Genomic DNA, 131,739 nt, shown 5'->3' on the forward strand with positions numbered 1-131,739 from the left:
GATGGTACAGCTGTGAAACTGTCACCCTGAACAAAACCCTGGTGCTAGGGGTCTAGGGCTTCTCTCAATTTATTTTACTACTGTTTGCTGTAAATATTCCAAATTCACCCTCGCATACCCTAGCTGAAATACATACAGGAAGAGTGGAATTGGCTGTATGTATGTAATTTAAAAATTTAGTTTCTACAGTTGCCTGCATAGTAGCACATTCTGCAGCCACCCCAGGAACCCTTCCCTGTGCGCAGCGCTTGTGAAAAGCGAGGCCAAAGCTGGCACTGTGATACCAGATCTGAAACTAAGTGCAAACCTCGCTCACCTCTGAACCAGTAACCGTACGGTGTTCTTCAGCACCCTCAGCTGTCAACAAAAGCATGGCCCAAAGTTAAACCTGGAAGTCACTTAACTGCTGTTTGAAGCATTTCCTATTTTCTCTGTTCTTCTATATCAAGTATTTTGTTCCTGATACCTCTACTGGTTTCAAACAACAAGAACGTGAGAGTTTTTAAGAGAAACTAGAAGATCCACGGTGCCTACTACAACAGCAAGTAAAACCTGGTGTTAAAGGCAAACATTCACCCTCACATTTTTCATCGCATTACTTCCATGCAAAGGTCACAAGAAGAGCATAAACTCTTAATATTTTTCCAGTTTAAATGCTTTTCTTCCCCGCTGCAGAATCACTCAGATAAATCCTTCCCAATTCCCAACTGAGGACTGGAGAGAATCCTTCCCAAAACACAGCCTCTACCCAGAATCTGGTAACGGTCTTGCTGTGCTGGAGTGCTTGAGCAGACCTCAAGCATCAGCCCACCAGATTGCACCAATCTCCTTCCTTTTCATCCCTGAAAAATGCTGAAGAACCTCCTGGTTGTACCTTTCCTATCTAGACAAAAATCCACACACAGTATGTGCTGCTTTTTCAGTTTACAGTAACCAAGATCTGCTTGAAAAGAATTTAAGCGTCACTATCTTAAAAACAGGTTAACCAAGATCTTTGGTTTCCATCTGTAAAGTTGCAGTCAATTGTCCTCAATTTGCTTTGCTTTTGGACTGCAGTTACACACAAATTGCAAAATCATCAACAAAAGCTCTGGAAACCACAAAACCCAGCGCCAAGAATACACTAATTGTTGAGTCTTACCCACTTCTGCTTTACTCTAAGCCCTCCAAAACACCACTGAAAAGGTTCTCCAAAGCAGGTGTTGCTTTTTTTTAAGCACCACCCTACTTCCTCACAGAACCTGAGATTTCCTATGCTGTTTTTTTCCCCCAACAGTAATGGAGCAGCCAACCATTTCCCCACTGAAGAACAAGCTACCTGTTAGAACAAGCCTTTCACGCGACAGCCATCGCATCAGACATTAATCACTGAGATTAGAGAAAGAGCCAGTCTGAAATCAAACAACAAGCAGCAGGTAAAAAAAAAAAAAAAAAAAAAAAAGAAACTTTTCAAAGAATGCGACCTCATTTTCAAAACAGGCACAAATTAGGCATACCACGGCTGTGAGCCATGAGCACCCATGGTGGCATTAATCAGCCAGAAGCCTGTTTGCTATGCGTTAATTTGGAGCAGCACAGGAATGACTGGGTGCTAGCATGACATCACTTCTTATTTATAATAACTCTTAATATCCCAAAGGATAAGATAAGCCGAGACAGAGAGGCAATCACAATGGCTGGTATTTTAATTCTACCTCCAATTATCAGTTAGGCACATACTCTTCCCTATCAAGCCAGAACAAAGATCTCCTGGAGCACCGGAGATACAGGAGATGCATCAGGAGGCTGGAATCTGGGTAGTGGTCCACCCAGAAGCAAGGGCTTTCCTGCCCTCAACAAGTTAACGCCAGGAGGAGGCCCCAAAACGAGCAGGAAGGAGTGGGGCTGAGAACCCCGAGGCAGACAGAAGTTAGGTTTGAGGTTAGCAGAACCGTGATCGTTCAGTACTCAGTACTGGAAGAGCCACAAGAGCAGTCTGGCAGAGAGCTCTGACAGTCTGAAATACGGGTTAAGAGGAATCCAAATATTAAGGTCAGGCAGGCTTCAGGGAAGCGTGCAGAAAATCCTCAGAGAGCACAGCTACATGCGTAATTTTGGACTCCATCACTGCCAACGGAATGGAAGTTCACTAAGAGCTAGAACATGCTGGGCTCCTCTGAAATCATAACCAACAGCATGAGCCAATTAATGCACAGATCTACCAGGCTCCATGACATTTCAGCTAGAACTTCCCCACTCATCTGAAGTGGTACGAAGATCCAGTACGCACAGACTTCCACTTAAGCAGAAGTTGACATTAGGTAAGTTAATTTAGAGAGCAGTTTAATGGAAGGATTACTTTAAAACTGCTTGTAAGTCCCCAAAGCAGATAATCCGAGTCAGGTGATGAGCAATACTCCTACCCGTGGCACAGAGCTCTGGAATTACCATGCAGTAACGTTTCAGTCACTCGTGCTGTGACTCAGAATGACACAGGCAGCAGCAGCCACCGCTTACACAGCAGTTTGAGAACAGCTGAGCGTATCTAACAACAAACTCCTAGGCCCAGAACACGCAGAGGTTGCACGCCTTCGGCTCCTCCAACACCTAGGGAGCTGCAGCTTGTGGTGCAAGCACCTGCTGTGAGGACCAGACTTCCTTTGGTGTCACTTCAGGCTGAAGGAAGATGAGCACAGCTGCTTCGAGTCAGCTGCAGTTAAATCAGGATTGTGTCAGTTGTGTCTCAAACACGCTGCCCTAACTGAAACAACACAGCCAATCTAAGAAGCGTTTCTTGGCCTCTGAAGATTTATGTGAGGTTTCCATCCACTTCCTTTCCTGAAATTCTGACCCACCCACTACTGCTAGTAAATACAGCTTTCATTTAAACACTCAGATTTAAGTTTATTCATACACAGCAAAAGTTCCACCTGCATATTAAAAACAAACAGATTAGAAGTAAATGTTTTATTCTTCCAACTAAATTCCAGTACTACAAGGGCAGTAAAACAATGATACACTGAAAAATTGCAGCAATAAACATTTGTTAAAGACTGATAGAATAAATAAAAACTACAAAAATGAGAAATCATATAAACCCATTCTTAACCCCCAAAAAAAGTCATGGAATACAGAAATGCCCTCCTTCACTATTTCACAGGCAGTACTGTGGGCTATTTGCTTAAAATTGTCCTGGGATTACATTCTAATTTAACTGTGATTACAGCTCTGTTGTAGTGCACAGTTATGAAAACCACACTAACTTCAGTCAGAAGTGTCATTCTACATTTTTATTTACACAACCAGTGAAGGGCAACTTCTAGAACACCAGCTTTAATCCTTTACTTTTTCAAACTTATTAACATAAGAAGCCAAATTGTAATGATACAGCAAATGAGGCCACTGGTATTATTACAGGTAGCAAAGGTCCACATCCAGGTGGTACTGACATCAGGGAGCACTCCAAAACCAGTTGCTGCATAAGAGTGGTTGCCACTGACAAAAGCTTGAAATAACCTGTGTTCACAGGGGGAAAAAATATGGCATTGCTGCAAGTCATTACTGGGACAGCTTGCAACAATAAAACGGGGTGTATAGGGCAGCCCACGTATGCAGAAAGTATGATTCATGAAACGTCTGAAAAAAGAAAAAAACGAGAGTTAGTGGTGAAGGTAACAAAAGGCAGGGCTATCACAAACCTGGTACAGCAACACCAAAACCTTCCTCAAAATCAAAAACCAGCACGTAACGGGTGACAGCTCTGCATATTTTAAAACCAAAGCTGCATTTTACCGCACATCTTTTCAACCTCCATACTACCAACATGAAGTATTTTTGCCCTGGGGCCTTGTCGAAGCTCAACAATGAACAAAGGCCAGTTAAACCATTGAGCATTTGGTAACCCAATGCTGCTGTAGGAACCGGAAGGAAGGGATACTCACAACTGGCAGGCTGTTCTCCATATCGTCGCATGATTTGATCATGCGTGAACTTCACAAACGCGTCGTATTGTTCTGCAAGCATGAAGCATAGAAAGTGTGAGTATACTAAGTTTAACCCAGGCTGAAAAATAGTCAAGGCTACTTTTTATACCGTACAAATCAGATCAATTAAACACACATCCACTAACAGCAGTTTTAAGCGACTCTGCACAGTTCATAGCTGCCGTTTCTTTTCCATCCCCCACGAACAACAATGCAGCACGTCCCCTTAATTAATAGAATTTCCCTTAGAAAAACAGTTAATATTACCAAGGATAACTGTGCTGCACAGACACAAAGACCTCGATACACCCAGTACATGCTAAGTGTCAGAATCTTATTTTGAAGTAACTGAGAATGCCCATTTCACAGACACTAACAGGGGTGGAGCAGTTACACACAGCCTTACGGTCAGTGCTAGGGTTGGAAACATAACTTGTCTCTGCTCCTGCCCTGTCCAGATGTAGACCCAAATTAATTTAATGGTATGGAAACAAAGTAGTACAGGAAAGGGACTTGCTACAAAGTTAGAAAGTCTTTATTGTCACTACCCAAAAATGAAAAGCAAAAGGCAAACTAAAAGGATGAGCTGCTAAGTGACTAGCACTTGGCTAATCCCAGCCACAGAAGTAGCCACGCTGGGAGACACGCAGCAGGCTGCGGACTTCATGAAAACAGCTACTGCGTGATCCAAAATGAAATTCAGGTATCAAACATTCGTTTAGCTTTGGACTAAGCACTGCTCTTTCCCAGACAGGTTATTTCTATACACGCATACATACACTCGCAATACTTTATTCAGCTTTAATACTGCACTCATCAGCAGGATATCACCTTTCAGAATTAGGAAATTGAACAAGGAGAGTAATATCTACCAGATGCCGCTCCTCTCCATTCCCCTTCCTCCCTTGTGGAAAAATACATGTGCAGCAATGTGGGGTGTTCTGAGAAAAGGGCAAGGTCAAAGAAGGCAATCTTCAACCAAAAATGCAGTTACATTGGTAGTGGTTCCTAGTCCCACAGGTTTGCCCCATTAAAGTCCCCATCCTCTTGCAGGGATGAGCTTCACCTTTGAAGTAAACAGCGTGTCAGTAATCAGCAAGTAGTGCAGCAGCAGCAGCCCCATTACGGACCTGACTCAGGGAGCTAAGCACATTCACCCTTGCCTGAGCGGGCCCAGTGTCACGGCAGCCACTTCCCCTCTGCCCACAAGCAGAAGCTCTGCTTCAGTGCAGTTCTGACTGATGGCTTTGCTGCAGCCATGTGAGGATCTTGGCCAAACAACAGAAAAACACAAAGAGCAGATTGAAGGAGTTGTTGCCCAGAAACCATTTCCAAAAACAACAGCAACCAGAACTTCTCCTAAAAGTTATGTATTAAAGGCCAGAAACCATCTCGCAACCTTTCTTCCTGAATGGTTTAAGTCAAGATATACTGCCACTCCTGTAGCATCATCTTTGTTAAAGCATGGCTTTGGCAATGTGAAGAATCCACGGTCACTAAAAATCCCCGTTCCTGTGGCATTCAGCTTGAGGAAGTTAAGCAACCCAAAGGCAAGAGCGAACTAAACTGAAGTGTTTGAAAACCAAAGTGAACAACTGGAAAGATGCTTGTGCAGCTGGAATCCCATAGCACACGTTCTAACAATTTAAGACAAAAGATGGCCATAAAAAGACAATTAATACAGATGTTATTGCTAGACTAACTACTCTAGAACTTGAACCACAGTACTGAAGAGCCATTTTTCACAAGCAGATTCTAGAACAGCTTTCAAGCTAAAGTTTCACAGAGCCCCTTGCACTCCCTCCTCTGGCTTTCCAACCTGCAAAGGATTTTGCAAACCCAACTTTATGCTAACACAGAGGTTTTGAGTAACAGAGACAGAAGGGGAAGTCAGGGCGTTACAGCGATCTGAGTTTTCCATTCATCAAATGCTAACTCTGTAAGAAAGGCAACTCTGCTCAAAAAGAACAGGGCAGAGAGGGAAAAAAGGCAGTATCTGGCTAACTACTTACAAGAAAACTGTGATTCAGACAGGAAACAAGGAAAATACCTGAGATCCAAGCATTTGGTTAAGTCACTTGAAAGAAGCTATTCAATTAAGATCCCTTACTGAATTTCCAGTTACATTTCCATTGATTTCACTAGTCTGTAAGAACGAGGATCACCTTACTGCACAAAGTTTAGAAAAGCATATAATCACCCTGTCAGCAGAAAAACGTTACTGGCTGCCTAAGGAAGGAATTAGTCTAAATTCTTTTGGCAGTCTCTCTTTAAATTCCTATACAATGCTCAAAATTTACTAACAGCTTGATATATGGGATGCAGCAACTTGACCTCTGTCAGCAGTGACTGTAAAAACAAATACACCTCATCTCATCTCACTGTAAACTGCCCCATGCCCCCCAGCAGAAGCCACCCCTCCTTCCTAAGTGACTTTGACACAAAGAGCACATGCAAGGAACTTGCCAGAAGGGTTCCTGCTGCAAAGAAATACAGAAAGTGTCAGAAAGTGTCTGGGGCAAATCTACAAACGTATCTGCTCTTCAACTGGTTATAATCACAGAATCACAGAACTGAAGGGGTTGGAAGAGACTTCAAAAGATCATGATGATCACTGTTAACAGAAAGATGTTTTAAGAGAACAGAAGAAGCTATCCAATTCCTAACACACGGACTAGAAGAAAACTCTACAGAATCCTAGTTCACCAGTCTGAAGCAGGTTAAAAAGAAAAATGTGGAAATGGAACATTAGGCCCAAAGAAAATTAAGTATTTAAGGCTAGTTATGTATTAAAGAGATGTGGATTTAAGAGGGGCTTCGAACTATGCCGGTTTTTACACAGGCTCGGGTGCAGAGACAATACTGTCATGGGCAACCCACAAACCTGGTGACCTTCTGCGTGGCCATACCCACAGAAGGTTTTGCTCCCATGTCTGGATAGATTTGCAAACTTTAATCCTGAGGTGTTTTCAGGTGGGATGCGCAATGGTGGTGGGTGGGTTTTTTAAAGCAGGTTTGCTGCCAAAGAGTGCGCTCAGAAGATACTTGCTGTATTCACACTAACCACTAAGTATTAAACTAGACACCAAATCATATTGTGAAGGCACCTACCTCTGAATGCACCAGAATTTAGGTGCTCAGACATTACCAAAAATGCTCAGAAGTAGAGGAAAATGACAACTAAAGCAAGGTCCTTTTTTCAGTGCTGACATGAACATGATCCTTAACAAAAGGTAAGCTGGCATCAGGCACCAAAAATATCAGCTGAGTGGTAGGAAGTACAAGAATTCAACACACAGGATCAGAAATGCATCTCAACTACTGATGCTCGAGCAGCAACCAAACTACTCCACTGACAGCAGCAAAATGTGAGTAACTGGGAAGAGAAAGGGAAATCTTAGGTACTGTCTCTTGCCAAATTCCAGAAAAAGGAAGTCAGTTCCCAAGCAGGGAAAAAAAAAAAAGTCCTTCACAAAGAGCTCTTAAGTCAGTAAAATAGAAAGTCTTTCTGACAAAAAAACATGAAGAGGAAATGGTCAATTCAAACACGATAGCAAGAGAAAATTCTATCCAAAATAAAACCTCTGTTTCCATTGATTGGTAATACCCAGGAGTCACTGTTTCTATCCAAGGCAGCATAGAAGAGAAAATCCTATCAGAGAGACTACACTTTTTTTTGTCTGTCCCATATACAATCTCATTCCTTAATCAGATTAGGTCAGAAAAAAAACACAGCATATCACAAAAATGAAAAAAAAAATGACACTTTTGAACCCATCCTAGCACATTATTTTCAACTATGAAATACCTGCAAGTTTTGTGGTCAAAATTTCTTCATACTCTTCACGGATTTTCTCTTCACGCTCTTTCAGCAAACGTTCACAGATCATTCCAACTTGTCTGAGAGTAAACAGAGGCTGTTCTTTTTTCAATGGTGATGATGCTGCAGATGAAGTACCTAAGAAAATATTTGGGTATACCAATTTACCACTTGTAAGCAGTTCAGAACCACCGTTATAATCAGTTTTCATCACATCTTTTATATTAAAGAAACTTTACAAAACATTTGGAGAAAAGTTTGTGTCATTTGCACACATTAAAGTAAAATTTAACTGAACACTCAAAAGGAAGACCTCTCTGATTGATAATAGGCATTGGTATCGAAACACCAGGAGTGTTGTTCCACAATGCTACACAAATGGCCACCGCCCCTTACATTCAAGCTCCTGCTTTGTATTAAAATTGTGGCATATTTTTGCAAAGACAGCTGCTCCACAAAAGCCTATTATAAGATCAGCTGCAGGGTAAGCAGGATGGTCTCTTGAAAACCTTAAAAGCTTTGCATCCCACTGACTGCTAAAATAAGAGGGTACAATCTTCCAGATCAATGCGAGTATTGCCCAAAAAAGAAACAAGAAGCGATGAGAAGGTGCCACAGAACATGAGACAACCAGGGAAAATTATTGACTCAGAATCCGAAAACATATAGAAAATTACACAGAATTTTCTGGGTACCTGGCAAAGCTGGTCCAGTAAGGAGAAATGCATGTGGCTGTGCATCAGTAGAACAACAAGGATCTGTCTGCTGGAAGCTATTTTCTAAGTGTCTCCTCTTCTGCATGCGTTTATACTCCTGTTTTATGTTGTACAGAATTTGTTCTAGAAGAAAAACAATAAAAGAATTACAAGGCTAAAATAATTACACTTCAGGATTTTACTTCAGTTTATTTCCACTCAAACGCCCAATACTGTAGATGACCAACAGATGATAAGAGCTAGACTCTTAAAAACATGTCCGAAAAAACGACACCATTTTACCTAAGACGCAAGCCAAATAGTGGAACTTAACCAAAAGGAAGGTAACTCCAGCCTGTTTTCACAAGGAAAACACTAGCAAAGTGTGTTGTTAGTTAGGGGCAAACATCTGTGCCAGAGTACTGCTAACAAAAATTAACAGCAGAACTTTGAGATTTAGGAACCATCAACTGTACGGCACACGTGGGTAAAAAACAAGCTGTGGATCTTCCACTGGCATTCATCACCTGCCCTCCAAATGTTTCATCTGCAATCACCTTTCTCCTCCACACACCACGGGTATCACTCACAGAGCTACGGGGAACAGAAGACTCCAGAGTAACACATCTCCAAGAAATCCCACTCCTCTCTGTGCAGTTACTGCCACACAGGCAGCAAAGGAGAGAGGGAAACCATTTAGACAAAGTATATCTAAAGCAACTACTGCTTAAAACCTCCAAGAACTGGAAACCAACGGGCAAAATAGGAATATATTCCTCAATGTTTCTTCATAGCCCCAGATCTACTCAAATAAACCCTGTGGATGGATCAATAGCCTCTTTTAAATGAAGCATGGCCATTTGTAGGTCAGCATTTGATCACACTGTGAAAAATGCAGCAGGTGCTTTCAGTAACCTCATTTCTGTCGAAATGAGAAATGTCAAGGTAAAAACAACCCTTGCAATAAAACCATCAGCCCTGCGTGCTTTCTCTCTCCAATTCCACGTGACAAAAAGCTCCCGGGAACATCAGTGCCCTGAACGGATATCCCCTGGCTACATCAAATATTTTTAAAATGCCTTCTACCCCCCCTCACCTTCCAGGGGACCTTCACAGAAAGAGACTTCTTCCTTGTGACAGCTCTTAACCACTCAAATACATTTTGAAAAATCATTTCCCTAAGCAATCTGCTTCCACGGGACTGAGCATCCAGGCCTCTGGCAGACAGCTTTCCAAAGCTCACAGCCACACGAATCAGCATCGTTGTGTCAGCACTACAAAGGACTCCACTTGGTTCCTTCCTGCCTCTGTTCATTTCACCAATACTGTTGAAATTTCTCTACCAAATTTCAGCGTTTGAGAACAGACCGTCCTTGAGGTTCCACATTTGCACATTTCCCAGTAAGCAACCAGCCGAAGCAGGTTAACTTCAGCACACAGCTTTTTCAGCTGGTGGCAGAAGCCTGCGCTAGCACAAGCAGAAGCAAATGTTTGCCAACTCCTAGCTCCGAGGTTTAATGATTGTGGTGGGTCTCCAGTTCCATAAATCAATCCAGGAGCTCCCAGTTTATTAGAGAGGAAACCTTCTGCAGTCAACGGGAACATCAGCGCCTTCTCAGCAAAGAAGCTTGTTTGGATTTTGTTCGTTTGTGAAGAGCCCTGCAATTTCTGCCTTGTCAGTCCTGTGCCTACAGAGCCTGCCCAATTTCCAGCCTCCTACAGGGAGAACAGTAACTCTGCTGAAAGCAGCAGCAGCTGCAGAAGGCGTAATAAAGAAATACAATCAGGAAATGAAGGAAAGCGAGGAAGGGGGGAGAAGAAATGTACTCAAGGCTGGCTGGAGGATTTATACTTCTTGTAGGATGGATTTATATATACATACCTCCACTGTGGTACAGAAATAGATAAATCAGGTTAAACCACTACAAAGTTCGGCTTCCAAAACGAAGCAGAATCCCATGTAGGGTTTGTCCCGTGCATACACACCGCATCAGACATTCAGAGGCAGCGTTGCCATGTTTTACTCAACAGCATTATGGCCACCAAACAGTACTTTTCCTCGTAATCCTGTGCTGCTCTAGCCAAGGAGATATTGCTTAGTTGTGAGCGGGAAGTGAGTTAGCTCCTGAGATAACATCTGTCCTAAAGCATGTCCACACCGCAAGGCCGCACGCTGCATCTACACCAACAGACCAACGCAACGCGCCACGTGCTGCCTTCACTGTGACTGCGTGGTCTCGGGCAGGCTTTCCAAATTCTGTATGAACTGCAAAAATGTAAGCCGAATTTGGGGTGTAAAGATAGAAATCTAACTCTTCTTAATATTATATTTACGCAGATGTATTTTCAAACCAGATTGACCTCCAAATTTGTTAAGAGAACTCCACTGACCAGAGTCTGTTTAGCAAGATCACAAGAGTTAAAGCAACAATCATCAGCTAGGTTTTTTCCAGTCCTAAAAACCTCTACAAATTCAAGAGAAAATAATTCAGAGAAAATGTTAAAATGACAGGCAGAAAAGAAGGATCAAAAGCAAGATATACAAGCAGGGGAAAAAAAAAAAAAAAATTATGTGCTGATTTTGGGAAAAGTTTCAACTGGGCCAGGAAATGAAGGGCTGTGCACCAAGGACACACGATTCTATTCAAAATTCTTTTGAATAGTGTGCACAGAAATCTCAATGATATTAGACTGATTGACTGCTTTCACCTACTTCTAATTTGGCAATACTTTTTTTTTTTTTTTTTTTTTAAACTCACTTTCTTCTAATCTTGCTCTGACAACCAAAAGCCTTAAGAAAAGCTACTGACAGGCACAGTGGGACGGCTCTCCCCCCTTCAATAAAAAGCTGCTTTGATGGCTTGCACAGCTGTTAACTTCAGGGAAAGGGCTAAAACTAAACAAATACGGGAGGGAGAAGAGCACTAAGAAGAAATGACAATGCACTGTCTGCACTGCAAACAGCCAGCAGGAAAAAAAGGCTGGAAGTTGAAGTCCTGGCTGCACACGTGAGCACGCAGTTGAGCTCCCTGGGTTACCAGCACTCCTCTATTTGGTCTAACGGGGGATTTAAAGCCCTGCTGGTCAGTGCGTAGGGCACAGGAAAGCGACTGAGAATGCCTCAGGCTTCCCCATTTCCACCATTTGTGACATGGAGACCAAGAGGCTCCTTTAACACACCGTCAAGCCGCTCAATCTGGACTAGTAATACTTCAAATTACACAGGCACATTCTTGCAGCACCCAGGACCACATTGGTACATTCCTTACTAGCATACAGAGGCATAAAATCCATGACTTCAAGCTAAAAGACTTCACTGTGAGGTGTAAACCTGCAAACATTCACAACTGATCTTAAATGAAAATCTTAACAAATTGAAGTCGCTAAACCATTGGATTAAAACTGGCCTAGATTACACTTGTTTGTAAAAAGAACAAACATTTGAAGTAACTACTTAAGGATGCAACTAATGGGCTAATGCATTATTTTTAGAAAAGCATAGAAGACTTAAGAGTATGTCCAAATTCACAGAGGTAATGCAGGCAACACGCATTTATTCACATTCTTAATTTGCATTTATGTTTATGAAAGTGAATGAAGCATTCTGGATTTGCCAGAGTGCATTTACACAAGCACTACATAAAGTGTAAAGCATGATTCTGACCTTAAAATGTATTTATTTTAACTGAACCTAGCAAAGTAAAAGTAGCTGTTGAAATGCATCAAGCCACTTCCAGCATTTACAGCTTTGCTTAGAAAAATCCAGACAAATATGTCTGAGGAATAAACATTTTCTTTAGAGCAGTTTTTATAGAGCATCAGCACACGAAAGCAGCCAGGAAATCCTAAAGCAGCGAGAAGCAAGTAACTTCTGAACAGTACCTACAAAGCTGACATCTGAGTGTCAAGCCCTTTAAAACTCTGGCCCAGTTTAAGTTTAAAAATTAGCAGATCTCATTCTCCAACCTACTTTGGATTCCAGAAAACCTTCCTGCCTTTTCACATCCAGTTTCTTCACTTCCAGTTAGCTCTAGCTATTCTCTCTGCACTGACAACTAAATTAAAGCACTCATTTAACTGGTGTCAAAGACCCGACAGGTTTGCTCCTTAAATATGGAGGCCCAAACTGTCTTTCTTTTTCAACAACGGCATGCATTTTAATTAACAAGTTTCTTTATACGTAGAAATCTAGAACCTGAAAGTGCACTAATTAGAGAAAACCTAAGCTTAAGGTTCTCTAAGACTTCTCTAGAGCTTCTCCAAGACTGTAAAACAGAATTGAGAACTTGAATCATGTGTATTGGAATTGGGTAGGTGTTTTAAACAACGCTTGCATCCATCTTATTGGTGCTGAAGTTCAAGTTGGACACAAGTTCATTGTGTTCCAGGCAGCAATGTTATGTATGAGGTAACAAACGGAATGTACTTAACAGAATCAGACCTACAGCATGGTGGCCCACCTTCGGTTTCATTTTAACTTCACCATCTCTCCCATGCTCGGTGTTTCCCACAGGCTAGGGGTAGCTCCGGAAGCACAAAGAGAGCTCCAGGAAACCCCAGGCAGAGGGGCTGAAAGTGAAAGCCGGGCCTGCTGAAGGCAGGGCAGCAGCAAGGCAAGTCCACGCCGAAATGAAGCAGCACTCCTAAGTGACGCTCCCAATTCAAGAGGACTGTGGAAGCCAGCAGTTAAGCAAGACCATGCCGTGCCCTCCCTTCTCACCCTCATCTAGAAGGCCGGGTTCAATGCCAGGACAAAGGATAAGACTGCTGTGGCCACCGTGACTGTGCACAGCACGGGGATTTGGCCACAAACACCTGGAACACAATGAAATGCACAGATACTCTCTCTCATCCGGAGTGCTGCCTGCTAGGAGCATCATGTGAAATCTTCATGGAATCTCGCGTTCGGGTGACGGATGGCACTCGCCCAAGCCTCCTTTCCAAATCCGAGCTATGATTCAGGGAAACAGAATTACACATTGCAGTTGCTTTCGCACGCAACGACGAGAGGTGAAAAGCTGAAGGGGCAATTCAGAATTCACGTTTGACAACTGAAATATGATCTGTCACACTGATGCATTACCAAGCCAAATATTTACTTCCTGGGAGTGATGTCTACTTCTCACTTCCTCTAATTCATGACAAAAAGACGAGAAATTATTTTTTCCCCCAAGTTCTGTCATCTAATTACTTCATCCTGACCTGTAATTACCCAGAAATTATGTACAAGGGAAGCAGCAGTTCAATCTGAAAAGGTAACAAGGCAAACAATTATTTTCTCCATTTTAATAACCTCTTATCAACTACAAAGGTGCTGATTGTTTCCCCTGAAGGATTTTTCTTCTTGGCTTGCTTTTCAAACCGGCAGTCTCGCATCGCAGCTCCCAGCTTCTCTCGTTTAGCTGAGGGAAACGTTGGCAGCACAGGGAGGGAGGTGACTCAGTGGGCTGCAATCAGAGCAGCAGTTTTCCTGCCCTGAAATGGGACCTGCAGCTCGGGTTTCCGCTTGCAGTGTCCCCGTTCAACGTACGCGTTCGGACCTGAACCGTGCCTGAGCTTTCTTCCAAGCGAATCCATCGAGCGCTACCCCCACGGCAGCAGCGCGCATCTTAAGGGCGTTAGGTCCTGAAGTATAACCAGTGCCCTACTTCAGCCTCCTCTCCCTTACTCAGCATTTCGTTGCTGCCACCACATTCCTCATTGTGATCTCCCCACCGCACTCCTGACACACCAAATCGATCTGAAGCAGCTCACTGCCCCTAAGGACAGCGCTGCCGCAGAGCGGTGGGTTCACAGCGTTCCTCCCTGTTTTATCTCATACAGAGTGTCCGCAGACACAGCGGAGAAATTAAAATGATCCAGCTATTCTACTCCTCTTCTCGCTCTGGTCACAGCCATCCATCACTCCAGCTACGTTTCTTAATTAGGCATGGTGCGGTAGGCTCCGGTAATCGAACGGATACTTTTGGAAATCACGTTCGTCTCAGAGGAACACGCTCCAAGACAGAAAACCCTGTAACGGGTCCGTGCTGACACTTCACAGCCGGCATTTCCAGCTCCAGAAGCAGCTCATGCCGGGTCCTGCGAGATCCAATTACTCTCCTTCCCAGCCCGATGAAGGTTCTGGTTCTGCCACGGCAGCCGTGAGCTCATCCTGCCAGCGCGCTATTTCAGGAAATCCCAGCTCTCCCGATCGAGGGCTTGAGCAGCGAAAAATAAATCAAGCAACGCAAAATGTATTAGATACAGCAATTAGGTCTTCCTCTTCGTGCACCAAAAAATGTCACGTTGCGTTTATCAGACTCGCCACTGGAATGAAAAAACTGCTTCGACATTTTACAACATCTAAGTCCAAGGGTATTTAACATTTATAGACACCACAGGCATCTATACAGAAATTTCTCATATAAATTAAATGATCAAGACCAGATGCAGCCATTAGGATCCTTCCCCCTGCCTTTTTTTTTTTTTTTTTTTTAAAGGGGTGGGAATGTTTTGTTTTTAAAATCCTGATGGTTTCTGCAAAAACTGGAGCACAATGAGAAGCCTGGCACCTTGCCATGGCAATTTAGCAATAAATACACATGCCAATAGATGTTAACAAAACAGAAATGAGGCAGAAAGCGATGCGGCAGGACCTACACTCCTCGTTGCGAGGCTGCTACGTTTGTCCATTTAAAATGCAAACCTGGACGTGGCCGCTACCCAAGCACAAGTTTCAGAGAGAAGTCCCTCTGAGTTTGCTCAAGAGGGCGACAGAAAGGTCACGGGAGGACAGCCCACGGGGCAGGCCAACTGCTCTTCCTACTCCAAAAGGTCAAAGTCATCTATCTTCTTGCCTACCTTTGAAAATTAGTGCTAATTAGGCCACTTTTTCCGATTCTTCTGTCAAAGGCCTTGTATGGAAGATGTTTCTCTATTTTCTGTTTGTAAACCTTGGGTCCTCTCCCAGAGGGCAGGCTCTTCCACCTCCGTCTCTGTGCCATCTCCCACCAGAGGTTTGCCAGGGGGCTGCCATGAAGCACCAATTCCCCCATTCCTATCCCCTGCCACCTTCCTGACATGACCTCCGCCTGGCTTTCGGCCAGTGACCCGAGGTGAAGACTTCTCTCCGTAACCCCAGCCGTGCAGTTTTGGGTTTGCAACCCCGGGGAGTTACTGGGGAAACGTTCAAGCAGACGGATGTTTCAGATGGAGAGGAGCGTCGCACACACAGATCCAAGAGCTTGCTTGGGGATTTTTAAGAGATTTCACAAACTTGTTTTTAAATGCAGCATTCTTCTGGACTCTACAAGGTTCTGGCTGCAATTTCACCTCAGATTTTGAAATAGCAGTAGGCAAGAAAGCTGCTGGGCTGGGTTTGTCTTCTCAGCTACTGTGTACCACGGACAAGGGGATTTCAGCTCCTGCCAACATTATCCCCTCTCACCCTTGGCCGCATGGTTTTATCTGGACTGCGTTTCCCACTGCAGCTTCTGTCTCAGAAATACCCAGGCGTGCAGGCTTCCTGTGCCTTTCAATTCAAGAAAGGCCTCGAATGTCATTTCTTCATGTATTGATATGGATCTTATTTCAAATTAAATATTTTATTCATATGTTTATAACATTTTCTTGCCCAGACTGCAATCTTTCTTCAGGGTAAACCCACAGCCAGGATTTACACCAAAGTCAAACTCATCTGTGGGATCTGACCAGGAGGAAACTCCTCAGAGGACACACTGCTTTGGGATCAGGCCCTCCCCATGACGAGCGTACTTTGCAGGAGATAATGCCAGATGCTAACAGTGCCATCCAAAAATTAGCAGACGTCCTCACGGAGCATGCTCCTGTAGGCGTAAGGTCAACCCCACAGAAAACATGGATGGCAAAGCCACAATTACAGCTTGGCTGCCAGCTTCGTTGAGAAACTGGAAGTGACCTAACAGCTGTTCAAATAACCACAAAATATTAAAGCACTCTTGTGAGAGATAAATTTCATCTTGAATAAGCCTTCCCTGTCTCAGGCAGCCTTATCGTTTATTTGTCTGCGAGCACTCCACAAAGACAGCTGTTTTCTCATCTGACTGCCCGCACCGCTCGTGGCTCTCAGCACCCCCCCCGATCAATCCCTATTCTGCTTCCAGATAATTCGCTCCTGAAATGATTAACCGTGTGCTAAGCAGTTCTGGTGCTGACAAGTTAAACAGTACCACGGCACAGTATTAGGGTGAAAAAAACACTTCAACATTAACTTAAAACGAAGTACTGGCATCTGGCCTTATGTCCACACCTCTGATTTCATACCGAAGTGATTTTCCTTGCATAAAATTCAGACAGATACCTGCTAAGTGTCGGTGATCTTAGCATTACAGCTGCACCCCGAGAAAACCCTAAGTGAAGTCAACTGAATTCTGGCTATTGTTGCTGAATTTCTCAATATAAAACCGAACAAAACAGTGACTCAACCCGGAACACTTTGAAAATCAGCCTGGAATTCTTTTCAGACAGAGGGCAAGATTTATCCGACACAAATGGAGACATTTGCATCAGAAATGGCCACATAAATTCATTTTACAGTCAATGGGAAGCCATACATATTTCTAAAGCAGGCTTTGCCTCAACCCCAGGCAGAGCCCTGGAACAAACCATCTATGTCTTCCAACTGCCTATCAAGAAGACCACAAATTATTAGGTCAGATGGACGTTTACAAAATTAGATTGGACCAATCCCGCAGAATCTTTGCGGCCCCTTTCAAATGATAAGCTTTATTTTGTCCGCTGATGGCTGAAATTAAATACACCCAATGTCATTACAGCCCTGAATTCAACCGAAAGGCAAAAGCAAGCTACCTCCTTTACGGTGACATTTGCACTAGCGCTGTATAAAGTTTTTTTTTTTTTTTTCCCTTGTCACAGAAACCAGAGGGAGCTTTTACACAAAAGCCACGTAAATGCGCCCAACCTGCACACACATCCAGCCTCGCTCAGGAGCAATCGGTGCCCTGTGAGACATTTTGCTTCAGTGCCCTTCACTTCTCATTACTTTCCATGCTGCCTTCCATAAAACATCCTCGCCGGTGCAGAACCACCTTTTCGCATGGATTACAACCTCCACCTCCGATTTTTTCAAGAGAGGCCTGTATCTGCTCAAGCGCAGTAACGATTTCGTTTTTAAGGGCTTCAATCATTAAGAGTGGAGGCATTACCCCAAATACTGCTGTAGGTATAATCTCTGCTGGAAATTTTATTGATTCGTCTCCTTTCAGCAACGCACATGCACTGGCCAGACAATATTTATATTAAATATTCATCGCCTGAGCTTTCCAAATCCCGATGAAACAAGCCAAAATAAATCATCGCAATGAAGCGACGCTTATCTTCTAGAAAGAATCCAACGGTTTCTGATGTGAAAGGTCTATCTCAAAGCACGTATAATGCCTCACTGTACCGGGGAGTGCAATCCATCACAGCTCTCATCCCAGACCGCTGACTCATTCAAGATCTTTTCCTAGAGGTTCAAAAAATATCAACGCGCTGATGCCAAGTGTAAGTACTTTGTATGCCCTCTATACACTTCCCTCGGAGCATTTTTTTTTTTTCATTTTTGTGAACCCATAAAGAAAAAGCAGCGTTCTCCTGTACGGCTTTCAGAACTAGAACACAGAAACAAGGCACACGGAGGAGATGACAGTCTGAAAATGCATTCAGACTTACTGCCTGGTCAACACTGGCAGCTATCTGGGGCAAAACTTCTGCACAGAAGGGCGTAATGAATGCGAGAGCAGAAGGAATTCCATTGTACCAATTACAGAGGGCTTTTTCCTGCACACAAAGGACACAGACCCACACCTCATCGCTGCAACCACTCATGGCTGCAAGCAGAAACGTTCTCAAGTGCATTACTGGAAGCCACCCACTAGCCTAACCAGAGGAAGGGCCAATCAGCCCTGTGTGCCCAGCCAAGATCCAGTCCTTTCTTCTCTTCCTACTCATTGGTAAAACGAACTTGGTTGATTTTTAATTGACACAATTACACAAGCCGACCCGAAGCTTTCAAGGCCACCAGTTGAATCATCATCATCATCCCTCTCACACGTTAAGCTCGGGGAAGGGTTTCGCTCTCGCCCAGCATCTGGGAGAGCCGAGCAGCTTGCTCGATCCCATTTTCTCTGCCCTAAAGGCAACTCTCACACCAGCACCCGATGGCTCCCATCGCTCGCTTTTCGCAGGGAACTCGAAGGATGCCGCAGGACGGCTCCCCCGGGACGGCGGGGCTGGGAGCGGAATCCCCCCTTTGTTTTATCTGCCTTTTGCCTTTTCCCACTGGCGTTTTGCGGGTGATTGATGACAGGCCGCCCTCCCTCCCTCCCTCTTTTCCTCCCCTCCCTCCCTCCCTCCCCCCGTCTGGGCACGGGGAGGAGGTGCCGCGCCTCGCCTCGGGCCCCCGGGAACGGCCACAACGGCCCCGGGGGTGGGGGACACGATGTGTAGGGGGGATCCCAGACCCATCGGGATCCCCCAGGGAACGGGCACAGCCCCCCCACAACCCCCAAACCTCCCCCCACGGCAGCCCCGGCCCCGCCGCCCCCTCCCCCAGCCCCCCCCCCAAGGCATTTCCGCAGTCCTCGCCCCTGCGGCTCTGCCGGCCAGGAGAAAAAATAAAAAAAATAATAGTAAGATAAAACGAGCCGTAATTATAATAAATAAATAAATAAATAGGAAGATAAATAAATAAATGAAGCACAACCCTCCCTGCCGAGCCCCCCCCCCCCTCCTTTGCCTCGGCACCGGCTCAAGCCTCCCCCCCCCCCCAACCCCATACCCTCCCCCCCCCCCCTTTCCCCTTTTCGGGTCCCCCTTTCCCCAGCGCCCCCCCACACCCCAAAAACACCCCCCCACACACCCCAATCCCCTTTCCCCTTTCCCCAGCCGCCCGCGCCGCCCCCCTCCTTTCCTTCCTCGCCGTCCCTCCTCCCCCTGCGCTGCTGCAAACGGCCATTTCTATTGTGTCTCTCCCCGCCGCCGCCGTGCCAAGCCGAGCAGGGCTCCCCCCAACCCCCAAACCCCAAACCCAGCCCCAAACCCAACCCAACCCCCGGCTGCGACACAAAATGGCCGGAGGGGGGGCGCCGCGCCCACCCCAACCTCCCCTTTTTCCCCTTAAGAAAATAAAGACTGGGTCTAAACTCGTGAAGGAAGGAAGGGGGGGGTTCCCCCGAGCCCCTCACCTGTGGTGAGCCGCGACGACACCTCCCCGAAGGGCGAGGGCTCCATGCGCAGGTATTTCTGCGGGGAGGAGGCGGCGGCGAAGGAGGAGGAGGAGGCCGAGGAGGCGGCGGCCGAGGCCGGGGCTGACAATGGCGCACATCGCCTCCGCTTCGGCGACGCTGGGCTGAGCAGCGGGTCGAAATCCAGAGTCCTTTTCAACGTGGCGCCGCACGCCATGGCGCCGGGGAGGGGGTGGCGGTGGGGGTGGCGGTGAGGGGACGGGGACGGGGGGGGGGCGGCCGCCGCCTCAGCGCCCTCCGCCGCCTCCCGCTCGGCCTCTCCCCGGGCCCCCCCCGCGGCTCCTCGGGCTGCGGCTCGGCCGGGCGGGCTCCCCCGGCTCCGATAGCGGCCGCGGCGGGCAGCGGGGTGCCGGGGGGGTGTCCGGGTGCGGGGCCGGGCCCCCTCAGCCGGGCCGGGGCCGCCGATGAGGGGCGATGGCGGCGGCGCTGCGCTGCGCTGCCCGCCTGCCTCCCGCAGCCGGCAAGATGGCGTCAATAACAACGCCGCGGATTCAAACGGCAAGCCCGCCGCACCGCGCACGCGCCGCCGGGGGGGGAGGGGGGGGAGGTGGGAGGTGTAGTCCGCGCCCGCCCCTCTCCGCCGTTTGACGCAATGGAGGAGGCGCGGCGGAGAGGACTACAAATCCCGGCGTGCCCCGCGCGGGGTTTCCGGGGTGCCGGTTTAAATCCCCCCTCGGCGGGGATGGCGGTGCCGGCCCTGAGATGGCGGCGCCCCCGGGGAGCCCGAACCCCGGCTGAGCCCCGAAATGAGGGCAGGGCGCGGGCAGCAGCCCCCCAGCGGCCTGGGGCGGGCAGCCCGAGCTCAATGAGCCCCTGATCACCGCTCACACGCGGCGCCGTGCCTGTGGTGGCACCTGGCCGTGTGGCGATGCCCGGTGTAACCCAGGTTTTCAGCGCTGGGGTGACCTGGCAGAGCCTTCCCGCAGCAAAAAATCCAATAAAAATAGAAATACTAATTAATGGCTTGCGTTCTCTGTGACGGAGGAGTTCATAACAGCATGGGGACAATTAGGGGACGCTCTCCTTAGGTTTACCCGGCTTGCCCTGGCCTAAAAACAGTTAGCAAAAAAAAATAGAAAAAAAAAATAGCAAAAAAATAGCAAAAATGGTTCCTCGACTGCTGTCCTTGCCCCTGCGGAGGGAATGCTTGAAGTATTTCCCCAGGAAGGAGGGTGCTGAGGAGCTTTCCTACAGCTGAGGCGCTCCATAGCGAGGCTGAGGAGAGGCAGGGCTGTTGTTATGTTGTAATTGCCCTCCTGTTACTCTACCGGTATAACTCCTTCCGCGGATGCTCTTCTTAGGAATAATGATGTCTGGTTTTCCATTCATTTAGTTCTTAATTCCCATTTACATTTCCCTAAGCAGATAAGTTTCCCTGTGTTCATGCAACAGTCTTAAGTATTCTCACCAAAGCGTTTCTCCCAGGAAGGCTGAGGCGAAGTTCTCCCTACAAACTCTGAATTAAGCAAACCTTGCGTGTCTCCCGCTGTGTCAATGAGGCCAAGAGCGCTTTGAGCCCACACAAGGCTGACACAGCAACTTCTGCCATCATCTGTTTGCTGATTGTCTGCATTTGGGTGCAATACCAAAAAAGTTGACCCCAATTTTAGAATAACCACCACTTTCCCACTTAGCATTGGTGCTGTTTTATCTCTGTATAGATATCTCTGTAGATATTCTGCCTTCCCCAGCAGAGAAGATTGGTTTCTGCTAACTCATGTGACGCCAGATCCTAAGGACCATTCAGCCACAATTTAAGTCAATTAAGAGTCTGAGGAATCAGGCAAAACTTCATCAAGATAAGCTACTAGAAAGCAAGCTTTTGCCAGCACAGGCAGCACTGTAATTGTAAGCAGTTGATTAGAACCATGATTGTCCTAATCAACAGAGCTACTCGGGCTTTATCTGACCTCTAATTTGTTGAGCTAAACTGAAATAATTCTGATTTAAGTCAAAATAAGAATTCACACGTCCCTTTGCAGCAAATTAAACCCAGCTAAACCAATGTAGCTTTGCATGTAGACAGGCCCTAAGGCAGCAAAATGTCCAACAGCAGTGACAAAGTGTTTGATGGTTGTCAGAGAACATGTGTTTTTACTTTCATTGTGGCAGGAAACACCATAGGGTCAAGGCTGCAAACCACTGTTTATATTGTTCTTTCTTCTACTTACTTATTATATAACCAATTTGCAGTGTCCCATTATGTGCCACGTAGGGTGCCTTTAAAATTAAACCCTGTTATGGGCATGTTTTTAAATAACATCCACAAATTTTATTAATACTGGGAATGGGAGAGCTTATTTACAGCCAGTGCTTGTACTAAATTTTATTGGATCCGCACTTCAAGCATGACACCTGCTGAAAGGACAAGTCCAAATGCAGGACAACATTTTGACCTTCATGCAGTTCGGAATGGAGTAGCCCTTCCACTATATTGCTTCGGCACTGTGGTGAAAATTCAGTTGTCTGAGTATTACTGAGTATTATCTTCCCCTTCCTCCTGCAATTGTTCCACTCCCCCATTGTTTTGGGGTTGCTTTTTTTTCCCTGTCTTCCTCTCATTCTCTTTAACTTCACCTTGACTCTGCTTCTTCCTTTTCCTTGAGACATTTTATTCATTTGATGCGGGGTCCACATCACCGTCCTTTTCTTTTGTGCTGTCTAACTGTATTCCTCCCACTTCACAGTGTCCCGTTTCTCATTAACAGGTTGTGCTCACGAGCAAGTGACCTTCAGTTGGCTGAGCTCTTTTCGAGGCCTTGTTCCATCTCACCCTGGGTGAGGAAAAGTCATCTTGAGCAGTCTCTATCATTCCGCTCCAATTTGGTCATACATATTGAAGGTTTTTTACCGATGTATCAAGCACTCACCATGTTTGCAGATTGTGTAGGTAAAATGCAGAAAAACTTATCTGTCAGGATTTCAGTGGAGTGTTTATGTAGCGCTGAATGAAAAAAAAATAATAAAAAAGATTAGTTAAGAAAATTGGGAATTAGTGCAGAAAATGCAAGGCAAAAAATCAGCTGAAAGAAAAATTAAATGATTTTCTCAATCTGCTTTGCTACACAGTTGCACAGTGCTGGCAAGAGAAAAGGATAAAAAGGAAAAGGAATGAAAGCCAGAGGTCAGTGAAGGTCACCTGTGCATATTTCAGCGCTGACTTACGCTGGTAAAATGTACCAAAAATTACGGCCTGAACTTGCAAAATGGAACAACCTTCAATAGGACAATGCGTTTCTCAGATCTGGGGTATTAAGGTATTTCTAGCAGAAAGTATCTTTGCCAGCATGAGAGGCATTGAAAACACATTTCAGTTGAAATACTGTGTATAATTCCACTCATACGTATTCAGGAAAGATTAATTAAAACCAGAACTTCACCAGAAAAAGGTGAGTGGGCTGCTTGGGAAAATAGGAGTAGAAAATGTGGTTATTGCGAGAAATTAAAAGATTAGGACATGTTTAGCCCAAATAACTGTTAACATCTTTTTTTTTTTTTTTTTTTTTTTTTTTTTTTTTTTTTTTCTCTCTAAAAGTGTAAGGAGCTATATTTTGGTAAATTTTAAGATGTGTTTTAGTGATAAGGAATACATTGGAACTGGCAGTTATTTCACCCAAACTGGAAATAAGAAAAAGACTTTTAGTTGTCAGAGAGGAATGAGATTCCAGAGCACTCTTCCAGTAACAGTGGTATGGGTGAAAGTAAAATCAAACTCAAATCTCTAGATGAGGGTTCATGCTTTAAGAAAAGGGTTTCTGTGGTGTGGTTGCTTTCAACGACCCAGGCAGCCCTCACAGTCGTTTTGTGATGCAAGGTGGCAACCATGAAGTCACAGTGAAACAGAACTTTTTACTTGCAAGGAGGGGAAACAGTAATAACCCATTTGAGTCAGTTCACCTATATTCAGGACAATACATTGAGGCTATAAAAAGAAAATTACTGAACTCACTGGTGTATAAGTGTGACTTGTGCTAGCAGACCTGGATATAGAATAATTAGGAAGCAGTGAGTAAAATTTTGCAGCTCTGACTACTGCAATTACCTCTACAGTTTCAGGAAAGTGTCACCACTGGCAAAAGGTGGAACAATTTTCCATCTGCTGTGAATCATACCATTGAATACCGGGGTAAGGTGGTATCGGGAGGGCAGTGTTGTGAGGTGCTGGAAATGTTACTGCAACCTGAAGAACAAATGCATTACATCCCCGTGTCCTGCACACCCTCACACTCCACTGTCAATAGTTAAACAAAATAATAATTAAAAATCAATGCTTGCATTACCTCTATCTCTTATCTTCCCTCCTTCGTCTCCTCCTAAAGAGTTCGTGTTTTGAAAGTTCATGTAAAAGGTTCCCTGACTGCATTTTTGGAGAAATACTGCACCGAACTGAATTCTGCTTTCCTCCTGATCTTCAAACAAACAAACAAAAGCAGCTGCCACGGTGTTCAGCAGAAATGAAAACCACATTTTTTTTCCTACAAAGCATTTTCCAGAAGACTTGATTACATCTTTGTAAGACAATTGCTCATCAATGATTATACTGGTAAGGGAGCAGTATGGGATTGCGTATTAACTGGAGAGTAGAATCAAGTCAACTAAAAATACGTTGAACTGGAATGTTGAAACAAATTACAGGCCAAATGTTAATCAGATGAGTAATACCGAACGTGTGAACTATGGGCTGTTGAAGTTAAACACGGTTAGAGTTGTCAATGTCTCAATTGTTGGGGTGGGGCGGAGCCCAGATCCTCCGTGACCTTATGCAGCTGTTTAAGGCCGAGATGTGAAGATCGGGCTTTTCTTCCACGCAAATATGTTAGTGAACAAACTAGCGTAAGATACAGTCTCAACTGAGACTTATTAACCATTTCCTACTAATTACTTGGACTAGGCACAGGAGTGGGACCTCTTAGAGCATCAACCAAGCTGTAAACTCTGGGGATACTCTCATTTTTCAGAAGTGTGTTTAACCTTGAGGCTGGTAGGCAGATGCTTGGATGTTCCTCAGGTGGAAGAAACCACACGGCTCCTTCATCAGTATAGACACCTTCCATCCTGTTCACTCACGACACCTAGTCCTCTACTTTGGTATGCACATTGAAGAAATGGGCTCATACTTGTAGTTGCAAACTTGTTGCTTCTTTGGAAATTTTGCGTGGAAGCCAGCTGAAAATTTTACTTTTTTAAACTCAAGTTTTCTACAAAGAACAATGAAAAACCAAGGTCTTCAATTCAAACTCTTGTTTTCCCAGATCATTTACTAAGTGTTCAACTTCTCTTTCAGTATCTTTCAGTCTTCACCATTATTTTATTTTTTTAATTTTTTTTTTGTCACTTAGTATCTGGCTACATTTTGTTCTCAAAAACCTCCTCTTCCTCTACAGCTTCATCCTCCCTGCATCCTCCCTGGTTTTACAGGTGATATGCATGCTGTACCATCTAGCCACATCTAACGCTTAACCTTCTTCTCCTCTGCTCATCTATCCACCCCTGAACTTCCATACCTCTACCTGCCCTGCCAGTCCCATGCATTACCCCTCACTGAATGTACATTTTCTGTTCACAAAAGTTTCTTCTTGTTTCACAACAAGAAACTTGTTCCCTTGTGCTGGCAAATCCCTTCCTTGTCCTTTCTCCACCACCGCAGAGAAAAGTGACATCCTCCCAGCTCCTTGTTCCCTTTTCTTCCCCATGTGAAAGCTGCTTTAGGGCTGTGCTCTTCTTCCACTATTTCCACAACCCTAAATTCTTTGCTCTCTGTTCAGGGTCCTTCTTTTCCCCATCACAGCAGATAAAGCTTTCACTACCCTCCTCCCTGTTTCTCATTGCCATGCAGCAGCACCTCGCCACCCTCGTGCCCCTTCTTGGGCCGTGATGTTCTCTTCAGCTTCAGGCCTTCCCTTTGTGGTCCTGCATTGTTCTGCCACGGCTTTAATTCAGGGTTTGTGTCTGTGCTTCTGGTCCACCTCAGCTTTCCTCTGATCACTTCCTTCCTTACCTCCTCATGCTTTCCTCTGATGGCTCTCATTCATGCCGCCCTTTTCACTCCAGCCTGGAACAACTGCACTCATCTGGTGAACCAAATCCGCTTTGTCTAAAGTCAAATCTCCCTATAAAACAAACTTCTGCCATAAAGCCTACCCAGCTCAGATTGCTCTGCTGAAATACATCCCATTCCTCTATAAGAAAAACAAAGCCTGTTTCATAACAAAACAAAAAGAACCGAGCGAGAGGCTGAGTACACGATTAATTTTTGCCAGTTGCTTTCTGCCAAGAGCAACATGCTCACTCTTATCCCACTCCTCGGATTGTCCTCCCCTTGTGCCTCGTGTTTGTCCTTTTGTTTTGTTATCAGTTTCCGAGTCCTTCCTGACGGGGCCTGACCGGATCCCGTGCTTGCACTGGTGTAAAGCGAGGAGGAGTAAGTCACTGCAGCGAGCTGAACTTTGCCATGATGGCATTCGTCTGAAAGGAAGGCGAATCACCCCTTTGTTTTAACATTAGCTAATAAAGACTGCCCAGCTTCACTCCAGCTTTCTGGTTTTAATTAATCAGAATTAGCATATACATCTCCATGCACTCTTTTTTTTCCCTTTGTGGGCTCGGCCACTTTGAAGAAAACCTTGTTGGCATGCCTTCCTGGTTATTCTATATCTTGACGTTAAAAAAAAAAAAAAAAAGACAACCCCAAAAACTGAAGTAGCATAAAACTCCCACGCACACAACAGGATTAGCTGCTACGGTGCCGGGGAGCCCTGGGAGAAGCTCTCCCCGCCTGCCGAGAGGAGCTGCTGGGGAGGCGTCCAATTCCCAGCCCTCCGTCCCTTCCCTGGTATTTGCACAATCCGGCTGCAGCGACTTCCCGGTCCTAATTGGAGCCTCTGGGCATTATTGTGTTATTATTATTTAATAAACAACCACATAAAACGCTGGTTGACATTTAAATAAGAGTAAAGAAAGGGAAGCTCTGACTCCTAGGCTGTTTTGTTTTCCTGTTGACTTCGGTGGAAGCCGGCTTTCTGTGCAATACCTGCACCGGCATGACACATGCTCACCCTCATGGTTTGGGGGAAAGCACCAATGCGGATAAGTGGGGCAAACCTACTGCAGCTTCCAGCCCTGTCGTAACATAAAACATAACCTGGGCATACCCAAGTAAAGTGCATTAATGACTTTTCCTACCTGAGTTATCCTGAGCGAGTATTCAGCGTTCTTTCCTACATTGTTACCCGCAGCATGTAGTTTCTAGTGGTTATCTGAAAGGCACAGCCATCATCGGGATGCTCTTAGCGGGAATAAATGGAAGGGAGAACTTTGTTTTTGCATTCGATCGTAAGTTTGAGACATTTCAGAATAGGAGTTATCCTGACAAAAGAAAACAATCTGTCCTTGAAGTGAACGCAGAGGAGCACAGCTCGTTCAATAAGGTTTTGAAAGAAAACAAAGAGCTGAAGGCCAGAACTGACTCCTTCAGAAAGAAGTATAAAATGAGACAGGGCTCAAAGCGCTTAAAATACTTCGGTGACAGGCAACAAAGAAATGCCTGTTACCATAATTGCTTGAATTAAGTAAAGAGCCAGAAAATCTTGAGAACTTTTTAAAAAGTAGAGGTTTGATGTGTGGGGAGTGTAAGAACAAAATTCTCTCGGGCCATGGCCGGAGCCCTGAATCAGCAGAACTCTTTTCCTTGAAGAAAGTGAAAAGTAGAGGAGGGTGAGTACATACACCCTTATTATCCTTGCTCATTGTGGATCAAAGAGGTGGAATTCTCAGGGCTGCCAGCTCGCCAGTTTCCTGCAGTGAATCTGGTGCAGGTTGGGCTTAGTTCTCTCTGTTGGGCAATCTCTCAAACACTCTAGATGATCAGGTCCTATAATGGACTTCTTATGAGATCTGAATCTTATTTACTGGCTTGTATGTGGTATAAATATTTTAAAAGCATTCAGTAGGAGTGAAGCATTCCTGCATTTACAAAAATTATACACATGTATGCTTTAATTCCAGGGAGTTCACCCCTCGTTCTTCCCACCATTTCATTACATGCTCGTTCTCCCTGTGTTTTATATATTAAATGCCTCGTGGACTGGTTCGCTTGCATTTACATATGTGGACGGTAATGATTCTGTGATGTTGCTTGGAACTTCTGCATGAACATGTTATATAAAGGCAGTGTGGGCATGACAAATGTATTGCAGATTCTTCATAGATAAACACAGTCAGTGATTGCAAATATGAATGAAGCTGTGTGCAAGTTTTAATATCTAGGCAGAGCTTTTAAGTGCGTAACACCTGTAACCACAACTGTCAGTGCAAACAGGGAAACTAGTTTTAAGGCATTTGAGCTGATTTAAAAGTGCTGGACTTTGAAATACTTCAGCTGGCATGGTGCAGATGTGTTCGTCCTCCGGCAGGTATTTAAGTGCATAAACTCTGTTATTAAAGAATACAAACTTTATTAGCAGATGATATACCAGAGACGTTGGGAAAACAGGTATCTGAACAGTGAGACTGCCTTATGAGGCGAGCTGTGGGTTTAAAGACATGTAAATCTTACTGGGAAATGGATTAAAAAGAGAGGGTTGATGGTCCCAGGGAGCTGAGTGTTAAGCACAGAGAGTTTTTTAGGTGCCAAAATGGAAATGTACAGGAGGGGTGGTGGATTTGCATCAGTATCCATGTATCTGGTAGTAGGGTTAGATCAGAAGCAGAGAGCTTTCCTATGAAAGACACTGCAGGGCTATGCAGCATGAGAAGAGAATGGGGTTGTTAGAATATGGACTGTAGTAATCTCCCCCTGAAGGGAGACTGAGCAACTGTTTCTTGTGAGAGTACTGAAACAATAGTAAATTGCTACCAAAAACGTAGAGAGATGCGTCCTGTAAAGTTTTCTGCTGCATTTTATCAAAGTTGTTCATGTTGCAGGAAGAAGAAGGTACATGGCAGTGCAAGACTTTAATCAGCACAAAGGCAAAACAAACCTCTCTCAGCCTTTTCTTTGTGCAAGAATATAAACCTCTGCTTGTTTTGTTATTCGTTGAAGGTAAAGTTGGCATGAACTGGCCTGCAAAAAATTTCCTAAATGTAGAGTTCAGGTTCAACATGTGAAGGAAATTTGTTTTCAAATTGACAGATGTCCACCTGCTCAATCTAAATAACACCATATTAAGTGTCTGTTGAACTGCTGGAAGGAAAGTTATGTTCTGTAGGGAGAGAAAATGAAATTACCTTTGCGATTGCGTCTCTTTAGAGCTCAATCCGAACTGTTATTCATGGAAAATCAAAAGAAGGCCATCTTCAAAATGTCCAGTAGACTGAAGAAGCTGGGCTGGGAGCACCTCATTTGACAACCTCGACTGTTGTTTGCTCCTGCAGAGTACCTGGAAACACCAGTAAAAAAACAAACAAACAAACAAACAAAAAAAAACCAACAACAACAAACACGACAATAGTCCCATTGTTTTTTAGAAACTATTCTGTATAACATTAGGATGATGTCAGAGGTTGATTATTAGTTAGGTTGTCCCAATAAGAACAATTAATTTGGGGGCAAAAGGCGGTGAGGACCCTGTCAGGCACTGAACAATGTTTTCGGTTTTCATGCACTGAATCATCAGTGTTTATAGGCCTCCAACATGTAAATCACCCTGAGGTAATCTGGAAGGGAAGGATATGAATAAGCCAATTAAATTGGCAAAGAGCCTAAGGAACACCCTGTTTAGGGATAAAATCACATGCCTGTCCTAGTGCCAATAGTTTGGGAGAAAGAAATGAAGTTCAAACCTTTGTAATTCATTTCTTTGCATAGAGACATGATTTAGAAGACTTTGGTCTTCTCCTTTTGTGTGCGCGAGATCAGGTGACTGAGATAAGGTAGTCAGTAATGTGTTTTGTGCAGGTAACTTTTATTTTGATGACACAGAAGGATGTCATCCAGGTTGCAGAGGGTGTAGGAACTGGTTGCCTCACTTATGGTAATTATTTCTTATTCAGTTTTATGATATGAGCATACAAAGGACTGAATTGCCCTTTACCTTTCTAAGTACCTACCTTTTTTTTTTTCCCCTTTGGAAAGGGAGGCACTATTTTCCATCCGGAAACCCTCTCCACCCGACTCAGCAGTAACTAGCATACTTTAAGTTCCCTTGCATCTAAATAACAAAAACAACTGTTCTCTTCCTACCACATGCCAAGCCCATGCCTTCGAAGGTGTGAGGTAACGGGGAAAAAAGGCAGAGGTGAAGAAATCTTTTCTCTGGAAGTTGTGCGGGGGAAATAGTATTTGCATTCTTTGTTTACTTTTCACAGTATGAATGGGCAAACGGGCCCTTTTTGTGTTTTTGAGAGGCTTGCTGTACTTGTTGGAAGTCTAGCTAGATATTTCTGCCATCCTGCCCAGATCTTTGAACTCAAAGGCCAATTCCAGTCAGAAAAATAGCTGGCTCTCTAGAAGAGACATACCCTGCACATGCCTCCTCTGGCAGAAAAGCTCAAGCAGAACCCGTGGTTGACATCAGACAATTTATGTGGGAGTGGAACATCATGACCTCCCCAAGTGTGGGAGAAGCTCTAATTGGCATTTGTACACTATTAGGCATCAGAAATATGTCATAAACACAAATCCATAGGAAATCAGGAGTCACCAGATACACTTTTCACTTGTTTAAGGCACTTTCAGGCCTTAGTTCTACAGACACCATTAAGAACAGGGGAGATGCAACCTCTTCTCTTTCTTCTCCATCCTCTTTGGTCTTAGAATTACGTTCCTGGTTGAAGGGACTCAAGTCCCAGAGAACAAAACCATCCAGAAAGCAACAGAGACATTAGGTCACTGGAGGCACCACCTAACCCCCCTCTGGATGCCTTGCAAGTAACAGTACCAGGAGATCCTAAATACAGATGCGTGGACTGGCAGAAGACCCAGATAAACACAGCCATTCAGGATGGTTTAGATTCCTTTCGCCTAACCCCAGCCATCTGATAGCTCGCCATCTAGCCTCAGCTGGTCTCCACTCCCTGTGGAGACAAAGAGGCACCTTCCAGGAACAGTTAGTTCCAGCCCAGAATAAGCACAAAATGGGTGTGATGAGCTTTTCTTTTTCTGTCTTCATGCTTTGTGTGCAGAGGAGGCCTCGATGACGACCTGAACTTATTAGACAGCTCGTGTTCATCGAGGTGAGGCCCACCTGGGTGCTCAGCTCCCTTGGGGCCTGCCCATGTGTTGTTAACAGTGAAGCAACCTCCCATTACCAGAGGAACGCTTGAAGCTTTGCACCAGAGTGTCCCTACGAGGGTCCCCTTCATTTTGAGCTGGAACTGAGTGGATCTGGAAGTCCACTCAGCCTCTCAGCGATGTCTCTGGCCCTTACTCATTTTTAGCCATTCAGAGACACTGCTCAGCGCTGTGAAAAGAAGCAGAAATAGCTGCTTTCACTTCTCTGTTGGCGTGCGGGCCCTGCACAGAAACAGGAACCAAAGCAAGGTTAAGCAGGGTTTAAAGGAACAAGACAGTGTTCGGCAGAAGAAGGGAGAAGCGCATGAGCTGGCCAAGCCTAGCAGCAGAGCAGTGCCCGTAAACTGTTGATATGTCCCCAGGGAAACGAGGGACAGGGGAAACAGCAGAAAGCTGGGCAGCACAAAACACAGAGCACACAATCCAGCCCAAGTCCCCTTGTCTCAATAGACAGCGCTCTAGAATCGCGGTGACCTTCCTCCTGCCCTTGTGAGGCTGAAATATGTAGCGCAGCTGCAGGACATAGTTCATCGTTTATCAGGGGTAAATACAGTTCTGGATAGGAACGGGGAGGTGAAAAGTGTTCGGCACACAGCGTTCGCTCGCGTGTTGTAACTTGCTGCTCTGAGAAAACAGAACGCTTTGTCTTCTGGTAACGCTGGTGAGTGACTCCTTATCATAACCTTGCAAGAGGTTTCAAGTGCTTTCATGAATAGGAAGATGATTAAGATGACACATCAAGGTTTTCTGAGTGCTTATTGCTATTCAGCAGCATCCTCATGTTTTTCTTAGTTTTCCTTCCAAAACAAGGTGTTTCTAATCGCTGATGTGATTGGTAAACCACATCCTCTCACTCTTGGTGGCCCCGCTTGCTGTGAAGCTCAGGCAGAGCAATAGGAAACTGAGTTTAAATGAGGAGCTGTCAGAGCCACAGCAGATAATTTGGCTGAAAGACACCGAGGTGACCTCTGCAAAGGAGGCCTCCCTTGCTCTGAGCAGTCGCTGTGACAAAACCCAAGGCTAAAAATGAAGTGACCTGACTAAAGAGCTTAGGGGGAGAGAGGCTAACTGGGGGATTTAGAAGATACGGTTTGTAGAGGAGATAGAGAAGATAGCTGTGTAGCTGGGGAACAGCTGAAAGTCTTGCCCTGAACGCATCCATAAATCATCATGCCAGGTAGGGTATTTTCTCTTCCCCTGACTGTTTTGCAGGCTGGGAGCCTGCTTCGTCCACAGCTGCTTCTCTTCAAGAGTCCATTAGAGTCCCAAGTCTCGGTTTGGAGCAGGCTGTGTATGAAAGATGTAATGCTTGTCTCTGCCATGCAGCTGGAGAGTTAGGTCTGCAGACTGACTAAAGTGCCTTTTTTCGAGGAGAGGACTCATATTAATTACCCTACATCTAAGGAGATCTAATTTCAGAAGCACAAGGACGCAGAGGGAAAAAAAGGAAGCCGGATTTTTCCAGAGCTGAAGCGATGGTATCGGATGTGTGTCACCTGGAGTGCCTCTGGGCCCTCTGGCCACCCTGCTTGTTAACAGAGGAAAGAAAAATGACTGAGGCCGATGTTTTCAGTGACAGACACCCCCAGAGTGCAGATGGTGTCTTTTGCATAGGGCTGAGGGGGCTGCAAGAGACAGTGCAAGGGCTGAAAGGTTTTCCCAGGTGTCTGATTGCTTCTGGGGCTGTAAATGAGTCCTGACCATGCAGATCATCAGCACAAGTTTCACCATGCTTGCAAAGAGAAGTAGCTCTGGTGGTTTCCTTTTCTTCGAAGTGTTTTACACTTTCTGCAAAGCTGTGCTTGGGGTACCTGCGTTATAGGCATGCCCGGTTCAGAGGAGGTCAAGTTAAATTTATGTTGTAGCCTCGCTTCCTTAATTTAACAGGGCAGAGAGAGAAATTCCAGGAGCCACACACCTTGAGAGTTATTCCAAGTTGGTTCCAAAGAGCAAATGCAAAAGTAGGTATGCTTCTTGACGTTGCCACCTGTGGCACATAGCCCTTCCTGTCTGCTTTTCCAGCTCGTCCCCCTAAGCTCTGTAGCCCCAAGGGCCCAGTTGACACCTGCTCCTTGCTATCTGGTGCCCTCTGGTGCTGCAAAGACCTGTCCAAGCTGATCCCATCATACCCTTGTGCAGGTGTGGGGACCAGCAGGTACCCCAAGGGGGGATTTGTGAACTGCTATCTGCTTTCTCCCAATTGCAGCCTGGCTGTGGCAGGGGCCCTCCAGTATGACACGGTGCAGGTGGGACTGGGGCTGGGAGGCAGGAAAAGCTAGTCCTGTTCCAGTCAGTGATGGGGAAAAGTGAGAACTGGACAGGCTTGCTCCCCACCTCTACCCCCGTCTATCTCCCCCTTGCTTTACTCTCTCCCCTTCCCTATTTTTATCTCTCTAGCTCCTTTTCCCTCTTCTACCACTCGTTCCCTCTTTATAGTTGCCTGATCTCACTGCAGAAAGCCTCATCCCTTTTTCTTCCTCCAAGACACACCTCCTCTTCCCCTCAGATGCTGTTCCCACCACAGGCAGTCTCTGACCCCGCTCCAAACACCTCCTGGCTCAGGAATGCTCAGACCTTACACGTGCTCAGATCCATTGTTCAGAAAACAGGATTACAGTATCTCTCCTGTCCTTCATCTCCCCTCTAATTAATCAATGCTAATTGATTGATTGATGGTGGCTTTCTGGCACAACAATCTCCCAGGTCCGAAAAGCAGCCACATGCCTATCATTCTCACGTATCTGCCCAGAGCATATGGAACGTATTAACCTCCCAAAATTAGTTAGAGCCTCTTCTAAATTAGTTTGTAGGAGCTGGCAGGGCTTGTCTCTCTGAACTAAAAGAAAGTTGATGACAGAGGCAGATAGCAATGACAGGCTCACGGGTCATTCTTTCAATCCAAGTAGACTTCACCCTTGCAGGGAAGGAGTGGATCACATCATGCCTTCAGGGTGCACTCTCTGGTTTGCAGACACTCGTGTGTCCCCAGCTTCTGCATGAAGACCCAAGTCACCGAGCCCTTCTCTCCTGCTCCAGCACTCATCTCAGATTCCTCAGCCTTCCCTCATTCATTTTTTTTGGGACAGCCTCGCTGCTGGGCTTTCAGAGTTGCAATCAGATGGCTGCTCCCATGCTGCTGGTGCGGTTGGGAGTAGCCATGGTAAGGAAGGGCCATCGTCACCTACTCACCTACTGTGACCCCATACAGCAGCTTGTTTGTGATCTCATTACCACCAGGAGATCATTTGGCATGGTCTTTCACAACAAATTCACAACCTGAGGACCATCCACGTGATAAATATCAGTACTCTGCCACAGGGAACAATTGTAGGAAGAAAACCATCTGATTATTTATTTATTTATTTATTTTTAAACAAAGATCACACTTGGAAACAGCTGAACTGGTTAAACAGAAAGTAAAATATCCTCCCCAAACTCAACCAAACCGAACCCCCAAACCCAACAAACAAGCAATGAGCTGTAGGCGAGCACGAAGCTTGAAACATGTGATTTGGAACTGATAAAGGGCTGGCAAAAAAAAAAAAAAAAAAAAAAAAAAAAAAAAGTGGTGCTACCAGTCCTGTCAATGAATACTTAGATATGGCCCTTGCAGATTGCAGGTCCCTTGCTGCCGTGCTCGCTGGTGACTCATGTGGAAGATCGCTAATTGAAGGATAGCAAATGGCCTGCTGTGGCCTGCAGCCATTATGAGCTGCACATTTTTTCAGGGATGCTTGTTGCAATCCCCTCTTCTTCTGGAGATGGGGTGTGGCTCTCCCATTCCTGGCAAAGTGGCTGGTGCTGGCTTTGGTTGGGAAAATATAGGTGCTGCTGCATGACAAGCTAGGCGTCCCCCGGGGGGGGATGTCACCTTCCTCCCCAGCACAGCATCAGGGGTGGGACAATGCCCTAAAGCACAACAGAGCCACACACAGATCTGTCAGCTCTATCCAGCGTGTGGTTACGTGGATGGGGCTCATGGAAATGCCTGAATCATCTTTCACACTATTCACATAACTACATTAACACAATCCAATCCTCTTATTGGGATCTGGGCGTTATGTTCTCAGACTATTCTTCCTTTTCCTTCTTTCACCAGAGGTCTCATGACTCCTGTCCCTTGCATAATTACTCGTGATTGTGTCCAAATCCCCCAGCCAGCACTGAGAAGTTGCTCTGTCCAAATTTAAGTGCAGGTCCCCCAAGTTTCTTTGGCAGTGGCGCATTGGGCAGCTCTCTCTCCATGTTGGATGGGGAGGAACACAGCACTCAGCCCTGCAGATGATGAAGCTCGGGTACCACTAACCCTGCAGCTGACCTTATGGTGGGTGAGACAACCCCTACACTTCCCTGTCTCCTTTGTGCCTTTCCGGCGCTTTGCCCTCCAGAATTTGCTTCCTTGGACAACCCAGGATGTCTGGGGTCACGCAGCAGAAGACAGGGCATCACGCTGCAAGTACACGAATCACAGAATCATAGAATCACCTAGGTTGGGAAAGACCTTCAAGATCATCAGGTCCAACCATCAACCTGACCTACAGAGTTTCATCACTGAACCTTGTCCTTTAGTTCCACATCCACACATCTCTTAAATAGGGATGTGCACTCCACCACTTCCCTGGGCTGCCTATTCCCATGCTTGGCCAGCGTGGGTGAATCATGGGCTCACTTTTGCAGAGGCTGCAAGGAGGGAGCAAGCTGGTGAGTATTCTCACAGATATTGCATCCAGCCTGGCAGGCAAAGAAAAAATGTGCCCTCATTTATAGGAAGCCATCGGCTGCTGTGCTAGTCGAGACTGATGAAGTTTGGTATCTTGCTTCAGACAACAATGAGCACTGGCTGCTATGTGATATACTACATAAATGCTGTAGTAAAACAGATGAAATCATTCACTGTGAACATTTCTCACTGTCCTACTGATAACGAGGTCACTAGTTAACCATGTCACCAACTGGTGACCAGCATGAGCTGGGAAGAATGAGGGCTTTACGCTGAACTACTCCACTTGCTATCCTACATGATTCCTCTCACGTGGACGAAACAAAAATGTGGAAAGAATGAAACCTCCATCCTGTTCCTTCAGAAACCGATGACAAACCTCTCATTGTTCTCAAAGGTGCGGGATCAAACCTGTTGTTATCTCACACGGAGCGCGATTAATATCGTGACTAAGACTGAGCAGTGCGTCAAAACTGATCATCTCTAAGTCTGGTTGGCAAAGCTTTGCAGGAGCTGAATGAGGTTGTCAGCTGCCTTCTTCAGTGACAGTACAGCAAACTACCCGGTATAAACATTTTCTGTCACTGTATGTACAGGTGAAAAATGCAGGTGAGCAATATTTTACACACACACGTACAAAACTTATAGTATTACAATGAACAAGGCATTTTTATTTTTTTATTTTTTTAGGAAAGTGAATGGTGAGATCTCATTACCCAGAATCAGGATGCATCTTGCTTGGTGAAATTAAAAAACAGAAGAGTTCTTCAAATCCCTAGTTCAGAAGCATTCAGAGGGAGGCAGTTCAGCAGCACGGGAAAGATGTGCTATTCCTAGAAATCTCCTGACTCAAGTCCCGTCCTGCATCTGTCAGTGATTCAGTAGCATGGCAGTTGTAACTGCACAGAAGAACACTTCTGTCAGCAAGCAGGAAGAAGCTGGTTGGAAGCACCAGGATGAAGATGGGCTGTGGGGGTGCCAAGGTGGAGATCACACCTGGTCGGGGCCCTGAGGCCAGTGATGTGGGCAAGGTGGTCAGGACTGCAGGGGGAAATCTGAGCTGCCTGTCACTGGGTGGGGAAAAGAGAGGTGGATGCACAAGAAGCATAAGTTTGATGGGCAGTTAACGAGGCAGAAATGAGAGATAACAGTACTTCATTTCTATCTCTTTATCTAGTAATTCACTTAGCTTTTCCTTAAAACAGAATACTTTGTATACGAAAGCACTGGCTGCAGCACTTAGATGCTTTGCACATTGTGTGTAGACCTCTGTAGGCTTGCAGACATCGTGGTGACATGGCTGGAGAGAGGACGGATCCCCAGCAGACAGCCAGACAGCCTCCCAGGGAGAGGTTCACGAGATTTGGCTACTTCCATATGCATCTACTCAATTTCACTTTCTCTGCTGAAGATCTGAAACAAAACAAACCCAAACAAACAGCAACAACGAAAAGCAGACTCTGTTCTATTTATGAAAGTGATAACGATGCCATAAAGACAGAAATAGAACAGAGAGGTGATTTCAAAAATGGAGATGATGCATGTAGTTCCTGAAACTAGAGATTTCTTCCAATGGCTCTTCAGCGAGAGAAGAATCTGCCCAAATTATCCCAAAGAGAGATTACAGCTCCAGTGATTAAACTCCTTGGGACAGTAATGCATCTAACAAGGCTGATGCCTGCAAGGGATGCTTAGTTTCAAGCACAGTTCCAAAGGGAGAAAAGGTCTTCCTGCCAAATCTGAGTGGTTTTCTAGGCTGAAATGTTTGCTGATGACTTTTATGTGTGAATAGGTCATGTCAGCGAGCTATCTTGCTCAAACAATCTCAGTTACATTGGTTTTATTGCTAACTTCTTCTGACAGCCTTTTGGAGAGAGGAGAGGACTCATGAATGCAGAAGTACATCTTCATTACTTATTTCTTTTCCTTTTTACCAGTACATGAATCTAAAATGGCCTTGCTGCCCTCTTACTGTAACTTAATTGCATGGTTCGGAATTTAATTCACATTAATTTTCTGGCCCTAAATGTTTGAAGTCCAGAGCTAATCCAAAGAATCATTTTATTTCATTACAGCCTCATTTTCCCCACTGGTTCTTATTCTCTGTGCCACGAATGTTTTGTGACGGTCTTTATTTTAGCCATTTAGAGACAGACATCTGAGCTATTCTTAGGGAAGCAAAATGGTTTCTGGCAGTCAGTGCTTGCAATTTTTTGGAATAACACAATTTGTAGCACAGAAAATTCAGAAAGGCTGGGAGATCACCAGGGAGTCGATTACAGGATTGCGGCGTTGTCCTGATTCTTCCATGTTGTAACACAGGGAGATCCAGCTGTGTGACAACCCCAAACCACACCGAAGCCTCGGGCCCTGACAAAACCGATCTCCCTGTGTGCTCAGGGTGATCGGTGCATCCCCACTGATGTTAACTCCGGTTCAAAAGAGGGCAAGAGCTTCCAGCCAGATGCACGGGTCTGCAGGGCACGTCTGGGTGCATGTGGCATCACCACCAAGCAGAGGCTATCATCCACAGTCCTGCATTTGGAAGAGCGTTGTAGCAGTGCCACCAACAAGGCTGCTGGGGACAGCCACGTCCCTGTGGTGCTCCTGGGGTACCTCAGCTCTCACTTAAGCAACTGAGCGAACATCCAGGAAGAGAGAAGGATGCTGTCCTGCATGCATCACTTCCTATACTTTGCCCAGTCTCTAATCTGCAGCTGCTGTGGACTTTCCTTTCAGCACAGAGCTGCTTTGTCTGAATAAGCAGCAACGGCATCTAAAGAAGCAATAGATTTGGAAACCGAGACAACTGGAGCAATCACACTTTGGTCTCTGGCAAAGCCCAGGGGCTTGGTTGTTTCCCAGTGGAAGGAGCTGAGATAAATGAGTTTTTGGGAGTAGGGAACTCGAGGAGTTGAGGCTGGAGGTGGATTAGAGCGAAGGGTTAGGGGGTGCACCCTCTGCCGAGGATAATGAGGGCAGTCACCAGTGAGCTGCGGGGTCCTCTCACTCCCTGGCACTCCACGGGGCTCACACACGCATTTTGGAGGAGCTGGCAGGAATGTTTCTTTCCACAGACCTCTGCCACCTCCTTGGAAGTCGATCAAACCCGTTTTATTAAAACCTCCCATTTGACTCCTTGTGTTTTTATACTGATTAAGAACCCTGCCTTGGCCAACTGAACAAGGGGACTGATTGTAGCTCAGCTGCTTCGTGCTGGAAAAGCTTTGATCGGGCTGAGTGGGAGTTTATGTTTAAGGTACTGTATAAAATGAATTTTGGTGATAAGCTTATAAACTGAATTTGAACCTTGCTGGGCTCCAGAGAGAAGGAATAAACAACTCGATTTATATTCTCCACAGATACACACTGAGATGTCCCTTTGACCTTCAGTTATTTTCCTTGGGGGGTCAAACTGTTTCTTAAACTGTTTGAAATTATTTGTCCAGATTAGCTGTCCATGCTGAAGATGGAGAGCTTTCAGGGTGGCTCCCAAGAGCCCTGAAGCCAACTATAATGAATGAGTTTGGTGTTTTACTCTGAGGAGAAAAAAAAAAAAAAAAAAAAAAAAAAAAAAAAAAAAAAGAGCTGAATGAATTACAGAGCTGCCAAATAGCCCTGGTTCATTCACACAAACTTGAGGATAATGCGCTTCTCCTGATCCCAACACGATAGCGTTAGAATAGCCTATTTCAAGGGCATTCATGTCTGACATCTTCTCTCCCTCGTTACTCACCAGCCTCTATCGTTATACGCAGCAGTGAGCTGCAATTAGAAGGCGCTGGGATCTGACACGAAACCCCGAGGAGCATGTAGGGTTCATCTCCCATTGATGCCGAAGCTGGGGACCAAACCTGAAGCGGATCCAAGTGGAAGCGAGATCAGATGGTCTGCCTGGGAGAGGTTTGCTTTGGAAGAAGAGGTTGTGATCTCTCTGGACAAATGTCTATGCATTTTATCAGAGAAGTCATCCAGCTGATGTGCAAGTCCTACAGCTGTAGGAAAAGAGAGTTTAGTTTGTGTTTTCTTGAGGCAGAGGGCTAGAAGTGAGAAGTCCAAGGTTAGGCTCAGTGATGGCTTTCTGCATACCTGTCTGCTCCAAAAGGCGATTGTGGAGACACCACAGCACCCTGAGCTTCCACAGTCATTCCCCCTTCCCTGCCTCAAAATTAATCTGCTCCATTTATCATAATAAAGGGAACACTTTTTTAAACCTGGCTCACAGTTCATGCCCTGTGCCTGTGTATCTGCCTCTTTGTTCCTCCCAGTGACTTGTGACCCTGATGCCCAGCTCCAGCCAAGAGTCACTGAAGTGTAGAGGTTTCGGTAACATCAAAGTCAAATCAAGTTTCCAGAAAACTGGGAACTGAGTAGAGGAGAGTGAGTAATGCTTCAAATATTACCTCTGCTGAAAGAGAAGTCTTGCCGGATACCAGAGGATCCCAGTGGGAAAGAGGAAAGGGGGACAGAGAGACACGTAAGAAATCAGGCCTTATTTGTTCATTCTGTTGTGCATGTTCAATGTGGGTTTTGTTTTTGATTTCTCATCAAAACCTAGTTATCTAAACCTTTCTGGGGATTTGAAGTGTAAGTAGGTACACCAGCAACCAAAAACTCCTCCCGTTAGTCCTCATTTGCTCTCAGCAGGGTGCCCAGAGGGGATCAGAGCTCACTCAGTGTTGACTCTGCACCCTGACAGGACTGAAGTATATGCAGCAGGAACGCTGAACATACCCAGGGAGCAGGACTAGTGGAAGCTGGAACAGACCCATTAATCAACCAGTCTCACCGTACGCTAAGGGAACGCAATAATGCAAGAGACAGATTGCAAAGCCTAATTTGTGATCTGGGACCCCGTTCTTCGGGGTAAAGTTCTTCTGCTTCTAACCTACCCCGCTAGCACTGTTTGTATACAAGTAACTATGGGAAAGGATACTATGCACAGTCGGGCTCTGCAAGCCTTCCGAGAGCGTTATTGACTTCTCCAAATGCTGCTGCTCAGAAATCACAGGCTTCCTGCATGCTCAGCTTCCACCTGGATAGCTTTACTCTCAGGATACTCTCTTCATCACGCATTATTTGATTCTGCTCTGCCCTGAAATAACAAGGTTTAATTGGCAATCTGGCTCTGATTTACTAGTATCTCCTTGTGCATGGAAGGAGACCTCAAATTCAACGCACTCATTCTTAATCAATGTCAGCTTGGTATTAACTCCATGTTATTACATTATTGATTTTATTCATCCCAGGAGCTACATCAATTTATCCTGGAATTTACACTTCTTTAACAACCAACACAAATCAAGAACATTTGTTACGCTTGCAATGTAGACTGGAAGGTTTTTGGAATCCGATCCTTATTTTCCTTTACATTTGTTTAGATTTCCCGTTAATCTGAATTCCTATCTTGCCCCTTTGAACTTTCAACCAACTGTAAATACTTTTTGATAAATTTCCCTGCTAAAAACTGCATTGCAACATAGTTCTGAAAAAAAAAAAATAAAAATGATCAGCAACTGCAAAATACCCACTGCCTTCTGATGAATTGATATAGCTGGTTTGGGGAAATAAATGGTTGGGTGCTTTACGTTACACAGTGCCCACATGTAAACAATAAAACCTGTTTGTGGTCTCGGTCATCCATTTGGTTCCATTATACACAGTATAACCATTTGTAGCTTTAACTCATGTCTTGGAGGTGTGTAGCAAATTAAAAACATAGCGAAAAGTTGGTCCTTTTCCACCACGTTTTACTGGCTGACTTATTTGAAACAGATAAAGAAATTCTGGGAAAGTTCGTTGTCTGTTTCTGTATTTGTTAGGTCTTCCTCCGGCTGGACTCTGTGATGGCTGGAAGGATGATGTCAGAAGAGTGGGAAGTGAAAGCTGAAGGGGTTTTTGAAGTTGAAGCTGAAGTCGATTTTTTATTTAGTTAGTTTTTTTAATTGGTTAATGTCTACATAGCTGAAATGATGATCTAGCGTTTAGGAGAAAGGATGTGGGACTTCAGAGCAGTGCCTGCACTGGCCTGGGTGAACAGAGGTACATTTTAGAGAGCTAAAGCACATTTAGTGTCCTTCCTCATTCACAGAGAAACCCACTGCTGGCTGCAGAGCAAGGCACGAGTGTGAACCCTCTCTTCTGTACAGTAATTTTCCACTGCTGTATACTCAGCCTGCTGTTTCTGTCTGTTACCTGTGTGCAGTAAATATAAAACTTTCGGGATGTACTGTTCCTTAGCAGTAAGAGGATAGAGACCAGTCATAAACACAAAGAGGGGCTTTACTGAAAATAAAAGGGACGATACAGCTGTGTTTAAGTTAAAGTGCATGAGTAAGCTAGAAAAGGGAGGATTGCAAAATCTGTGTTTCCATGGCAATGCCACCCTTCAGTGTTACCTAACACAGCCAGGATTACATCATCAGAACAAACTTTCATCAGTTCATCACAGTTTGGCTATAGGCAACATGACAGTGTGTTGAGCTCGGTGTGGAAGTGACACTTTTACAAAAATTTGCAGGGAACCCCATCTGGCCGTAGCCTGGCACAGGCTGCCTTGGCAGGGAAGGCCACACCACCCAAAACACTACATGAAAAATTCAGGAGATAGAGGATTTGTAGGGACTTTCTCTTCAAAGTCACCAAAGCAGAGCTTTCTTGGCCACACAGCTCAGGAGAATTTGGGGGACATAGAGCACCAGTAGTTCCTACTTAAACATCCTTGTTTTGTGTTTCATGTCATCACACAGGAGTGGTGGATACTGATGTACCTGAGTGCTTGCAAGGTTTGAAATGGAGGCATGCAGGGGGCAGGGAAGAGAAGACAACCTCAGAAGGGCTGAGGCTGGCAGGGCCCTCTGGAGGCCACCTGCCCCAACCCCTGCCCAAGCAGGGACACCCAGGGCAGGCTGACCAGGACCACATCAGGTGGCTTCTGAAGGTCTCCAAGGAGAAGACTCCACCACCTCTCTGGGAAATCTCTGCCAGTGGGCAGCCACCCTCACAGGAAAAAGTGTTTCCTGATGGACTTGCTTTGGATTTGCCTGTGTGGACAAATGCATTTTTACTTTGGTAATACAGCCGGCTTCATCTGTTCCAGAAGCCTTATGTCTGAGGTGCTCCCCTAGAGCTACCTGTGATGCTGAAGGGTTGTGGAGAGGTGTAAGGTATCTTCTCAGACTGAGAGGTGCAGCAGAAACCCTTCTCCAGGTCAGACCTGAGACCACTGAAGCACCAAGGAGACCACAAACCAGAGCAGCACGGCAATGCTTGTGGCAGCAGGAGGAGATGGAGCAGCTGTGGAAGGTGTGAACCATCCCTGACACTTTCCCCTCTTGCCCTGGACAGGGGGTGAGTGAGGAGCAAGCAGTGCCTCCACCAGCACCAGGTATGGCCATGCAAGGTTAACCCATCAGCGTTTTTAAACAAACGTGAGCAGCCAGAGCTGATTTATCCAAGCTTTTCACTGTGTGGCACTTGGCTTGGCATGAGGCATGCTGAGGCTGGCTTTGGGATATTGCTGAATCGTGGCCCTGAGCTGTGGCAGAGGCTTGGCCATGGTGCCTGCAGGGCTGGTGGAGGTGCCTCTCCTTGGGGTGGAGCTTTCGGTGTGTTCACCTGCACTGCTGGTGCCGCTGGTGCCGTGACTAAAAGTCCCTGTCCCCCCAGGCTGAACCCCGGCCTCTGCAGCAGCGTCGGGCCTGCACCAGCTGCGTTGTGCAACCCTGACCATTATAATATCTTCACTTGTTGCTGGGACTCCATCGTTTCCCGTTTGCTGTCTGTGCTGAGATCGGTGCTGCTTCAAGGGTCCATGTCGGCGAAGGTCACCGAAGTCAGATTTCCACACATGGGGAACACTGTTCTTACCCTACACTGTAGCCATGGTGACTTGTTTTCTTTTAAATTCCTTCCCCTTAGGTTCAATGCTATCTTTAGATGTCATCCTGTTTTGACAAATGTGCGTGCAGTTCCTGATGCTATCAGGGAGCTATGGCATGACAAGGACTGGCTTAAGTAACAGCTGCATAACTGTGTCAGGGATGAATGATGCGGCTGGTGCCCTTTCTGGAAGCGCTCCCATTTTCGGTGATTCTTGCTCTGACCCCGCACCCAGTGGTGGACTGGCTTGCCCCTCCTCTGTGGGTTTTCATTTTTCTTCCTCTCCAAATCTTGTGCAAGGACCTCCTCACCACAGAGTTTTGCTTGCACTCCGGACTTAAGGAGGCCTTACAGAGGCCTTCCAGCACCTAAAGGGGGCCTACAGAAAAGCTGGGGAGGGACTCTGTCAGGCAATGCAGTGATAAGACAAGGGGTAACGGTTTTAATCGGAAAGAGGGTATGATAAATTATCTATGAGGAAGAAATTCTTCACTGTGAGGGTGGTGAGGCCCTGGCACAGGCTGCCCAGAGAAGCTGTGGATGCCCCATCCCTGGAGGTGTTCAAGACCAGGCTGGATGGGGCTTTGGGCAAGCTGGGCTGGTGGGAGGTGTCCCTGCCCATGGCAGAGGGTGGTGGAAGTAGATGTTTTTAAGGTCCCTTCCAACCCAAACTGTTTTGTGATCCCATGATTTCAAAATACAAGAGGCTGGAGAGCTGGGGTGTGCAAGGCTGACAGGGTAGGGAGATGGGAACTGAGGTCTGAGGTGGTTAACCCTACTGATAGCTAATGAGGGACCAACAGGCTGGAATATAGGACCTAGAAGTGATTTCCCTGGCTCACAGCACAGGCCAGTTGCGTTCAGGACACTGCTGAAATGGGCTTCCCAGCAGAGGTCATGGAGACAGAGGGCAAGTGAAATGTTGTCCTCTGAGTTCTGAGGTCTTGTGGCTGGTGCATGGTTTGTGTATCTTTGTTCCTTTCAAAAGTAATTTATGCCTCTGTTATGTGATAATATCATGCACAGCCAGTGAAAGTTGAATGTTAAATTGAAAGTTGAATGTGAAATTGAAAGTTTTGTCTTTTTATTTTTTTTTAATTCAAAGGGAACCTTAAATTTGCCATGCTTAAGTGATGCAAACTTTTTGTTTTGTTTTGTTTCCTGCAACATTTTGCATTAAACCTCTGATGCTCTGGCTACAGCAGCCTGTCTCTCTGCAGGTGTGTGTTTACAGGGGGTAACTCTACCCTACCGCCTTTGCCCGTTCAAAAGCCAGTTTTCCTGACGGTTTTCCCTCAGAGTGGTGGGGTGAGCGGGGCACACACCTGCTCTCACGCTTCCTATTCTCTGTTGCTCGGGTCTGGTCAGGGTGAGGCTGCTGTGTGTGTACAGCTGTTACCTGTGCAAATACAGCAAATACCACCCCAAAAGTTGTTCTGACAGCTAGAGGAGATGTACGGGGCAGCAAGGCTGTCGGCTGCTCCCTTGGCATCTCCGGCTATTTTTGCACCCCCATGCTTAACGGTGCTCAGAAGCCAAAGTCTGACCATTCAAGTCCATATGTCAGAGACATCAAATCAAAATATTATTGGAAATCTGGCCTAAATTGTAGACCATACAGTGTGACATCACCTTCAGCTAAATCACACGATGACATTTCCTTCTTATAATGGACTGCATAAGCCCGAGCTTGAAATGGCTAACGAAATTATCCCTTCATTACGCAGCTGATTTAATGCTAGTGTGCATTCGGAGTCGCAGAGGTGATCTTTAGCATCACACATGAATTTTATGTTTCTTTAATTAACTGCATCATACTGCACGTTGGCAAGAAGCAGTAATGATATGTCATCCTTCCACTGACCAGAAAGTTGCAGAGATACTCCTGTCAAGAGACAGGCTCTGAATACCACAAACCAGAAATATTTGAATAGTTAAATATTATATGCTCAAAGTACTTGCACTGTAAGTGTAATAGTTCCTTGGTATAAGAAGCTGGGACCAAAGTCAGTGCTATAGCTGGGACAAACACGTCCTTCCAAACAATGTTTAGGATCCAAATAGCTATAAGTCTTGAGCATCATGCAGGTTGTTGTAGGTAGGAGGTGCAAAGCACGATAAAGTTAGGTCACTCATGTTTACTTACAAGAGCATACTTGGCTTTTCCTAAGACACAGCCAGGGTTCAGGACGTGTCAGGCTTCCTTTCCAGGTCCCAAGAGCAGAATACTCCTGGTCTGCCCCCGAGCACCCGGCATCGAGCCAGGCTGGTGTGGTGGCACTGCAGCCAAGGTCTCCAAAAGTGGTGTCTGCGGCGCAGCTATCGGCTATGATCTCCTTTGGAAATAAGCTGACAAAAGGTCTCTGAAGTTGCTGTGTGCACACCCAGGTTTGTCTGGGTTGGGAAGCAGGAGTTTTTTCTCACTCCGAGCCAGCAGCGCTCTACAGCCGGTTATGTTTTCTGATCCAAGTCCAACAGGTCTGCTTCTGCCTGTTGTCTCACCGCTCCTTTCCCTCACACACCCCATGCTCAACGTGATGCTCAGGGTGCAGCACCCTGTGCATTCCCTTTCATACCGAGCCAGGCTGAGAAACTCCCCCTCCACCCCTGCCCCTGGCTGCTCATTTCCCCTGCTGAGCCCCGGGTCACTGCCCTAGGGCAACCACCACCAGCCCAGGGCATGGGAAGGGAGTCTCACCCTCCAAGAAAATGTGCAGCAACTCCACCCTTGGCCAATCTCCTCTGCCCAGAAGTTAGAGCAGCTCGGTGTTTGCTTTTGTTTTGGGTTTAAATACTTGTTCAGCTATCTCTCAGAGCTATCTTAAATGAAGGGGTGTGGTGAAACCGCCTGATTTAACCCAGCCTGGGACATCTGCAGATGGATGGCCCATCTCCATGAAGCTGTTTTATCCTTTTCATTTAGAGTGCTTGAAAAGTTGACCATTTATAGACTGTCGCCACTCCTCTTCTGGCTTAATGAGACATAGTCTATATTTGCCGGCAATCAAGACAAATAAAGTAAGCCCTCCCAGAAACAGAAAAGGCCCCTGCAGACATCTGAACCTTGTCTTTCAATGGCCGGGTGAAAGCCTAGGAGAGATTTGGTTGTGCACCGGATCACGCTTTGAGGAAAGAAGAAATTGCGGTGTGCTCTGGTTGTTCCTCCCCAAACTTTCATCATCTCCTCATCATTTCCCATCCTAGGGTTCTGCAAACCCCAGCTGCCAGGCAGAGTGCCTGCAAGATGAGCCACCTCCTTCCCAGATCAGCAGCTGGGTACTTGAGCATGGTACTTGGGTACTGAACATGGAGAGCTAACTCCCAAATCCATAGTCACTGGAAAAATGCCCCTGGCTTTCACAGGGCTAGGATTTCAGCCTAATGAGTGCTCTGTAGCTGAAAAGCTACGGGCCAAACACACCCACAGGATCCAAAACATACATCTCCAGCAATCTGTTCTGATTTTAATGTATTTGCATATAATCTTCTTGATGAGGGTTTTCCCACTGAACTCCTGCTCTGACATGACAAGGAATGTTTAAGGCAGCAAAATGGAAAACACAGCAGAGAGAGATGAACACCTAAACACAGATGAGAAGGGCAAGCATCATTAGCTTTTCTCCACTCTGCTTTCCCTCCTTCTGGCCCTATTACCATCCTTTTTTGCTTCCGGAGGTACTCCATGGTGACCCCAAAGGAAATGCTGGTGGTAGCCTGTTCCTCATGCTTGTGCTTGCTCATGTACATCGCAGTGTACGTTGGGTCTGCACCAAGCTTGCATGCACATCTCTGGCCAAGCGCCCCACAGCTATTTTTTCTCCAGCACTGGGTGGATCTCCAGATCTCCAGAAAGGGGGATCCCATTCTTCTTCTTGCTGCCAGGGCCTTAGAAAGTATGTTTTTAGTCGTACAGAAGATATTTCTGCGCCTCTGTCTTTACCCCTTTGTGACAGAGCAGTGCTGTTACTCACTTTCGTGGACTACCTGAGGTCACAGAGCACGTGAAAAGAGAGAAACTGAGTCCTAGCTTAATACCAGAAACACGGCACTAACTACCCCCCTGCAGCACTGGACTCATCATTGGGAAGAGAGAAAGAGGTAGGTGCCTTTTCCAAATCTGGTCACTCCCACCCATCCAATGGCAGTGGCACACATTTCTTTCCTTCTCTGGTATTTTTCTAAGGAAATGTTGTGTTTATTCATGAGGAATAAGGATCCTGGCCACGTTAGGTTGGTCTGTGGCAGGCAGCAGTGTTGTGGGCCCTGCCTGGGGTTCAGATCCTCCGCAAGGTGCTCTGGCGAGGGCCATCACCACAACGCCTCTCCCTGCTCGCAGCACTGCCAAGCCCTGGCAGGGATTTCCAGACATCTGCCAAGTCTGGTCTGGAAGAACCAGCTCTAGGTAGGAACAGACTTCCAGAGCCAGCTGCACACACCAATACTGATTAATGCCTTTTTATTTTTCCAGATACACCCCAGTCCAAGAGGGACTAGACACAGACCACCAGCCATACAGATCAGTCATTATATCAGGGTGCTTTTTTTTTTTTTTTTTTTTTTCCTTTTCAGTAGCTATTAATTTGGGATGCATTTCAACTGTTGACCTCAACTGGAAAAGTACCAGATCCCATGCTGTGTATCTCATGGGTACTTCATCTCATTAATAAGCACCTTCATTCCAGGGTATTGTCTGTTTATTTTGGAAGGTTTTCCTCCCCTCCCTGAAAAAACAGAGATGAATTGGGATAAATACAGGCAGGAAATGGTTTCCCTAGCAACACTAAGAATACATAAGAACAACCTCATCATTCACTTTTCTTCCTTAGATACACTTTTAAAAGAAGTTTGAGCTACATTAAAAGACATCTCCTGTTCACAGTACAACACCCAAGTCAACAGAATTAATCAGCCCTGATTTCACTTTCAGTGCAAAGGGAACTAAGTCCTTTAAAAAAAAAAAAACCAGGGACATAAGGCCTTAGATTCCAGGGAATGAAAGCTGAGTCAAAAGAGGAGTTCATTCAGATTCAGCACTGGTCAAAAAAAAGGCGCTTTATGTAATGTTCAGCTTTGCTGAAGTGTAACTTACACTAACGAACTTCCAGCGTGTCCTGTTCACAGAGCCTTGAGTTTTGGTAAACCCTGGGTTGGGCTGTCTGTAAGCAAAATCTAATCTAGTTGTGTAAACGTGCTGGAAAGGAAATCAGAAAAAAAAAATGTTTTTGAGAGGTTATTAGGGGAGACATCAAAGCTTGGTGCTGTGTAATTCCTACTCTCATCACGTTGCACTAACACAGCCCCCTCCCTCCTGAGCTGCTTGCCATTGCTGCCAGCCTCCATGCACACTGCTAGTTGCATGAGGGACATTTCCGCAGCTGGGATGGCTTCATTTTTTCATCTGGAACAGCGTGTTGAGCCTCAGAGGCCAGGGGAGACCTCACTGGGCACATCCTCCTCACACAGGTTGGTCTGTCTCCAGCCTGTAGGGAGGAGGGGTTGTTCTTGAGGGGAAGCCATGAGGGGAGCAGGGCTTCAGGCTTAGCCCTGCCAGATTTCTACCTCCAGGGTGGTGGGCAAGATCTACCCTTTCTCATCATTAAAGAGGGATCAGGTTGGCTAGCAGTGGTCACAGCATCCCAAGGAACTGGTGTTCAGCCTTCTTCCTTGTCTCATGTCCATTTTAGGATCACTGCTTCCAAGACAAAGTCCTTCATCCTGTATGAAACACCTACTTTCTTTGTTCCTGGTCTGCCTAAACAGCAATAGATTTATCTCCAGTTACTGCTGGGAATCAAACCATGAGCATGGATACAAATCATTATCCAGAAGCTGTGTTTCTATTGAACATTATTGATGTTGTGGAACAACATCAGCATCAGAGAACGGCTAAGGAGTGGATAAAAAAGAGCTCAGGTCACAGGGCGATCAGATGTTCCTCTGGGCACAAACATACAACATGATCTGCCCAACATGCGTCTGACATGAAGCCACAGATCTGGGAACAGAGGTTGCAGCACATTGGGAAGGCTCCAAGAGCCTCCCTCTATCTGGCTTATTGGAAAGAAGGTTGAGAAGTGGGTTGGTCACTACTTACCATTGTCTGGTTGAGGAGAGATATTTGATGGTAGAATGCTCTTCATTCTAGTAGATGAACAGAAAAAAACAGTGGGTGAATGCTGAAAGTAAGCAAATTTAGAAAAAAATAAGATGTGTTTTCTTGGTGTAAGTGCAATAGCCGTTGGAATGATCAACCAAGAGTGAAGTGGAGTTTCCTCCCTCACAGGAAACTTAACATCCATTTTGCTTTTCTTAAAGGTGGACATTTGATCATTTCCAGGAGGCTCACTGAGCTATGCTGAAAGGATCAGAGAAGATAGTCACAGTGGTACGTTTCTGGTTTTACGTTCTATCATTTCCTGCTCAAGAGATGCAGAGCAGCTGGAGAAGTCCAATATCATGGCCAAGCTGGTATGCTTAGCCTCTGGGAAAGCATGATGGGGACAAAGGGGAATATATTGTGCTTTCACACCTTGGAAGGGCTCTGATATTTGCAGGTTGGTGCTGATACACAATTTTGTCCCTTGGATCTGCTTGATGTAAAGACCCCTAAGAAGGAGGATGTCTTGTTTTACCAGTCCCACTAGCATAACTCTAGGGTTTGTTTGGTCTCATCATCAAACTAACTCTATGCTCAGTAATATTGTTGCAACTTCATGCCAGAGAAATGGGTTAGTGGTCTTCTGGGATGGACTAACAGCATCTTTGTCTGAATTTGCTCTATGTGGTCCAGCTGATGGTGTGCAGAGAGCATGTCATGGCAACTTGTGCTACAGAAAGTTGGAGGAGAATGGTAGGATTTGGCAAGAGCCTCAAAACCTGGGTCTGGTTCCCACTGATGTTCTGACACTCTGAACCAGCTCGTAATAGGAAATGATGCTGTAGTTTGAGACAGCTCTAGAAACTTAGTCAGTTCCTCATTTCCAGGGTACTGATTAAATTCAGAAATGGTTTCTCAAGCTGGTTCTCTATTTTCCATCTATAGTAGCGTTAACCTCAAACTTTAAAAAATCCAAAATGCTGCAATGCCATAATGATGAAATATAACAGAGCTGGTGGTGAAGCACTGGAACAGGTTGCTCAGAGAAGCTGTGGATGTCCCAAATCTGGAGATATTCAAGGCCAGTTTGGATGGAGCCCTGGGCAACCTGATGGGTGGCGTCCCTGCCCATGGCAGAGGGGTTGGTAATAGAAGATCTTTGAGATCTCTTCCAACCCAACCCATTATATGATTCTCTGACTGAGGTTCAGATGGTTTTGTTCTGTAGTGAACATGTATGATTTGTTTCAAGACAAAAATTCCACAATCATATCCAATAATAGAGCTTCCTCTCTGGGGTGGGATTCTCCCAAGCACAGATCTCAGTCAAGAAATGATCAGCCCTGGGAGGCCCAATGAACCAGGTCACAGAGACCAGATCAGGTAACAATGGTGCCCCCTTCCTGGCTTTAAGCTGTAAAAGGGGATTTCTTGAGCACGAGGAACATGGCAGCCTCAAGAGGTAATCCAGTATGATGGCCGACCACCTAGGCCCTGACACCATGGGTCCTAGGCCCACCTTCTGGGGAGTAACGATGGGAAGAAAGGAGAAGGATGTCCACATGGAGGACTTTGCAGGGCCCATGCGCTGGAAAGAGCTCTTCAGAGCAGTGTGAGAGCTGGGCTGCAGGCCAGGAGCAAGAGCAGCCAGGATTGATGGGGCATGGCCCAAACTTGCACGATCCACAGTGACAAAACACGCAGGGCTCTTCTTTTGGGAATGAGGCACCTAAGGGCTTGGTTGTGCCCCTGCCTGCCCCGGGTGTGTGCAAAGGGCAGGACTGCGAGGAGGAGGTGGTGTAGATGCTCTCTTGAGCAAGGGTACGGCAGGGTTTGGCTGGAGGATTGCTCTGCTCCTGCCCTGGATTAGCTCAGCAGCAAAACCCGCACTGATTTCAGCCCCTCTCTCCGTGCTTCTGTGCTTCCCTGCAATGTACAGCAATTAAGCACAAGCCCCAGACATCCCCTTGCTCATACAATGCTTTAATTATAAAGCAGTTTGCTTCTGATTGGCAATTACTCAGCCTGGGAATGGGCCTCGCAAGCGGGTGGGCCTTTGAGACCCGGCTGTCGTTTTCATCTGCCTCGTCCCCTTCTCCATCTGGCTGCTGAAGAATAAGGCCTCACAGGCTTCCCCATTAAGCAGCAGCACTATAAAAAATTAAGGAATGGATGGGGTTGGCCTTCACCGAGGCTGTAGCTTCGGCTTGTCTCTTTGTTTCCCCCTCTTCCCCTCGGTTGTTAATAGGAAATGTCTGATTCATTGCCGTGGCCTGGCTAATCCCATCACACTGACAGTGCCGCACGGCGCCCGGCTCCTCCTGCCAGACGTGCCGTAGGCAGGGACGTGACACGGTGGTGGCAAGCGGGTGACCTGCCACCAACCTTCTCCCCAAGGCGATGGGACTGCCCTGGGAGGGGAGGAGCACTTCCCAGAAACATGGCCCTGGCCCCAAACACTGGGGTCCACGCGCGGTCTGGGGGCACGATGGGGCCTCTGCAGGGCTGGATCTTCTTGTGGAGTCCCCAGCACTTGCTTTACTCAAGGCTAAAAGACCAGGGAGAGAGAGAGAGAAATGCAGAAGTCTTCTCTGCATCCTGACCCTACTTCGCAAGGTGTCCTCAGGTTGGGGATGGATGTAGGAGCTTGGGCAGAGCCTGTGGTCCTGCTCCTGGCCTGGGGAAAGCCACGGCCCTCTCCTGACATCAGCTGCCCCCAGTTGCTGTTCAATAGTAAATATTGGTGAAGAGCAAATATTTAGGGTGAACCAAGCACATTTTGGATGAAACTCTCCCTTTCTTTAGCAGCCTGTGTTTTTTTGAGCTATTTAAATTCAGCCACTAGAGAGCAAACTTCTTCTTTTTATCAAACAGCATTTTATATATTTATTTTAAAAAGAATTGTACAGTTCTTCGGGCTAAAAAACATAAAAATTGAAAACAGCTTTTAGTTTACAGAGGGGAAAATAAGCTTGCTCTTCTCTCCCCTGCTTCCCCCCCCCCCTCTTGCTTTCCTTCTCTCCGTTTCTTTCTCTCTCTGTCTTACTCTTCACAGGCTTCATTTTAGGAAGGAAGAATAGACAAGTGTGTTTTGTTGAAGTGAAGGCCTCTGCTAATGACTGCCTAAGCTCTCTTCCTTCACGTCAATCATCAGAGGTAATTGTCCATCCTGACGCATGGCAGGCTGTGTGAGGAGCATCTCAAAAGGAGGCCTTGGGATAGTAATAGGCCCTGCAGCGCTGTGCATGCGATTGAGCAATACTTAGAGAGGGGGAAATCTGCAAATTGGCAGGATTATACCCATTAATATTGGAGACTGCCTCTTTCTGGAGTAGCACCGCAGCAGCTGTGATCCTTGGACCATGTGGTTTAAATGCCCTTGAGATTTTAATGCAAACAGGTTGGAGAAGTCAAATTTTTCTAAGAGCCTCCTGCCAGAGGCTTTCCTTTGCCCCTTGGTCTTTCACAGCTCTGAAATGCCCCGCTTTGACAGTTCCTGTGCAGCTGAGCTGGGGGAGCAGGGCCAGGGCAGAAGGGGGATGCTTTTGATGGAAGGAAGGCCCTTTTGTCTGTTCTTTCAGTGAGCAAATGTTGATAGGAATAATGTTGAAGATGCTAAAAGTGATAATAGAGGAGCAATGGCATTTTACTAACTTGCTTGATTGCTTCAGAAAACAAAACAAAACACAACATACAGAGTGCTTCTGGGCTGCAAGGACTGTGGGGCCAGGCTCTGTGGCGTTCTGTAATTGCTGCGCTACAGCTCTACGTCCTTGACGAGGTAATGGCTCATGTCAAGGCTGCCTGCAAGCTTCCTTTAAGCCAGTTCTAATGACAATAAACCCTGCAGAGGTGCACAAAGAGGCTTCCTAACGTGACGGTGGTGGCAGAGACGTTTCAGAGCTGGCGGGGGCAGGCTGGAACATCTGTGCTTTAACAAGAGGCCTGCCTGGGTGGCAGCAGCAGCAGCAAGGAGCTGGCTTTCCTGGAAACCACGTCCAAATGGCCCAGAGCACACGCAAAGCAAATGCTGCTTCAGTCAATATCTAGAGACCCCCATCAACACCTGATCAAAAGCAGCCATTCCTGGGAAAATGAAAGAGGATTTTGTGAAATACTTCATGTTGTCAGCGTTGTGTACACAGTGGGTTATCTCCCTGCCTTTCTCTGTGAGCTGGCCAAGGGGCCAGCTGCAGATAACACGTGTGTTGCCTAATATTCAGTGATGTGGCTCTTTATGGGGACTCGCAGGCACGCTATTAGGGCCCACGGCCTGACATGGGCCTTTACAGAAGGACACTCCAATGGGCTGTGGGTGGTATGTGATTCGACTGCTAAAAGGACAAGTCCTACCTCTTAATGGTCCACTGACATTATGAATTGCCCCACGGAGTGATGTGGCCCAAATTTAATCAGTTCAATCTATTGTACCAAACTGGAAACTAGTGGTTTAGAGTGAAACTGCTTTATTATCTCTGTGAAGCTTCAAGCATGACCATGCGGCTGCGAAATGAATTAGTTGCACCCCTGCAGCATGCTGTGACAGGCTCTCCAAGCCAGATGTTTTGCGAGCAAAGAGGGACCTCAGGATTTTGGACTCACTCAGAGCAGCTATGAAAGTCATGGTTGGCCAATCTCACCAGGTCAATCTGTTGAAATGTAAATTTTTATATTTTGCTGCGAGGCCACTGATCTTGAGATCCAATACAGCTTAGGAAAGTGCTATCCGAATGCAGGCAGCAGGGGATAAAATCCTTCCTGTTCTGCTCTGAGAATATCAAAGTGCTGGGGAGATGATGAGTCAGTTTGGAAAATGGGGCCCCACCACCACCACCCCCCTTTTTGGTGCAATTTAGCTACAGTTGTGACCTCAAAGAGCCATGCCGTTCGGGGCTTGGATATGAATGACCTGTATCTCTGTATGGTCACAAAGATACAAAGCCTGAGAAGCGAGGATATAAACAGGATGTATCAGACTTCGGAGTGTCCCATGCCACCAGACATCCAGAGCAACACAAAGGGCTGGGGACTGGTGACAGCTCCTCTGACCTTCTACTGGTGCCTCCTCAGAAAACATCTGACAGCCCTTTGTGAAGCGTGGCTTTGGGCAAGCTCACTTCACCGGAGAAGCTCCTTGCTGGTGCACACTCAGATAAAAAACAGCCACTGGACAAAACAAGCGGCTCCCAGGGCTTGTTGGCAGCAGCTGCATAGCTCATGTCTTTGCTTTGTGCATGACAGCACAGACTAGTGTCAGCATAAATTCAGCCAGGGGCACACTCAAACCTCTCATGCACTCTTACCTGCCCAGATAGCTTTTCAAAGCATGCCAGCAGCAAAAGCTGATGATCAGCTTAAGTAGTGCTGTCTCTTCCCTTTGGCTCTAAACACCGGCCACAGCAGGAGCAAAACTGGCACCTTGAGTTTTATTTAGGAGAGGCTTCCAGATGGGGACTGCTCAGTCTCCAGGCAATCATCACCTACTTCTTCTGGGCACATCTGAGAGCGCTTCGTGCTGTTTCTCTATAGGAACAATGTTCTCTCTCTTTTTCAAAAACATAATTAACACCTTGGTGACTTTTTTGTGTGTCTGAAAAATTATTTCCTCCACACATTCATGCCTCTGAAATTAGACCCCATGGGCCCTGAATTGGAAAGCTCTTGCACACTTTCCTCAAGCAACTTTTCTGAAAACCTCCCATTATTGATCATTTCCAGAATTGTTCTCTGTTTTGGAGTATCCATTTTCTTTATTCCCTTTGGGAAAGACTTTGCCATTACCATGCTGCAGTTGCTGAGGTCCCCCTTTGTTGATGCCGAACCACCCCAGCACCTGCATTTTGTGCCCCCCACATGCCAGAACCTGAGTACAGGGATGGGAAGGGGATGCTTGGCTGGCACCATGGGGGAAGGACCATGTTGCTGAGCTGTGTCTGAGGAGTGCATCCTCCTGTGGACTCCCTGGGTTACTTTAAGCCATGGCTTTCCTACTGAAGACCCAGAGCTAAAGCAGTTTGTCATATGTCTGTCTTATCAGGCACGGGAATTCTTCCTATGCTTCTAAGCCCTTTGAAAAATATTCTGCCAAGCCCTGGGTTGCACCCAGGGACTGGGATTTCATTCTTGGCTTCTCTTCACTCTGAAGAACTCTTTCACCTTCCTTCTTTTCCCCCAAGAAATGCATTAATTTTCTTAACTTTTCTCTCTGCTTCTCTGCCTAAAATTAGACTGCCACTTTCCTTATCTCTGACCAGCTCTACGGTGCTATACTTTTCCATTTCTTGCATTGTTTTTTTTTCTTCTTTTCCTTCTCTGTGATTTATTTCTGGAAAAAAAAATGTGTCTTGCAGTGAATGTTTACTAATGCTGGAAAAAAAGATAGGACAAAGTACAAACTGGACTCATTCTTGCCTTCTTTACTGCGCACTTTTCAGGAATCGTCAGTTATTTGTCCTTCAGCCAAACCTGCAAATCTTTTCCAAGGCCTTACCTCTGTTTGCCTTCTGATGTGGTCAAATCAGTCTGGGGTCTGCATGTGGCATTTGGTTTTGTTCTTGGCTTCAGAGGGGTAAGGCTGGTTGTACCTGAGCCCAAGCCTTGCCTAGTAGTTCTTTTCTGCAATTTTAGGTTTAAGCTGGCAATTAATGCTGTTACCCCTCCAGTCCGTCAGCACGCTTGTCATGCAGAGAACATCACTGACTTGGAGCAGTCCCAGATGTGGCCTGGGGGGAGTGGATGGGGGAGACGGAAACGGAGGCAGAGGAGGGGAAAGAGGCCAATCACCTCCAGCTTTTATGAATCTTATGCCCTGTAAAATGCTGCAATTATATTGTTTTCTAAATCCAGTGGGAACTGTTGTTTTTCACGCAATAAATATCTTCCTGCAGTGCTGGCAGCTGTAATATGGCAGCTCTGAAAACCTGAAAGTGAAATTCATTCCAGTAACATGAGACTGATGCTAGTGACTTTCCATTAGCTAAGCTGAGAGAAACAATCAAAAAAGGTAAGTGATTTGGTTGCTTAAATTTCTTTCATTTTCCATTTTAGTAACCCCTTCCCTAGGGATCAAGCCCAGGACTTCACCACCAGTATTTTTGACAGCATTTTGCTTGAATGATGCAGGAGGAACCACTAATGACCAGTAGACCAAATATCATAGTTTTTCTTAAGACCAATGCCCTATTTTTTATACTTAAAATGTTTCAAGGCAAGATGATGTAAGTAATCATTCATTCTCTGAACACCAAGAGTATTTTGTGATTCTGTGATTTTCTTTTCCCATCTTTCGGCTGGTTTGGGGTCTGGAATATACAGAATATTCTATTGATATTCCTGTAGCACAAATTCAAGTGAATAACAAATACTTAATAATGAAAACCAGCATGCCTCGAGTGACAGGATTAAGCTGAGGTCCTAATGCAGCAAAGCCTTTCTTAGCAGAACAGCCCTAGAGTTGGGTGCTTCTTGGCACAAATGGAAATGAATGTCCAGAGCATTTCACTGTGAGATACTGAACCTAAGCCATGTGCTCTATTATGGTTAATCAGTGTATTTTGTATGAAAACTTGTTTATGAATTATCTGTCATTGGTTGGATGACAGGATCTACAAGCCAGGTTTTCACATTTATTTTTTTTTTCCCAATGCAAAACATCACTAGTTTGGTTCAACTTAGTACTTTCAGGTAGATTAATAGGCTCCATGTGTACAAACAAGCCCATTAACATATGTTAGGCCAGATGATAAAAATGCAATACAAATGCAACCAGCTCCCTAGCATTCCTAGCATGTAGCAGCCCTAGTGTGTAGCATTCCTTGGCAAAACTCTTCTGATGGTGGAGGTGATGTGGAGAGAGCTGCGACAATGTACAGAGCCTCAATTTCTCCTCCATGAATGCTTTCCTCCACTGTCTGTTAAACCACGTGGCTAACTTTAATTAAAGAGGCAGACCTACTGGAATATAACCTTACATTTCCCAGTTAAAAGGGATGTATTTTGCTCACTAAACCATTTTAATCTGTCCAAGAACACCAACCATGTGCTGCTGTTACCTCGGTGTTTGTGAAACATGTCCATAGCTCTCACACTGTATCTTAGTTGACAAGCTGTGTGTTGACGCAGCTGATGCCAAATTAAACCTTTGGGTTTGGGTCCTCTGTGTTCTACAATTTAGGCACTGCAATTGAGTTCAAGATGAACCCGGATGAGAATAAAGTTTGCGGCAGAACTCTCCCTATTGCAAGAACCTTGCAAGTGCGTTTGTAATTATTAGTCCATTACCAGAGACATTAGCACAGACACGATAAAAGGGATTTATTTTATTTTCCTGCCAGCCCATGTGTGTGCCTTAATTGCATATCGAAGATACTCTTAGAATCCTCTCTTTCATGTAAATATACTCAATGGTTAGTAAATATTAATGCTGCTCTCTGGCTCCAGCTGTGAGAAGATTTTATTGTTGTGTTAGAGGTTTTGATTAGCCTCCAAAAGGTTTCACAGTGTCTCCTCTATTTATCTGAAACATACAGAACTGCTGCAGGCAAGGGTTGCTACAAAGAAAATCGTACACTTTCTCCCATTGTTTTTAATTTTCTCTGTGCAAGTATAATTATTTCTGCCTGTTTAATGCTTCAGCATCACCCTCTGTGCAATTCCAAAGGCACGGGATAAGCTGCCTGGTACCTTTTCGTTCCAGTTTTCAGCAGACAGTGCTGAAGTAAAAGAAACATATGTCACGTCTTCCCATTATTCTGCCTAATTGTCATGGCGATTTACCCACAAGCTGACGTGATAGCCATAGAGGGAAACGGAGCAAGACCTTTTGCATAACTCAGGGCTCGAGGAAATCCTAGACGCAGACGTGAGGGGGCAGCTCAGTGTCTGCCGGTCAGCACTGTGGGGCTCTCCCCACTGAGATCAGCTGGTGAGTTCGGTGGCCTGTCTTGACCTCTCCTCATCCAGCTGAAGGAATGAAAACCTGCTCAGCTGTTCCTGCCATATCCCTTACAGCAGGCAACGTCTTTGCTGCGGAGTCATCCGAATTGCTGGGTGCTGGGTTGGTGTCCACCCATAAGAGCTGGTGTCCACCCCACACAGGGACCCCAGTGCTGCTGTGCCCATACAAATGCAGCTCTTGGCAGCTCTGGGTATACCCGAGGGCTCCCAAATTTTTGCATAGAGTGGGTTATCCTGAATTCCCACATTGCAAAGGGAAGAAAAATTGGTGCTGCACCCCTCCTGGCTCCAGAGGGGCTTTCTATGAGGGCACCAACTCAGATCATCACGCACGTCCCTGCGGACAGGCCACTTGGTGGCAACAACTTTACTGGTTGTTGTATTTACTGGTGGCTAGGTCTGGACTGAGGCAGTTGTCTGGAAACTGAATTGCCAGTCCCCACTGTGCTCCAGTCCCCTTTAACCTGCTGGATATTCATCCCACAGGCTTTTTGTCTTTTCAGAAATCAGTGGCGTATTGGTGGGGCTGATCTCTGTTAGTAACACTGCTCTCGCACGGAGGTCACCAGCCTCTCTAACATCCACGTCTGCTTTACATAAGCCTTCAATATAAAACCACAATAGCTTTGCATGCTGAAGGGCAAGTCTTGTTTGTGTTATGCAGGCATTACCACATTTTCAGCTGATCTTTTAAGTGGTTCCTAATAAAATTATTAGGCGACTGGAAAATCTTCAGTAACATTTTTAAATGCAGCCCAGCTTCACAATAATAAACTCAGCTTTTAACAACCCTTGTTTATAACAATTCCAACAGCAAGAACTAATTTTCTCTTTGGTAATGAGGACTATTAGAATGACTGTTCACACAGAGTGACCTGGATTCAATAGTCATGCTTTTTGCTATTTTCACAACACGCTGTGTTTAGCATGTAAAAATGTACAGCTTTCTGTCTTTGGAAATTGTTTAGAAACTTCTCTCTTTAGAAATTGTTTAAAGGTTGCTAAAATGAAAGCACAGAAGTAAAATACAGCGATGTCCTATGCAAATAACAGGTTTCCTCATTATTCTGATCTGGGAAATTGCTGAACCCCGCTATGATGTGTACTTTCACAAAGGGAGCATTCATCTCATTCCCACTGGGGTTTGTTATGGTGAGATTACACCACTTTAGCTTTCAGTGTGGGGAAAGGACATGATTATTTTAGTGTTGATAGCATTTATCATTCCACGGGCCTGCTGGCTCTAGCTTGCAGAGCTGGAAGGTACTGTCTCCTGAAAGCCCGGGTGATGCTCAGATGAATTCCTATTTCTTGAGGTGGTCGAGCAGTTCCCACCAAGCCTTGTGCGTCAGAACTGGGACAGGGTCACCACGGTCTCTCTGCTGCTCTTCCCCAGTGACCGCTGGTGGCTCAGGAGCGAGGCCGAGCTGGCTGGGAGCTGCAGCACCAGGCTGGTGCTCCTCATCCAGGTGGCACCTCCCATCCTCCAGCCAGCTGTGAGCACATATCCTTCACTGGCAGGTCTCAGGGAAGAGCCCTGCTTGTACCTTCTTTCTGCTGAGCGGGACATCTCATCCAGGAAAAGGTAAGTTTGGTCCTATTGCCCTCTTGTGGCTGCCCAAAAGAGGCTACAACAGAGTCTCATCGGCTGTCATTTGCAGAAGTGGAACCTGCTAACGTAACTTTCCTACAGGTTGAAAGCAGGGCTGGTCCCCTAGGTGCAGCTGTGCAGGGTAAGCTGGTGCACCAGCCATGGGACCGTGATGTTTCTGATAGCAACACGGGGGCAGGGCATTGAGACAACAGGAGAAAGGCATGAGGACATCTCAGACCAAAACTTCCTCCCCTCTTCTTCCACAACCCTTGTGTTTGCCTTGTGCCTATTTTTCAGCCACATGGGAAACCCCCCCTGCTGTGGGTTGGCAGCATGCCCTGCCACTCCCCATTCAAAGATGGCCACTAAAAACACGCCGGCAGCCCTAGCAGGAAATGCTTTCCTTACTTACTATGTGTCCTGGACCCCATAGGTTTACAATAAGGTGTATGGGAATAGCACTTCTCTCCCTGTAGCACGGTGCAGAGCTTGGAGAGGATGCATCCGGTGCCTCTGCTGTTGTGACAGGTGTTAAAAGCTGAAAAACCATGCCGAGGAAGGTACAAAATAGTTTTAAGAAGAGCAGGGGATCATTTTGAAGGGTTTCACAAAAACAAGGATTAGAATCAAACTGTGAGGAAAGAGAGCAAAACAAGAAAATGAACACTACACCCTTCCCAAAGCCTGAGCTGCCTTCCATCCATGCATGAGCATCCTGGGTTCAAGCGCAACCGAACTGCTTTCTCTCTGCTGCTCCTTCCATCAGGCCCTGGTGCTTCTGCTGGTGCTTACACCTATGGGTAGCCTGAAAATTTACTCTTAAAAGGCACAGCAATAAAAATCAAAGCAGGCTTGTACGCAAGTTAAATCTTCTGATAAGGAGAGGTAATGTTATTTGTTTTCAGTCAAACGAGGGCAATAAAAGCCAAGATGTTTAATGAAACCCCACCTGGTGTATATTGGCCTTGACACAGTATTTTTATTCAACATAGCCTGCACTTAATGGAAATCCTTGGCAAACAGCCCGAGCCAGGGCTATAATGTTTGTAAAATAGCTGTTGCTTTCAGCGTGATTTTCCCCAGCGAAAGCCACGCGAATAAAAAAGCGGAGATTCAGTAACAGTGTAATTGTGTCACATAAAGGCCACCCCGGGGGAAGCCATCTGAAGTTTTAATGTTTTAAAATGAGCACTGAATTCACTCGTCTCTGCTAACGAAGGCGGCTCCCGCTCCCGGGCGCAGCTGTGTGAGCGCACCGAAGGGCTGCCTGAAGGAGAGCAGAACGAGCGCCATTTGCAAGTCAAGTGCCTTTAGACCCCAGATGCTGCTGCCTCGTAGCCTCTTGCCTGCAGTTCTGTGGCCTTGACGAAGAATAAAAGTTCTCCCTCCAGTACCAGCACTCGCCTGTGGCCACCGTAGGCCTGGCTCCGATCTCTCGCTATCGCGGGTGACGGCCCTCCTCAAGGCAGCAGAGGAGCAGGCTGGTGCCAAGCTGGTGAAATGACACCGAGTCAGGCTGCATTTGAAAAGGGGCCATCACGTGCTGCTTGCTAAAATAAACACATCCAGCTTTGGTAGGACACAGCTGGAGCTTCAGAGCCTCCCATGCCTGTCTCCAGGGTCTGTCCAGGCCTGAGCTCCCCTCCTGGCGGCCAGGAGCACCCTAGGGCCACCTCATGCCTTCTGGGCTCTTGGTCCACTCCTCTTCCATTTGGTGCTTGACCATAAACAGCTGCAGGTAGCACACACCATATATATATATATATATTATATATAATTTATGAAGAATTAACTGTTTTTCATCAACAGCCCAGCCACCCTCTTGCTGTGTCTCCATCACTGCTGTTCCCTTGGATCCCCAGACATTAACCCAGCCACTTGTGTCCAGTCCTGGATGACATCTCGGTTTGTAACTCTTCTGACCCTAACAACCCTTTTTGGAAGCCACAGAACCAGTTAAGCTCTCTGTATCACACCTTACAGCATTCATTTCCATTCATTAGCATTTTTTTATCGTCTGTTTTTACCAGCCATTACTCATTCAGGTGTTCTTAGTGTCAAGGTGAGCACCAGCACCTTTCAGTATGAACACAGGGCCTACAGCAGGTCCTGGGGAAGGCAAGTGTATGTGCTGAGGAGAAATAAGCTACCAACCGAGCCATGCTGTCCTCTCAAATAAAGGCAGAGGGTAACAGCATCTCCTAGCTAACCTCATGAGTAGTCTCCATAGAGATCAGCAGGCTAACCATGAGGGGGAATTTGTCTGAGAGGAAAATCTCTCCGAGCGGGGATTTGGGTGAAGAGAGGCTTTCAGTCACCTCCTCTGTGATGCTGCCTTGCTATGCCCAGCTGCTTCACTGCTTTACTGCTCAAAGATGGAAAATTTGGCATATTTGTAGGGGATGCTTACCTTAGGGGATGCTTAGCTTAGGGCATGCTTTGTGATTATCTGGCCTTGGTCATACCCACAGCTGAGAAAAACAAGGACCTCAGATACTGAAGTTTTCAGTTACCAAAAGTAGTAAGGCATTTATTTTCAGGGGAAAGTTCTGTTATATTGAACTTAAAAAGGACAGAAGCTGCTGTCTGTCAGACAGGCCAGGCTTCCCCAGGCGTGCCTGGAGCATCAGATGATGTGGAGGGGGAACAACTGGTATTTTCTGCAGCAGTGGTTAGAGCCCGTGTGTGATTTTGTTGTATCCTTTTGAACATGAGCTCTGCGTGATACAGAGCATTTAATGAGGATTCATGGGCCACCATGGACCAAAAGATCACTGATGAGGAATCTGGAGATGGGCAATTAATGTTTTTATTATCTGTGCTCTTAAGATAATGGCTGTGTCTTCTTCATACTTGTACAGCTCCTAACATAATGGGGTCTTGTTTCACTCTGTGACACTTCTTCCTTGTTCCTTTTTCACAAGCTTCCCTCAATAATCCAGCCAAATGTAAATAGCTAAGGGAAAAGTGACCTTTCTCTTGATATCCGTCAGTGCATGGAGACTCTCAGCAGTGCCTGGTGTCCTCTTTCAACTGAGATTGGTGGGAGATGTTCAGCTGGGTTCATAAGAAGCAAAAGCAGACTCTTTGGTCAGCCCCAAAGTCCATCCTTTCCACATTGGACAGGAACTGAGGGGTTCCCATTTGGCGGACGGGAGGACTTGTCCTCCCTGGCAGCTTCCACCAGGCCCTGGACCTGCTGCTGGCCTTGTATGGACACAGCAAAGCAAGAAGGTCTTCTTCATGCTCCTGGTGTGTTGGAAAGGGTACAGACATCTCCCTCTCCCTCACCTCCAGCTTTGTTTTCCTGCTTCTGAGGAACAGATTTACAAGGTTACCCCAGACATATGCTTGGGTGAGGAAGATGTCAAAGCTGGAGTTTGCCACCGCAGTGACCCTGTCCTGGTAGCCCAAACCATTACTGATCCACACCAAATGCTACGAGTGAAGCACAGATACATTTCAGGGTGTCGTGGTTTAACCCGACCGGCAGCTAAACACCACGCAGCCGTTCGCTCACCCTCCCCCCTCCCTCTCTGGGACGGGGGAGAGAAATGGAAAGTGAAGCCCGTGAGTTGAGATAAAGACAGTTTAATAAGACAGGAAAAAAAAAATAACAAAATAATAATAACAATAATAATAATGATGATACAATGGTGATAATACGAAAGTAATAATAGTATGTACAAACAAGTGATGCACAATGCAATTGCTCACCACCCGCTGACCGATGCCCAGCCTAACCCCGAGCAGTCCGGCCCCCTCCCCCCGGCTAGCCACCCCTATATATTGTTTAGCATGACGTCAGATGGTATGGAATACCCCTTTGGCTAGTTTGGGTCACCTGTCCTGGGTCTGTCCCCTCCCAGCTCTTACTGCACCCCCCAGCCTGCCCGTTGGCAGGACAGAGCAAAGGCTGAGATGTCCTTGGCTTAGTATAAGCACTGCTCTGCAACAATTAAAGCATCGGGGTGTTATCAGCACTCTTCTCATTCTAAGCCAAAACACAGCATTCCACCAGCTACTAGGAAGAAAATTAATTCTGTGCTAACTGAAACCAGGACATCTATCCACCCCTTATTCCATACCATTTATGTCATGCTCAGGTTACACTCTTTTCCATACATTCTAATTAGTCACCTATAGTAATCATGGTAGTGATAACATACAGTATAATATACTATTTAACATGGTGCAATTCAGTTCATGGGCTATTCTCACCCAGTATTAAATCTCCTTGAGGTACACACCGGACCTCTCCGTTCTTTTGCATCACCCACCAAGTATATCCAGGTCCCTGAGCGAAAACAATTCCACGAATAGGTTTGCCTTTTCCTGAGGCAGGAGTAGCCCAGACTGTTTTACCCAGCATATTTTTTACATGCACTACAGGAACTTTATCCCCATCTACAGTACGTAACAGGTTTGATTGGGCAGGTCCAGCTCGGTTGGTAGATCCCCTAGTATTGACTAACCAGGTGGCCTTTGCCAAATGCGTATCCCAGTTTTTGAGGATTTTGCCATTGTTCAGGGGTGAATTTCCAACACACTGGGGGTGCCAACTGCTCTAGATGCCTGCCCATATCCACCCATACTCCCTGCCACCCACAACTATACTGCCTCCGGGCAGATCTCCGGATGAGCTTCATAAGTAGTTGTTTAACTTTAAGCAGAATCTGAAGTGCATTCATGAGGCAGAACAACAAGACTATGGTATTCTGAGTATTCCAGAAATATTCAATATCTTGGAGAGCTATTGTGACAAGCTCAGGGGATAAGAGGGTGGTGAAGGAGGAAGGCAGAGTGACCCAGGAGGATACAGGGGTGGTGAAGGAGAAAGGGAGAGTAAGCAAGTAAGGAAAAATATCCTCCCCTTTCCCCTCCACAGATTGACTCTCTAATGGAGAAAAACAATAGGTATAATTGCTAATAGTTCCCAAGATGCTGTTTCCAAAGTACAGAGTCCACGATGTTACTGAGTATAAATACCAAGTTAGAGTCATGACCAGATATCTTATCGTCTCATAAGCCATTGCTATAACACTTAGTACCATAATGGTCTGAAACCAGGGCCCGGAGAGGAGAAACAACACTACAGAGAGCAAATACGGAAAATAATGTACTATAATACTCAATTTGGAAAACAGGCGCAGCAGAGTTGTGATTAAAGCAATCAGCATCATGACAAGTGACTATTAAGCAGGTCTAATCCTTACACCAATTTTAGTTTAACACACTCTGATCAGATCTGCCGTTATCTCAACCTTTCGGGCCCCACGTTGGGCGCCAAAAAGACTGTCGTGGTTTAACCCGACCGGCAGCTAAACACCACGCAGCCGTTCGGTCACCCTCCCCCCTCCCTCTCTGGGACGGGGGAGAGAAATGGAAAGTGAAGCCCGTGAGTTGAGATAAAGACAGTTTAATAAGACAGGAAAAAAAAAAATAACAAAATAATAATAACAATAATAATAATGATGATACAATGGTGATAATACGAAAGTAATAATAGTATGTACAAACAAGTGATGCACAATGCAATTGCTCACCACCCGCTGACCGATGCCCAGCCTAACCCCGAGCAGTCCGGCCCCCTCCCCCCGGCTAGCCACCCCTATATATTGTTTAGCATGACGTCAGATGGTATGGAATACCCCTTTGGCTAGTTTGGGTCACCTGTCCTGGGTCTGTCCCCTCCCAGCTCTTACTGCACCCCCCAGCCTGCCCGTTGGCAGGACAGAGCAAAGGCTGAGATGTCCTTGGCTTAGTATAAGCACTGCTCTGCAACAATTAAAGCATCGGGGTGTTATCAGCACTCTTCTCATTCTAAGCCAAAACACAGCATTCCACCAGCTACTAGGAAGAAAATTAATTCTGTGCTAACTGAAACCAGGACACAGGGTGCACTTGGAGCTCCAGGCCAGCCATACTCACACTTTTCCCATTCCTGCTGCAGAGCCCTGTGGGAAGGTTAGCCTAAACTCACTTTGGTTGGGTCACTTCACAATTTGGACACAGTAACTCCTGTCTGGGCACGTGCCCTGCCCTTCTCTATCCATGAGGCATTTTAGTTTTAAAAATCCTTGAGTTATTTGCATTTCTTAGCCCCAATAAACCTTCAAATCAAGTATCAGCTTCTTCTTTTTTTTTTTCTTCTTTTTTTTTTTTTTTTTTCTTTTTTTAATTATTTTATTTTATTTTATTTTGGTTTGTTTTGGTTTTCTTTATTTTTGGAGAAAAAAAGAGTGTTTTGGTTTATGTGGGTATGAATAATACCTTTTTCACAGTCACATTTGTTTCCTCTGTTTAATTTCTCTGATATGACTAATTGTTTCAAAAGCTTCATTCCCAGAGCAAAACAAACAAGTAAACCCCCAGTGTTACACCCTCCCCAGCTTTCACTACTCCAAATAAGGACAAAACATATTTTACCTTCTGTCGCTGTAAGTTTTCTCTTCCATCAGACTTTATGTTTGAAACAGATAAGGTTTTCTTTGCATGAGCAATTACCTAGCTATCTCTTTTTGGGCACATCTGAATTAATCGTCATCCTAAGCCAAGATCAGAAGCATAGGTAGCAAAACTGAATGCAAGTTCAGCAAAGTAGAAATTTCAGTTCAGGAGACACTTATGAATTCAGACTTTCTTTATTAAATTAAAAAGAAATATTCTCTTGGGATCCATCAGTCTTCAGGAGAAATACCTTCAAGACATTTTATTTTTTTTTTCTATGGGTTTTCATTCCCATTGGCATTACTGTAAGGCAAAACAGGTTGAGAAAAATGCCTTGTTTTATAAGGGTGTTCCATAGGAGTCTGCTTTGGTAGCAGGATGTGTATTCATTATTCATGATGAGAAGGGCTGTCTTTCTCTTGGGCTGAATTTCTCTTTAGTCCATAAAATCTGGCATTTCCTTCATTGTGGGGTTGACCCAGCTTCCTAAATTCATTTTTTTTTTTAATCTCCATCACATTTTCCAGGTACCATGAGCACTTGTAGAGATATTGAAACGTGATCAGTCTGCAGCAGGCACTGAGATGCTGGGGGTGATGGACATCAGCCCAGAGCGGGCAGCAGGGCCACCTGCCTGCCCCCATAACCCTCCCATGGCACGAGCTCACCGGTGCCATAGTGGGAATGCTGGTGCATGAACAGAAGAGAGAGCGAGATACCTGAATTTTAGACAGCCAGACTTAGGGGAAATGAATCCTGCCCTGGTGATTAAACTACTTTCATGTGAACCACACTGGCATTTTGAAATAAAACCACTGGGTTTCTGGGACTTTTATGCACAAGGAAGCAGCAGGTTTAAGGGGGGCTTGTGGTCCAGTGAAATAATCCATGTAATTTGCTTTATCTCATTCCTCCCCCCCCCCCTTTTTTTTTTTTTTTCTTTTTTAAACTTTTTAAGTCAGTGACAGCCATTTCCCAGGTGCTTTCAGCAGCAATGAGGAAGTCTATTGGTGCTGAACTTCATCAGCCTGCTGCAACCACATTTATATTCATGCAGTGACTTCAGAGCCAGGCTCCTGAAGAGTGTGAGACTAAACCAAGCAGACACTTCTCTCAGAGTTGTTTCTGCAGTAGCTCATGGAGGAAATGGGTTTGAGACCCAATACCGCTGCTTTACAGCCATGTGTGTCAGTGGTGTCCCAGCAGAGCTGATAGCTGTGATGAATTAAATAACGACTTATAAAAATGAATAATGATGAATTAGCTATTACTGGAAAAGCACACGCAGTGGGATATAAGCCACTTTCTGAAATGGGTGATGCAATGTTTGTATTCAAGTACTATGGACTTCAGTGCTTTCCCATTGCTCTATTCATTCTGAGGAGCCCAGTTACTCTTCTAGTTAATTGAAAGGTTTCAGTGACCATTGGGAGAGAAAATACAGACCTCTTTCAGCATATTCTCCAGTAGCTGGAGAACGATCAGAAGATGGAAAGGTGGATGGAGGCTGATGAGGGGTGTCTGCTTTATACCACGGTTGCTCCCTGTGTGTTCTATGATCTATGAGCAGGGAGTGAGGGTCCTTTGCCAAAGCATATGGACAAAAAAGGCATTTGGCAGAGCAAATGTCTCTAGGAAACTGTTCCGGGTCTAAGAGCACCGTGTCCCTAGCCAGAAGCCATATGTCAGCTTGTTGCTTGACTGGGTTTGTATTGGCCATGACTCATCAGAACTTCCCATAAACTAGCGGGTAACTGCAGTAGCAGTAAGCTAGCTTCACCCTTTGTGGGGCATTGTGGTAGGTTTAATTAATCGTGCTTTAGTGTTTGATGAGCAGAACTGCAAGGACAGTATGAATTACTTTTTGGTACATAGCACTAAATAAGCAAAGTTAAAACGTGTAGGAAGAGAAAATATTGGACAAATCCAGAGCTGAGCAAGGCTGAAGAAGCTGCTTAAGATGGTGAAGGGAAGTTTGTGCTGGCTGTGCTTGCTCCCCATCTGAAAACTTTGACTTTCTATTTCTAAGTCACCTATTTGTACACTGGTGAGGATTCAAGGAAACCCTAAAACTCCCAAAATGTAAAAAATACTGCTGTTTCCAGAGGGAAGAGTGTCTTAGTTCTCAGCAGGGAAACAAGCAAGAAGGCAAGTGCTCCTATGCTTCTCAGGCAGGAGCATCATGAGGGGCTGGCTCTGCATGAGCCACTGATGAGCGAGGGCACAAGCCAGCCCCAAAGCCCCCAGAACAGCACAGCCCCCTGAAAGTCAGGCTGCTTGATGCATGGCCTTGGCATAGTGCTGTGTGAAAGCAGAGGGAGAGCACTGCAGGTGCAGCAGCTGCTTTTCAAGGATATTCATCCATTTCCAGTGTGTACGGGGATGCACTATCCCTCCATTTTCACAGAATCACAGAATTGGAGGGGTTGGAAGGGACCTTAAGAGATCATCCGTCCAACCCCCCTGCCAAAGCAGGTTCCCTAGAGCAGATTGCCCAGGTAGGTGTCCAGACAGGCCTTGAATATTTCCAAATATTTTAGTAAAGTTTTCAGGTTAAAGAAGTGTAAAGTGCCAGGTGATTTTTGATAGAAAGTGATGAACATGAATTCTAACATGATAGACCACGTACCAGCCTGCGACAGATATTCAGCGTAGGCAAGCCTTAGGTCAGAGATAGTACTTCTGGGAGTTGAGAAGCGCCGCAAGTAGCCAAGCGCTGGTGATAACAGAAGTTGAAATTTTCACATATGGAAATCTCTGGAAATATTAAATGGGGCGCCTGAGCAAATCCATAGGAAATTCTACAGATTTATGAATATTATTATCTGTGAACTTAAATTACACTGACATTTAAAATGAACAGAAATGGCACTTTAATTGCACTGTAGCCACACTTTTATTGCATACATTTTAATACATTAGAAAGTAGTTAGAGCTGTACTGTACTGTATAGGGTCAGCCCAGGCAATTAGACTTTAAAAATGTGGAAATAAAATAGATCTCAGAGTCCCCACTCAACTAAGAAAAACTGGCTCTGTGGTTCTTTCTCAGTATCACAGAGCAGCAAAAAGAAATCTTCTCCCAGCTTTCTGAAATTGTCCAAGGTGCTCCAAGGCCATGGGTCCTGAAGCCTACTTACATGAAACTGCCTGTGGGCTTTGGGTAGGTGCACTCCTCTGCAATGCTATTCCAAAATAGACAGTGTGTATGAGCACGACTTTGCATAACCCTACATAATCATGCACGTTGGTGTAGGAAGGGTCTCACACCAGACTCTGACATATCTGAGATGCCTCCACTGGAGCTTATGGGCTGGATGGCACTTCAGACCCATCGAGGCAACTTCTGGGTCTGACATTGCCTATCTACTCAGTTGTGGTAGAAATCAGGCTCCTGCTGTACTTTCATTTTTACGGAGAGCGCTGCCATATGGGGTCTGATACTGCACCTCTTCCCTGCAATCTTTTTTCTTGTTTGTGGAAAGTCATTAGCAAGGAATTAAAAAGAAAAAAAGAGTTCTGCTCTTTCACAAACCCTCAGAAGATATGTTCTGTTAGTGTTTCTTCCAGCTGCTCTGGCAGAAGAACAAATAAAGCCAATGCTAAACCTTCAGCAATATCAGAATTTCATCCCAAATCTTCTTGGTTCAGGCACTGAAAAACTTCAGGCAGTTCTTCAGTTTTTATGTGTCTCTAGGCAAGTGACTCAGTGGTCTCTATTCAGCTGTGCAATATTAATGACTGCGGAGCAGTGTGCCTCAGCCTCAGCTCTGCAGCTGTAAAGCCATACTAGTCCCTAATGCATAAGTGTTATTTGTGATATAGGGGTAGGCTCGACTACAGAAGAAGGCTTCCTGGTTCAGAACTTTCAGAAATGGAAACCAATGGTTTGTGCAGCTTCTGCACTCACAGGCTAAGACTTTGGGCATTTGAAATGGAGCGTTGCACGCTCCTCTGGGTACAATGTTTTTTTGTTCCTTGTCCCACACATCCATCTGGTGCCTTGAATACACAAATCTGAGTTCAGCTCTCATGTTTGACAACTGCACAAATGTATCCTCTACTTTGACTGAGTAAGCAATCACATTGACACTACAGATCCTATGCACTGATATGCATATGATATCACATGGTATCTTTCAGGTAAAAAGGATCTGAAACAGGTGCATTTGCTGGACTTTTAAAAAATAGATTGCTACTGTGATTTTAACTTGGGAAATATTTATGTAAGAGAGATTCTGACTATCTAAAAGTCCCTTCCTAGGAGGATTTCTCTCTCCATGATTCACTGTGTGCTTAGGCAAGGGTTGTCACACCCTGCCACTGTGTTGCTTCAAGATCCCTTTTCAGTGGGTTAAGTCTCTGTGTCACTATTTCCAAAACACTGTTCCTCATCCCACAGATGTGACCTGCATTCTTTGTTTTTAAAGATGTTTGGGATTTGCATTTTGGCAATTAAAATTTGTGTGTCTCAGATGAATCCAAATTACAAAATGATCCAGATCCCTTTGTATATTTGCCTCGTTTTTATTTAGTATGCCACGCTGTACCACCTGTAAACATCAGTGATCATAGCTTTAGAATTTCTTCTTTTAGATTAAAATGCTAGATGCTATTCTTTGCTCTAAAGAGATGCTATGATGATGCCATAAGTCTGTTCTGTGTTCCCACTGGTGACTTGGATGATGGACTAGAATATGTATGCTTGCTAAATTTGTAGGTGATATGAACCTGGGAGGGACTGCTAACATGCTAAAAGAAAGGACTGGAAATTCAAAACAGTCCTCCCAAATGGAAGGCATGATCTGAAAATAAAGAAGGTGGTTTCAACCAGGAAAAGTACAAGGTAGCAACACTTGGGTAGAAATTACCATCTATAGAAATACCTAATCTCGAATACTTGGTTTTCAGAAAATCTGCAGAAAAGACTGGAGTTTTCAATGGATTGCAGGCTCAATAAGCCAACTCTGTCTATATAATGAAAAAAAAAAAAAAAAAAAAGAGGTAAATGTTACAGTGGGGAACATAGACATCTGTTTAGCTTGCAACATAAATTAAATATTCCTCCTGCTCTGGTCAGCACTAATATGTCTTCTGCTGGAGCTCTATGTTTCAGATGCTGTACTTGTAAGAAAATGTGAATCAGCTGGAGGGAGTGCAGAGAACAACCATGTTGACTGATCACAGAAACATGGGCTCCACAGAAAGACAAGACTTACTGGGTCAGCAGAGTCCAAAGAATGCAGGAGTGATACCAGCTTTCCAATTGTAAAGGTATCTCCAAAGAGAAAGAGAATAACCTCTTTCCCTATCCATAGGACAAGAAGTACAGAGCTTAAATTGCAGCTAAAACTGGAGGTTTTAAAAATCAATTTAAAAAAGAATTTGTCGGGGCTGGTAAAAGTGTCATTTGACCTCTCCTTGGAATGAGTATGATTTGGGTGACCTCTGAACTTCCTTCTGGTCCTCTTTTGCTACATCACAACCATTGACAGACAGCCCTATTGTTTTTGTATTTTACTATATATGATAACATACTGAGCTTTGGAATCACAGCCAAGCTTTGCTAAATGCCTTTAGAAATTGCCATTGGATTCTAGTGTAAGGATATGTGGAGTGTGAGGCTGTTTATTCCTTGAAGAAAAAATGTCTAAGGGATTCATGAAAAAATCAGGGAAACAAAGGGGGAGGGGGAAGAAAAAAAAAAAAAAAACACATTTACAATCAGAGAACCTGATCAATTGGTGGAAACAAAGACAATGACCAGTTACAGTTGTGCTAATCGATAAGAGAGGGAATATGGGGACGTTTATTTCAGCAAGGCTGTCTGAATGAGGATTTCTAAATTGGGATAAGAAGAAAACGAAAGGCAAGCAATAAGCAAAATGTGGAGACACAGACCTGACAGAGCAATAAAGGAGGCAATGACAAGAAACAAACCTCCCAGTGGTCCTAGGCCGGAATGGCTGGAGGGGGCTGTGTTTGCCCTTCACCTCACAGATTCACACGGTGTTGAAGTAAACCTGTAACTCTAAACACCTTAAGTAAAATGAATACTTCCCAAACTATTCTGTATCAGGTCTTTTTTTTTTTTGCTTTTGACTTGACTTTATCTACTGTAATTTCAGGGAAACCTCTCTGGATTTCATAGGGCAGAGGCCAAGTTCACTTCTCTGGCACCTGTGTGTGTGCTTCCTTCTCAAAGTAGCCATCATGCCTGATTGGCACCTGCTACCTTATTCTGGGGCTTTTAAAATCTTGAGCACAAGTTTCTATATTCGGAGCCAGCAGGGGACAGGGAGATGGGAAAAGCAGGACACAGCTGCAGAAAACACTCAGGTAGGTTTGAACCGAAGATGACTTCTTGGGCTCAGGCTTCTTGGTTCTGGCTCAGGAAGCGCAGAAGCCGTATTGGCTTGTCTCCAACCACAAGGTGTTGATGCCCCTCAAACACGGCATAGTATCTCTGTTACCATGGTGTAGTTTGCCCACACAGAAGCTGGACTGTGGTCCAGAGTTTGCCTTCAAACCAGCTTTGCTTGACCAGACAGTGCCGCTCCTGCGGTGCATTAACCTGAAACATTAGGTGGGATACGAGCATTTTGAGGGCACCTGGATCTGTTTCTTACTTATCCGTTCCCCTGCTGTGTTTGCCAGCTTCTCGGGAGTGAGTCGTTTCAGGTGTGCCTGTTAAATTGACAGTGACTGACATTTATTGCTGGCACCCAGGGATTCCCTGTCATTGACAACTAGAGGGACCTGTCTAAAAATCATACTTTTCACTTGCACCTTCCCATCCAACCCTTCCTTCAGCCGGTATTTTCTAATATGATCAAAGCATTTCCCCATCACATACTCTCTCTTCGCTTTGTCACTTGTGGGGGCTGATGAATCGCCCTCGTTATTATTCTGCATCTGCAGGTCAGCCAGCCACAACACAGTGCCAGCACAACGGTGACAACTGAATTATAACAATTTCTCAGCTTTCTTTGCAGCACGGATATAATATTTATGGCACTATTAATGCACAGTGCTGTCAGGATCTTTAAAAGGAGAGTAACTCGCCTGTCCCTGTCACACATGCATGTCCTTCATGTTTCAGAAGTGTTAGGAGAATCCTTATCAATTTTTCTTTCTTAATAGTCTCTGCCGTGAAGCCCAAACCAAAAATGGCAGGCTCCAGCACAGGAGAGCCTGATGGATCTTTCTGTGGAGACAGTCAGGATAAAACTTCCAGTTGTGCTGCTTATGAAAGTGACTTAGCCTTCAGGCCATAGAGAACTGTAAGCATTGTACCTCTTTATCTCCCGATTTACACAGAATTTAAGCTTCTATATATCTTTCTGTTTTTGTTCCACAACATTGCAGGACACATGATACTTGGGAAAACCAACACATGGTACCAAACTCACTCTGCTGAGTCAAGAGACCAAGTGATGCTGGGTTGGATGTCAGCTATCTCCCCAGGGCTGGTCCCGGAGCTGGCATTGACACTGCAATTGTGTGCTCTGGCTACATTAGCAGAAATATGACTGATTGACCTTGACCATGAGTGATTTGGAGAGTATTTGTGCTGTCAAGGAATGGGAAAACAGACATTTGGCATGAAAGAATATGGCAACTCAACTTTTAGTTCCAACCGCTTTTGAAATAAGACGTAGACCTTGCTAACACAAAAAACCTCTTCACATTTATAACCAGATGTGCAAGCCACTCCTATGGCCAGTGAAGATAAACCAGAAAAAAAGATTTTATTTTGCTAGTGTTATTAAACTGCTTCAGAGACCAGAATAAATTCTAGCAGTGGATACAGACCATATGGGACACACTAAATGTACCAGAACCAGGCCGTTTATCTGATTGATAAAGCTGGTGAAGTTTCTACTTACCTGAAAGCAAAAACTAAAACATGCCATAGGATTTAGAGCTTGGAAAAGTCTGCTCCACCGCAACTAGGAGGAAACTAAACTCACATGGGGGCATCTATATTACTGCTGTTGAAGTTAGGTGAGATGAACCTTTGGTTCTCCTTGGCCCTGGACTCATCTAGCAAACACTGTTGGTGATTGAAGTGGTCATCTCTCAAACTTGTGTACTGGTCTTTTCCTGCATGAAAGTCCTACAGCACTGCCATCAGAGTTGGCTAATGAACACAAAAGTACTCCAGTCAGACCAAATCATTGCCTTGGCAATGGGACTGTTCTTTTAAGATACTTCTTGCAGACCACTTAGCTACCATCCCACCTGATTTTAAACAAAGGCAGATGATCCAAGTGATAAGATGACGGGAAATGGCCTCAAGTTGCACCAGGGGAAGTTTAGGTTGGATATCAGGAGAAATTTCTTTATTGAAGAGCTTGTACAGCATTAGAATAAGCTGCCCAGAGAAGTGGTTGAGTCACCATCCCTGGAAGTCTTCAAGAAATGTGTAGATGTAGAACTTGGTAGCATGGTTTAGTGGTGGACTTAGTACTAGATTAAAGGTTGGGCTAGATGATCTCAGAGGTCTTTACCAACCTGACTGATTCTATGATTTTGCCCAAAGCTGATGAGGGACCATGGATGTGAACTGTTCTGCAGCAATGTGGTGGGGCCTTACACTGTAGCTGGTGATACCGACTTACACCTACAGCTAAAAAGGTTGTGGTCTTGCAGTAACTTTGGGGAAAAAAATGTTTGACCATTTATGACCTTTACTGCTTTTCCAGCAGAATTTTTGGTGTCTGGTGACCTGGCTGTGGAACTGTAAGTCATTTAAGTACTTCTGGATTGGTCTTCCTCAGTCTTCTGCGCTTTCATATGAAACCCCAGGAAAGAACTGAGAGAAAGCTGCAGAGGAAGGGAAGTGGATGTACAACTGGCCTTCCTCCTAATTTTTCACAACAACTTGCTTTTATTTTTCTGCTTGAATAGCTGGCTATTGAATTTCTCTCATGTTTTTGCATTGACCTGGACAAAAACCAACCTCGATTGTAGTCACTAAAACAAATCTTGTCTCAGAGAGACACACGTGCCAGTCGTGATGGACATTTCATGGCACAGCCTTTCACTACCCCCCAGACCAACTCTTTTAAAATGACAAACCTGCATTTAGGAAAAGGAAATTTACTGTGGTTTTTCTGTGCAGATGGTGATAAGCGTGAGTTAGCATTTGTAAGCTTACAAGCACATATGGTTTTGTACATATCAATTAAGGCAGTTGGCTAATCACTCTAATATCGTTACTGATTCATCCGTATGCCTTCAAATAGGCATTTATGCTCAGCCTGCTGGTTTTTGTACGTATGGATTGGATTGTGCAATTCTTCTTGTCTCCATTTGTAGTCAATAACATTTCCTTGGCACCAAAGGGATTAAAAGGGTACATTTCAGAGCTGTGTGGGCAAGTCGTTTGGCCCATGCCTTATGTATGAGGCATGCACATAAAATATTTGTGCGTGTGTGGTTTCTTTTTAAAGGCTCTGCTAGTCATGCCGTGGGCTGAGTGACAACAGGACTATGTCTGTGCACATGGGACATACATGCAGACTCATGTATGCACTCATCCTGCTGTTTGTGAGCTTGCTGTGCACAGCCACCGCATCCTGACCCTCCCAGCCTCACCTCCCAGCCCCGCCTGGGCTCACCATCATACCTCCACCTCCAGCAGCCCTGGCAAAGCTAATTGCACCCCAACCTCTTGAGTGGCCATGAAGATACAATATATGCCCCAAAACAAGAGGCTAAACACCCTTCTGGCCAGGCTGTGGTCTCAGCATGGCGCACCCCCCTCGCTTCCCTGCCCATGCACAGCTCTGGGCTTGCACCCCTCCCTCCTCTTGCCATTTTCCTTCCTGTTGCTGTATGGATCAAGTTTCTCCTGTGTCCAGACAGCACCTGTGAGCTCTGTACCCTTAAGAGGCAACTTCAAGAGCTGGTAAGCAAGTCATGATTTGGTCACACCCACGATCATGGGTTTTAGCTGGGCCTTCCCCTCAAGGGCTATTGCTCTTCAATGTCCTCACAGGTATGGATGGGTTTACCAGTAGCCCTGGGACAGATGGACAAGTACTTCGTTTTGCTGATGGGGAAGTTTGACACACAGAAATGGGAATGAAGCTTTCATCTGTCAGACAAATCATTGCAAATGGCATCTCTGTGCTTAAATCCACTTGATCGTCAACAGCAGTTAGCAACCATGAGCCTTTGGAGAACACCAGCCCCCTTAAAACAGGTATCTTGATAAATGCCAAGCCACCCAAGTCAGTTTGGACTCTGGGAGGTGTTTAGGATCAAAGAATTATGCGAGCTGTAGCTCTTAGGAGGCCTTAGGAACTGTGTTGGTTTGGGGTGCCATGATGACATGGATCCTCCCCTGGCACAGGAAAATAGGACCAGGGGTGGCCTGACCTGCAAGGCCACCCATCGACCAGAAGAGGTCCACCCCTGCTCCATGGGGATTTTTCATAGTTTTACTTTCAGGCTGTGGACCGTTTTCACAGTACGCAAACACTCTTTTTTTCTTTTTTCTTTTTCACTTTTCAGGACTTCATGTCCACTTGTATTAATTTCCAAGTGAATGGTGCCACTCCAGAGCCAGGAACAGAAGTATTTTGAAGAACATTGAATTACTATTACTTTTTTTTTTTTTTTTTTTTTTTTCATCTTTACCTCTGTCTTTAAGTTGCTCTTAAACCTGAAGAGTTCCTTTTGTCCATTTTTAAAAAAATAAACTGCTTTTCTTCCAAAAATTATTTCTGGTTTTGATTCTAATTCCTATCCTATTCCTTTGTCCAGATTCCTATCTGGACAAAAACCTTAAGTTCCTGAAAGAAAAAACAAACAAACTCAAAAGGTCATAAAATTTGTGACTGGTTTGCTCCCCCAGCTGTAGTCCTACGGAAAATTTTTATGTCAGTTCTTCACAGGAGATTATTTATAGACTTTTGCTAGCCACAGTGTTAAAGCTGCTACCAAGAGGTTGCAGGATGGTATTTTTAGCACCCTACCTAGAACCTGGGCATGTGATTTCCTCATTTCATCATCCCCGAAGAACTGCATAATGGAAACGGTGTTATAGCTATAGCAAAGTGAGGATGAAACTGATAGGTCTATGAACACCCAGCACGGAGCTCTGCTTTTGGGGAGTTGCATAAAGATTTTCTTGTCACCCAAAACATTCTTCTAGATTTTCTTTTCTTCCTGGCAGTGTGACGGATGAATTTCCAGCTTTTCTCTTCTCTACCAGCTCTGTCTTTAGTTAGCCACTCAATTAACTAGTTGGCCTACAGGGACCTGAATCCTGGTAGCACTGCACATTGGTAATTCCTGCTGCCATTAATTGAAACGGGAGGTGGAAAGTGCTTTGGAGACTGGGTCCAGTAAAAGACGGGGCCAGATTTCCATTTCCACATTTCTAATTTGCCCTGTGGACAAATTAGGCTTAGCTAGCAAATGGGTATTTTCTTATGACGTTTTTCAAAAAAAAGTGAAGGGGAGGTAAGCAAAACTGTCCAGCAGAAAACACTTGTGTTTTTGACAAAAACTCGAAGTACTCCTCATGGGTGTAATTTAGATGCATCACTTTGCCTCTTTGGCTCTGCAGCGTGACCATGTCAGCTGGGATGGATCGTCGTGCCCCCGTGGGGGTGGCATGGGGCTCACCTGGCTGCAGTACCTCACGAAAGGGGTGTCTGGCTGGTGGCTGATGCTGAAGCATGGGAGCATGGGGAAACCAGGCTGTATACAACACCATAACAGCACTTCCAAATCAAAGCACCTCAGTTGTAGTCTGAAAGAATATTGTTCTTGTTTATAAATTTTTGCAGCCCTAAATTAAAATCCCTGTGGAAATCAGGCACGAGTGAAATATTTAATAGAAATTTAACTCAAACTTTTTTTTTTTTTTTTTTTTTTTCAATCAGAAAATTGATTTCATTTCAGCCCAGAGCAAATCTTGCTATCTTGATTAAGCGAGGCAGAGAATATTTGCCAGTTGCTCTCATCTCTCATTTAGCTGTGTGCTTTTGGAGGGCAGAGGTTTCTTGCATGACGTCTTTGCACCCTAGCTACTTCATGACAGAGGTCTGGACCCAGCTGAGGCTGCTTAGTCTGTTTTTGCCAAGACCTCTAAGTCCCTTACTTTTCACTGGAGCTGAATGTTTTGAATAAGACATTTAAAAATCAGAGCCTTGCCAGCTCTCTAAGGACTTCGGCTCCTGTTTTCCTCTCGTGTAAGTGTAGCTGCTGAAACACGGGGCACTTCATCTGAAGTAAATGTCTGAGCCTCCTCTCCAGGCAAGCAGCAACGGGCACCTCTTGGAGAGCTGCTGTTCTCATCTGCTTTTAGGAGGGAATAATTGGAAGCGCTTATCTCTCTCTTCATGGGAAAGAGGGAGAGCTTAATTTGTAGGTGGATGATGTCAGGTGAGATAAATCAGACCCTAACTGGTCTGAATTTTGAGCCTGTGTTTATTGTCCCTGTGGCCCCTCTTGACTTTCTGGGCCCAAGGGATGGTTTTATTACACTGGGGTGGAGTGCATTTTTGTAGACAGATTAATGGGGCCAAGACATGTAAATGTATAATTAGCACTAATAGCTTAGCTTTCATCATACCTGTAAAAGTTGCTTCATCTTCAGTAGGTGCTGGTGCATTAACAGTATTGGCATTATCAGACATCAAGGTTTGCAATCTTGAACTGGAACATTTTCTTGACAGAGTAATTTATACAGAGCACTCACAGAAAAAGCACCTGCTTGCCTGAGACTGACCCTCACCCAGGGTTTACTTTGAGCAAAATTAGTCAGTGGGACAAATTCTGCAGCCGAGAGATGGAGAACAAGAGCGTGTGTGACTTCTATTTCAAATTCACTTTTAAAGGTAAGGCTTCATGCATCTCATATGGTTATAAAATGCTTTTTGGTGTGCTGGGAGATTTGCTCAACCCTCATGGTGCCCCCTGACTTGTTCCAACAACACTTTTCCATCTCCATCTCCTGCCTTCCCACACTTGTCCCATGGGATGGGGCAGCCAAGCAGCGGTTGAAGGTTGGGGAAGAGGTGCCCACCTGTCCACCCTGGGGCTGCAGCCCAACACCTCTCCACAGCTCTGTCCCTGCAGCCTGCACAGGGCAGCAGCCCCAGCCTGCCCTGCACAATACCCCTGTGTGCTCACAGGCACACGTCTGCTCCGTGTTTTTTCCCCAGTGCCAGCACGAAGGGCTGATTTCCATCCCCATCATCCCCGGGGCCAGGCCAGTTTGTGAGGAAATGTGGCAACCAGCACTTTATCTCTCTGTCATGGCCTGTCCTGCTGGGACTACTCATGTATGGCAACTCTGCCCTTCTAAAACCCAGGCTCGCTTCAAAATGGCCATGAATTTTCATGTAAAGCCTTCAGAGATATACTGCATAATGACCCGATTTCATGGCTAATGTATATTTCATGTTAGGGTTGCTGTACCTCGAGTTTCCCCTCAAAACCTCTGAGCTTTGTTCTCATGGTTACCAGCGTGTCCTCTGAATCCCTCAATAAAGTGCATTAGAGTGGTACCCACTGGAAATATTATACCCAAACTTTAGGAGACCAGGCCATTATCATGCTCTGTTGTCACTGGCTCCCTCATTCTCCTCACAGGAAAAAACAATTTCTTCAGAGCTGAAACCTGGCTCAGAGGATCTCTCACAGAGCCTGAATTCAATAAAAATTCACTGCAGACATTTCTGACTTAGAGAAATACAAAATAAAACAAAGCTTGGCAGGTTTGAATTTCTTGGGGGATGCGTTTATAAACTCAGAACTCTTTTGTCTTGGAGAATGAGTTCTTATGAAGAAATGGATCACTGATGTATATCTCTTTTATTAAAGAAAGAACCATAGAAATTAATGACAATACGGAGATAAATAGATTATATTTTAATTGTTTTTCTTTTCCTTTAGAAAATAGAAATTGGTCTGAAAAACAAAAGCAGTGTTTATGGATTTTGCTGGCTTTCAGTCTTGGAAAGTACACTTGCTGGTGTCTCTGGCCTGCCAGAAACCATATTGCTCACGTAAATAATTTTGTCTCAAAAGCAGATTTTTCTTTCATAAACCTAATGGCTTCTGACTGATTAAAGATACATATTTTAAATCCTTATCAGGAGAAAGGTCAGTCATACAGTGATGTGATTTTATTTGTAGAGATTCCACTTAGTATAATGCCTGATGAAAGAAATTCAGTTTAACCTTTTGAATGACTTTGGGAGCCTGAAGAAATGTCAGGATGCTGTTTCCTTTAGGCATTGTCATCTTCAGACTCTTTCATATCTCAGCTGCCTCATCTCTCTGTAACGGTTGCTTGTAAGAAATATGCCCTGCCTTCCTTCATACTTAGTTGACATTAAAAAAAAAAAAAAAAAAAAAAAAGAGAAAAGGAGAGAAAAGAGAAGAAAGACCTCCAAAAAGGTCTTGTTCCTGTTTATGTTCATGTTCTGTCCGACTTTGCTTATAACTCACCCACTTCTGTGCCTGCCCCACTTGCATGATGGCCACATATTTTTGGTACAGAGAAGGTGCTTAACTCCAAGGAGAACAGGAGTACAAAGAACTGGCCTTCAAGATAGCTTTGCACTTCTTCTCCAGGTAATTACACTCCTGATTACCTGTGGGTTTTGCTTCTTGCCATTTTAATAGGTCTATGTTCATGTTTTGTTCACTATAACAGGCTTACAACAGGTTGTGCCAATAGAGCAAATATTGCCTGAGGTGGAGTAGCCCCTCTCCTAGGCTCTACTACAAATGGATTTTGTTGCAGCCACAAATCAGAGGCCTTCTCATTTTTCCTGTTTCCTAAGAGGTTTTCTTCATAGATGAAGTCCTCACAGAAACGGCAGTGCTGTTTGCTGAAAGCTTCCAATTTTGTGTGAAAATATTCTGCTTACTGAAAGCATCCAGACGAGCCAAGCATCCATCCTTTCAGCAGTGGAGCACAGGGGTATCAGCCATCTCACTGTCCCTAAGCAAAGAAAACCAGATTATTCCTACCCCATGCCTCCGAAGCAGCTCCCTATGGCTTGAGCAGCTGTGAAAGTGGCCCCTGAAGTGAGGTCTGTCCTCTCCCTTATAGCTGTGATGCTGTAGCAGTAATTTTTGTTGGTCATGTATTGCTGTGGGGGCTGATTGAAACACGCCTCCAGAGCCGATCTGCTCAAACCTTTGAGCACCTAGGGGAGTAAACACCAGTGACTCCTGCCCAGCACTGCCCACAGCATTTCCGCATAAAGTGCCTTCTCCCACACTCCTGCCGTGGTCATACATTGCCTGGGGAGCAAGGCAGGAGGAGCACTGCCTGGTGGGTGGGAAGACACTTTCATTCTTGGGCTGTCCAAGGGAAAAGAGCATCAGCCTTCTGATTCCTACTCCAGGTGCCTGATGCTTCCCCACCCAAGGAAGCTGTGGCCATTCAGATTTTGAGAAAGGCTTCCTACCCACCAGACTGAGCCTGACACCTCTCCTTTCTCAATCCCTTTTCCCTCCTTGTTTCCTACAGGCTGGCCCAAGGCACTCAGGGTTTCAAAGAGCATAAAGTTTAGTGCCATGCAAAACTTGATGACTACTTTTGTTTCCTCCAAATACCCTAAGCACGAAATTGCATCCTGCTCCTGCAGATGGGGGCCAAATGTTACTGCTGAAAGCATCGCTGACGTCTCTGCTGAATTTGGCCCGGAGACTTCCAAGAAAATGTAGTCTGCCTACTCCAAGCTACATTTAGCACAAGCCAGTCATTTGTGACTGTAGCTTATAAATACTCTCAACTACTGGCATACACAATGGGAAATATAATACATCTTATCTGAGGGCCAAGTGTTCGTTATTTATTGCGGTCATTATTCATTTCCATTGTAGCTCCTAATGGGGCTTTAACACTTGCTGGGCCATTAGCCCAGCTAAAGGTCCCAGATTTTCTTGGCATGCCTATCATGTCTTTTCTCTGATGTGTGGTTCGTGGCTGGTACGTACGCAAAGGGGAACTGGGCAGCACAAAAGAAAATTCACGCTTATTACGTCTCACAGTTCATTATAAAGTCATAGTTCATTCATTTCTTTTCTGTTTTCTTCACTGAGTTCCTTGTAGCCAGATGAGGATCATTAGCTTCTGAAATGAAACATTCTAATTAAGCTGATCTGCGCTGTGCCTTCGAACTCTTCAGATAGCATTGCCAAATTAGGAAGGCACAATCGCTTCTGTGTTTGTGTTTAATAAATATTTCAGCACTGCTTGATAAGGCTGACACTACTACATTAAGGACACTGGGAGCCATGTCCTACTGACTCACTGTGCTGTGTCTTCCCTTCAGAAGGTGGTGTGTGAGGCTGAATCACACCACACTAGCTGTGTGTGCATGGGATTGAGCAGGGAGACGGTTGGCATGACGGGCATGTCCCTTGTTAATCCGATGGAGAGAAAATGTGAGTGATAATTAATCATCTTCATTCATCACCTCCAAAAACAGCCTGTTCCATCCTTTCCATGAAAGGAGAACTGCTGTGAGCTTAGCTCCTCTTCCTCTTCCGGAAAGTTCAAAAGGTAAAGGAAATGCCTTTCAGCATGAGTGTGATGGGAAACTACTACAAACATATATATATTTTCCAGTGGCTGGACTGGTGTTAGCAGCTCATGCCCCCTTTGCTCTTAGCCAGGTGTTTGTGAGAACTTGTTGCCTCCTCAGGTCTGCTGCCTTGTCTGTCCAAAGAACCACATGTGGAACAGACACAGAGATGGACCTGGCTAGAAATAAAAAAGCCAAAACAAAGACTATTTCCCATCTCTGTGGGCTTGCAAATAACTGTTCCAGAAGAAATGAGAGGTTGCAACAGAGCTGTGATGGAGCGGATGGGCTGATCTTGAAATGCTTCAGGGTTGCTGCAGGCATGCCTGTAGGTGTGACTCTGTGACCTGCCCAATGCCTGGTTGTGCAGAACCACGTACAGCTGGCAGGCAGGCATCCTGATCTCCTGGTACCTTTAGCTCATTTTGCACGGTGATAGAGGGCTGGGAGAGAGAACGTGATGATGTTGTCCAGGTCTGCACTTCCAAATGTAATGGACATCAATGGCTTGTTATATTGAGGGGTGGCAACCAGGTTGGAATTGGGTCACAGCCAAAACACAAATTGGACCAGAGCAGTGGCCACAAGCCTGAAGGCACTAATGAAACACCAAGGTGTTTTCAAGCCCGAGTGCCATCTCCTACCTGTCTACCAGGTCCAGGCCAGTCATTCATCTTTTTCGACCATACAGTCACAGGACAGAAAGTGACTTCATAGACTGTCATCAAATCCAGTCTTCTGCAGTCACAAGCAGCTGCATCCCTTAAGTAATATGTCAAACTCCACCTTGAAATCAGACAGGTTTCTTTGCCATCTGTTCCAGAATCCGCCACTAGTTTAATTAGAAGAGAAAGTCTCAGGTTACTCAGTACTACCATCACAGCGATCATTCTGAACCTTTACTTAATCATCTCTCTGATTCTCCCCACAGAGTGCATGCTTCAGGTATCTTACTGCTGACATTTCCACTCAGAACTTGATTGTGGTGCAATAATGCAGGAGCAGTTTCTCATCACTACTTGCAGTGACGGAGACCTGATTAAACCTCACTTGAAAGTCGGGCCCTCAGGTCCTAATCCTCAAGCTGGCATGTACCAGGGGTGGAAGCTTGTTTACCCGCTCCCTGAAATGCCTCTCAACATTGGCATTCGCTTAGTGTCTTCGTCACCCCAGCTCTGATTTTTTTCTCTCTTCAGTGAATCATTTATGCACTTTGCTGCTATCAAAGAAAAGTCTTCATTTTCAGCACGCTGTCAGAAGAAATTCCTTTGAAAAAAAATATCTTACTTAGGCAAGCCTTTCAAATGAAAGCAAAAAAAACTAGTGTCACTCCTGCTCCTCAGGTTTATAAAAAATAAAGACCTTTTAATGTGATTTTGTCCATCTTTCTGCCTCTACAAGACTATCTATTTGTTAGTATTTTCTCCAGGGTCAATTCAGTATTTTTTATAATGTTTTCATTGCATTCCTCTGGGGGGGAAATTATTCCATAGGCTGCGGTGGTCCTGCTCTTTCTCTGCATAGAGGAGCTGACAGTTATGATGTCTCCTTCCTACATAATGTCTATTGCATACTTTATCCCTCTTCAGTCTTTGTCATCTAGCAAATGCCTATATGACTTCAAAAACCCTCCCACAGGAGTCAGCGTGAGACACGCATAGGCTGTCACAGCCACACCTAAGCCTGGGAAGTAACAGAATTGGCCTGGTTTTGATGGATTTCTCACTGGTTTCGTAGCTCTGTTTTGAACTCTCTGACTACTTATCAACATCTTCTTCAGAGGAGGAGTGATCTTCGCTGAAGAGTGGTTGCATTAAGAGCATCACTCTGCCAGTGCAATTACACATGGTAATTTTCTGTGTGGAGAGGTCGTATGAGAGTGAGTGAGTGAGCCCATTACTGTGAAAGAGAGAAAATATCCTGTCTTCCAACACAACACCCCTGCTGAAGAAGCCCAAAATTGTATTAATCTGTATTTGTCTCTAAAGCTCATTGCAGGTTAATATCCCCTGAGCATTGTCACTGCTCGGTCTCTTGCTAACGCTGCTGCTCCACGGACTGCTTCTTCTGGTGGGATATTTTTATAATGCACAACTGATCTCCTTGTGTAATTGCATTCTGCCAGTGAATCTGCTCCTCTTAGTGAAGAACATGGAGTGGAAAGGGCTCTGTGGGTCACCGAGTTTCCAATTCCAGGAAATTGTGACCTAGATTTAGAGTGCCAAGGTGTCCCAGAACAGGAGCCTTGCCACACATGTATCCCAAACACCGTCCAGCTTCCTGGAAAAGGAATTTTTACCTCAAGATCATTAGTGTGGCTATTAAAAAACAGTGCTGGACACTATGACAAAAACCATGTTGGACAACTATGCTGCACCCCCAAAACACTAAGCCTTAAAGTTTATGGGGGTTGAATGATCAAAAGAAAGGGCTGCACAGGGTGTTTGTGGCTGAAACTGGAGACTGGGGGTGTTTTTTTTGGTGGTAGCTGGTCATACCAGCCTGTGGATCCATCCTTACTGTGGGGAGTATTTAGAAAAGGAAAGGAAATAAAAACAACCAATTAATCTCTCACAAAACACTCGGCATTGTCAGCAGGTCATTGGAGGTCCTCCAGAACATGGGGCTTGGTGGTATCAACATACCATAGCCTCACTGCAGCTTGTAAATGATTTTTCTGGTACTCATGCTGTGGCCATGCCTCTGTCTTCAGTGAAAACAGAAATCTAGTGCTGGGAAAATAAGTAGTAATTCTATAAAACCACTATTACTTGTTGTGTAGATGAAGACACTCATACTTTAACAAAGCCACTAGCTGAGGTATGAAAAACATGTTTATTACAAAACACAAATGCTTTCAGAATATGGTGAACCTTCCCACTGCAGATGGCCTCAGGATGCAGGGCATGAAGCTCAAACAGGTAAATTATGCATTGGCTTTGGACTGAGACTTCAGCCTGGCTGATGGGACTGGCAAACCCAAAATGTGGTCACTGCCCTGGGTGTTTCAGGGCTGATTATTTACAAATCATGCACAAATCCCCATTCCTCTGCACACTGCTGGTAGGGCTGAAATTGAGAAGAATGTTTCTTTGCTGACAGCTAAGGTGCCAAGGCTGTGCTGCAAACCACCCTCTGATCTTTCTCCAGCCTCCTCCATCTGCTTTCCCTACCTTGGTATGGAAACAGGCTGCTGTACCTTCCCCTCTCTAACACAAATCAATTACCCCTGGGCATTTGGATTTGGCCACAAGGAGACATCTGCCATGGTGGGGTGTTTTGAGCAGCAGCTCCCATAGTTTCAGCTATTTCAGCTCATGTGGAAGCCTCTCGGCCTCTGCAGCACTCCCGCACAAAGAGCATCTCTCACATCCACCAGCTGAACGGGCCTTTACCCAGCCCCTGGCAAAACAATATCTTTGCTTTGCAGCTCATTTTTACTGCCCTCCTGATAACGAATGTAAACCTTAGTTGTGTGTATGTGATTAAACTCCGAGGGAGGCACAAGGCGATGGCTCCCCACACTTCAGAGCTCTTGTAGTGAGTTGTTTGTCTTCTGCAGTTTCTTTAGTAAACACCACATAGTGTCAGCCAGCAATTTAATGCTTTGTACTTTAGCATCCCCCATTGCCAGTGAAAGAAACCTTTCAAAAAAAGAAGAAAAGTTTTTTAGGGTCTTGCTAACTCACTGAGAACACAAAGTGACTTGTGCCATGGCCTCCTCCTGCAAGCCCCAAACCTGACCTGAACACAAGTGTGGTGTCTGGGGAGATGAAGAAGAAATGAGTAACACTAAATAATCACTCTCTCTATTTTCCCTTTCCATCCTCTAGTGAAGTGCTCTGACCCTCACAGGAGGGTCGTCCGACTGCTACGCCTCTTATTTCTGGAATTGTTGTTCCATCCTGTTACAAAACCAAACACTAAGAAAGGGGAAAAGGCCTTTTTTTTAGACAGAGCATAAGTAAATTGGGAGAAGAGGAAACAAAACCTTGGGAAACAAAGATAAGCTCTAATGGCAGGAAACTATTTCTGAGCATCTGGCAACCTCAGGAAAGACAGACCTTCCAAATTAGGAACCAAATCCTGAGGCATTTGGGGCCAGTAATAATGCTTTTGTACTCCCAATCCATGAAGATTAAAACAATTATGGATTGGAAATAGTGCGTTTATTTACTACCATTTTTAATGGTAATGTTCATAACCTTGTTTGGTTTAAAGTGTTATTTCATTTGGTTGATTACATTGTTCTAAGTCTGCAATATCCTAAGGTTTAACAACCATGCCATGTCTTCACACTTTTATATCCATAATGAATTTTTGTATGTGAATAAAATACCAGTGCTTTGGCTTCCAAAAACCTCTGAGGCAAACATTTTATTACATCATGAAATTAATTTTTATTGCCCTTCTGTTCTGTGAGGCAGAAACACAAAGCAATATGAAAAAAAAAAAAATAATAAAAATCAACCGAAGTGGCCTTTTCAGCAGCTTTGCAGCCAGAATTTCTTTGTAAATCTCAGAGGCGACATGCTCTTCAGATCGATGAGCAAAACTGAGGGGGTAATGACACATCGTATGAACTGAGTCTACTGAAAAACTCTCTGTGGCATGGGAGTGCTAACTGTTATGGGACCACCCGGACCATCCTGCTGACTCTCTCAGAAGCACGATGGAGTTTCTGCCTCATACACTGGTGGGAGGTGCGCACATTTACATCTGCTTTTGCGTGGTCAGAGTGTGAGCCCACCAGATACCGCATTAACTTTTAGGGCCCGCAGACTTGGAGCCCTGCTGCAACATCTGTTGCAGCTTTCTGCCCTGACAGCCGAGGCATAAACCCTGAATTATGGAGTTTAAAAGGAGATTATGGGGTTTATCCACCCCATTTGCAGGTGGGCAGGAGGTGTCAGGTGAAAAATGCATCCAGAGGCACCAGGGCAGCAGCAGCGCTGGGGATGCATCAGAGGGATGCTCCCAAGGAGGTGACCTCCAGCGGCAGCAGCAGATGTGGGGCTGGGGGCCTCTGGGATGCAGGCAGGTGCAGGAAGATGCCACCAGGTGAACTGGCTGTTTATATAGCTAATTGCTCCTGTTTATGTAGCTGCTCACCTAGGGAGGGGAGGCAGGATCAGGCCATGGCTGGGTAGGTGAAAGGGGGGGCGTATGTGCAGCATCTGAACAATTAGATGTCTGCGGCTGTAAATGGGAGCTCTGTGCATCCTGTGCTGTTAACACAGCGATGTGTGTGTGCTCACGCATGTCCTGTCAGTGTTTGTTTAATGCTTCAGTTGCGCTAGCTTTTTGCCTCTCCGCTTGTGTTTTAATGCGCAGGCACTTGCTGAAGTGCATCCACTTAGCGAGCATCTGGTCTGGCCGCGGCTTTGCACTGAACACACATTTTAACCATGTCTGACTCCTCAGTCAGCGCTGAGAAAATTAATAGACCCAATATCCCCCTGTGCCAAGAGGGCCAGCCTTCCTTCCCTTGCTTCTCTCACATCTTGTGTGTCCCACCGGGGCCTGGGGCTGGTAGGAGCTGACCCCAGGCAGCACCTTGCTCTACAGAGGATGCATGGGGCTTTGGAGACCTGGCAGGAGCCCCAGGGCTCTCCAGTGGCTTTTGGATGCCACTGAACTCGATTGAAAATGGGAAGCCTGATTTCTGTTTGTTCAGGGAGACTTAAAGGCTCACCTGAAATTAAGGATTTGCTTAAGTATTTATATTAAGTGGAGGTCTAATCACTATGGTTATGCATTACCAGGCAAGTCACACAGCTGAGGTAATTTGCTTCGTTGGGTTAGTATTTGGACCAGTTATATGGAGTAAAGCGCATTCAAGAGTAAACACAGGATCCAGTCTGTCAGGAAGCCTCCATCAGACAAACCTTTGCTTGGTGTGGCATACCATGAACCACACTCTGGCATTAACTCTTTCTTCACAAGCCCCTAAAAGATCAAATACTTCAAACTTCCACAGCCTTGTGCTCACCATCATGAGACTATGTGATGGAGATGACCCAGAGATCCCCTGACACACATACTGAGATGGGTAAGTGATTCAGGAGCAAGCTCCCTCACCCTCAGCCAGTGCTGCCCACAGCAATTCCCTGCTACCCAGCATGGTTCATTGGGCCCATTTCCAAGTCTGTGTTTTTTTATTTTTTTTCTTTTCATTTCTTTTTTTTTTTTTTTTTTTTTTTTTTTCCAAGCTCTTCTCACAAAGAGTTGCTCTGGAGGAGGATTTGGGGCTCCTCACCCCAACAGTGCCACCCAGGTGGGGTGAGGACATGCTGCAGGTGCTTTCTGAGTGACTGGCACATGTGGATCTTGAGATCCAGCACCTGTGAGGGCCGTTTCCAACTCTGTTTCCAGGGTGTGCTAGTTTATGCAGCCTGGAAACACTCGTTTTACAAGTCTTTGTGCTGATAAAGGCCCGTGATATGAATATGCAAGACAGCAAACACCATGGGAGGTTGCTGGCCAAATTCATTAGAATCTGTGAGTGGCTGTGTAGGGGAAACGTCCTGGCAGAGCTCATCCAGCTCTCAAACTCGTTAATCCTTACAGCAAAGCCATTATATGGGGCAGATGTGATGGTGATTTGTTTTATCGCTGTTTAACAGTTAGATGAACTTTGGCAATACAACACAGACTTCAAGGACTTGAAGGACTTCAGCTGGAGGACCTCAGCTCGTAGCATGGTCTGGCTACCTCTGGCAGAGAGGACACCCAGCTTTTCCCTGCTGCTAGCAATGCCCTCTTTTGTTCTCTCTTGTGTTTCTGGAGAGGACCCTGATAACCAGTCTCATTCATGGGCCTCTGTCCCGTGCCTTCAATTAGCTGAGAAGATTCTGGGTCATTCTGGAACATCAACTTTTGCACTGTCAGTATTTGAAGTGCCCTTTGCAGGCAGGGTGAAGGAACGGGCCCTTCACCCCTGTGAACCAGGTTAGCTACTACTGATGGATGATCCATAAGGGTTTCTTATAGACATGGTGCAGGAGAGTCCTCAGGGGACTTTTGAGGAGAACGGCTGAGCTCTAGGCATGTGACAAGCCCTGGAAACAAGATTTCGTAGCCCTTTTGTGATGCATTGACTGGTTTTACAGACATCTCCAGGAGGCGAGGGCTCTTTGAGTGAAGACAGACAACACTTCCAGTTCACATATATGAAGGCCTTTTCAGCATCATCAGGGGAGATGAGAAAGGTACTTTCGGTTCATACATAAGATGAAAGAGGTTAACAAGGAGCAGTAACAGGAAGGCATATATATGTGAATAAGTGAGCAGAACAAACAGACCTCCAGGTACCAGAGGCTTGTGTAACTCTTGAGAATTTCATCCTTACCGCTTTCACAAGTGGGTCATGGAAAGTTGCTGATGGGGTCAGCCTTCAGCCTGATATAACTCAATATAATTGATTCTAATGGGTTTCTTAGGTCATAAAACATCATTTCCTTTAGGCCTTCATGCTGTGCTCCTTGGTTATATTTCTAAAACCCTGGATAAGTCAAAAATGCATACTGAAGTGGTTACTAATACTCAGGGCTTTAATGAGACTGCTCTCTATCATTTTTACAAGATGGTGATGAACAAGCTCTCCAATTCACTCATTTTCCTTAATCTACACGGATAGGAGTAGATGGTATTACAGCTACATAATATGAAGACAGAAGCATAGGAAGGCTAGGAGTTTCCAGACTATGCATTTCTTCAGCATGTACATATAAAGAAGACTTTGTCTATGAGGGAGATCTCTGCTGAGAGCTCGGGCTAGCCCAAACCCACGCTTTCAATATACAACGATGCAAACAGCCTTTTGTAGCCCAAGCTGAGGGGCTTGGTGAGGGGGGCACGGATCCTGACTGCCAGCAGTGTATCAGCACTAGCTCACCTGGGCTCAGAAGCTCCTCCCTAAGCATCAGGGTCACTTTATTTTGAAGGGCTTTGGAGCCCCCACTGCACAGAGGAGCAGAGGCTGGCAAGGGAACAACATCCTACAAGCACTAAGTGTTACCCCCAAGGTTTAATCAATGTCATGCAGCGGTCCTCTCAAAGCATCAAAGGATTAGTTTAAAAGCAACGAGATCTTTTCCAAGGAGGTTATGACATTTATTATGCACTGCCTCTCTGCCCATGAGGCTGATCCACAGGTGTCAGAAGAGAGAAGTGAAGCTAAAAATAGTCCTTGGTTCACAGCCTGTACAGAAACACAGCTCTGCCCACACCCCCTTGGAGCTAGCAACCCTCTCTGATAGCAGCATCAGGTGTTGGGTGACAACACGCGGTGGGGTGCACGTTGGAGAGCTGAGGTTAACAGCAGCTACTTCCCAAGAAGTCCTCGCCTGTCTTCTCAGAGGGTGCCTGGATCCCACAGCACGAGGCAGCCCGGAGTGCGGAGCCGTGTGGTGGTGCAGCGGAGATGAGGCATCCTGGAGCAGCCAGCTGATGCTTCCAACAATGCCTCCTTGTTGAGACGGGGCAGTCTCCAGGGGGGAGAGGAGATTAACTGTGAACAGCACTGCCGTGTGCTCCCAGGGCAATTCTTCCAGGTCACTGAATGCAGATAAACAAAACCCACAGCAAAGCTAAAGGCAGCCCCTCCATCTAGTCACAGCTACCAGGACAGTAGGTTTATGAATCTGTTTCCTTCTGGAGCTGCTAAAGGTTTGGAGAAATTAACCATAATATGTTGATGTGAAGATTTATGAGAGGATCAAGGAGATATGAAAATGAAAGAGTCAACAATATCAGAGCATGACACGAGATAGTCAAGTATTTTATTTCCATTGCATTCATTATTGTCTCTCGGCTGTCAGGAAATAATCTGAGAAGGGAGGCTGCATAGCAGAGGTACGGAAAATAGATGTGATCATTTTCCACAGACGCAAAGAGTAGCACTCTAGATATTTTATAACTTGCTAATGTTTTATGTCATTTCTTCAGACATCTGTGCATTGGAGTGACTGAGAACTGCAAATGATGTATAGTTAAGATATCCCCCTATAATTAGGCTGAAATAATGCTGGATTATTCTAGCGTAATTATAGGGGGCTATTTTAACTATTAGCTCATTAAAAAGCTATGATGCAAATCTCGTTCTGAAAGAGATGAAAAAAAATGAGGGTATATGAACAAAATGTCAGTGGTCCTCTGCTAAGACCAGATGGAGAGGTATAACTACACTCATTTTATCAGTCAATATCTGTAATTACAGCCAGGGTTGCATGGAGCCTGCAATGGCCTTTTATTATGTTTAGCATTTGCAGATGGACACGGTGATGCAGAAACACTTGGGAAGGGAAGGTGGTACCTATGCAAAAGGGTGGAACTCAGCTGAAATCAGCTGGGGTTTCATGTGAAGCCCTGCCATGTGCTCCTCTGTAGACATAAGCCATCATTTAGTCCACCTTGCACTTCAGCTGGGGCACACAGGGTGACAGAGCCAGCACTGCAAGGCTAAAATCCATGAATCAGTGCCTTGGTCCTGTGACAAGGCCAGCACTGGGAAGTGTGGAAGTATTTGCAGCCAGTGTAATCCCTGCTGGAGCATGAGGTGCTCATCTGTGTCTAATCTGCCTGGGGTCACCACTGGGCAAGTATTATGGAGCCAGGCTCCTTCCAGTGATGCACAGCACCAGGACAGAAGGCAGTGGGTGCAAACTGGAGCACAGGAGGTTCCCTCTGAGTGTCAGGAAGCATTTCTTTACTTTGCAGGTGGAGCACTGGCACGTGTTGCCCAGAGAGGTGCTGGAGTCTCCTCCTTGGAGACCTTCAGAAGCCACCTGGACGTGGTCCTGGACAGCCTGCTCTGGGTGTCCCTTCTGTATTTGAGCCACTCTGGAATTCTGTGAATTCAGGCATTGCTGCCACCTTACTTGGGGTGATTAAGACAACATTTTGCTTTGCAAATGCAGCCTGGTGTGCCCAAAGGGGCATCTAATCTCTGGCATCCGACAGCAAGTGGCAGGGCAAAATAAGCGAGCAGAGGCTAAATAAGAAAAATGACTTCTCGCCCTCCAGCATTATGGCAACAAATGGTGAAGAATGTGCCCTCAGGGAAAGGAGAAATGAATGGGATGAATGTGTAATGTCCAATAAGTACATGTCGAATCAAAGAGTACACTCTTGAAGCATGAAGTTAGCAGTGTCTGGTGAGGGCAAGGAGGAGAGAGCCAGCCGGGAAATTTATTGTTGTGCAGGACTGCACGGTACGGAAATCTCACTGGAGAGCTCTTTGTGGCTGCTGCAGGCTTTTGAAAAGGGAGGTAATTAGTGAAAGACTTTGTTTTACAGGAAAATCACGAAGGAGCAAAATCAAGAGAAGGGCAGGAATGGCTCGGGCAAACCTGAGGTCCCAGCCAAGCCCCTTGGTGGTCTGGTCCTCGGCTCTGAGGGCTGGAGAGGAGAAAGGGGGGTTGATGGAGAAAGCAGGGAGGGGATCTGGGAGAGGGGCTGAAGCTGGATGATGGAGTTTCTCTTTCTCCCCTCTGCTTTCCCTCATGGCTCAGCCCAGGAGCTGAGGGGGCACGAGGGAAAGGGATCACAGCAAAGAGGATTTTTATGCTTGACTGAAGGACAAAGGGGCAGAAGTGAGTGGGGAAGGAAGCCCCAGTGTTTCACCCAATGTTTTTATTTTATTTTTGTTCATTTGATTAAAGGCTGGGCGAAGAACTAGAATTTGAGCACGCACCCAGGAGAGCCAGCAGAAAGCATCAGCGTGTGCATTACGTCCACAAGTGCCTGGGAACTGTCAATACCGATGAACACCCCAAAACTGGAGGGCGAGGCTCAGCACCGACACGGAGACGCGGGCACGGGAGCTGGGCCAAGGTCTGTGAGGAGCAGAAGACCTCCTTCTCCCTTGCTGCGTGGAGATGCTCCACGGGAAGGTTTGGGCTCCTGCTGGGGGCTGTCTCGCTGGTGAGAGCCGTACCCAGAGCCTCGGGAGCCACTGGGTGGCGTGTCGACACTTCCAGACGTGGAAGAGCCGGGTCGGTGGAAAAAAAAAAAAAAAAAAAAAAAAAAAAACAAGGCAGAAATAGATGGGGATAATTTACGTGGCCTCCCTTTGGAGCGGGGCAAGAACAGGTGAAAGCGGCCCGAGGTACACGAGGGAAGTGGTTGTATGTCATGCCTCCTTTAACAAATAAAAGTCCGAATGATCAAGTGTGCGGGAGTGAAGTTCAGGGGCTGTAAAAGCAGTCGGCTAATGACAAACCACGGCTCTGCCTCGCCTCCGCCGTGCAGGGCACAGAGAGGGGACGGATGCAGGTCCTCTGGGCAGGCAGCTGCCCCAAAATCAGTCCTGGTGCTTAAATGCTGCCCTGTCAGCCAAGGGGAATCTCTCCTCTTCGTGCCTAATTCTGCTGGGCACCAGTCAGGCCATGGGTGCAGTGGTTTGGGCTGGGGGCTGTGGGGGCAGCAGGTCCCCAGGCATGGGCTCTGTGTTTCCAAGCTGTCCTTTGGTAGAGGGATGGCATCTCCTGGCTGTCACCTTCACTGCTGGGCTGAGGACAGCTGGCCCCGAGCTGGAGAAAGCCAGGAGAGAGATGCCAGCAGAAGTCAGGAGCCAGAAGGACCTTATCTCGGCACCCTCTGGACCTGCCACATGTTCCTCCCGGCTCTGCTTTGTCCCTGCCTGATCCATAAGCCCTGTTGCATTTCACGGGCTCGTTTCCCTCTGATTGTTTAACATGATTAGGAAAATATTTGCAATGCCTCCCTCTCAGCTCTGCTCGCTGCCTGCAGCTCTCCCTGAAGGAAAGCAGGCTCCAAAACCTCCTGCAGCTGGGCCTGCGAGCACTGCAGCGGAGAGCCACTTGGAGGAGTTCCTCGTCCCCTGGCAGGGTAAGGGCCTGGAGCAGGGAGACCAGAAGAGAAAGTACCTCGATGTGACTAGCGTCCTGAGATGTGTTTTATCTCTTTTTATCAACTGTCAATACCGATGAACAAGCAGCTCACTCTGAGGATGTTTCATTTATATGACACTGGGGCTGGGACAGGAAAGGGGAGAACAGCGCCAAGATAAATGATGCTGCTTTCAGCTAATTCAGATAAGCACTTGTTCTGAATGCAGCGGCATCGCTACAGACGCTCCTTAGCATCTCTGAGAGCTCCCTTGTCCCTACAAGCCACCGACCTGCCTTCGTGGCGTGGAGGCATCAGCAGGAGAACCTCACAAGCGGCGAGGGGCAGGAAGGTGGAGTTATCAGCCAGGCTGGGGCTGTGTTTGCTCGTGTGTGGGCTATCCCCAGTCCTCCACCTTCTCTCCTTTGTGTGAGGCACGACCAGGAGGCACATCTGCTCTCAGCTACTGGCCACCAAGATGGCCCTCTCCCCAGCACCTCTCCTTCGGTGGCACAAAGGTGCCCTCTGCCCCATCCTGCTGCCGGGAAACTGAGGCAGAGAACAAAACCGAAGCAGCTCTCACCCTTTGCCAGGAGCTCTGTGGTGGGACAGAAACCGAACCTTGTGTCCCAAGTTCTCAGGTAATCTGCCCTTCTTGCAGGTTCTCGTAAAGATCCCCGGGGAGGAAGATGCTTCATCCGGATCAAGACCAGGACGTACCTCTCCTCTGAACAGCACCCTGCATGGCAGCTGGCTCCAGCAGGCTGTAGGAGGCACAGCAGCAAAACCTAGCGAGATCCCAGGCACAGCATCCCCAAAGCGGCCGTCGCTCCCATCCCAAGCAGGATGGAGACAGGTTTTGTAGGGCAGCCCCAGCGTCGTGGAGCCACTGGCTAGCTGAGCATCCCCTCCGGCAGGCTGCAGGGCTGATCGTGCTCTGTGGTCCTTAGTCCTTACTCCTGCCTTTTTTTATTTTTTTTTTTCTTTCTCTGTTCCTTTCAGGATAATAGATTCCTCCCCTCCCCAATTCTGTTATTCACATGAGATCATGTAGTCCAGGACATTCTGTCCTTAAAGACAAAATGGAAAAATGAGCAGGAATAATGATATAAGTCAGAGGATATTACACTTAATGAGTAGGACTGCCTGCTTTGCCTCCCCCTGCACTGTCCAAGAAAGTGCCGATAAAGCAGGGTAGATATGGGACTTGATGCTGGTGCCTGAATACATTAGTCAATTTTAATCTTTTTATTTTGCAATAATTGCAGCATCGACTGCGCCCTTTCTGTCTGAGAGAAAGTTTATAATGCTTGGGAGCACCTGTGTGAGAAAAATGGCTTTTATCGATGCGTTTCCATGTGATGCTTTTGCACAGCGTTGCTCGCGGCCCCAGAGCACTGGGAGGTGATGTTTCTGCTCAGTGCCAGCTCCAGGCTCTTGGCACCTCGGAGGGTTTTTAGGAGGGCACGGTGCCACCAGCCTCACTGTGAGCTCCAGCCTTCCCCCTCCTGCTTTCGGCTTACAGGTGGTTTTAGTGTTCACCTGCTTGGGTAAACAACACCTTTGCCTTGTGGGAAGTGTGCTCAGTTTATTCGCGAGGGCAGCCTGGATTCTGAATCCAAAGCTGATCGCTGAATTAGGCACGTGCTGGGTCACAGCAGAGCCGTAAGCCAGCGGGGTGCCCGGCAGGTGAGCCCACCGAAGATGTTGTGTTTGTTTCATTTTAGCATTTCTCGATTTCAAAACAATAAAAGGCTGCTCGTGTGTAAACTTACTAAACAAAGGAGGCTGCCAATAGGCCCGACAACGTTTCCTTGGTAACATTTCTTAGCTTTTACCCCAGTGATTGATATCCAAGGATAGCCATTTGCTTTCTGCAGACGAGCAGGAGAACAGGGCTCAATGATTCCCTTCCTGGCTCCTGAAAGCCGAGAGAGGAGAAGCAATCCATTACAGTTGGTGTGGTTTTACTCATTATTTAAAGGGGAAAAAAAAAATGAAGAAAAAAAAAAAAACAAGCAAACAACAACCCAAGGAAAACAGCAGACAAATTGCACTTGGCACCTGATCCAAAAAATCCTGCACTGGGTAGAAAAACTCTCTTGCTTCCCGCGGCTCCAGCCCAGACTCCTGATGCGTGCTTCAGACTGGCTGTCATCTGACCACGTTTCTGTGCAGTGCCCTTCGCTTTGGCTGATTAAAAACCTTTTGTGCAGGCACTGTTTCTTTCTCTGTTTGTTTTGGCATCTGCCCTCGATGCCACCTACCTTGGAAAACAAAACTGGCCAGCCACCGGGGGCTGGCTGCTGCTCTGATCTACCAGCCAGACATCCCCGAATTTAATACAAGCGAGGAGAGTGGTGTCTGTGAGCCCAGTCAGAGCTTGTCCAGCAGCAGTTGTAGGTGCAGAGGGGTCTCCCACAGATGGAAACATGCCTGGCACATTCGGGTGAAGCCTTGGGGTTGCCCAAATGCCAGGGATCTGGTGAAGGAGCTGGGGGCAGTGATGCTTTGGTCCCATTTGCTTCTCCGTGGCCATGCCCCCAGGCAGCCCCGTTTGCGGGGGGCTTGATGGAAGCTGTCACGCTGGCTCTGTGCTACTTGTCATGTCCTCCCTGGGTTTTCTTCCTCACTAAAGGGTTTTCTCCCTACCTTGCCCCTTTTTGGGGTTTGAAGTGAAGCTAACTGCAGTTCTGCCCCCCTCTCCTGTATCCCCAGCAATGGGCAGCAGCAATGTCCACGGGAGGACAAGGGATATGTTTGCTCCAGCACCCCAAAAATCATCGCAGCCAAGTAAAAAGAGAGAAATTCATACAAGGACACATCTGTTTTCCAGATGCTTGGACACCTGAGAGCTTCATCCTTCCCTTCTTTCCCTTTTCCTGCAGTTTATCCCAATTTTAGCTTCTTCCAAGCCTCTCCCAACCAAAGGTCTCTATCTGCTCATGTCTCCTAAACCCATCACAGCCCTTCCCTGTCTTTTCCAGGACTCCACTCCTCTGCAGCAATCCCAGTGCCACCGGTGGCCCCCAGAAGAGCAGCAGAGGTGGCTGTGGCCTGCTGGTGGCCTGTCCCCCAGCCCAGGCACAGCTCCTCATGGAGAAGGTGGCCCCGGTGGGCTGATGGATGGGTGAAGGACAGGCGGTGGGATCACAGCACATCTCATTTCTGTTGGGGAAGGGGAGCAATCGATGAACATACAACAAATCAATGCTGTTTGGTTGGGTTTTGTTTCTTTTTTTTTTTTTTTCTTTTTCCTCTTTGAAATGTGATCTTCTCCATTAGGATGCCAGCCGCTGCTCCATTAATAGTTCATACTCAGCCGCCAGTGCTAGGTGGTACCCGAGGCCTGAGAAAATGCAGAATTAAAAAAAATATATATATGGACAGCAATTGATCCAGCAAGTTGTATAATCATATGATAGAAGTGGGAGATTTTATTTTTGTAAGCTGAGTACCTTACTTTCTGAAGCCTGAGATATATCCGCACACTACAGAGGCATTATATCGCTTATAAAATTATCCAGTCCTTTTTATAATCCTGCACCAGTACAGCCTGTCCCAAATAACTCTTTTAAAGATGTGCTCCACAACCTTACCGTGCACATAATTATTCCTCATTGTTTTTCCCTGTGACTTCTCTCACCCGGTGTCTCCCTCTTTCCAATGACAGATCGCCTGTACCTACGGGCATGAAGTGTGCTAGTCCTTTAAGGACACCGTCCATCTCCCAGCTCCAGCACTCCTCTGGCTGCTTCTCTTTCCAAAAACGGAGATGTTTTGGTGGATGGGTTTGCAGGGTTTGGCAGAGGAAGGAGAGGGGACCCCCTGCAGAAGGAGGCTGCAGCCCGCAGGGACAAGGAAGGGCCAGGCTGCAAATGGCAATGTGCAAACAGGGACCTGCAAAAAAACAACCCCCTGTGCTCAGGCTCGAAATGTTTAGGAGTCCCCTGGGCTGGTGGGATGCTTTTCTTCTCTGCAGGTAAACTCTGTGACTGCCTGCAGCCTCCCCAGAGCCTGCCCGTGACTCAGCCTGGCTTCAGCACCAACCCTGCTGCCAGGGCCCTGCCTCCCTGCCCACTCCGGGAGTTTCCCCAGCTGAACTGCTCTCAGAAACCCCCCTTTTTCTCCCCGTCCTGACCCCAAATACAACCACCAGAACACCAAACCCAGCTGCTTTCTGCTCTGCTACCCAGCTGCCCCTTTCAGCATGGCTTTTAAGAGCCCAGAGCAAGGAGATGCAGTGTGGCAGCTACACCACCCGTGGCAGCTGCTGTCTCTCCACTTGCAGCACCAAAATGAAACTTTGCCCACATGCCACAGAAATGGGTTAGGTCACCAGAAACTTTCAGACTCTGCAGGTAATGGCAAGCACCTTTGTGTTGTCAGATCCACGCTTCACAGCTTTACCTGCACCCATGTAGGTGGGAGGCATCTAAGAGAAACTGGCCTCTAGGAGCACGTAATATCTGGGGATGTTTTGGAGATGTTGAGCATCACTGGTGCTGCCTGGTTCTGCCTGAACCCAGCTGGAGCAGATGTGGTTTATGAATTACTGTTCCCACCGCTGTGAGGGGCACACATCTGCTCTCCAGAGAAGGAAACTCAGTCTTCAGTGAGCTAGACCTAAACATTGTCAGGCAGAGAAGAAAGAAAGGGCGATACCCCAGGAAGGAGACCCTACGTTACATCTGGATTATTGTCCGGGGCTTTGCTGACCTGGAAGAGGGACTTTCTAAAAGTCCCTCTCAAAATGTCAGGCTCGCTGTTCAGGATATGTGCTCTTAGCCTTGCATGTCCAGCTGAGGTAATGAAGCAAGCACACTCTAAATCACCCCTTTCCCTGCCATGCTCCAAACAATGGAAAAACATTGTTTCCTCCAAACAATGGGAACCAGAAACTGCCAAAGTGCTGATATGATAAGGGGGGTGGAGGAGAGGCAAGGTCAGAAGTACCCTTGTTGCTGACTTCCTGGCTATGGACACATGCTCTGTACTTCCCTAAAAACGAAGGCCGGATTCAGATGCTCTAAAAATCTGTATTGGCTGTGTCAGGCCCTTGCCCTTACTACCTGGATGCATATGGCATGTAACTAAGGAAACTGAGCACGCTGCAGATACCTTGGTTTGAAATGTCTCTGCTGGGAGCTGGTTGAGGCACAGGGCTTCTATTCCACAAGAGAGCCTGACGTTTTAAAAAGTTTGGCTTGGCAGAAAAATGAGTCATTCTCCCCGACCCCACTTTAAAAAAAAAAAAAAGTCAAAACCAAAAGGAAAATCTGTGGGGAAGGAGGGTAAGGGAAAAAGAGTGGCGTGCAAAAACCAAACCATTCCCATTCTTTATTTTCCCTGGTGCAGAACAGGAACAGCTGCCCCTGTCTCCTGAGGATGCCCCAGCCAGGCGCCGAGCAGCCTCCAGTCCCAGCGAGCCCCCGTAGCTTTGGGCTCCCTCAGCAGAGCTGAGCCCCAGCTGGGGCCGGGGATGCCATCCTCGCCCCAGCATCACCTTGATGTGGGGCCCTGCTGAGCCCAACTTGCTCCTGCAGCCTCATGTCAGTTTTATTTCCCACTCAGATTTTGGACCAAGGTTGGTTTTGCTGGGAAATTCCTTGTTAGCTTTTCTCGATGCATTTCTATGGTATGCAGTCACACCCACGTTTGCACCTTTAAAGAAATGATAGTATTTATCGCAGGGAACCATCACACGTCTGTGTGGAAGCACCAAGACTCTCTCCTTGGCCTGGACGGCAGCACTTATGGTCGCCGAAAGAGATTGTGCCGAGATGCTGGAAAAAAAAACAACCTGTTAAAGATGACTGGCTCACTGCTCGGACCGAAATGGCAACATTTGAACACACAATACGCTCAAAAATGATTAAGCCGGGGAACTGTAATGATATGTGAGACCAATTCTCATTAATACCAGACTGAAACGCATAGCCCCGTGCGAGGGAGAGAAATTTCCATGCGCCTAGTAATGGAGATCAGTGCCTTAATGATCATTACACTACTAAAACTATACACTAATACCACAGCAGGTCACGGGGGTCAGAGCAAATGCTTCTTTCTTTGTATTACATGCTTTTATGTCTTCATTTACTCCACCAATTCTCTCATTATTTCCTCCTCATCTGCTATTCACAAGCGTAATTTCTTTGGCTGACGTTCCCCTCCTCTCTCACCAAGAGACGATCGATACTACAGCATCTGCCTCCCTGCAACGCCTCGTGCACGATGAGATACGTCCGAGCAGGTTCCTCTGGGACCTTCTTTTCCAGCCCTGCTCCATCTGAATCGGCGAGGAGATGAGGATACGATGCACAGCGCCCAGGCTTTCACCTCTCTCTCTGTGAGGCGATGCCCGGGAGAAATCCATACGCTGCCGTTTGCTCTCGGAGCCTGCGTTAATAAGCCATTGATGAGGGAAATAACAGCGCAAATTAGCTGAGCCCATACGTGAATTAAAGAGAGAGCTCTCTAAAGAGAGGGCAGGATGGGGCTGGGAGCCTTGCTGGGGCATGGGGCAGTGTCCAGTATGGAGACGTGGGAGAGTTCAGCCTACCCCCGTGCTCATCTAATGTTTGTGCTATGATAAATAGAGATTTATCGGCGTTTAACTCGGTGAAGCAAAGCAAGATCTTTCCCTGTTTGTCCTCCAGAAAAAAAAATAAAATAAATCTGATTATCAAGTATTAGCCTGTCTAGCCTCAGCACAACAGCAGCAAAACCTGCCCGTCCCTGCTCCGTGCATGCATGCACCAGAGCGCTGGGGCCGCTCTCATGGCTCGGTCCTCGGCTGTGGCACAGTAAAGAGCCGGGTGGTGAAATAGCTGGGTGTTAAAACGCTGCTCCTTTCTCACCATGCTGATTGGGCTTGGTTTGTCACATAGCAGGGCGGCCATATGAAACAGAGACCTCGTATCACTGTCAGCTGGGTCAGGAAGGAGAACTCTAGCATGTTTATTTATTTATTTATTTTCTTCCTTTTATTTCCTGATTCAATACTGCCTGCCTTCCCTTGCTCTTTACTAGCCAGCGTTTCCTACTCCTGGGCTGTCTGCAAAGGAAAGCTATCTAACTCTGAAATTTAATAAAAGCCTCTTAAGTGATTTGGGAGTGCGTAGGAGAGAGAGATCTTTAGAGGCAAACATTACTGCTGGGGTGTACATGTAGCTTAATAGGATTTTCTTTGTGAATCTGAGCTCTTAATAAGACAATGTGAGATTAAGGAAGAATGGAAAGATTTTATTTATTTAGGTATCCATCTAAATGTGTTTTTGTTCCTTTCAGTGAAAAGTGTGTCAAAAGATAGCCCCATCCTAATAACACTGAGTTGGGATTGTATTTTTTCCTCAGTTGCTTGTCGAACATCCCCATCCTCTTTGCTGTTTTGTCTGTAATTTTGCTTTTTCCTTTACCTAGTCTCTCCTCCAAATTTCTTTCATCCCTCTCCAGATTTTTTTTTTTTTTTTTAATCCTCTAAGACCAGGCTGCTTCTTTCCAGAGGATGACTGAGAGGAGTGTGAAAATGAGTCTCACCAGACTTACTCGCTGTTTCCTCTGTGTTTGCCCTGGATTACTGGGACAGACCAAAGCTCTGCAGATGAAAAGATGCCCACGAGCTACTCTGAGTAAGTGCCTGCTCAGGATCCTTTAGTGCGGTGTATGTTTTTTCCTAAAACAAGATGCACTAACCCAGCAGCCCCTGTAAAAGAAAAGCAATTTAATTATAGCCAAGAGATAAAAGCAGAAATGGCTCTCAGACAAAAAACTCTGACGATTATATCTGAAGTCATGTGAAAGGACACCCACCGAGGAGAAAGGAACTCAGCACAGATAGCATGAAGCACTACCACATGAAATACCACTTCCTAGGGTCTTTTTTTTTCCAAAATAAAAATGTGGGAGCTTATATTAAAGGGACTCATGGCTCTGTGTGGCAGGTGTTTCTTCTCTTTCTTAGGCTTTCTGTAGCATCCAGGCCTGATCATGTTCTGCTATGGTGAATAGGGAGTGTAAGAGAATAGGGAAAATGACATATTTTGAAATGCAATTACAGTAGCATGTCAAAAATAGAGAGAATTGCAAGGAACATCAGAAGGATCTTTAGACAGCGAGAAAGCTGGGCAACATTATGGCAAACGAAATGGAGTGTGAAAACTCCAGGAGGCAAGGGAGAACAGAAGCAATAATTGACTGCAGTCACTCCGAGGGAAGAATACATCACTGTCATCAAGGGACGCAAAATCAAAGTGGCTGGGCAGTGGTGGTCCAAAAAGAAGTTGGAGAGATGCTAAGCTGTGGATAGAGAGTGTTGCTGGGTAATGCTGACACCCCAAAGCCTGCAGGGTGACCCAGGTGCAGGGGACACCGCTGCTGCCTCATCGCACAGCAGCCAACAAGGCTTCTCACTGCCTGCATGCTGCAAGCTGCGTGCCTCTCCAGTGATTGCCAGCATTGTCACAGGGACTGTAATAGCTGTAGCTTGTTTTCTGACGAGCTGCACGAGCCCAGGGCACGATCTGCCAGCAGGGACGAGCCAGGCTCAGACCTCCTGAGAGCAGCGCGGCTGCAGGGCTGGGACAAGGTGGAGCCACCCAGCTCTGGTGTTTCTTCCAGCACTGGGTGTTTCTTCCTAGCACCCTAACGAGTTTGGTGCCTCTTTTTCTCAACCTGCATTTCATGCCATGCACACATACTAGCAAAGAGATTTTTATTTAAAAAGTAAAAAGAAAATATAAAGTCTAAATGGGCAGCCTGTCTCAGTGCTCTGTCACCCTCACAGCACAGAAGTGCCACCTCACATTCAACCTCCTGGGCTTCAGTTTGTGCCCGTTGCCTCTTGCCCTGTCCCTGGACACAACTGAAAAGAGACTGACTTCATCCCCTCGATACCATCCCCTCAGATATTTATACACATGGATGAGGTCTCCCCTCAGTCTTCTCTTTTGCATGCTAAACAGGCGCAGCTCCCTCAGCCTATCCTCATATGACAGGTGCTCCAGTCCCCTAATTGTCTTCGTAGCCCTCCTCTGGACTCGCTCCAGTAGCTCCATGTCCCTCTGGTACTGGGGAGCCCAGGACTGGAAACAGTGCTCCAGGAGTGGCCTCAGCAGGGCTAAGCAGAGGGGCAGGATCACCTCCCTCGGCCTGCTGGGGTCTCACCTGCAACAGGGAGGTGACACTGGAGCTTGCAAAGCTGTACCACTGCACAGGGTGCTATGTGGGGAAATGCAGTGAGATGTCAGGCATGGAAACACAGCACCTGAGTGAGGACTGAGGCCAGAGAGAGCTGCTGTGCTGTGGGGCACTGTGCAGTGGTCACACATCACCCCTGGCATGAGCACGTGCCATAGCGGGTCAGGGTGTTGCTGTGGGAGGAAGGGGGAGGACAAGAACTCTGCCACCTGCTCCTGAGCAGATCTGCTACCGTGTAGTTTCCCGACTACAGTTTTTCTGTCTGCCTCCCTCTCGAGGAGCAGATAACTCACCTCCCTGCCTGCCTCCTCTCACACAGATATTCGGCTCCCTGATGCAATTAATTCACTCGTCTCCATTTCACAGGTCTCAGATGCTGGGTATCACTTAAGCCTTTGAGCAGTTGCCTTGACTTCAGTGAAACCATTTGCAGAAGTGAGAACTACTGAAGTGGAGAAGAGTTTACCTGCAATTTGCAGCAGTTGCTCACATTTCGACTCAGGACTGCGTAGCTTTCTAAGCCAAAAAGATTCAGGCGCTCTATATGCAGGGTTGTTGCATTCTCCTAACGCAATGAATGATTCATTCCAGTCGTGACTGAAGAGCTCAGGGCTTGCCTGCAATTGGAAATTTACCAAAACAGTTATTCTGGAATAACTCTTGGGGTAGCGGCTCGTCTTCTGGCATGAAAATGCCCACACAGCGTTTGGCGACAACAGCCTGGCTCTGGAAGAGCTGCTCTGGTGCATTTGCAAGCGCCGACTTCCTAATGTCAGGGGCTGCCTCGCTGCTTATCCGAGCTGTGGGATTGCAGGCGAGGAGGTATGAAAGGGTTTGTTTTGGTGTCTGAACATAACAGTAGATCTGATCTGCAACTGTGTTTTTGAGAGACCCATAAAAATAAATGGGTGGAAACAACAGAGCAGATTATTAGCACCGAGGTCCTCAGCCGAACCAGAGCCGTAACAGCACAGTGCAACTTATTTTATGACCTAATTTGTAGTTTAAGCTTTCTATCAGAGATTGCCTGGGACATAAGGTTACATTGTTATAGTTTAGTTGTATTTCTTTCTCAGTTCATGTTACAGCTGCTAGCAGACAAAAGCTAGAATATTAGGGATTTATTTTGGCCCTTGCTACTTCTCAGCACCATCATTTCACCACTTGTCTCCTAAATTGATGGAGTGCAGGGCCAGAATACCTCTTCTTTGCAAGCAAGAAATCCAAGCAGTCCCTCAAATGCTTTATTTTCATTTTTTTAAATTATTATTATTATTATTATTATTATTTTTTTTTTTTTTGGTGAAGTCCCCACACCTCAGGGTGCAACTAATAAGACAAGTAAAGCTTTTAGGTCCTCAGGGTACATAATAAAGCAGCAGAAGGCACAATTCCTCCATCTCCCAGCCCTTTCCAGTTACGTTTAAAAACCAGCTGTTGGCAATGCTGTGGCCAGATCCAGCCTCCAAGCACCCTCCCCGTCCACTTGGTGGAAACACCAGAGCAGACACTGACCGGGGAAGGAATCAGAAAGAAATAAACCACTTTACTACCTGTGCAATAGCCTTTATTGTCTGGTTCTTAAAATATCCCTGTGGCCTAATATATGCTGTAAAGACAGTTTAGGCTCTTAATGGATAAAGAACCATAAACAGCAATGCACAGGCAGGATTTAAGACCATCCATCCACAAACAGTTCATTTTCAGGCATTGTAAACTGGCAGGAAGACATTAAAATCTATGCATATTGCTGGAGAAAGTATAACTGGGAAGGAAGCCTAGAACATCTCACATGTTTCTGCCCCAAGACAAATGTATTCTGGGCAAAGATTACCAACGTAATGACTAAAAATTACATCCAGGCTCAGGAGAGCTGTTTTCCATCCTCCAGGGTGACAATGGGGACAGCAAAGCTCTGTGACCAGAGAAAGGGGTGCAGAAAAGGACTCGAAGCCCTGGAGGCTGAGGAGCAGGAGAAGCCTCCAAGCATGGCCAAGCCCATGCCCGTGCTCCCACTCTGCTGTAGGGTCTCCAGAGTCAATATTGCATGTTATGAGCAACACCTTCCATCTTCAGGAGATGAAAGCTAAGAGGGTCTTTTTTTCTGGGCACATTTCAGCCAATTGCATTTATCTGTGAGCCTGATATGGTCACGGCAAGGGAGAACATCACCGGTAGGTTGGGAAAATGGAGATTTAACATTTTATGCATGTGTTCATTCCAGGAGCCTGAATTATCAGAGCTAGTATTTTCCTAATCACCACTATTCTGTGTACCCTCTTTCAGAGTATTGCGTTCTCTGGAAAACTGATGCTAGCTTATGAATAGGCAATTACTTGTTTCTTCCTTCCCGCCTGGAGGAGGGAAGAGAGGAAGGTGCCCCAAGGATGTCTTTCCACTTCTGGAAGATGGCAGCTTGCAAATTCAAATGATGCTTTCTTTGTTTTCATCCTTTACGAGACTCTAGGTAGGAAAGGCTTTTAAAAACAGCACAGCACAGGCTTTCCCGTGGAGGTTAGGAGGGAGGCAAGCACAGGCTGACGTGAGGGCTGTTACCAGCAGTTGGGGATTAATCAGGCCTCAGGAGAAGACCATTAGAGCTGGAGGATGTCCTTGTCTTCAGGTCTTCAGGTTCCTGAGCTAAGCTGGCTGCTTCCACCTCCCTGCCAAGCATCTCACCCTGGGAGTGATTATTTCCCTCCGATGGGTGCTTTCAGCGGTGTTTTCTGTGCAGCCAGCTAGCCAGTGTGTGGGAACAAGATTTCCTCTTGATTTGCAGGAGCTGGTATACCTAGAGGTTTGACTCAAACTTGCTTTGATGTTCCAATAACAAGATATTAAAGCTGTAATGTTTGTTATGTTAACAAGCTGTGGTGTTTGTTTTAGTTTAAGGCTTACATTTTCTGTAGTTCAGCATGAGGCTCCCTGTTCTTTATGAAAAAAAATTTAAAAAGCAGTCGTGTCTCAGTGCTCTGTTTACATATTTTTCTTGCAGTCCTTTATTAAAGGTGCTATTAAAAAATAGGAAGTTACATTAAAGAACCTGTATCTTTTTATCGTAAGTGTGCTGGATGGGATTACCAACCCAACAAACATTTAAAATTCATTTACTGACCCTCTTGTCTTCCCAGATTTGATGTATGCTTTATATCACAGTTTAATTTAATTTCCATATTAACTCTATTATCTGTAAATATAAAGGGCACAAATTCTTCCTTTAAGAGAGAGAAATAGATCGAATTGCATGAAATGGCAGCAGATGTTATTTTTCTCCAAGAAATTCATTTAAATGAACTGCACAAAAACCTGCAGAAAGAATTGGGGAACTCAGCCTATGCTTCTTCTAGAAAAAAATCAGTTTGTGGCCGTTGTGTTCTGGAAACATGGTCTATTACAAAAATAATTGAAAACTCCCGTTTCTGCAGTAAGAGGCCAATTTTTAAATACGATTGATTTGCCGGTGATGTACCCACCAGGCTGGAGAACAGTTGAAAGCGCAGTCATTTTCGCAACCTGCAGAGAGTCCTGCCCAGATCTCAGAGGCCATTTGCAGTCAGATGACTTTCAAGAACTTGTAAATCTCTCCTTGGCATTGCAGGAGAAAAACACGACTGCCCCAAGCGCTCAGCCGTAGCTTTATCAGCAGGTTGAAGACTGCATTTCCATAGGAGAATTTCCCTCCCCCTGAACAACTAATATATCCTTCAATGCCATCCGCACAGATACATCCTGTACTGACTTTGCTGAGGTGAATATTCATCAGGCTCCCCTTTCCCTGTGCCCATCTGATCTCAAGCTGCGATGACTGGTTTGAGGCAGGGGGTTTGTGTGGCTGAGAGAAAGAGGATGGAGGAGCAGGTACCTCTGTTCCCAGGAGACCTGGCAGCCCATCTGTGTCATGCTGGAGGCGAGGGCCGTCGTCCCACTCCCCGTGAGTGGACTGCTTCCCATCCGTGCCCCGGCTCTCCCTCCCTGGTACATCTCCATTTATTCATTTTGAAAATCTCATCATCTCCCTAAGCACTCCACGAACACCCTCTCTTTCATTGCTAAAACAGACTGATGAGAAATTCACCCTTTCTCTCCTAAGATCACTTTCCCAACCTCTTATCATTACAGGCAGATCCAGCCCATAAGCTCAGCTGTGTCAGCTTAGCAGCTTCTTCTTAACATAGGCATTTGCCAGAGAAATAGAAATTGCAGATTTCTTGGAGCTTATTAAAGGAGAGATTTCTCTGGTGATCCCTCTGAGGGGTCTCAGCGTGGAAAGCAGGAGCTAACTGCCTATGGGCAGAAAACGGTGGCAAAAAAAAAACTTCAGTCCCACAGGGTTAGGGTATACAAAAGCCTCCCAGACCCCTACAACAAAGCAGACCTAAATAACTTGTTCTCTGAAGTGAAAAGCAGACGCAGTGGAAGAGATCCTCAATGACAGCTTAACAGAGCTTTGTTGACTGCAGGGAAGCTTCTGGCCCCTAAATTTATGTATTTATTTATTTATTAAAGTGTAAACTCACCGTTTTTAACAGTAGACTTACTTCGCCCGTTCCCCTTGCCCACTTCTGCCCGTGGTGCTCTGGCCCCAGCTGGACCTACCTGCCACCCTACTGGGAGCCAGTGCTTGAGTTTCAGTCAGTGGAGCAACTTTGAAGGCTTCTCTGAGGAAGAAAATGCAAATTCTTCTGCAGCTCTGCCAGCCACTGCTGCAGGGCTGCTGCACATTCGTCTGGCTTTGACGGAGTCGAAGCACGACTGAAGAAATTCAATGAATAAAAACATCTACAGAGGACTGTTAAATGAAAAATCAGGGTGTTCCCGGGCCCCAAACTGCAGGATACCTATGCCTGGTACCTCTGGTGCCCTGGGAGAGGGGAAAGGAAGACAGCAGGGACCCCATTTTTGTCCGCTGGCAGCCGTCTTCCCTGAAGACCTGCCCCTCCTCAGCTTTCTGGATATGGCACTTGGATGTGATGGGGAAAATCGTGCTTCTAGGGCCTAAAAGGAGGTTCACCAACTCTCTGTCTCTGCATGGAGGTGAGCAAGTTCTGCCTCTGGAAGGAAGAATGTGGAAAAGTGACCCAATAGGACCACCACAGAAATATGCTGCCTCCGTGGTCACCACCAACGGGCCTTCCTATAGGGCCTGGGGATGGATTCCCCATTCCCACCTCTAAGATTTACAAAATCATCAGGAGCTCGCTATGGGGCAGAGCAGCCCAAAACCTGCCAATCAAGCACCCGGTAAATGCATCTCCCACTGTTCTTGTCTCAGCTGCTCAGCTTTAGAGGAAAAGGACTGACTACAAGGAGCATCACTTAGGTCCCATTAAGGGCACAGCTGGCGGGGAATGTCTTGTCAACCCTGATAGCCTGAAAGTGCAGCAGATCAGCTCAGGACACTTCAGCCCTTCAGAGCATGTAAGACACTGGCTAGCTCAGGCTGTCAGATAGCAGCAGTAGCATACAAAGTGGCAAGAGGTTAGGAATGCTGCTTTTTTATTATTTTTTTTTTTAAAAAGAAGATTTAATGTAATGACTCTGTCCAGAATATGGGGTAGCATGAAATTGCGCATTGCCATTTGCTTTCCCAGTGCATTTTGAACATAGACCATGAAAACAACTTGGGAGTTTAGTAGAGGTTTAAAAAGCATTTTATTATATGTGAAAATAAAGATATATCTTAAGCATCATGTCTCACATTCAGAGGAGATAACCTCAACCTTGACTTCCCTTCCAGCAGCACCTCCCTCCCTAATGGCACATTCTCTGTGTGCACATTTAAAAGCTGAAGTGCTTAGAAGCAGCCAGACCCAGCAGATAAGCAGCCATTCAGCAATGGAGCATCTCAGTCATAAGGAGAAGGCAATAAACAGACTCAAGGATTTGGATAGGGAGGCAGAGGCCAAAAGGAAAAAAAAAAAATAATCTTTTAGTATACTTGAAAATGGGCTTACTGCTTTTTCTCCTTGAAACAGGATTATCACATTTCAGAAATAACACTTTCAGACCCATTTCTCATGGTATTTTTCAGTCTTCTGGCTAGGAAATCTGTCCCACCTTCAAGGTAAAGTCTTGGAGGCAATATATATCCCACACTACAGGAGATACAAGTTAATTTCTTGTGTTGTCTGGTTTCTGAAGTTTAGGTGTATTATATGAGAGAGAGAAAGCATTACTCCAAATTAAACCGGATGCCCAGTACCTAATTTTCAAAAGTTTCTCAGTCCCTTGAAGGTTGAGCTCAAGATTAAAAAGAGTGGCTTTAAAACTGTGAGTGGCCCCCTTGACTTCAGCAGAACTCCCATAGGCTTCCTCAGTGGCTTCTGAGGTCTGCTGGATTAAGATCTTCATGCCTTTACTGTGATGCAGACATCAGCGCCTCTGCACGCTCCCCACAATTAGAAACCCCTCTCTTTTCATGTAGAGAGATGTGGAATCATCTGCCCAGATACTGAACCTAACTTTTTAACTACTGAACAAGCTTTTTGGCATCAGCACTCAGAGCCCAACAACTCTCTCCTGGGTTCCCCTTCCCAGTGTTCCAAGTCTTCCCTGTTTGATTTTATCACTGGCATCAAATTGTATTTTTCTTACTCTATGAAAAACTACGGCTGTTTTAGATAAAGTCTGGTATTTGTGCTGCTGGAAAAGAAAAGCTCTGAAAATATATATATATATGGATTTTCAACCCAACAAATTCTGTATTGAATTTAGGGCTTCAAATAAAAATCTGACAGTGCATAGTGTGGTCCTCAGTCAAATGCAATTTCTGCTTCTGGCTGGAAAGTGGAAATTCAGTATAACCTCCACGTGAACCTATAAATCACCACAAGCTTACAGAGGAGTTTTATGGACCATTCAATCCACCTGGTTGCTGAGATAGATAAATGTCTAATTTTACAATATTCCCAAGGAAGACGAGGTTCGTCTGTTTTGCCTATGAACCTCTTACACAGCTTCATCAGTAACACAAAGTCCCGAACTGGAGAAAGCTGTTGCTGAAGGAATGGCCTTATGCCAGTTTGTGCCATCTGAGACTAGCTCTGTCCAGTATATATATTAGCAATTATAGTGCAGGGTGCACTGTACATCTGACAAAACGAGCTGCGGCATAATCAATAAACTTAATTACCTATCACAGCCTGCCCACGTAGTACACAATTTTAATTCAATTAGAACTTCCAAAAAATGATACATAGCAGAGCAGATATATTTATCACTGAGGTCTAAATCAGCTGTGCGTGTCAAGGCTGACACTTAAAAATGAAGACATTTATAGTTTCTGGAGCCCAAAGAAACCCACATAGAAAAGCACATTCTTTTCTTCTCAAAATAACTAAAAATGATTTGTCACTGATGGAGGAGTCTCTGCCCAGAAAATGAGTCCAGAACCACAGTAAGTAGCGCATTGCCTCCCCAGAGCCCTGGCAGCATGCAAATCGACTCACACACACAGTGGTGGGGGGAATCGCAGCACGGGCTCTAATGAAGTGGCCAAGAGGCCGGCCCTGCCTCCACCGCCCCAGCCTCCGGGATGCAGCAAGTCAGAAGGATGCCTCTTGGTCCAACAGGGACACAAACATCCCCCCACCTTCCTAGCACAATATTAAAAATATAAGCCTTCATCGCAGTCTTCCCAAACACAAAAGCTTTCCACGTGTCCTCACCCGACAGTTTCAGTGTTTCATCTGTAGGGATCTCTTTCATCCATACTGCTGCCCCTGTGTGTAAGCAAGTTTCAGCAGCAGCCCCAGTTTTTAAAGTTCATGTAGCTCTTACCATGAGTTGCAATTTATGCTGTCCCTTCTTTTATCTCCCTGGCTTTCTCCCACCAACATCAGGAACAGCTTTTCCCATTTCCTGCAGGACTTGGGATGTGGGTGGTGGGGGGTTAGGTGCTCTTGCTCTAAATATGTCCTTCCTATGACAAATGCACAAGGATGTTACACCCTGAGGAATTAAAAATGACTAGCTGGCAACAAGTATAAAGCTAATAGCAGAAAAACTAATCAGGAGCAACAGACAGGGGATTCGCTGCAGAACTTAAAACCAATGGGGTGTCTTGGTCACCAAGGCAAGTCCTTTGCTATTGTAGGCACCATGTCCTGTAATCAAATTCACAAATGTATTCATGGCCTGCTCATACCCTTTTGTTCTCGTGCAAGTGCTGTCCTTCAGCATAACAGCTGTTTTCCTTCCCTGGTGTCTACCCCCAATATGTTTATAGGCAGCAATCAGATCCTTTGTTTTGCTAGCTTTAACAAGGCGAGCTCCTCCTCCTTCTGCGTGAGGCTGCCTGTTCCCTCTAGCACGTCCCTTGGCTTGTTCCAGCTGATTTTATCTTCCATGATGTGGGATATCAGGTTGGCACATATGGACTGAGGTCTTGCTGGTGCCTTCAAAGAGCATTGCTCTTTGCCTTTCTGTGGTGCAAAATACCTGGACTCTGAACTGCTCTGACATTTTTTTTCTTCTTTCTGTTACTGTTAAGTCAGGTTTGATAAAAATCAGCCCATGCCATATTTCCAGACACTGCTTACCCCAAACTGTACATAGTTCCTTCCAGAGGCTGTTTGTCTGAGAAAGTCTTGCAAAGATGAACCCACGCCCAAAGTTAAAATGTCACCTTTAGGCAATGTCTATTTTAAAATCCATTTAGGCTCCATTTAGGCTCCTTGGTCTGGAATAACACCTCAGCTGTTGATCCCAGCCATGTCTATCTAGTGCCTGTGACTGCCAACACTGGATCCCTGGGAGCCTGCAGCTCTCCTGGAAGGAGCTGTGGTCACCCATAGCAGCGGGGATCCAGCAGTGCCTTCCCAAATCATGTTGTCCTTCACCCCTGCAGCCTTAGGCCAAAGCCATTTGGCCAGGCCATACTCCCGTTAGCTTGCTGAGGCCTGTGTGGCCCTGATCCTCCAGCTGTCCCCGCAGAGAAGTACCAGTCCAACATCAGATGGGAGTACTTCATTTTTTTGTGCTTCCAATCTGGACCTGGAGCCAGGACCTGCAGCAGCCATTTCAGCTGCAGGCCTTCAGGTAGCGCTCCTGAGGAACTCTGTCCACAGTGCCAGGAGACAGGATAGCCGGAGGGCCCCCGAATAAATGAAGCTGAGAGAGCCTCATTCCCTAAAACCTCCCGTCTCTCCAGGACAGAAATGCCAAGCACCTGGCCTGTTGGCTCACTGTGTCAGGACAGTTTATGTGTCTTCATAAATAGGCCCTATCTTCATCAAGGAGAAAGACCGTGCTCCTGCTACGTGCCAGCTGTGACTGAGGACACCAAGACAGTTTGCAGAATTAAAACAAGCCACTAGGGCAAGATGTAATTTCTTTCCTTCCCCGTTCTGTTAATTTTGACACGCAAACAGCCATGAAAGCTACAGATTGCGTTGGCTTCATCAGGGCTTTACCTCAGCAGTACTGCACATATTGGCTGATGTCAGCGAACAGCGCACCTCTCCCTCCCTGGCAAACCCTCTGCTTCTGCAGAATCTAAACTTCCATTTAAAAAAAGGAAAAAAGAGAGTTTCCAGCCTTCCTGATTACAAATTAACCCCCAAATGTGAACCGAGCATAGCTGATGCTGTGCAGGCTCCTGCTGCTCCTGGCAGCCTGAAACAACGGCTCTGAGATGTGTGAAACCTGGGGCCCGTGCGAGCACGATGGCAGCATTAACATGGGGCCTCATCAACAGCCCCAGCCTTCCAGCACTGCAATTTCTTGTCAGGAGAGGTGTGTGTCGAGTAGGAGCCGGAGGACAGGGAAGGTGTGAGGAGATGTCATGGGGAAGGGAGTGCAAAGAGAGTAAAGATGGAGGGGAAAGAGCAGGGGGAGACACCATGCTGCCACCTCTTCTCTCTCCTGGCACTTTTGGGGGCTCTCTATCTGGAGGGCTCTCCTCTCTGGTCACTGGAGGAGATCCAGATATCCTCTCTGGAAGAGATTCAGAGCTCACTCCATGGTGAGGATGGAGGCAGATGTTTGTGGAATATCTGCAGATAGGGCCCAGAGACCCTTCTGAAGGAGCACCTGGTGGCTCAGACTCAGGGTCTGGCATGTTGACATTTCTTTCATTTATTCAGCTTTCACCTGTCGCAAGTAGAAAGGACGGAGACGAAATCTGGGGGATCTCACTGGTGATGGATGAGCTTTCCTGCACCACAGCCTGCCCCAACAGAGGTCTAGGGAAAAGACATTAAATGGGAAAGAAGCACTTGTAGGTGTCTGTAGGAACTGAAGGAAAGTTGGAAAAGGAGATGTGATTACTGCTGTGTTTGGAAAGATTCTGTGCTTGAGAAATGTCTGGAAGACTTTTTAAACATATTGAGAGAATACAGTAAAAAGAGGGTAAGAGAAGGGCATAGACTGAGGTGAAGGTCTAGGAAATGCATGTTGTCAGTGTGATGGAGGCTTACACAGCAGAGAGGGTGGAGAATATAAGAGACGGTGGTGTGGAGCCTGGGATGGCTACTCAGAAGTGCCATGGAGCCAGAGGTGGCTGGAGGTGTCTCCCAGCCAACTTTGGACAGGAAGATTCAAAATCCGACCTATTACAGAAAAATAAATATGTTACATGTGTGATGGGGGAGGGACGAGTCAGATCTGCTCACAGGCTAATATTCTGTTAGCAGATGAAATGCCTGTGAGCATTAACGAGGTTTAAGAAAATAATGTGAAGAAATTTCTGCAAATAAAACTAACCTGACACTTCTGCTCTCAGATGCAAGGATATATTTATGGTGATTACGGTGGATGAGCAACGAATGTTCAGTCTTTATATTTTTTTCTCCTGACATCTATTCTGATTTGCAAATGATAGGCCAGCACTCGACTGATTACAGGATTATGTGACTAACTTCCAGCAGAAAAAGAGAAATCTGTCTTTTTTTTTTTTCTTTCTTTTTTTTTTCTCTGCTTGAGATGGAAGCAAAGTCATCAGCACTGAAGACTTGGCATCAGGGCTCTAGTTTATTTTCAGCTGAATATTGAGAATTCTGGGCAAACTCAGCACAGTCCATCACATTCAGATCTTTTCATGTGAGACTTAGCAAGACTCATGGCACTGACGGAATAGAGGAGAATGCAGGAATTATTAATGCCAGATGTATTGTGTAGTGCTTGGTACCTACCTTACGGGAATAGTAGGAAACATTGCTGACACACAGCACAGTTTTATTTATTTTTCACTACTCAATCTGTTTCCAAATTACATGAATCCCAGTTGTTAAGGCTGAGATGGAAGACAGTATGATCTGGGGAGCGAGGGGAAGTAATCTGCCTGCATGCAGATATTCTGTGCAAGATGTGCCTCACTGTGATGTCTTGTGTGAGTCCCCATGCCAGGCAGGACTAGCATCTGATGCTTCATGCGATATGTCTGCATCCTGCCCCAGAAGGGCATGCAGCATTTGGGAATGCTCTGGAGGTCCTGAGGTCAGTCCTAGCCCTGCTCCTGGCCCCGCATGGCCATTGCCCACTCAGCTCGCTTTTCTTTTACTTTTCTATAAAATTACTCCTATCAGCATTGTGACCATCACAGCTGTGTCATGCTCGATGATACCGGGAATACAGCCTGTGGTCACGCAACAAAAACAGCTCCTGAGTGTGCTGTGGGTCAGTGTGTGGCAGTTCGGGTTGGACTAAGAACCACAGCCAGGGAAGTCCCTGCTCCTGGGTAACAGGGACAGTGCCACAGCCCCAGGGGCATGAGCTGAAGGAGCTGGGGACGGGTGGGAATGCTGGGGCAGAGCCTGGGGGTGCAGAGCAGAAGGGGGAGCTGTCAGCCTTCCCAGTCCTTCTGACAAATCCTCACTGAATATGCAACTTCTTCACGAGCCCAGTGCAGTGATCAGGGTTTGTGCAGCTCCTGGAGAACTAAATGTTCCAGGTAAGTGCTATTATTAGGTGTCCTGCAAGCAGAGGAGCAGAACAAGCAAGCATCCAGCTTTGTAACCTGCGGGTACTGAATTTGAAAAGCCGGAGAGGACAGAAAGGCAGACTCCACGGGAAAGGAGAGGGACTGGGAGAAGGAGATGCTCCTCCTGTGGGCACAGAAGCTGCCCTAACAAAGATGTGCATATAGAGTGGGCAGAGACGCAGGGCAGAGGCGAGATTCGAGCTTCAGCTTAAGAGGTCTGAATTTTGGATATGTAGCGAGTAGCCTTGCAGAAAGAGAAATGCTGCAGGATGCCACAATGCTCCTCCACCTGGGGAAAGAGCTGTACCTAGGAAAGCAAAAATGGTGAAAGGGCTGCAGTGATGCACGGGGAGTAATTATTTGCTGTTTCTTGTAACGCAGGGTTAGGGTTTCCCCTGAAAGCAGGTGCTGCATACACCGCCAGCTGCACGCATTTTCACACACAAAGCATTGCAAACAGGGGATCTCCTTGCCACAGGGACTGGTGGAGAACAAGTGTGTTCTCCACCAAGAACAAGGGCTCGAAACCGGATAAGACACACCGAGAAATGTTAGATCCTGCGGTGCCTATCAAACGTGACAATCCAGTGTGATCCACTGTGGAAGCCGACGAAGCTTGGCCCCGGAGGTGCACAGCCTGGCGGGTAAGCTGCAGATGGGGAGAGCCCAAAAAGGACCCAGAGAAATTACAGAAGCGATGCCCTCCCCCCAGCGAGCCTTCCAGCTGCTGCCACCTCCTCAGCTGCTGCCCGACAGCAGGCAGCAAGGTCTGGGGGAGCCGGGGAGAGGGAGGGGAAGCTCTCCCTGCCCCTAGCACCCAGTTCATACAGCCAAGCCTGGCTCAGGGGGAGCCCTAGAGAAATGCTGTAGGAGCACAGAATAAAGCAAAGCACCACCCTGCCCATTTGCAGCCCCAAATACTGCAGTCCCCCATCACCAGGCTCGGGGCTGTACCCACACAGAGCCAGAACGGAGTCCCAAGGTGGGAGAGCAGGGATGCCCATCTTCTTCGGGCTCTCCTGAAGCTTCCCCGGGGACTGACTGAGCCTAATGGCAGCGAGCAATAATTACTACTGCTTAATCAGGACTGTTTGAGGATAAATTCTATTTAATGAGGATCCGTTTTGCATGCACCAGGTAATTAAAGAATGTTTAAGCAGGAAAAGAGGTGCGAGATTCTCAGCACCGCTCTCTGGAGGAATGGAGCAAAATAAAGCCAAATGTGGATTTGGCCAAGTCTTTCCGTCAGGCAGAAGTGCCCAGAAGGGGTGAAAAATGAACCCCTCTGCACCCTCTGCTACTGCACCTCCCCAGGATGGTGCTGGGTGTCACCCCCAAAACCCACAGCCCACCCTATTGCAATACCCCCCACACCGTGGTGCCTCCCTTCATTTCCCTTTCCCCTTCCTTGCCGATGCCAGCAGTGGTAGCTACTGACAGAGGACGGGAAAAGCTTCGGGGAAAGCAGTGGCTTAAATGATACATCCACAAAAAATACCACGTTTGGATTTTGCTCATGCTTAGAGCCCTTTCCTCCTCTCCTGGCACTGCCCGTCTGAGCATCCCGCACGTCTCCAGAGGCAGCACGTTACAAGCACAGAAATAGCCGTGTGGGAATGAGGCACGGCTCAAATAACTTTAATTCCTATCAGCTCACACTCCTCAGCAATCCCCTGAGGCTCTCACCCTCCAGCAGCAAATACCTCCGGAGGGCAGCTCACACCAGCTACAAGTTGGTAGCCAAGGGAGTGGATGAGACCCCTGGATGTGGCTGTTCCTCTGCCATCCCAACCAAATGACCAGTTTAGATAGGATAACCAGAGAGAAATGCCCCTCACCTAACTCTAAAAGCCTGCATTGTGGTGCTGGCACTCTAGACTCTCTTTATAGCCGATGGAGAATGAGCTACCTCGACATGTGACTCGCGGGATCTCTTTTAGACATATTTTTCAGGATGAGATGTGCTTACGCATCAGAAGTGCTTATTTCTCTTCACTGCCTATAAAGGAGCCGGTATGACTAGCTCAGCTGTTGACGTGTGCACTGTAGGAATCTAAATTTGGGCAGATGAATCCCGTTTCCAACTTTCCGACTGCTGAAGTTAGGTAACATGAGTTCCACTGTGGGCATGTGCTAAATATTTGAATATATGCTATTTTTTAATTCACCCCCTCTTTGCAAGACGACCGCATCAGTAGGGCTATCTGTGGGAAGAGGAAACACAGTGTGTCAATAAAACTAGAAGACATCTACATTTCATACTTTTTTTTCTAGCACTGATTACCATGAGAGCTACAGCGGCTTCCTTAATCCCTCTGCATTTTAAGTTTTACCATTATTTGATTTTCAAGTGTTAGCTTATATTTCAACTCCTGAATGTACAATGATTTTGAGAACTTTGCCACCCTGTTTTCTCCTCATATTCTTATATGAGCACGTAATTTTGTGTCCAGATTCCTTATGTTTTGAGTGTTTTGGCTTTATTTTCCCCCTTCCATTGGGAATTGCTGTGCATTTCTTTCATAAATCTGAACTCCCAAACCCGGAGGATGATCCTAGTCTCCAGTATCAGAGCCGCACTCCTCCGCATTTGCTAGCTGCAAGAAAAGCATCTCTCATTTTCTCTCCCTTCTAATTTTCTTAGTTTCGTTGATTCTTAAATTCTTTGCTGATGTGTAGGGCAGTATGTTCTGTTCCAGAAGAAGCCTTGGGAACAAATGCCTGCCAGAGAAAAGGCTTTTATAATCTATTGTGTGTGCACGCCATTGTGCTAGTGGGTAGTTTGTCACCTATTTCTGCTTGGCTTGCTGCTCCTTATGGCAAAAGTTCTTTCACTTTGGAGACTTGGGAGGGAACTACTGAAGGCAACTATCACTTTCAAGGATGCATACACTCACCCCTTATCCCATATGGCGGATATGTTACAGGGGATTTCTTGTTAGTCATAAACATTGGTTAAAATAAATAAAATAGATGGATGAGGTTTAAAATCCACCAGGAAAGACGCTGTGTGGGGAGGGCTGTCACCATACCCAGGTTATTCTGCCCAGGAGCCCATAAATTTTAACCAGGGGTAAACCTCTTTACAAGCACCAGCAGGATGTCCACCACCTCTGAACAAAGGGGAAGCAGTAATGGTGCCCCGGGGAGCCCACACCTTGTGGTGCAGCCCAAGGAGTAAAAACCCAGGAGTAGAGCCCAAGGAGTAGTCACCAAGGTGATGGCTGAAAGGCTGGAGAGCATCTGAAGAGCTCACAGCCGTCTGTGCACTGAACAGGAGTATTTTTCCCAAGAACACACACGAGAGAGCCACAAACACGGAGAAAGTGTAGAACACGCACCCACAAGGACTAAATTTAAAAGATGTGCTTAGCAGGGAACACATGCATAGCATATGGATGCAGCTGACGGAAGAGCTGCTGGACTCCGTTCAAGATACCACTCACACAGCAGATGAACCGTCATAAATTCAAGCTACACATGTCACATCCCCACCACTAAGGTTCCCTTCAGCCGTGTGTGAACGCAGTTCAGTTGCTGGCTCCGTCGCTCCCTGAGCGCATCGGCGTGGTGGGCAGGACACACGACGTAGAGAGATCCTCAGCTGCTCCTCGCCTTCCTCCCCCTAGGAGCTCCTATTTTTTTTGCAGCCCCTGCCCTGGCGTGTGCGAGCCCTGGTGCTTGCTGCCTAACGGGGGCCGCGTGCCGACTTCTCAGCTGCTGGCCGACTGGCGGGCTGTCTCCTTTCACATTTGCTCTGATACATTTTCTCGCATTAAGTTTAGCTCCTTGAGCTGATTAAAAGCCTTCCAAGATTATATCGTTGCCAAGCCTTCTACACACACAAGCACACACGCAGCCCGAGACAATCGTTGTGAACAAGGAGACAAATAATAAAATCTCTTCTGGATCTCCAATTATGATGTTTGTGGCTAAGTTTCTGTCCTCTGGCCAATTTTATATATCACTGAGCCAATCCATGTCTCTGATGAATATATATGAATGCCAGGTTATTATTCTTTGGCAATTACTTTTGGCTATTACAGTCTTTTAATGTAAAATACAATCTACAGGCAAAACTGTTAGAACAGGTAAACATTTTCTGAGCAGAAACCAGACCTCTCATTTCCATGCAGCACTGCAGTCGTAAGAAATTTCTAGCAGCTGCTTGCAAGGAATTAAAAGTTTTAGCTTTGCACCACCCTTTTGGAGCCTAATTTTATAAGCAGCTGCCTACAGTCCATTAATTTGAACCCAAGATGCCCTCTGAGTTAATCTAGTGCTAAAGAAAGCATTAGTTTCCATTCCAAAATGTACTTTATCACACATCCATGCTGCCCTGTTTGCATATCTGTTTGACTCAAGGCAATAGCAGTGTGCTATTTAAGCACCAATTACATTTTGGTAATCCACACAATATATAACAAGAAGAGGAAGACTGAATGACCTTAAACCTTGTTAGAATCAGAAGGAAAAAAAAAAAAAAAAAAGGAAGAAAGAAATAAAAGAAAAATAAACCCCACAGATTTAAGCCTTCACTGGAAGGATTTTTAGGGAAGTCTTGCATATTTCTTGGTAGGGAGGTAGGGAAGCTTCTTAACATTATGCCTAATACTCAGATTTTGTGGATGTACAAATCTGGAGCCAAATATTCTGGATGTTCGGGTTCCCTTTTCTCTAATGAATCTAAATGAAATTAAAATTCTAACACCAGTTCTCTTTGGTTAAAGTCAGATGTAAGCAGAATAATGATACTTGTCCCCAGTGGATCTATGTTATGGTAGCAGCCGGTGATACCACTCTGTGATGGCAGTTTCTTTCAGATTTGGGGCTGTATGGTAGAAACACAGATGCAGAGGCAGTCATATGATTTGGGGCTGTATGGTAGAAACACAGATGCAGGAGCATCTGTGATATGATTTGGAGAATAACCTGCTGTTTGATGAGGCTATAGCTGCTGCAGGGTTTGGAGGTTTCTTTGATGGCAGGTTTTGCTGCCTATGTTACTGTTATTGACTTGTGGCAAAGAGGTAATGAAGAGAAATGGCATGAATGGGAAAGTAAGTTGGAACAGAAAACATAGGGAAGAAAAATTGTTGAGCCACATAAAGACAGAAGATTTATTATTATTATTATTTTTAAAGATATTAAGCAGAAGTGAATATTAATACCTCAGTGAACTTGGAGATTTTCCCCAAATCTAAAATGCATCATGGAAAAAAGACGCATCTCTTAGCTGGAAATGTAGATGGATGGGCAGAATAGGCTGAAAACATTCTGCAATGAATGGCGCAGCCAGGGTCATGATTTATTAGCCTAAATAGAGATAGTGAGGATAAGAAAAGGCCCTACACTAAGAGGTGATTAAATTTGACTGAACCATGGGATGCACTTGAAGATCAGTGGGTTGTGGTTATGGTTAAGTCCTGAAAGGCAACCAGAAGAGTTAACATTTTAAACAAACTCCGGGGAGCTAAAACTGCAGTAGTGAAAGGGAACAAGAAAGGAAGTGTTGATGACAAAGAAATAGTGTTTCTGGACAAGTGCTTCAGGGATGGAAGGGCCATAATTTAAAGGTGATGTGAGAGGACTAAGTCAAAGGCAACATGTCCATGACATCAGAGAAAGACGGGAAGAAGGCAGAGCTTTGTGCAGAGATATGACAAGCATTAGTTTAGCCATCCTGAATTTCAGATTGCAGGAATAAGAGGGGAGGGCAACAAAGTGAAGGGAAGCAGAGAATTGGTGAAGAACTATATCACAAAACCCCAAAGTGAACAGGGCTTCAAGAGCAAAGTGGTAGAAAATTTTGAAAAGCCAGAGGGCAGAAGATGTAGTATGCATGCTGGGGCACTGTATCAGTCCATATCTAGCTAGTAAGAGAGCTTTTGCTTGCATCATATTTATGGAGACCCTGTATTTCAAGAACTTTTACTGTATTCTATATTAAATTGACTATGATCTACCTATGTAAGATTCATAATGTTTCCCTCTGCCTGGCACTTTAGACTTGTGAACCCTTGAAAAGAGGAAGACATCTTGTATTAATTTTTTCTAAGCAGACAGAATGTTCTTTTTTATTTTTTTCCCCTCTAGTTTAAATTTAAATTTATGTTTCTAAATTTACATATTCAAAAACTTATTCTGAAACCTGTTTGGAATTTGGATGTCTCTTTTTATCACATTTCACTTAATTGCAGCTGCTTCTGGAATTGAGGCATCACCCCTGCAGCTACTGGATGTCGAAGGACAAAAAAAAAAATGAATTGCTTGAAACAAAACTGAAGCCACATTTCTATTCTGCATTTGAGCTGCTGACATTTTCTAGATAACACCAAGAGATGTCAGAATACTGGCTGTTAAAGCAGTCTATGTTTGGAGCCTATTAAGTTGAATTCTGAGAGTGAAGGAAATGTGAAGACTTCTGGAGGGACTGACATATACCATTACTTGCTTTATTTCAATTTTATAGGAAAAAAAAGATATATATATATATATATATATATATTTTTTTTTTTTTTTGCCCAAGAGTTCTTCTTAAAATGTGACAGGTCTCTGAGAGCCTGCAATTTCACTCTAATTCCTCTGTGTATTTGAAGGCTCCACAATACAGCTCCTGTCCTTCTGATGAGGAAGGGCTGAGAGGTACTCCTATCAGAGCCTCCTACTCTTATTACTGTCAGTAGCCACTACTGACCTGTTTTACTCTTTGAGCCAACAATTCTGCCTCTTTTTTGTTGCCACATTAAGTTGCTCAAGTGACCCAGATTGCCTCCTCTCATTGATAAAGGTGTTGCTCCACCAAGGTCCAATGAGTTACACCAGGGTGTAAGTCTGGAAGGAGGAGGGGGCTCTGAGCGTATTGTTCAGGTCACTTCTATGTCATATAAAGCAACCAGAATGATCTTGGTCTTGCTTCCTAAGCATCCCCTTGTCTTCCCATGCAGTAGTAAATTCAGGGAGGTTTCCTGTGAGCAGAACTGTACATACGAGACGCTAAGAAAAAAGCATGAAGGAGTGACAAGGACACAACTGCAAACAGCTATCGCTTTCACAGCCAAGCTGGCTCTTTACCAAGCTAGAATATCCTGCTCTTCCACACCCACAGCCTTGGAAAAGTTGCACAGGGTGGGGTAAGATGCACAGGGCTGGGTAGGGTGCATATGTCCGGGGAGGGTATGTAGGGTTGGGTGGGGTGCATACAGCTGGGGAGAGCTGAGCCTGGTCTGCCAGAGCCAGATGGACTCCTTCCAGACCTCACTGGGATGTCTCCGCCAACCTGCTAACCTTAATCCTTGGTTAACAGGCAGCTGGTGGCATTGAATCAGAGGCACTGTTCATGTATACCACCACACCAACAAGCCTTCTGAACTGTGCTGTGCTGGGTAATGCAGGTCCATCGGTTGCTTCCTTCAGCTGCTTGCAGAGCCTTTTGTGTCTGGCAGCTTATGGATTATCTTAAATATTGTTTCTGTTTTCAAAGATAAATGCGTTTAGAGGCACTCGAACATCCATCATGTCTGAGCAAGAAATATTACACAACAACTTCTCCTCCTGCACAGCACTTGGCCAGAGGATTTCTGCTGAAGCTCCTGTGAAGCTCAGCCTACACTACTACCCTTAGCACTGATGTTCCCCGTTTCCCTCTATCTGCCTGGGTTCATGACAGGACCCTTCAACAGTACTGCTGCTGCCAGCCTCAAAGGCACCTAAAGTGTGTATCAACCTGATCAGGGCTGCTACAGGACCACACAGACCCCTTGCCAAGACACCAAAAACTTAGAGGAAGCAATCTGAGCATGCAGAGCTATGTCAGGCAATGCACATCCTGGTCTGGAAGGCTGGATCCAAGCAGAAGCAGCCCAAGAAGCTGAAACCCTTTGTATATGATTGTGTTACTACCACGTGAAGTAATGTGTAGCTAATTTCACTGAATTTAGCTTTCTGGTGATTCTTTTCAGGAGCTAACTGAGCTTCTCAGTTTGGATCTTTTTGTGTTACGACTTGTAGTGATGGAGGATGCAAGAGGGTAGGAGTAGATAGCTGCTGCTGGCTTGGCTGTGACGGTGGGAGCACTGTGCACCAGATACAAAAAGTGCAATGCAAACACTTATCTTCACCAGCAGTTTTCTTTAATTCAGCCCCTAGAAGACCTGAGTGCATTAGAAATGGCTCAGGCCTTACTAAAAGAGCCTGATACTCCAATCAACTAAGCCAATGTCAACTTAAAATTCAGTGAAATGTTTCTTCACAGTGGAAACACAAGAGGCTGAATGCTCTTCAACCTAAGCAGTAATGGCTGACTCTTCCAAAGACCCAGTGACTATCAGCCTGTATCTGTGTGCTAGTCAGAAAAATAACAGCCCGTAATACCCTCTCAGACTGGGATCAAGCAGGAGATAGTCCACCAAACTCAGTTCACCTAGGAGGCTCAAGTGTAACGCAGATGAAGAATGAGGCCAACAGATTTTATGGCTTTAACTCTTTCCTTAGTTTGAAGGTAAAATACCCCCTTGAAAATACCAACATATATTCCAGAGGAGGCCAGAGAAAATTATGTAAACACCCCAACCAGTACTGAACGCCCTCCAAAGGGAAAAAGCATTGCCCCCAAACTGAGATGATATCCCAGAGCATATAAGAATGAGTTAAACCTCTAAATTACTTTCAACAATGCATTCAAGGACACAATCACTTCATTTTGCTCAGTCCAGTCTTTTTTTTTTTTTTTTTTCTAATCAGATTAATAAACACATACACCAGGAACTGTTATTATTTTGCATATGTGGGAGCTGATTCTATTCAACATTTCAAAAATCCTTAAGCCTGCTGTTTATTTTGATTATTTATCATTTTTGCAGAAGGAAGACAGGCACCCAGAGCTCAGAAAAAGATCAGAGAGTCTAGCTTTCCTCAAGGCTATTTTTTCTCTTTAATCCTCAGGGACCCGATTGAATTTTTCTCTGTTTATTATTATTTTATATTTATTTTCCACATTCTATTTATCCATTTTGATTCCTACATTATACCACCATGCTAAGGGCAACTGTCCTCTCTGAATCATTCCTCTTGCGCCTGTGACATTTGTGGCAGCCTCGTGTCTGCGTTCTGCTCCTGCTTGAGCCCTCAGCCCCAAACTACTTCAGGCCACCGTATTGTTTAATTTTTTCCTCACTTGACTAAGCAGCCTGAAACCAGCCGCATAATATTCTATTTGACATTAAGCCTCACATATACTTTACAGGCTGTGAGTTCTCTGGGGCAATAGCTGTCTTTTAAAATTATGTATAGCCAGGCCAGCATAATGGGGCCTCAGGCCCTAGAATGGCTCCCTCAGGCACTGCCACAGTACAGCACATATTTCTAACAGCAGAGGAGACGAAGCACCAGGAGAAGTGCTGAATTCCCTGTCCCTTGGTAGCTCTGCATCCCCACTGGAACATGCGTTATAGCTAAACATGAGTTCAATACAGGGGTAAGTGATGACATTTAAGGGCTCATGGAGGTCAAAAGAGATGATCCAATGGTCCCTTCCAGCCTTCGATCCATGAATCTATGAATACAGATAACAGCAATTAAAAAGCAGCTCTGTGAAAAGGTTTCCTCAGCCACTGCTGCAGGGACACTGAGAGTGTTGCTGGAAGACTTTTTCAGGAATGAGACCATGGAACAACTCAGCTTTCAGTGCACAGGTATCACGCCGGGGGAACAAAATATCTGCCTGTTTGGGGGAGGGAAAGAAGTGGGAGTGATGTCTCCAGAATAATGGCATAGCTAAGCTGGAGGTATGAAGACTCTATTGCTGATTCCAAAGGCTTGCTACAAATGCATTAATTAAATTCTCCAGAGGTAATATGTAGGAGTGAGCAACCAGGAACAGTGACCAGCATTGTTGAATTTTGAATCACTCACTGACTGGCTACTGTCCCTCCGTCAAATTCCCACCAGTTTTGGAGATTCTCACCTTTGCTGGCCCCGCGTTCACACTGTCACTGAAAATAAGCTGCAACTAAAAGAAAAAAAAAATATCTGGAAATTATTTGCAAGTGTAGTCCAGGCAAGACAAGGACTAGGAGTCCCAGACAGCCCACCTATGCAAAGCTGGCTGAGTGAGGCAGAGACTATGTAATTCCCCCAAAAGCTCAGCAGCAGGTCTTTGACACAGAGCTGTACTTCACCTTATTGTGAAACCATACAATCATAGAATGGTTTGGGTTGGAAGGGACATTATAGACCACCCAGTTCCACCCCCCTGCCATGGACAGGGACACCTCCCACCAGCCCAGCTTGCCCAAAGCCCCATCCAGCCTGGCCTTGAGCACCACCAGGGATGGGGCATCCACAGCTTCTCTGGGCAACCTGTGCCAGGGCCTTACTACCTTGTTTGAGCCCAGATAGGGAGCTGGCAGTCAGTATGCATGCTGCTGTTAACTTTATGCCCTTGTTACACCTTCACGCACCACTGCCAAATGCCAGTGGATCATTTATGGCCATGGAAAAAGGAGCTGCCTTTCACAACCAGCCTACTTGCTTAAACAGCAGGCATCAGCAGTAATTGGCAATGCGAGCAAAAAATAAACTTTGAGCAACCTCACCCTCCCACCAAATCCCTTCCCAAACATGTATTGTTTTGCAAGCAGATAATATTTCTAGTAATGAAGCAACAAGGCAAATACAGTTCAGTGCTCTGTAAACACGAATGCACTCAAACCAACACATGAGCCTCAGGATAAAATACTTCAAAAAAAAAGCACGTCTTCAGATGCTTCCCAGTGACAGAGGACCTACCAACGAGAAATCAGGACTCTTCAGAAAATGCTTTATGATGCAAAAACACTGAAAGTCATGCTCACAACTTTCCAAAACAAGTGATGCTCGGGCTCCGAGCGGCAATAGGGAAGGCTAGAAATGTGGTGGGCCTTGGCTTTGACTCAGCTCAGAATGACCCAGCAACAGTTCTTCACTTCCCATGCTCTGCTGTACTTTGGCACAGAAACATCCCTAGTTCTCTGGCATGATTTCATGAAAAATTGTTTGATCTTCGCCCGCACATTTCTGCAAGGCCTGGCTTGTTTCTCCTGCCGCAGCGTGACACCTCCCTGACTGCTCTCTGTCAGGACTGGTGCTGTCACTGCTCGGAGGAGCTGATGAAGTTATAAGTCTGGGTAACCTCAAGCCACCCCCAGCAACTGTAAGCCTGCAACACTCTCGTGAGTGCTGGTCAGCTCCAGACGTCCAAGAAGTGCTGGCAAAATTCAATTTTGCTGCAGAAGAGCAGCAGCAGAGCCAGGGGAGGGTCCTGGAGAGGCAGGCCTCCCACCTCTGCCATGGCAGAGGGCTCGGGGGATCAGTGTGGGTATGGGGTCAATGGCAGAAGCCCTCAGGTCTCCAATTCTGCCACCAAAGGCCACAGGCAGGGCCCTGACTCCTCCACCAGCAGTCCCAGGCCCCTGGCACTGACAAAGGCGGCTGCCGGAGCTGAACTCTCTCTGGTTTCACCAGCAGTCTGTTGCCATAGGCAACTGCCTATTTTGCCTATACCTAGAGCCGGGCCCCGAGCAATACGCACAGCGGGATTGCTGTGATGAGATTAGCACTCTTTATTATACTATCCCTGCTCTTATCACCATCCCCAGCTCTCACAAATTCAAGATAAGGAAATTTCCCTCATGTACTCGCCATGGTCTTGAACAGCACTTTAGAGAGAAACAGGGAACGCCACTGTGTTCACATTTACATGGGAAAATTTAGGGAGTTGTTGCTATTCTTGTTTTCAGGTCCTCCAAACCCTTCAGTGTCCCAACTGAAGGCTCTGGCCTGGTTGCTTATCAGTTACCCCAGCTTGAGTAGCTTGAGGGTGTCCTCTGCACTAGGCTAATGCCCATATGGGACCATGGCACCATAATCCCCTCGCCTGTAACCCATAATCTTTGTCATTTGTTAAAAGGAAAAAGTATTTTCCTTCTGATCCTTTAAAACACACGTGAATAACCAGCTTCTTAGTCCGGCTTTAGCCTGTGCACCACTTTCAGCAGCTGGAGGAGAGAGCTGCACCTGGCAAGCATACCTGTTAGTGCACAGGAAGGTGAAGCACCTCTGAAACAGCTCCAAGTCGCACTGAAAGCCAAAAGAGGACTTTGCAGAGAATCAGCCACGCAAACAGATCACAGTGCTTAACAAGTTGCCACACATCAGGTGAGCAGCTCAAATGCAGGTGGAGCAGCTTCGTGCTGCCTTGGCCTGACAAGGGATCACTAGGAAAAACTGAGTTAGTTTCCAACTCTAAGTTAGAAACAGTGAGCCCAAACCCTTTCTTGCACCTATTTTCCATTTAGGTTCTTAAGTCTTTATGGAAACACCTCGTTGACTGGAAAATACCTCACTGGATGTAGCCCAGACAGTCAGAGATATTGCTTTGTAACTGGGGTTAGGCATCTAATTCCCTCGAAAATCTTAGGTTTTAGATGCCTCAATACATGCCTAGCTCTAAATGTGTAAGCCTCCAGCTTAGTTCTGCAGGAAGATATTTATGTAACGTGAAATCTTGTTGTATGAAACAACAAATATGGGCCTAAATTGACCTGACAGTGACCTTTTTTAATAATAGAAAATCATCAAAAATAAACAAAGCACAATGCAAATGCAGATGATTTGGTTACAGTAGATTTGATCAAATAAAACAGACAATCTAATTAACCAGTGATTAGATTAAGTAGAAGTCTCTGTATTGAGTGATGGATAATTAACTGGAATTGTATTTACTTATTTTTATTGTACTGCAGAACAAGGCACATCTTTGCCTTTCTTTCCTTTCACTGCAGTCTTTTAATTAAACAAAATTATTCTGAATGTTCTACACAGAATTTGGGCCTCTAAGTAAACACGGTGAGTTGGATTGAGAAAGGCAGCCCTATACCGAGATTTAGTTGTGGATCAATACTGCTTGGATAAATCTCATCCAACTGAGCAGCTACAACCCTGGGTTTTTGGAGCTGCGTGGCATTTATAACTCCAGCTGAGTGGAATGGGAGCTGCAGGTGCTCAGCCTTTCAGGGAGCCATGCCCTTATTGTTCAGACGGAATTTATGCTTGAGAGCAAACAAACAAACATGTTCAAGGCAGTTCCTAATTTCTGCACCTGAGTCGTTCAAGGTTTATTTTTATCAAGGCAAATGCACAAAAGAGAATGGCACACAGCAGATCAACATCGAAGACAGGAATGGATCTTGCACTTTGAATTCCTTATCAGAATGTGATGTGGTGACTTTTAAGTGTAGGTTATCGAAGAGGCAGTCTTTTAAAGTGATTTAATTCCCTCCTTTTAAGAACTGAAATCTGGGAGATTGGTTTGGCTCCCCATTACTACCAGGAAAGCCCTGTACTATTGAAGAGGCCCTTTTAATAACACAGCTTGTCAAATGTTAGATGTCATTTTATTTTTTTAAGTATTATATTAATTGCATATTGGCCAGAGGCTCTGTAATGTCCTATAAAAAACTCTGTCGCAGAAAACAAACACCAGGTTCACTGTATACATGGGTCATGTAGTTGCATGTTCCTCTGTTCAGAATACATCACAGTTAATTTAATGAAATAACTGCTGGCAAAATTCCTCCTCTAGCTGTGGGACTACTGTCTGTCTGTCTGTCTGTCTGTCTAGACACTGTTACTGCTCTCATTACCATGGTATCTCTGTGCATCCAGACCCATGGATATCTGAGGAGGAGTTAATAAGCATTAGCTCTTGCTAGGTCTCTTCAGAGGATGCTTCTGCCAAACTGCAGGGGACAGCACGTGAAAACAGCATGATTCCTGACTGTGATGAGCTGCCTGAAGAGCAGAGGTAGCAGGACAGTGTGGGAGCTCTGGCATCTATTTAGCAGTGCCTTGCTATCTGCCTCTGGCCAGGTGGCAGAGCATTCGTGTGTTGGCTTATAAACAGGCGTTTTTCTCGCTTGTGTGCAGAGACGAGCAAAGCTAGAGCTACTGCAAGCTCTGTGCTAGCAAAGATGCCAAGGAACACCATGTGGAGGCGGGTGGATTCTGGATGAGAGAGTGGGTAAACAGAAAGGCTCAAGTGCCAGGGGTAGCCTCGGGGGCATTCCCTTAAGGAACAAACAGCAGCTGATTATTGGTGAGAGCTGGAAAGTAAGGCCTCACCACAGCAATTAGCTTCCTGACCTGGTCTAAGATATCAGCAAGACTTGGAACAGAAAGACCTGGCTAACATGGTTATGTGCGTGCCTGCAGCTACTTTATTTTAAGGCTATAATTTTGGTCCTGAAATGACATTTACCCATTTACTTGTAAGAAACAGAATCTCTTTTACTTTGCAGACTTTATTTTCACTGGTGCTGAGTGCAAGTCAGAAACAAACAAACGCACCTTCTCAACACTGTGATGCTCAGGGCTTGGATTCATTGCATGGATTCCCTCCATGCTATGATGAAAACATCTACAATCCTTCACATGGGCAGGCTTTTAACTAATTGTACTTGTACTTAGTCCCCACTTACATTTGAACAACCACTCTGACCAAAAGGGGTGTTACTCTGGGAGCAAAATGTGGCCTCTGGTCTGTACAGATGCACTAGGACATTTTAGGAGTCATTCTCTGTTTTCAAACTCCCTTCCCTTCAGAGGGAGTTCCCATGCCTCTAACCTTCCTCACAAAAGTCTGTTCAGAGTGATAGAAAGATGGATGAGACTATGTGAGAAAGTCTAAGAATACATGCGAGTTCTCTGATATTTCTGGCATAAAATCTTTAGCAGCTATTGTTGTGGAAAAGGCTGAGTGTCAGGAAGGCATGCGTGCCTCCTAAATAACATGAACAGAATTGTATCATCAGAAAAGTTTACATTTCATTCTGAAGCTATTCTTTGTGATGAACAGGATTCAGCGTGTTGTGCCTGAGCAGAACTCTCAGCTGAATCCCCCCATCTTTCTCTTCACAACACCACTGAGACAAAGACATATGAGCTACAGAACTCAAGGGTGTTTGCCAGTGTCCAGCAGCCTGGATGCATCCTGACTCCATCTCATGACACCACCCAGATATGTGTCTCCTCCTCCTCCTCTACTTCTTTTTCTTCATGTCTTCATTTCTAGAAGGCCAGATGTTTAGACGTAGGCAAGATGGCCTTGCTGCCACTGAGGAAGAAGTTGTTGTAGAAGACAAAGGAAAACTCCAGCTTTGGTTGGAGGAAAGAACAGGGGAGAATAAGTAAAAATGGAGCACCAGATCTCCTGAGAAATGTCAGATAAGAAGAATAAGAGAAGTAGTGCCTAGTTTTTCTGCACAGTTGTGATATATGCAGACACCAGCCTAGGAACTGTCAGGGAACTCTAATGAATCTCTCTGAGTTGTGTCTATGGTGCTGATTACTACTGTTCCTGCAGAAGCCACTTGTATTTGTGATTTGGAGATGTTTTCAGCAGGCAATGAAATATTAGTCGCTATTTAAAAATGTACTGCATAATTGCAGAAGATAGCATGTTCCTGTTCCAATTAGAAGTGAATAGCTGT

General features: G+C 45.8%; 1 protein-coding gene and 1 long non-coding RNA gene across 3 annotated transcripts; one reads left to right on the forward strand and one right to left on the reverse strand.

The window, feature by feature from the left end:
• Nucleotides 1-2,931: 2,931 nt before the first annotated feature.
• AKIRIN2 (akirin 2) lies at nt 2,932-20,207 on the reverse strand. 2 transcript variants are annotated; one of them, XR_014691344.1, is made up of 6 exons: nt 19,685-20,207; nt 8,478-8,621; nt 7,771-7,920; nt 4,835-5,028; nt 3,921-3,992; nt 2,932-3,615 (listed from the first exon to the last, which is right to left on the reverse strand). XR_014691344.1 is itself a non-coding variant. In XM_084514336.1 (5 exons), exons 1-5 carry the CDS (start codon nt 19,899-19,901, stop codon nt 3,605-3,607), a joined length of 594 nt encoding a protein of 197 aa, XP_084370462.1. In that variant the 5' UTR covers nt 19,902-20,201; the 3' UTR covers nt 2,932-3,604. The 2 variants fall into 2 exon arrangements, 1 of the variants encoding a protein (XP_084370462.1); XM_084514336.1 differs by lacking the exon at nt 4,835-5,028 and having other exon boundaries at nt 19,685-20,201.
• Nucleotides 20,208-27,254: 7,047 nt separating this feature from the next.
• On the forward strand, nt 27,255-94,413 carry LOC311434264. Its single transcript, XR_014691347.1, has 5 exons — nt 27,255-27,457; nt 42,444-43,081; nt 49,891-49,960; nt 56,560-56,675; nt 93,906-94,413. It is a non-coding gene; the product is annotated as an uncharacterized lncRNA (long non-coding RNA).
• Nucleotides 94,414-131,739: the final 37,326 nt, after the last annotated feature.

Source organism: Aythya ferina (genome assembly GCF_964211825.1).
Source record: "Aythya ferina genome assembly, chromosome: 3".
In the NCBI taxonomy this organism is placed as follows: domain Eukaryota; kingdom Metazoa; phylum Chordata; class Aves; order Anseriformes; family Anatidae; genus Aythya; species Aythya ferina.

Bases quoted from the DNA above. Each gene is read 5' to 3' on its own strand.
- AKIRIN2 (XM_084514336.1), bottom strand. From the start codon at position 19,901: ATGGCGTGCGGCGCCACGTTGAAAAGGACTCTGGATTTCGACCCGCTG. The intron at 8,622-19,684 runs GTGAGGGGCTCG...TTTTTCTTCTAG, and splicing joins GTCGTCGCGGCTCACCACAG to AACAAATTCTGTACAACATA. The intron at 7,921-8,477 runs GTACCCAGAAAA...ATATTTTCTTAG, and splicing joins TACTGGACCAGCTTTGCCAG to GTACTTCATCTGCAGCATCA.